The sequence below is a fragment of the Bubalus kerabau genome, chromosome 14 (assembly GCF_029407905.1).
Source record: "Bubalus kerabau isolate K-KA32 ecotype Philippines breed swamp buffalo chromosome 14, PCC_UOA_SB_1v2, whole genome shotgun sequence".
Lineage (NCBI taxonomy): Eukaryota > Metazoa > Chordata > Mammalia > Artiodactyla > Bovidae > Bubalus > Bubalus kerabau.
Window position 1 is genome coordinate 4622751 of NC_073637.1, and position 129578 is coordinate 4752328.

Genomic DNA, 129578 nt, shown 5'->3' on the forward strand with positions numbered 1-129578 from the left:
CTTGTTGAATTGGTCAAAAAAATAAAATAGTATAATTTTTAAAAGAGGAAAGAAAAATAACTCTATGGCCCTGCCCCTTTAGGATATTTTTACCATTTTATGATGCTAGTGCTAAGCATGCTAAGTTGCTTCAGTTGTGTCCAACTCTTTATGACCCCATGGACTAGCTCGCCAGGCTCCTCTGTCCATGGGATCCTCCAGCAAGAATACTGGACTGGGTTGCCGTGCCCTCCTCCAGGGGATCTTCCCCACCCAGGGATCAAGCCCATGTCTCTGAGGTCTCCTGCTTTGGCAGTCGAGTGCTTCACAACTAGGGACACCTGGTAAACCCTTGTGAAGCTAGGAGGCAAATTTTGTAGAACTTTGTTTCTTGGCAGACCCTAGGTGGGGGATGAGAACCCCTGGGGCCCTCACTGGGGCAGGGAGGGGCCAGGCCATCAGAGCCAGAACCACCTTGACGACAGCATCCTGGGGCCCGACCGGGAGGAGAAGGCAGAGCGGCGGATGGGGGTAGGAGCGCTTCCTAGCTGATCTCCTTTCCTCCCCCTTTCACGACTGATTTCCGCCTCAATTTGGGTAATTACTCTCCACTCAGCATCATTTCTTTCCTTCATTCAAGGAGGGAGAAAAAAACACACCCCAATCTCTCTGGGGGCAGGACACTCTTTTAGACTCTGGCAGCTGCTCTCTGCACCGGTGGGGCTGGCGGGGAGGGGGTTTCTTCAAAGTCAGGCTGACTTTTGTGTCCCCTGAGAGAAGCCCTGTCCTTTCTCACCTGCCCTGGGCTCTTCAGAAGCCCCGGCCTCACATCAGGGTGACGTCTGATCCCAGATGCAGGCTGCCTGGTGGGAGGGGATGGTCATGGTCAGGCCTCCCCCTGCCAGGCAGTAGATGACCGATGGGGAGGCCTGGTGTGCTGCAGTCCATGGGGCCAGTCAGGCACGACTGAGCTACTGAACTGAACTGATCTGGGACGGGGGACGGGCGCACGGCCCAGGCCCCACGGCCGCTCAGCGCTGCCCAAGGCCTCCCCGCGGTGTCAGCCACCACATCAGCCCTGAGGCACGTGAGGCCCTGGAGCAGAAGCGGATTCCGCAAAGCCCAGTGCTCAGACGTGGGGAGAGCCAGGCTGGCACCCAAGGGTGCCCTGTGCTCCAGCGCCCACCAGAGGGGCCAGGGCCCCATCGGAGAGTCTGACCAACATTTGCCAGGCACTTGTGGGAGGGGGACAGACAGGGGACACAGTGTGGAGTGAGGCCCCGAGGAGCTTCAGGTCTGGTAGCGGGAGGAAGCAGGAGCACCAGCCCGGTGGCTGGAGAGGGAGGACACTGAAGGGCGGAGCGGAGAGCTGGGTGCCCAGAGGCCCTCCCAGGACCACGGGCAGGGCCACAGGTGGGGTTACCAGGTGGACTTGGACCTCCAAGGTGGGAATCAGTGGAAGGGCGGCCAGGTCACAGGGTGGCAGAGGCAGAGGTGTAGGGCTGGGGCGCTGGGCAGAAACCACCAGCCTGAGCCCCCAACTGACTGCCAGCACCCAGCCTCAGCCCAGCCTCCCCTCCTCCAGGAAGCCCTCCTTGACCCCCAGGCTGGAGCAGGCGTCCTGCACTCCTCCACCCACCCCAGAAGACTCCTGATGCTTCCGGGAGTATTGACTGTCTGTCTGTCCGTCGCCTGCTCCAGACAGGGAACTCTGCAGAGCTGTGTTGGTTTCCTAGGACAGTCTGAGTGGGTTCATGTAACAGAAACTCATCCCCACCCAGGCTGGAGACACAAGTCTGGAAACTCAGTGTTAGAAGGTGGACCTCTGAAGCCTTGGGGGAGGGAGGGCCCGTTCCTTCTTCCAGCCCCCTTGGTGTGAGGTCCTGGCTTGAGTCTCCACCTCTTCCTGCAGACTCTGTGTCTCCACAGGGCGCCAACCCTCCTTGGTGTCTGTCTCCAGCCTTCCCTCTTCTGAGAGGTCACCCCACTCCACTATGACCTCACCTTGAGTCCATCTGCTGAGACCCCATTTCCTAAAAAGGTCATACCCACAGGGCCAACCATATGAGCAGGGGTCCCCAAACCCCAGGGCCACAGACCGATCCATCAGTGGCCTGTTGGGAATCGGGCCGCACAGCAGGAGGTGAGCTGTGGGCAAGCAAAGCTTCAGCCGCTCCCCATCGCTCCGCACGCTCACATTACCTCCTGAACCATCCCCTGCACCCTGCCCCATCCGTGAAAAAGTTGTCCTCCACAAAGCCAGTCCCTGGGGCCAAAAAGGCTGGGACCACTGATCCAGAGCACAGTCCTCCAAGTTGTCTGATGACTGACTGTCACACCAACTTCACGGCTCCCACACAGGACAACTCATAATATTTTATGCCAGTCTCCAGTCAACAGGCAGCCTGTTAGAATGAGTCTCCGTTTTCTCAGGGTAAAGGAACAGTTGAGTGGGGTCCTCGACACAGCCCTGGAGGGACGAAACCTCCAGCCCAGGGGTCAGGGCGTCCTGCCCCATGTATCTTGGCTGCTCCTTCCCTCAGGGGACACCCAGATGTGGACCCTGCAGGGAGGCAACTGAAGGTGCAGTCACCAAACAGACTCAAACTTCCCCCCAAACCATGCCAAATGCCAGAGCAGTTGCTGTGATTTATTAATCTGCCAGGATCTTTGCAAGATTTTAATGTGGTATTTGGAGTCTATTTAACTGGGTAACAAAAATACCCAACGCCAGAAACCGTAAATAATTATCACATCCATCGGGCCTTTCATATGAAGACTGGTACTGGCTTCCCCTCCAAGCTGCTCAATTTTAAATTTTTTCTCTCTCTGTTTGGAACAAGCTCCTACTCATCAAAGAAGGAGCCAACCCAGGGGTTTCAGGGAGCACCAAAGAGGAACGCTGCAAGTCTGTGATTAGAATACAAGAGGGAGGATCAAGGTAATTAATTTTTTTAACTTAAAAAAAATTTTTTTTAAGTTTCCCCATCAGCTTCTGCAAAGCCATGTGAATTATATCTGCTTATGTAAATAAAGCTAACGGGTGATAACATTAATTAGCAGAATAAAACTTTTGCTCATCCGGCTGGAGATAGCAGGTAGTTGGGGGAGAGGATTAATTTCTGTTTTAATTGGAAATTTACATGTGTGGCAGCTTGGCCTCCATCGGCGAACAATCAGATTCCAGGTCCCTTCAAACGTGTTGGCTTCCGAAAGGGCAAGGGGCCCATCTGCCTTTCAAGGGGGCTCTGCTTCAGTTCCCCAGCCAGCGTGGAGTCGGCTGATCAAAGCCTGAGAAGTGTCCTGCGTGGGGCTGGCTCCTTCGGGGGTCGGCACCCCAGCCTCCCTCCTCCAGCAGACGGGTCTCTGGGTCCAGGCCTGAGCTGCCACTGGGTGGGACGGTGAAGCGATTAGGGAAGACCCCGCCATGGGGAGGGTCACGTGGAGAGGCCCCCACCCAGGATGCCCTGCCCCTCCAGGAAGGCGTCTGTCGGTGATGAACAAGGTGAGGAAGAAGCTGGCAGGGGGCGGTGGCCTAACCACACCTGCGTGGGGAAGCGGGGCCCCCTCAGACTCTGCTCACTAAGAGGGCACCTCGCTGGGCCCCCCTGGAGGCAGCCGGTGGGTCCCGGACCCTCCTGTTCTCCATAGGCAAGAGTGCACAGAGGGTGAGACCTCGGCATCAGGGCTTGATCCTAGTGTCTCCGAGACCCCTTCCACCCTGACCTCCCAGGGAAAAGGCTGTTTTCAGGTCGCTTGGAAGCCCTAGGAGGCCAATCTGGGGGCTGTTTGAGTGAGGGAGACGTTCTGGCGCTCCCGAAGGCACCTCACCCCACAGATGGGGACGGCCCGTGTCTCCCGGTGAGGGCAGTGGTTTCTGGGGAAGGGCAGCAGTTCGGGTGGTCCTCTCTGAGCTCCCTGTCCAACCGCAAGCCTCCTGTGATGGAGAGCAAAGAGGAGAGTCCTCCTGCCTCCGTCCCTCCTCATCCGGCTCCAGGGGAGACGGCGGCAGGGCCGCCTGCAGCTCTCACATGACGGCTCCTTTCTATCTTCCAGAAGCTGCTCTCATCTCCACTCCCTGCCAGGCTGCTTCCAGCTTCTCCATCAATAGCTCAGCCACCCGAAACACCTGGAAGAAGCTTTGTAGGAGAGCGTGCAGCCTCCTGAGCTGGGCTGGAAGCCCTTCCCCGCGCTCCCCTGACCCTCCTGACTGCCATCCTGAGGCTCCAGAGAGGAGGCTGACCGGAGCTGCAGCCGGTGGAAGCCGGGACACATACGAGGAAGGACTCTGGAACCCCAGGGGGACGATTCCAGGGGTATGCAGTGTCCAGCCCTGTTCAGACCTCAGAGATGTAAAGTCACATCCCTGACCACAGAGCCCTGTGGCCTTGGCCTCACATGGCGTTCCATCTGATCAGGGCCCACATCACACAGGGGGCCCTGGGAGCACCAAGGAAGAGCCCGAATGGGGAGTGATGGAGGCAGACTCAGGAGGACCGGAGTAGGGGAGAAGCAGGCTGCTTGGACTGAGAGTCTGGATGCACACTAAGGAGCTGAGTGGCCCCGGCAGCAGGCAGAGCTGGGGAGGCGACTTTCACTCTCAGCCTGAGAGTTGGGGGCGTCAAGTGGGCCCCCTCTGTATCATAGGGAGAACTGAGGCCCAGAGGGCTCCCTGCTATGGCCTAGGGTACAAGTGAGTGAGGAAAATTTGAGGCTTCCCTGATAGCTCAGTTGGTAAAGAATGCAATGCAGGAGACCCTGGTTCGATTCCTGGGTCAGGAAGATCCCCTGGAGAAGGGAAAGGCTACCCACTCCAGTGTTCTTGGGTTTCCCTTGTGGCTCAGCTGGTAAAGAATCAGCCTACAATCCAGGAGACCTGGGTTTGATCCCTGGGTTGGGAAGATCCCCTGGAGAAGGGAAAGGCTACCCACTCCAGTGTTCTGGCCTAGAGAATTCCATGGACTATATAGTCCATGGGGTTGCAAAGAGTCGGACACAACTGAGCGACTTTCACTTTCACTTTAGTCCAATAACTGATGGATGGGAAGATGGATGGATGGACAAAGGAATGCATAAAGAAGATGCGGTACATGTAGACAATGAAATACGACTCAGCCATTAGAAAAGAATAAAATAATGCCATATGCAACAATATGGATGCCCCTCGAGATTATCATACTAAGTGAGGTAAGTCAGAAAGAGAAATAGCATATGATATCGCATATATGTGGAATCTAGAATATGACACAATGACTTGTTTACAAAACAGACTCACAGACACAGGAAACAGTGATTACCCAAGAGAAAAGGGGGTGGGGAGGGATAAATTATGGATTTGGGATTGGCAGATACAAATCACTATATATAAAATAGATAAACAACAATGTCCTACTGTATATAGTACAGGGAGCTATATTCAGTATCCTGTACTAAACCATAATGGAGAAGAATATGAATATATATATGTATGTATAACTAATCACTTTACACCAGAAACTAACACAACACTGTAAATCAACAAGGCTTCAATTGAAAGAAAAGAAAGAGAAAGGAAGAGAGAAGGATGGATGGGTGAGTGGATGGATGAGTTAAGTGGGTGGGTGTGTGGATGAATGAGTAAGTGGGTGGGTGGGTGGGTGGGTGGATGTGTGGATGAATGAGTAACTGGGTGGGTGGGTGGGTGGATGAATGAGTAACTGGGTGGGTGGATGTGTGGATGAATGAGTAACTGGGTGGGTGGGTGTGTGGATGAATGAGTAACTGGGTGGGTGGGTGGGTGGATAAATGAGTAAGTGGGTAGTTGGGTGGATGAATGAGTTAAGTGGGTGTGTGGGTGGGTGGATGAATGAGTAACTGGGTGGGTGGGTGGGTGGATGAATGAGTAAGTGGGTGGAAGGGTGGGTGGATTAATGAGTAAGTGGGTGGATGGGTGGGTGGGTGGGTGGGTGGATGGGTGGATGAATGAGTAAGTGGGTGGGTGGGTGGGTAGATGAATGAGTAAGTGGGTGGGTGGGTGGGTGGATGAATGAGTAACTGGGTGGGTGGGTGGGTGGGTGGGTGGATGAATGAGTAAGTGGGTGGGTGGGTGGGCGGATGGGTGGGGAGGCTGTCCCACCCACACCAGCAGCATCGCCCTGCCTCGAGGTCAGCGACAGCCAGGCTCTGCCCTTCTCCTGTGCGACCTCGCCCTCACGCGGCCTCTCTCCCTTCGGTTTCCTTACCTGGAGGAAGGACAGCAGCACCGCCTGCCCGCAGGTCCTCAGGAAGCCACAGGCCACAGACAGAGGTAAATGGCACACAGTAGGTGCCTCATAAGCCCATCTGCCATCTCCAGTCGGTGCTGACGACGCAGACGCCCTCCCGGGGAGCGGCGAAACCTCCAGCCCTGAGCCCATCAGGGGCCTTGGCCCCTCCCCACCGCCCCCCGGGAAGCAGCATATGTTCGTCGGCACCAGGCTGCTATTTTTGTGCAGCGTGTTCTTTCCAAGAGTGAATGTTCCAGGAGCTCTGACGCCCGGGGACAAGCCAGCCCTGCCCATCACTGCCAGAGGGAAGGGTCCCGGAATCCCAGGAAACAGAGGCTGGAGGGGCTGGGGGAATCCTCTGGCCCTTCACTAGCAAGTGGCCTCTCAGAGAAGGCAGTGAGGGTTCAAGGTCACTCGAAGGTCAAGGACAAGGCCAGTCTGGGAACCCAGTGAGTTCACGCCATGCAGGCTGCCCTCGAACCCATGTTCTGCCCAGGCAGCCTCAATCCACAGCCATGCAGAGCCCGGGCATGCTGAGCCTGGGGGGGGGCGAGGAGGACCCCCCACCCTCCAACGAGTCTGGGGTCAGATGGGCTCACTAAGCTCAGAGAGTGGCCCAGACCCCCGGTTTGGCCAAAGGTACCTGGGGCTCACAGGGCTCCCCGGGGGTTGGGAGTGGGAGAGAGGGACCTCTCATGGGACAGCATTTGAGGAACTTGGGATCCAGGGCTCCCCTAGGACTGTGGGTGCATTTCCCCCCCCTGCTGCCCCACCCCAAGCCCTGTGCAGTGCCCCCCGAGGCCTACCCTCTTCTCCCAGTGAGCCCCTTCTCAATCTTCTGCCTGTCCACAGATCCTGACACCTCGGTCTGTCCATCCCAGTGGGTCCCACCAGGTCCAGGTCGCCAGCAGGGCTGCTGGGACAGGGCTGCAGCCTCCATGAAAAAAGCACCTGGAGGGGCCCCCAGCTCGAGGCTGGGACTCTGTCTGATGCCTGTGCTGTGCCTGCCCTGAGGGACCCAGTGGCTGCCATCTGCCTCCCCCACGCCCTCCAGGGGCCCAGTCACTCCCTCTCAGTAGCATCCTGTCGCAGGCCGAGGCCTCTTTGCCTCCACTCCTCCCTTTGCGCTGCTCTGTGGCCCATGAGAAGCCAGAAGATCCTCTAAGAATATCCACCCAAAGCCACCGGGACCCCCATCCCGCTCATGGGAAAACCTAGGTCCCCGGTGTGGCCAGGACCTCCCTTGATCTTCCCCCAAGTCCCCATTCCTCAGTCCAACCCTAAGACGCCTCCTCTCCCTGAACACAGCAGATCATTCCCACCCCAGGACCTTTGCACAGGCTGCCCCCTGACGGAAGGCTGTTCCTGCACCTTCTCGAGACTGCGTCTGGCACACAGCTTCCAGCCCAGCGCTCCCAGCCGTGCAGGTCACCCTCTTCACCACCTGGGCTCATCTCCAAGCCTCCAGCCCCCACTCGGCCTTAACTGAAACCCTGCCTGGGCCACAGGATACTCGGGCAGCTGCCGACAAGTGGCCCCTTGGTCGTCACCCTGCTCTCATGTTTGCGTCCAGCTTACCTGGTGCTGCGCCACGTGCAGAGAGCAGGGGCGAGTAACTGCTGGGAGCACTGGATGCACCTGCTCCCTGGCTGAAATCAAATAGTACCACGAGAAGCCCTAAGTCCCACTGTGATCCTTGGGGCCTGCCGGCTCCCCGAGGCTAGCCCTGCAGCCCCTCTGGCCCCCTACTCGTGCCTGGCACAGGGAAGACACACATCCATCCATGGGACACACGTTCTCAGCCACCCGGAAGCTGTCTCCCCTGGCCCCTGCCGCCCCTCACCCCTGCTCGTTCAACGCCCCTTTCCCTCTGGGCATCCAACCTGGCCCCCCGTCAGCAGGACATGGTGGCGAGAGGGCAGTGCCCAGGACAGTGCCCAGGAAGCCAGCTCCGGATGGGACAGCCGCCCTGAGAAATGGGCCCTGCAGGCCTGAGCTACAAACCAGGTGCACGCCTGGGAGGGCCCTGGGGGTCTGAGAGAGCAGGCATGAAGAGGCACTGTGTGGCCCCAAGGAGTGGGGTGGCCAGCCTGGGCACCGCCGGATAGCTCAGCTCCCGCTCTGAGCCTCAGTTTCCTCCTCTTGAAAACAGACTACTGGGGCCCATCTCCTAATGTTTGCTGGAAGATTCTTCTTCCCAGTGATGACTGGGCCATTTTTAGAATCTCTACCTACGCCGGCACTTTACAAACACTTGGACTTGGGAGAAGACCTCGCGGAGGATGTAACCACCCTGGGTTCCCAACAAGAGGACACATCCCAGGAGGCCGCGACCCCCAGGGCCACTGGGTTTCGTGGGTGGATTTGGGTCTGTCCCCGTGTCCCCTGATGCTGCGGCCTTGTCCTGGGCTGTTCCTATTCCCAGCGGGCCTGTCCTCTGAGGTCACCAGGACCCAGGCCTGGGAGGGCCCTCGGAGGGTCATGAAGCCAGAGCTGACACCAGGATGCTGAGGCCGCACTCGAGGATGGCCATCAGGGCTGTGTTCTCCCAGGGAAGAGGCAGCTGGCCGAGCTTGTAACTCAAAACAGAGGCCCAGGGCTCTTCCCGAGACCACCACGGTGGTGCCTCCCACCCCTCACAGAGCACCTGCACAGACGGCTGCTTTCGGCTGAAAGGAGAGCCCCGAGCCTTAGGGAAGCTGGCTTTGGCTGCCCTTGGCAGGGCCTGGCTGCAGGTGTGCGGCCCCGGAGACGCCCGTCACGGTAGCAGGAGTTGGCACTGCTGCTCTGATCCATGCCCAAGCATCAGCCACTTTGCCTGTCACTGCTTTTGCACCATCTGTGCAAACACCAACACAGAAGAGGCAAACAGCAGCATCTGAGTGTTACCAAGAAGGCAGCTTTGACCTTGTGGCTCCCCTAACAGCATCTTGGGGACCCCTCTCAGGGTTCCACGGACCCCCACTTTCAGAACTGGGGCGCTAAGGTGGAAGCCCCAAGAGGGCAGGCAGACTGTCTGTTCTCCTGGAACAGCGCCCGGCTCGCAGGCTGGGCTCGCGGAGTGAATTATCAGCCCACTGTATACACAAAGCCCAGAGATGATGGCGCGGGGCCCCGCTGCACACCAGCCTGGGCCAGGTCTCTGGGCTCCCTCGGTCACTTGCCCCGTGCAGCCCTGTGCCCAAGGGCCGCTTCCCCAGCTCCTCTCCTGCCCTCAGGCTCGGCGGCAACGTCGCATCTCTGTGTCTTCAACAAGTAGGAGCTGCCCCCTCACCCTGGCAGCCCCCATCGCCACCCAGGAGCATCGGCCCGTGTGCCCCAGGGACCTAGGCTCCTGGAAGGCAGGTCAGCCTCTCGTCCATGGTGTCACCAGGACCCAGAACCCATTGGCTCTTAGCAGGTCTCAATGAACATCCACAGAAGGCCCAAGCCCACCACCCTGCACTAGGTTAGACTCCAGCCTGCCTGGACAGGACCCTCAGTTTGACCCGGGCCAGCCTCTCCAGTGCTCCTGGGCTCAGTTCTTCATGGGCCTGGCTGACCTGAGCAGGGACCCAGCCTTGAGACTCTGGACCAGCTTGCTCATGCATTCAGAAAACTTGTGACAAAAGTCTCCTGCCTTCCAGGCTCAGAGCCCAGAGCCAGAACTACAATGGACAACAGGCATTGTCCCTTCTTCAGGGGTCCAGGGACCCATGAGGACAGAGCAAAGCAAGCAATGTGCCCTGGATTCCCAGCCCGGTCAACCCGCAGGGCTGGGAGGAGAGCAGGTTTGGAGAAGGCAGAGGTGAGCAGGTGATGAGCTCAGTGTGGGATTCAGGGACCCAGGAGGGGGAGGTCTTTGAGGTGGGAACAGGGCCCCCCGCCTGGCAGCGCTGAGGACGAATCAGGGAGGGAGAAGGGGAAGGAGGGGACTTCCTGGAGCCTTAAGCTTCCACCGGAGACACCAGCAAAGGGAGCGAGGGTGTCAGTGTCTAAGGGCTCAGTCTGTGAACATGCTCTGTGTTCCGTGCATGTCTGGGATCAGGGTTCAGACCACGATCAAGGTTAAAGCTCAGTTAGTGCCCAGGATGTGGACTCAGCCTGAGATCACGATGGGCGTTCAATGTGTGGCTAGGATCAGGGCTAAGCCTGTGGTTGGGGAGCAGGGCTCAGTGTGCGGCCAGGATTCAGCTCAGTGTTCAGCCAGGGATCAGCGCTCATTCTCTGCCTGGGTCAGGGCTCGGAAGTGCAGGTCAGCGAGGGTGGCGCGGTGCCAAATCCCTGCCAAGCTCTGGCGTCTATGAGCCGTCACAGCGTGTCTGCGAAAGGGGGATCCACAGAGCCTGGCTGTCGCTTCACATGGAAAACCACACTTGTTTTGCCTGATTTTTTTTTTCTCCCTTCCCCTACCCTCAGCCCAGCCAGGCAGCAGAGGAAGGTGTAATTAAAAATCAGGTTTGTTAACACGAACACGACGTACATAATATTTAAAACATCCAAGAGCCTTTAACTCGCTACCGACATGCATTTGCTCATTAAGCAGGAATTTTTTTTTATGGCAACAACACTGCAAATAGCTCTTATTAAAATGCTCAAAACACCATCTGGTCCTTCGCTGAGACTCCAAAGCGTTGCGGAGGTGGCCCCACACGCCTGGAGACCTGGAGATTCCCAGCAGGGATGGGGGCAGGACCGGTTCCAGCTCCCCGAGTTCTCTGGGGTCCCAGTCGGCAGTCTCAGATCCCTGCCTCTCTTGGTCCCACACCACCCTCGTCTCACAGGGGCTCGGCGGCCGGGAGACCCTCGCCCAGATGGCGCAGCCTGGCGGGCTCTGCTGGGCACCCGGGCAGGAGGTTTTGCGCTCTCATCCTACCTGCCGGCTCTCTGGCTCCAGAATGCCTGGGGCCGGGGCACCGTTGCCAGGAGAGCCAAGCGTTGCAGGGCCCGCTCGGGGCTACCCGCATCACAGCACGCCAGCTGGAGGAGGAGCAGGGAGCCAGGCGAAACCAGCCCAGCCAGTAGCGGGGCCGGCTGCCCGCCCTGTCACCCTTGGGGCCAGCCCCTGCGGCCCTCCTTGGCCTGCTCCCTCCTCCCTCTGCCCTGCCCAGCCCGCCCCTCCAGCCTCCATCAGCCACTAGGCGAGCTCCCGGCTCCAGGCCCCATGCCAGACTTACAGACGTGAGAGCCACTCCCAACCTTGCCCCCAGGGCTCCGCCTTCAGGTGGTGTCTCGGGGGGTGCAGGCCACTGCCTCCCCACCCACACCCACAGCAGACATTGCCAAGCCACCAGGGCGCACGTCTGGCTGCTCTGAGCACTCGCTTCAGGATCTCAACACGTCAGCAGAGCAGGCCTGCACCCATGGGCGGCATCAGCCACAGTGAGGAACCTGCCTGCAATCCCCCCAGGGACGGGGCAGGGGTCAGAGCTGAGGGCCGAGGGTGGGGCTCCGACCTGGGCCTGAGGTTCTAGTCCAACGTAGGAAACCTCAGAGCATTTGCTTCTGCCCCACGCACTTGGACACGCAGCACTCAGCCTTGCCAGGAGCAGACAGCCATGGCGGAGCAGATCGCTCAGAGTGACAACAGTCCCGGGGATCCCAACCTAGACTTCAGGAGGATCCATGGAGGCTTCCTGGAAGACGTGTGCAAAGTGAGCGAGTGAGACGGGGAGACCACGCGTGCCAGAGAGGTGGACAGGACAGAGGTGCCGGGTGCCCAGTGGGGGGTGTGGGGGTGAGAGATGAGTCACCGACCCCCCAGGGCCATCGGTAGAGGGGGCCCAGGAAGACAGCGGCTGCCCTTCACCTTTAAGCCTCCGTGGGCTCCGAGTTGCTCACCCAGGAGCACAGGCTCAGAGTGGGGAAGACAGACCTGGGTGGGGCTGGTGAGAAGTTCCAGGACCAGCCAGGAGGGAAGGAGGAGACGGGGAAGGAGAGGATGCAGGAAGGGCCACAAAGCCTGTGTCCTGGCCCCCAGCCCCCAGCCCCTCCAAGCAGCAACCTCCGTACCTTCAAGGGGGCCTTATGGACACAGTCCCAGCTGGGCTGGTTCTCAGCTCAGGAGCCTCAGGAGAGCCCTTTATGCCCTCACACCCTCAGTGTCCTCATCAAGAAAATGGGCCTAAAATCACAAAGCTCAGAGAGTTAGGGGGGGGTGGGTAGAGGGAGTAGGTGGAGAAGGCAAAGGCACCCCACTCCAGTACTCTTGCCTGGAAAATCCCATGGACGGAGGAACCTGGTGGGCTGCAGTCCATGGGGTCACTAAGAGTCAGACAGGACTGAGCGACTTCATTTTCACTTTTCACTTTCATGCATTGGAGAAGGAAATGGCAACCCACTCCAGTGTTCTTGCCTGGAGAATCCCAGGGACAGAGGAGCCTAGTGGGCTGCTGTCTATGGGATCACACAGAGTCGGACACGACTGAAGTGACTTAGCAGCAGCAGCAGCAGAGGGAGTAGGGGGACTTCAGGAACTTTGAAGATCTTTGTGTTATTTGTGTATAACGACCACAGACACACTCAGACAAAAGCCTGCATACATGCGGATGCATGTGCACGCACGCATACATGAGCACACACACGGGCCCACATCTGCACACCCACACACGGGCACAGACATGCAGGCACATGCGCGTTCAGCCTGTGCCCACCGGTTCTCACGCCCCAGTCATCACAGGTGTGGCCTCAGGCAGGATTAACAAACATCAGATGCCATACTCTAAGAAAATACAGATCAAATATTCCAGTTAATAAGCTGATTTCAGGCCCATTAAAAATGAAAACGTAGAAACAACGTTCAACACGTGAGACGTACAGAAAGCCCTCGGTGCATCCTCTGGGTCCCGGGAGCTGAGCCCCTAGAGCCCACAGCTGAGGCCCACCCCTCACCTCCCAGACACACTGCCCAGCCCCATCTCCCAGTAGCGAACCCGAACAGGCCGGTCCTGGAGGGCAAGCTCCGGGCTGGGCCTGGGGGGTTGGCGAGCAGGGGTCTCCCTCCTCTGCTCCCTCCCCAAGCAAGAAGTGGCAGTTTTTAGAAAGTGTCAACTTATTCCCAGCTGTTGTTGCCAAAAAGGGGAAAAAAAAGAAAAAACTCTCCTTGGTTTCAAGGAAACTCACAACAACTTCAGAAAACCGCGTGAACATGATGGATGCGTTCACTCCCCTGAATATTCTGCAGAGGCCAGAGGCCCGCGTTTGTCACACGCAGTTTGGAGCCACTGGAAGTGGGCTGGGTGGGCCGGGGCCCTCGCTGGGGCCTGGCGCTGTTCCCCCGGGGCCAATGCCAGGCTTCCTGGAAGGCAGCGTCTTTTCTCTCTCTTTATTCCAAGGAATAATGGCTCTTGACATAAACGACTCCCGCTAGCAATTAGCGGTGATTAATGCAGAACTCGCTGCAGAAGTGGAGGAAGTTCGCCTGGAGGGGGTGGGCGAAGATGGCACATTCATGGGTTTGTGACAAACTCATGTGGAACGGGAGGTGGGTACTCCTGGGGGCTTCCTCCAGAGCTCTTGGGCCTGGGAACCAGCGGAGGCCAGTGTGGCCAGGGACTGATGACCGAGCTGGGGTCAGAGGACGCAGGCCCCTTCCAGAAACGCTCGCCCACCACAGACCCAGGTGCCTGGGGCTCCAGGCGGGAGCCCTCAACGACCAGGGGAGACCAGCCGTCCTGCGGCCGGAGCCCAGCTAAGCTCGGATGCACGTCCACCCTTTCCTTCAGTTACAAGCTGACCCCACACGGTGCACCATCCCTCTGTCCCACAGACAGGAGACCAGGGACCAGAGAGGTTAGCGAGCTTGGCTGGCCTCAGCTCAGGGCCATCAGAGGAAGCACGGACACTGAACCAGGAACCTGCTGGTCGCTCTGCCCGCCATGGTGGCAGACCTGAGTCTCCCCAGCTGGGAGAGTGGGGGATGATGGGACTGGCCTGGTCTGGGGCTGGGATGCTCTGGGGCGGGCCCTGCCCTCTCTCCTTGGGCCACAGGAGCCGGCAGAATGACCTGAGCCTGAATGTCAGAACACCCTGCAAACTTCAAGCCCCCCTGCCCTCATTAACACCACCCCCCCGCCCCGGCCTGTCCCCAGGATCCCCATTAACTCCGTCACAGCGGGGGAGAAGGGATGCTGGCGGTCAGCTCCTCTTCTTAATTTAATTTCAGGGCTCGTTAGCATTCAGTAATTAAAGGCCATGAGAACACTCAACACCCCGGCAACAGCCCAGCACTGGGGCCTCAAACGGGCCTCAGCAGCTCCTGCTGGAGACAGTCCCTGCCCCACAGAGATAAACCAGCCTCAGGCCAAGTGACAGAGTGCCTATTTCACAGATGAGAAGCCTGAGGGCGTACCAAGCCAAGGGACTCCAAGTGCACGCTTCCTCGGCCATTCAAACATCTCAGCCAGCACCAGGCAGGCCCTCCTCCTGCGCTGAGCCTGGGTCCCCAACACACCCATCTGTCTGAGGCCTCCGCCAAGCTGAGCCTGCCACTGCCACTGGGGTGCCCCAGGCTCCCCAGATGCCCTCCTCTCCAGCCTCCCCATCCAGGAGGATAGAAGCTCCAGCTTTCCCCTGCCCCTGCCCAAACTTTGGGCCTCCCTGACACCTCTCCTTCTCTAACCTTCAGGAAATTGCACTGGAGCCGCACCCCTCTCCCAGGTTCCTCTCCGATTTCCAGCGCAGCTCATCTGGATTATTGCAATTGCCTCCAGCTCTCGTGGGCTTCCCTGGTGCCTCAGATGATAAAGAACCCACTTGAAATGCTGGAGACCTGGGTTCAATATCTGAGTTGGGAAGATCCCCTGGAGGAGGGCATGGCAACCCACTCCAGTGTTCTTGCCTGGAGAATCCCGTGGACAGAGGGGCCTGGTGGGCTAGGGTCCACAGGATCGCAAAGAGTCGGACGCGACTGGACGACTAACGCTTCCACTTTTCAATGCCTCTGTGGGACCCACGCCCGAATCTATTTTCAACCCATTGCAGCAAAGTGATCCTTCTAGACCAGTGCTTCTCGACCTTTCTTTCATTTTCTGCCCCTCAGCACCTAAGGGGTCTTTCTAGACATGTTTTCCTAGTTTGCCCCCCATGAAATTTTAAGACCACAGATGAACTGTGCATCTCTGTGTGAGTACTTTATGCGTAGCTGTGCTTCAGACATAACAAGTAAGATTTCTTCACTGAAATCTTAAGAACCAGATTTAAGAACTACTCCCCAAGAACCAGATTTTCCCCTTGGGGGTGAAATCAACACCACCCCTATGAATGCATGCTTTAAAGAATTGATGAGATGCTGCCACTGCTCAGATCCAAGCCCACCGTGGAACAAGACAAAGTTCTGTTAATTCTGTCCTGACCCCACACAAGAAGCCGGCGTCCTTCGCCTCCTGGGCTCCCCTCCTCAGAGTCTGCCCCCTACCCTCCTTCCCTGGAGGCTCTGATCAAACCCTTCTCTGGTGCCTTCCTCCCCCACCTGCCTGACACCCCTCGAGCCTCTCGGTAGCCCTGGAAGGCAGCACTCCCAGCCCCACACGCCCAGGGCAGGTGGCAGAGCAGAGAGCCCGTCTGCAAAGGAGCAACAACAGCTGAGGAACTCCACGGAAAGCAGCAGCAGGCGCCTGAGGACGGGCCGGGAGGACGGCGGGCAGGGAGGGCGGCCCACGCCCTGCCCCTGCCACGGGCCCGCAGAACCTGCCCCCACGAGGCCTGCTCACAGCTCCCGCCTCTTGTTCTGCAGGGTCTGGGGACGGTGACCTGGGCAGTCACACTCCAGGGCCGGTTTAACACTCTGCTGTCGTCATCCTGCCATTTTCCTGATTTTGAACAAGGGCCCCTGGTCCCATCTGGCTCTGGGCCTGCACAGTCTTGCCTGCAGAGGCTGCATCAGTCGGGAGGCGCTAGACCGTGCCGCGAGAGGAAACACCTCCGAATCCTAGGAGCTGGGGCAACGAGGGGCGATTTCTCTCTCGCTGCAGGTGCCTCTGGGACGCAGGACGGTGGAGGAGGCACTGTCTCCAGAGCCACGGGTCACAGGGCAGAGGAAGGAAGGACTCCTGAGGGTCTTGTCCCGATAGGAAGGCCTCTGGCCCCGAAGAGACGCATGTCACGGTGACCAGGACTCGCTGGCCAGCACTAGTCACAGGCCCCACCTAAACACAGGGGGCTGAGGGAGCAGCCCCCACGCAGGGAAATTCCAGAGGCAGGAGCAGGACACACTGGGTGAAGCGCATACACCAGGGACCGCAGGGAGCCGCTCGGCCAGCCCACGGCCCCGCTCCTGAGCCAGGGCTGAGGCGGCGGCCCTGACCTGGGCTGGGAGCTCTTCATCAGGCTGGCTCCCTCCAGCGTCCACCCGGCCCCCTTCATTGTCATTCCAGGCTGAGCACAGGCCGCATCTGAGGGGGAGGGACGCAAAGTGGTCCTCGCAGCAACTCAATTAATCCTCCATCGGAAATTCTAACACGATCAATTTGGGGAGCCGGCCGACATCGCAACACAGTAATTAGGAACAAGTTTCAACTCCCAGCTTCCTTTGAAGATTGTAATTGCAATTAATTAAACATTCTCACTGTTCCTCAGAGTCTGTTCCCTAAGAAACTGGAGCAGACGCAGGGGGTGGAGGGACCCTGACCCCTGTTCCCAGCAGTGCAGGGATCAAACGGGAGCCCTCTCCTTGGAATATGGAAGGACATGGCGTCTCCAGTCTCCCTGGGAATGCTGTGTTGGCTAGGAGGTTAGAGGGAACCTGCCTCAGGTTCTGAGCTGACACCCCGACTCCCGTCCTCCCCCAGGGACCCCCAGGATGCCCAGCCTCCCTGCTTAACAAGCTGAGAGCCCCCAGTCACATTCATAACATTCAGAGCAGCCCCCACATGTAGGTTCTAGGGACAGAGGTCCCACGTGACCGCTGACAGGTCACACCCCGCCCTGCGTGCTGCTGCACCAGCGGTGATGTGAATGAGCTGGCGAGGCTGCCAGTGCCCCGAGGGAGGGATGTGAAGAGGAGGTGTGTGCTGGGCTCCAGGGTGGAGAGGCAGGACAGAGGAGCAGCAGCCACCCTGGATAAGAAGGGGACAAGGCTAGCTGCCAGACAGTGCACAGTCCCAGCGGAAACAGCTGGCCTCTGTGGGCCGTCATTGCATGCCAGGCCGACCCAGGGGCCTGAACAATGAGCTCTCCCACCTCCCCCTCAGCGTCTCACCCGGAAGCACCGTGACCGTGCCCCCACCTACCACTGAGGACCTGAGGCCCTGGATAAGCGCTGACCAAGGGCTGCAGCACTGGGGCATAGAGGACGCAGCTTTCTGGAAGAGGTACGTTGTCTCCCGGAGCCTGGGAGGCAGCACTGCCCACCCCAGTGAGTACCGGGGCCCAATATCACAGCACTCAGCCCCTGACACAACACCCACAGTATTCAGTGCAGACCACCAGGCTTGGTTCTGAGAATACGGCGGAATCTTCTGGCAAGTCAGAGGGGGTGAAAGGGTCTGCAATATTCAAAAGAACGTGTTGCTCTCCAATTTTCAAAAATAATTGGAAGCATCATTTTTAAGATTTTAGCCCCTCAGCCTAAGACTCGAAAGCCAGTCCAGGATAAAACAGTGAGGCCAGAAGGCAGAGGCACCGCACCTGGGAGATCACGCCTGAGGAAAGCTAGGGCAGAGGGGCACAGGGGGGCTCTGAGCACCCTAGCAGCCAGAGCAAACAGGCCCGGGGAGGGCTCCATGGCGCTATCTGCAAGGAGGGCAGCAGGAGACCCTGCATCCCAAAGGGGCTGCCCAGACGCTCATCCAAGGGGCAATGAATAGAGGTCCTGATGCCTCCCGACTCCCCCACCCACAGGTTTCTGATGCAGGAAGTCTTCCCACCCCCGAATGCCCCGCCTCCGCACTGAGTGGGTGGTCAGGAGACAAATTAGATCATCACCCTTGCCTCACATAAAACAGTAGAGGTCCCGCTGTGGCCATTTCTGACCCAAGCTGCTCTCCAGTAACAGCGTATTTAATTGGAAGAGAAAATGCGTGATTTAGCAAAAAAAAATATCACCCCAAGGGCCACACCCCAGGGCTCACACCTCCTGGCTGTGATGGACATGGGAGCCACCTCCCCAACATCCCTTCCATTCCCCTCAAGCAGATCCACTGTGCTGTTCCTGGCCTTATTCTTAGAATCCAGTCAGGGTAACCCCACCCCTGATCATAGGGATTGGTTCAGGAAACACACGCCTAGGTCAGTCAGCACAGGATACTCTCTGATTTAGGACTAGACACGTGACCCCACTGGACCAATAGGCCATTCAGGGAAGCTTCTTGGGGCTTGAGATGGATCCAGTCTTCCATGAGAGCTCTGGGAAGCCAGTGGCCTCTCTCCTTGTCAGTGGCCAGGGAGACTGAAAAGCCAGGAGGTGCATCAGGCATGGTGCCATCATTAAGGAAGACAGTCTGAGGGCTAGATCCAACCTTGAGCTCCTGGATCAAACCTTACCTGAATCTCAGTTTATTTCTGGATCTTCCAGTTACATGAACCATCCTTTTTAACTTTCTGCCATTTAAGCCTGTTGAAGCCAGGCCTTTTGTGGCTATAATGTGGAGTTCTAGTAACATGCTGGCTTATGCTCTTGAGCACGTCCCTTCCCCTCTCTAGGCCCCAGGGCCCTCTTCTACCCACTGAGCTCATGGAACCACAGGGAGGATGAAAAGATGCAGTATACATGAAAGGGCTTTGGGATCCTAGAGTCTTGTGGGGAAGATTCTAGAGTCTTCCCCATAAGGGGAAGGCTATTCATCAATGAGAGTCTCTTCTTGCTCGTTGTGCTCTGGCCTTGCACCCCCTGCTTCCAGTCCTATGACCTTTGAAGCTTTTATTTTTAATTGCTCAGCCTTTGCACAGCCTGTCCCCTCTGCCTGGAGCCCTCCTCACTCTTCCAATCTCAAATGTCACCTCCTCCAAGAGGGCCTCATGACCACTGTGTTTGAAATGAGACCTGTCCTTACTCATTTTCTTTATAGTACTTACTGCGTTTTTTTTTTTTTAATCATGTTTGTTTCTTTAGTAGGTTACTTATTTGGTTACTTATCTTTCTCCCCTAGGTCAGTTCTTCTCAAACTAGAGGTGGTAAAGGGCCACGTTTTTATTTCCAACATGTCACAGGCGAATACTTCCATGCATGCATGCTCAGTCGCTCGGTGGTGTCTGACTCTTTGCGATTCCATGGACTGTGGCCCACCAGGCTCCTTGCCCATGGGATTCTCCAGGCAAGAGCACTGGAGTGGGCTGCCATGCCCTCCTCCAGGGGATCTTCTGGACCCAGGGATCGAACCCGCATCTGTCTCCTGCGTCGGCAGGCAGGTTCTTTACCACTAGTGCCACCTGGGAAGCCCCAATACTTCCATAAACCACATTAAAAATACATTTCTAGAAAATTTTCTATTTAAGGAATATACTAAATATAAACTCCAAATTCTTATCACACTTTACACTTATAAAGCTACTCTGGCACCTTATAAAAGTTTCTAAACAGTTCCTCCCCGTGTATGCTGTTTCTGGGTGAAGTGCAGGCTCAGTCCCCGCACCACAAGGGAGGCAGAGCTTAAACCCTGGCTTCCCTGTCCCGGAGGCAGGATGGCGGTGCGGCGGTCCCCACACAGTCTCCCAGGGGGCTTCCATCCACCTGCAGGCCTACCTAGCCGCTCAGCATGCCCCCCACTGGCTTCCTTCCCTTCTCTGTCTCACCTCCTCACTCCCCTACCTATGTTTCCAAGGGTCACCTCCCGCATCAGTCACCTGCACCCAAATCCACGTTTAGGGCCTGCTTCTGGGGGAACCCGAACAATTAGTATTCAACACAGGGACACTGATAGAGTCCCTAACGTCATTTCTGTTACCCCATCAGGATTCACACACATGAGGATTGCGGTGTAACCACCATCAGTTCAGTTCAGTTCAGTCGCTCAGTCGTGTCTGACTCTTTGCGACCCCATGAATCGCAGCACACCAGGCTTTCCTGTCCATCACCAACTCCCGGAGTCCACCCAAACCCATGTCCATCGAGTTGGTGATGCCATCCAGCCACCTCATCCTCTGTCATCCCCTTCTCCTCCTGCTCCCAATCCCTCCCAGCATCAGAGTCTTTTCCAATGAGCCATATGTCTCTATAAAATTGGAGAGATGGTCCACAAGGAGAAAGGAATCTGGAACAGGGTCAGGGGTCTTGAAGGGAGAAGCTGAAGACCCCTCTTGCAGAGCCTGAGCCCCTGTCCTCCAGAGCTGAGCATTTCTTGTCCCTGGTTTTCCTGCACACCAAGCAAGACTTTGGAAAAACCATCTCTGCCCACCACCAGGAAGCTATAAATAACTCCTGGATTAGAAGAAAGGGGGGAAAAAAAGCTCCGATTCCATCTGTACTTGAGTAAGAAGGTGCCCTCCAGCCCCCTGCCTCCTGCACGCCTGGGATCCAAGCCCCCAACAAGAGGAAGGCTGGGCCTTGGCCGGCAGGTGGGAGGAGAAGGTCACCCGGGTCCTGCGTCCAGCGGCTCTGCCCGGCACCAGGAGCCCACGATAGACTGGCCTCTGCCAGAGCTTCTCAACTACAGAGGGAGACACCCAGGATGGAGGCCAGGCCAGCAACGGCCTCAGCCGATCTCTCAGCCCTGTAAGAGGGGTGGGGTGGGAGTGGGGGGCAGGAGGACCCTCTTCTCTGCAGAGCCAGCACAGAGGGCCGGTAGAAAAGCAGCGGGCTGGGAACTGGGCTGCCGGTGTGATGTTTGTGTCCTGGCACCTGTTTCCCCATCACATCCTCCCCGTCCCTCCCCCGCCCTGCGCTCCAACTCCTGTGTCCCTTCCCTCCCAGCTCTCCATCCACGCCCCACCCCCGACCCTGATGCCCCTCTGTTCCAGAAGACGGGACCCCTGCTGAACTTGCAGTCACATGGGAACCAAGTCGCAGCTGCTCCCGGGAGCGCTGGGACCCAGGGTCCTCACCTGCAGCATGGGGGTGCTAATGCCCACCAAGAGGCTGTGACGGGGTCCCAGAGGGCCATCCACCCCCCACTATCCCAGGTCCTCTCCCTGCCACAGCTGCTCCCGGCCTGGCCAGCCGATCCAGGCTGCCACTCCGACTTCCCGCCTTGATTCATTATCCACTTGGGACAAAGTGGACATCCCACACCACCGCGGACCCGGCCCCCGGGGATCTGCCTGGGACCAGATGCCCGCCCAGGTGTGTCTGGCAAAGAGCCTCGGGGCGGGAGAAGCAGAGGCTCTGCACACTTTATTGACAATCTCGGGGCCGCGCTAGCCCAGCCGGGGGGCGACCCCGCCGGGGGAGGCGACCTCGGGCCCCGGGAAGGCGCTGCCCGCGGCGGCGGGCACCGGCGCCAGCAGCACCAGGCCGGGCCGGGGGCCGGCGCCCGCGTGCGCGTAGCTCAGCGCCAGCTGCTCCAGGCGCCGCTTGCGCAGCGCCGCCTGCGCCGTGCTGTGCAGGGGCCGCAGCAGCACGGGGGGCGGCGCGCCCGGGCCCCGCAGCAGGAAGTCGAAGCCCGTGCGATCGTGCGGGTCGTAGAAGAGCGGCCCGTGGGCCGGGTCGGGCCCCGGCGGCCAGGCGAACGGGAAGGGCAGCGTGAAGTCCTCCGTAAGCACGCGGATGGCGAAGTCGTCCTCCTTGCCCAGCGCGCGGTAGGCGCGCCCGATGCCGCGGAAGTGCGCCTCCCACAGCTGCGCGTCCCCGCGGTAGATGTCCGGGAACGGAGGCTCCTGGGGCGTAGCGGGGCCTGCAGGCAGGATCGCGGAGCGGCCAGGGATAAGCGACTCCCGCAGCCACCCGCGCTGAGCCAGAGAAGCCAAGGCGGGCCACGTGGAGACAGAGAGGGGAGGGGTACCGGAGAGGGAGACTAATTTCCAGGGACAGCGCTAAGGAGCTGTGAGAGGCAGAAAGGCCCGGAGAGGTGTGTTAGAATATAGCCACTACATACTATTTGGGCGGAAAGTTCCAGAAGGGGAAGAGTCTGGATAGCTTGGCGGGGACCACGCAGAGCCTGCTGTGGACCTGGGGTCATCCCCAGAGAGCAGGGGTGACCTGACGACTCTTAGTGGAAAGTCGATCCTGGGCCTGGGCAGAGGATGGACCGCGGGGAAGGGGGAGGGGAGACAGAGCCAGGTGAGGGTGAATTCAAAGGAGGACTCAGCAGGCCGAGCACGGAGGGGCCAGAGCCGGCCTGTGTCAACAGATGGAGGGAGGGGGGAGCCCTGCCTGGGCACAGGGATCAGGGGCCGACCGGCTTGACCGTCTTCACCACGGAGAAGGATCCGGTTGGAAGCTGGGCTGGTGCTGTGTCTGTTGGACACCCCCCTCCCTCCCCACTCCAGGAGCACATTCCAGGAGAAATGGGGACATGTCTGATCGCTGGCTCACACATGGATTCCCAGGAAGCAGGGGTCTAGTGAAATCCCGGAGTCTGCTCTCAGATATCACGTGTGTATGGACGCAGCACTGTGCCCCTGGTTGGGGGCCTCTGCACCCATGAGGCCCATCCACCCATGGCCCCAGCCAGCAGCCCCAGCCACCAGTCCAAGCCCACACCTTCTGTGAGCTGCTAGGAGAGACCCTTCCCCTGCTGCCTCCTTGCTTCCTTCAGCAAAGTGCTTAGCTCTGGGGGTCCTGAACTCAACAATGCAACCATGGGCCCTCCCTGGGTATAGATAAGCTTCTGGGACACAGGACCAACTGGGCAGCTCCTTGAAGACAAGGCAGGACTCAGGGGGAGGGCCTGGGAGGAGGCGATGGATGAACCCATACAAGGCTCTGACCGTGAGTTCTGAGGTCCTCACCCCGCACCCCTGTGAGGGGCGACAGCATTCAGACTGTTTTCCTGGTGAGAATGCGGACCCAGAGAGACCCGCCCTGAACTGATGGCCGCAGGAGCACTCCACCGTGCCACACCCTCCTGCTAGGAGCCGCTGGACAATGACTCTCCTCCCCTTGTAAGTGCCCTGGGGCATCTGCTGTGTGCCAGGCTCCGCCACAGCTGTGTACAACACACACTCGGCTTCTCCCAGGCCAGGGACAGGAGCCAGCAGACCTGGGTAAGAGGTCCTTCCTTCACCTGGGAGAGCCTGGTCTGGGTTCTGGATTCCCTGAGCCTCAGTTTCCCCATCTGAAAAATGGAAACAGTCAAGCCTGTTCTGCCATCCTTGTGGATGAGGTCATGAACCTTTGTGAACCTCTTTGTCAGTGGGAAGTGCCTTCCTAGCTCAGCACCATAGCGGTTGCTTCCAGAGCCACAGACCCAGGTAGGAGAGGCCGTGGACCGGCTCTGAGCAGGGTGTGAGGCCAGAGAGGCTGGCTCAGGGCCCAGTACACTCAGCACCTTGGACAGCTCTGAGGCAGCCCTGCAGGGGCCTCAGGTTCAATGGGCAGCATGGAGGTGCCCCCACCTCGGGCAGCCTGTCCTGTCCACCAGAACACCTCCTCCCTGAAGGCCTCCAGGGTGAGTGGCCGGAGGCACAGCACCGCACTGATGTCCACACCACTGGCCTGGCCTCACACTTAGTACCAACAGGCGGGTGGGCTGTGGGGAGAGGCTTTGGGGTGTTGCTATGGGCCAGGGGTGAGGAGAGTTGTGGAGAAGAGGGGAGGGCCCCGGGCTGGGGGGCGGCAGGAGAGGACTGAACACCCCTGACTGGCGTTTAGCCAGGTGGGTCTGGTGTTTGCGGAGCAGACAGGTGAGGGGTGAGGGCCGCCACACAGACCACAAGGCAGCCAGGGCAGCGATCCAGGGCAGAGGGGCTGGGGCTCAGCAGAGAGAAGTGCTGGTTCTACTTGTGTCTTGAAGGTGGAGCCTACAGGCTCTGCCGATGGAGGGGCTGGTGGGGGAAAGGGAGGGGAGCAAAGGGAAGACACATGGTTTCTGGCCTGAGCCACTGGATGAAAGGAAGCTCCATGTACTGAGAGGAGCAACTTGGGGCTAGGCTCAAGAGTCTAATTCTGGACCGGCAATGCCTTCAGACAGACCGGGGAAGAGGTGGAGAGCAGAGTTAGTTAGAGTCTGGGCTTGAGGTAGGGGGGCTCCAGGCTGAAGACAGACAGACAGACTCCTGAGAGATGATGGCATTTAAAGTCTGGTGGTCCAGTAGTTAGGACCCATGCTCTCACTGCCACAGAACTAGACATGATTGTGAGAATAGAGAGGGAGAAGCCTGAGAAGCCGGCCTGGGCCCCCAGCTTCCCCAGGTCAGGGAGAGGAAGTGGAGCGGCAGTGATGCGAGAGGAGAAGGGGAGCCTGGGGCTCTGGGAGTCAGTGGGGAGGGGGTCCTGAGCCCTGAGCTGCCCCTTAGAATACACTGCATGTAAGTCTCTCAGTCGTGTCCGACTCTGTGCCACCCGGTGGACCGTAGCCCACCAGGTTCCTCTGTCCATGGGATTCTCCAGGCTAGAATACTGGAGTGCGTTGCCATGCCCTCCTCCAGGGGATCTTCACAATCCAGCAATCAAACCCGCGTCTCCTATGTCTCCTGCATTGGCAGGCGGGTTCTTTACCACTAGCACCACTTGAGAAGCCCCTGAGCTGCTGATGGGTCACGTCAAAGGGCACCTGAGAACTGACCTCGGGTTCAGCAGTGTGGAGATCACCCCCGACCCTGACCAGAGCTGCTGTGGCCAAGTCCAGGAAGGAGGGGCTGGGTCCACTGCATTCCAGAGCAAACGGGAGGGAAAGACGGGGAGGCAGCATGTACAAATAACCTTTTCCAGGATTTTTGCTAAAAATGGGGAGCAGAGAAATAGGGCGGTAGCTACAAGGGAAGTGGGGTCAGGAGACAGGATGTGTAGCTGTGTGCTTTTATGTTGGTGAGAAAGATCTCGTAAAGAGAAAATGTCAGAATGCAGGAGAGGAGGCTGGAGAGGTGCTGGAGTGATGGCCGTGGGCAGGAGGCCAGGCTGGGTCTCGGCTGGGAAGGGGGTGGTTCATGCAGGGGGCAGGCGGGGGAGCACGGGGCCCGCGGGCCCAGGTGCAGGTGGGCGGCCGCCGTGCCTGGAGCCTGTGGGGGTCCTCTTTCTCCGTGAGAGTGGGAGCAAGGCCAGCAGCTGAGTGTGCAGAGGGAGAGGAGGGTGGGCGCTGGGAGCGGAGGTGCCAGGCGGTTGCTGGGAGAGAGGAGGGGCTGGACGGGAGGAGGGATGCCGTGGGACCCTGGCGCGGAGCACCCCTGCAGCTCACCGCCAGGAATGTAATGGGAGCATCAGCCTGGTTGAGTTGATCCCCAGCTCTGCGGGTGCCCGCAAGGAGTAGGCAGAGAGCTGGGGCGGGGGGTGCCATCAAACGAGAGCGGGCCCAGGGCAGGAGGGTGTGGTGCGGGTGTGATGATCACTGCAGAGCTGGACGGGGGCGTCGGGGTGGGGGGGACAGGGCAAGGAGGAGGAGGAACCGGCTGCAAACAGCGGACTACGGTTCTGCCCACAGAGTGCTGGAGTCCTGGCCCCCAGATCAGGGTCAGCACCAGGCTGCAGTTTGGATGCTGGCAAGGCACGACCACCACATGGGCGGCTGGGGGCCACGTTTCTCAGAGAGGCGTCTGGGGGGCTGAGGGGCCAGGAGAAGAGAGAGATCGCCCATGCGATGGCAGCAGAGGTCGAGAAAGGGTCAGCGTCCCGGCCCCAAAATCCCCGGGAGGCTAAGAGCCCTCCCCGCGTGGGCAGTGGGTGTGTACCTCCTTCAGTTATTGCTGACCACGTGGCATGTGGGGTCTAGTTCCCTGACCAGGGATAGAACGCACACCCCCTGCATTGGGAGCACAGACTCTTAGCCACTGGTCCACCAGGGAAGTCCAAGAGTTTGTACTTCTGAGGACCTGGGACTTGCCCTGGGCTTTTAGGGAGGTGGGAGAGGGGGCCGGAGAATGAACTGGAAGGGCTTGGAGGAGTGAGGAGGACCCTGGCCCACGTCCCGGCTCAGGGTCCAGGGGCTGCAGGACAACAGAAAGGAGAACTGTCAGGAGATGGGGTGCTCGCCCCCACCCTGCCCTGCCCTGCTGTGTGACCCCGGGGAAACCCCCCAGGAAGAGGTGGGGGCGCTGCCTTCTCTCCCACATTCTCAGAGCCCAGCTGCCACGAGCACCCACTTCTCCTCCATCCCAACCCCCTCCACATGTCTCACCTGGAGTGGCTACAGGACACGGGGGCAGACCTGCTGGGCTGGGGTCCCCGGAACAGGGGGAAGCCATGTCAGCAGCCTGGGGTCAGGCTTGTTTACCTGGCTGCCCAGGAGACTGGGGGAGGGGCCTTCTGGAGAGGAGAGAACCTTGCATTTAAAGTGACCCCACCCGGAAGTGCCCTGGGGCTGGTGGGGAGGGTCAGCAGGCACGGGGGCCTCTCCCCTGACCCGCCACGGCTCACCTGGCCCTTCTCAGGAGCCGTGGGGACCCTACCCTGGTGCTCGGAGACCTCCATCCTCACCCCAGTGACCCGCCCGGGCTAATCCCTCCCTGCTGGCTCTGAACCTTGGAGCCCGGCAAGGGGCTGGACAGCCTCCAGCTCTCCTCTGGAAGCCCTGGGGAGCGTGTTTTATGTCCACTAACAAAACGACGGGGGCAGCACAGGACACAGAGAATCGCCCTGTGTTCCTCAAGCTGGTGAGAGAGGAGCGCACGGCTCCCTCATATTTATCCCGTGTGAGCCCCCAGCCCAGCTCCTGGCCCACGACGGCCAGGTGCTCTGGGCACAGGCACCTGGGGACCAGTTCCTCCATCAGGGAGACTCGGGTCCCGAGTGCCGGTGGCGGCCCTGAGAAGCGGCGACCCAGAGCCCAGGTGGCGCTAGTGGTAAAGAGGTAAAGAGTGGTAAAGAATCCTCCTGCCAATGCAGGGGCCACAAGAGACGCGCGCTGGATCCCTGGGTGGGGAAGATCCCCTGGAGTAGGAACTGGCAACCTGCTCCAGTGTTCTTGCCTGGGAAATCCCATGGACAGGGGAGCCTGGCGGGCTACAGTCCATGAGGTCACAAAGAGTCTGGCACAGCTGAGCACACACACACAGCCCTGCCTGGCACTCCCTGCCTCCCACCCACCAGTGTGTCTGGAGCCCCTGTCCAGGAAGGTGCTCTCACGGAGAAAGAGGACCCCCACAGGCTCCGGGCACAGCGGCCGCCCACCTGCACCTGGGCCCGCGGGTCCCGTGCTCTCCTGCCTGCTTCCCAGGGTCCTATGGGACCCTTCCACATGGGCCACCAGACGCCAGCTCTCAGGGCAGACGTCGTACCAGCTCAGCCCAGCCCGGTGACCCTGGGCGGCCGCTTGCTATCCGCATGGTGGGGACAACGCAGGAGAAAAACCAGACACTGACCTTCTACAAATGGTCACTGAACACTGTGGACAAGACAAGCCTGTCAATAGCCACTCAAGCCCTGCGTAATAGGGTAACCACCAAACCATGGTAACAGAGAGCAACTTCAATAAGGTGGTGCCGGCCAATGGTCCAGGCCCACCTGCCGCCATCCAGCCCGTCCAGGGCTCCAGGGCAGGCCAGGCTCCTTCCAGCTGTGGCTCCACCCCTTGAGGCGTGGTCTCATCCACTGTTGTTCCCATCTCCTTCTCAACCAGGAAGAGGAGGGTGGAGGACCCTCTCCTGCCAGCAGTTTCCCTGGTAGCTCAGCTGGTAAAGATTCCTCCTTCAACGTGGAAGACCCCAGTTCGATTCCTGGGTCAGGAAGATTCCCCGGAGAAGGGATAGGCTACCCACTCCCACTCCAGTAGCCTCGGGCTTCCCTGGTAGCTCGGATGGTAAAGAATCTGCCTGCAGTGCAGGAGACCTGGGTTCGATACCTGGGTCGGGAAGATCCCATGGAAGAGGGCATGGCAGCCCACCCCACTATTCTTGCCTGGAGAAACCCATAGACAGAGGAACCTGGCAGGCTGCAGCCAGAACCTGGCGACCGTGGGGTCGCAAACAGTCGGATACGACTAAGCAACTAAGCACAGAAATTGTACATTTCACTTCTCAAGTGCCAGGGCGAGAATTAAGTCACCTGGTTGCTCTTGGCTGCAAGGGAGGCTGGGGAATGTAGTTGCAGCTGGGCGGCCGGGTGCTCAGCATTGGAAGGGACAGCTGCTGGCCGGCCTGCCTCCACGTTTAGGACAGGCCCAGTGTGCGCAGCCCGGTCTCCCTGAAGCTCGTTGTACTGCTTCCTAGCGCTGCTGCGAGAATCACCACCACGCCAGTGGTTTAAAACAGCTTCACTGGGATGTAGTCAAGGGCCATGCTACCCCCACGGCTCCCGGGAGAGCCCGCCCCTCCCTCTCCCTGCTCCTGCGGGCTGCAGCATCCCTCGGCACCCAACCCCCAACCCCCACCCCCGCCCCTGTGGGCACATGGCCTCCTCCTCTTGTGTCTGTGATAAAGCTCCCCCTACCCTTCTCTATAAGGATGCACGTGGTTGCTTTAAGGGACCACCCAGATAATCCGGATAATCTCCCCATCGGAGGATTCTTAACTTAATCACAGCCACAAAGCCCTTTTTTTTTTTGCCATATAAGGTAGCAATTACAGGTTCCAAGGATTGGAACAGAGCTCTCTTTGGGAGGCCATTATTCAGCCTAGCTCCAGGCCCTAAGGAACGATTTGAGGACAGGACTTGACCCCAGGGCCTGTGGTAGGGACAGAGGGAGGCGGGTGATTCAGGGTGATTCAAGTTAAGTGGTCATCTCCGGGAGCCGCTGGGGCTCAGCGCCCCCGCCTGAGCCTGTCTGAAGGTGAGGGCCCAGTCACCCACCCACCCTATCAGTCATGAGTTAAGCACTGCTCCCCGGAGAGGCGATGCCCTGAATCTCCCACCAGCGGCCAGAGAGCCCTTCAGACAAAGAAACATGGGCTGGCATGGAGCTCCCGGGACAGGAAGAGCCCAGCGCATGGGAGTGGGGCAGACCCATAGTTCCCCAGCCCCCACCTCAGGGAGCGCACAGCCTAACTGCACAGAGGGTAAAGGTCAAGTCCATGAAACAGACACCCGTTGGGATGAGGATGAGAGAGGAAACTCTCAGGGACCCGTGGTGGCAACGGTAGGGGTAACCCCCGGAGACCATCCCGTGGCCAAGGTCAGCCTCCTGGAGAAATGACACTCTGACACTGAGAGCCGAGATGGGACGTCAGGTGGAGGGAGGGAAGGAGGGGCTGAGGACCGGCCCTGCAGACACCCTGTGGCAGCAAGAGCAAGTACCCCGGAGATGAGAAACTGCCCCGAGGGGCCAGGCAGCTGCTGAACAGTGAGTCGCGGGAGGGGCGCCGAGGGACAATGGGGGCCTCCTGCAGCCTGGGGTCCCGACCCAAGCGTTTCTGCCTCCTCCATCTCCACGGTCACCTCCCTTCTCAGCAGCTCGCCCCGCCCCCGCCGGCCCCCCACTGCACAGAGGGAAGGGCAGAGCGAGGGGGCCAGGCTGAGTGTGATGTGGGCACAGGCTGCTGGCTGCGGGCAGGGCACCCGTCGAGGAGGAGGGGCGGGCAGGCCCCCGCAGCCAGGCTCCCCACATAATCCCCTCCTGGTGCTGCACCGCCTCTTGGTTATTTTTAAAATCTCATTTTCAGAAAGTGGAGAAGAAAACCTCTTTCTTTGGCCTTTTTCCCCTTTTTTTTTCTGTGAAAGATTAGGAGAGGGGTGTGGAGGGAGGAGGGAGCCTGGAAGAGCGGGAGGCACCTCTGGCAGCGCGCCTGCTTGGGGGCCAGGGCCTCTGCTGACGGCCCCCCCCCCCACCCTGGAGGCCCCAGAGACACGAGGCGGGACCCCTCCTTGGGCAGCCAGGTCTCAGCTGCTGCCTTCGCCCAGTGGGCGTGTTGTCGGTGCCGACTTTACACTGGAGCACAGCAGGGTGGTGGCTCTGGGTGTCCACCCTCATGGGGTGCAGGGCCTGTGGGGAGAGAGGGCCAACAGAGATCCACCCCCAGGCTGGGAGGCTGGGGGAGGGGCAGGAACTGCCTGGATCAGGGCCGGGTGGACGGCAGGGAGGGTTCTAGAGGCGAGGACTGCACGCATGGGCAGAGCCCGGTGAGCCTGGGTGGCTGGCAGGGGCTGACCTCAGGGACCAGGGAACCCGAGGGCCCGTCAGGCAGGTACCCTCACTGATGCCCCACCGGACACTCCGCAGGGGAGGACCTCCCTGAGCCAGGAAGGCCTGGAGCCCGGGACTGGACTCCCAGCTCTGTTCCTGAGGCTGGGCCAGCTGTCTGCCAGCCTGCTAAGTCGCTCCCAGCTCTAACCCTATGGACTGAAACCCGCCAGGCTCCTCTGTCCATGGGATTCTCCAGGCAAGGAGACCGGAGTGGATTGCCATTTCCTCCTCCAGGGGATCTTCCCGACCCAGGGATCGAACCCGCATCTCCTGCACTGGGGTCTCCAAGGGCGAATAGGAGAGTGCGGGATTTTCTTTAGGAAAGCAGAGGTGTGGAGGGGAGGAGGTGACTCCGGGTGAAGACCAGACTCCTGCACGTGCGGTTATGGCTGCAGGTGCAGGGATGGGCCGTGCAGGGGGAGAGACCGGCTCAGCTCTTGATGCAGTGGGGATTTACAGCCAAGGAGCAGGGCGGAGGGGGTGGGGGCCATCAGTGGATGGAAAATAACTAGCAGGAGGTATCAGGAGTAGGGAGAGTCTAGCTAGATCCACGTACCAGGGTTCTCGCTGGAGGCAGGCCGGGTGCTCACACCTCACCTGGGAGAGAGCAGAGGATGAGGACCCTGAACAGAGGCAGGGGGCGCGGGGCAGGGGACAAGGAAGGGGGGGGTTGTTCTTGCTAGAATTGCACTTTATGAGGAAGAGCAAGGATGGGCCCAGGAGAAGGTTCTGGAGCCCGGCTAAAGTTTGGTCCAGCAAAGACTCTTTGTCAAGGGCATTCCAGGAGGAAGGCATTGCAGAGCCTCAGAGGGCTGGCCTGGCTGTGACTGGGAACTGAGGGGGCTGGGGTGGGCATGGAGGGGGACAGAAAGAAGCAGCCTGGATAGCAGAGCAGGGGCTGGGCTGCTGGGCCCTGGGTCAGGCCGGTCCTCTCTGGGGCAGTAGCAGCATCCTCCTCCCCTAAGGGTCCAGGCTGGAGCCCGCGAGCCGGAGTGTGCCAGGGGCCTGGGCGGTGGGATGCCGAGGCCCCCTCCCCACCGACTTGCCGTCTGCGCTCAGGAAGGCTGTGGCCCCGGGCGAGCCCATCTCTGCGGGAACGCCCGGCCGGCCCGCCCCTCGGGTCCCCCGCCTCGAGTCCTGCCTGGGCCCGCAGCGCCATCTGCCGGCGGGATGGGAAGGCTCGGGCGGAACTGGCCCGAGGTCCCTGGGGAGGAACGGGTACCCTGCGGAGACGGGTGCGCGATGGTTCACAGGCCTCGTGCTCCCCCTGGAGTGAGCTGTGAGGGCCTGGTTTTGAACCTGGCTCCACTGTTGGCTGCTGTGTGACCTCCTGCCAGTTCCTGACCCTCTCTGAGCATCATCCCGATCGCAGGGAGGTGAGCACACCCGGCCTCCAGATTACTATGAAAAGTGGCCATGAAGCTGGGAGCCCACACGCGGCAGAGGTGGTCCCCCCACCCCCGGCGCTGAAGGTGCTCCCCAGTTTCTGAGAGGTTCATGGGGAAAGCAGGCAGGCGGCATGACCCAGCCGGGGACCTGCAGCCCTGACATCTCACCGTTTTCAAACATGGTGAAGGGTAGCACGAGATGGACAAGGATCAGACCCCAAGTCTCAGTGTCCCCTGGGGCTGGCACCTGTCCCCACAGGAGGCTCATCCACTCCCACCCTAACATCCAGCCCCCCCTTGGACCCTGCAGGAACAGGAGTCCCCCCCACCCCACCTCGCCACAAGCAGCTCTTGCATTGTCCATCTGGGGCTTGCTGGAAAGTTCTGTGGAAAACCTGCCTCCCTGTAATCCAGGTACATTCCAAGAGCCCAGAAGGCCCACTGGGAAGTTCTGGGGCCAGGACCCAGGAACCGGACCCCCCCCCCGGCTCATCCCCTTGGGGGCCGGCCTCTCTCTGTACCCTGCTTTCTCCTCCCTTCTGCCTGGAGCCCTAAGGAAGGGTGGGCAGCTATAGAGAACCCCAACCCAGTGCTTCCCTCTTGGCCCCAATTCCAGATTCCTAAGGGGAGGAACTGCTTGGCCCACCTTGCCCAGTCAGCCTGGTCGATGTCCAACAATGGCTCACCAAAACAGAAAGAAGCCAAAGGCCCTGACTTGCAGCATTGCCCACGACCATGGTGTAAAGGCTCCCACCACGGCTGGTCCCCAGCTGCCCCTGTGATGGATGCATACAGAGTCTGGCAGAGATGCACGATACCGCCCCGTATACAGACAGAGACACGTAAATAACCTCTAGGACACGGGTGACAGTAAAATAGATGCAATTAGCAAGAAGTGATGGGCTTGGGGCACTTATTACCTCTGTGTTTATTAGCGTCCCTTCCGTTGTGGGCTTCTAAGGTGGTATTTAACAAGTAACCCTCAACTTGCTGAGCATTTAAGTACTGATCACACAAGTCTGTAGGCCACCAGACAGAGTGGCTACAGGGAGCCACCCTGGAGGCGTGGGGGCCCAGCCCTGAGAAGGGTCACTGTCGACACCTGTTCTGGGAGCTTTGTGGGATCCAGTCTCCCAGGGACCCTCCTTTGTGATTCATGGACCCAGCTTTCAGCAGTCCCTCTCACGGTGCTGAAGGATGGGCGAGGGTGAACCGGGCAATGAACAGGACTGTCCCACGTGCTCCCATCAGAGTGAGCTGAGCCAAAGGCTTGGGGAAGACCCCATCCCCCAGCTGCCTGGACGAGCAGGACCCTGCCCCTCCTCACTCTCAGCCTCAGGCTCCTCCCCACACAGGGTGCATACCCAGGAGCCCCCTCTCATGGGACATCCTGAAGTTCTGCTGCAGTTAGCCCTGGTGCGGCTGCCCACCGAGTCGGACAGCCATGCTGTGTTGGGCACCCATCTCTTACCAAGCCCCTTTCGGGGAAAAGTGATTTAAGTCTCAGAACCAGCTGGGGAGGGGGCATCATCAGCCCCTGTTTCTAAAGAGGTCACAGCCTCGGAAAGGTCACCTGCCCGGCAGAGCCAGAGAGGCGGGGCTGACCCCCGGAGCAGCTGCAACACCCCCAAGGCCTCGCGGTAGGCAGTTCTTATCTGTTGACTCTAGCTTCCTGCACACGGCCAGGGTCCCACACGTGTGTGTCTCCAGGACGCAGGGGCTGCAGGCACAGCGCGGCTGCGAGGACTCCTCGAGATCAGGGCCAGCTGGGCTGGGGGTGGGCCGCCCACCAGCAGGTCCAGACACCAACCGTCCGCTGCCTGAGGCCTCCTCGCCCCTCCACACGGGAGGACCCTGGGGCCTCTGGCAGCGGAGTCTGCTGACAAGCATCCCTGTTGGGAGCCCTGGTCTGTCTTCGGGACCCAGCTCCCCTGTAGCCATGCAATTGGACTAGGGGACGACGAGCAGGCAGCCCACTGCGGACCTGCCCAGAGGGCTTCCACTGGGAGGCCATTCAGTCCCAGCTCTGCCGCTTCCGGCACTGAACACACAGTAAGTTACCCGTCGCTGTGGAACATACAACCGCAGACTCGGGGACTTAAGACCATGCGTTTACTGCCTTGCAGCCGCTTAGGTCGGGAATCCAGGCGGGCTTTAGCTGGGCCTCCTGCCTCAGGGGGTCTCCAGGGTGCAGCAGCGTGTCAGCCAGATCCACAGGTGTCCAGAAGGAGACAACTAAGAACCAGAGGTGGAGGGGCATGCTGAGGGCATAGGTGTACACGTGCACGCGCGCGCACACACACTCACACATGGGCTGTGCCCAGGACACAGTGTTCGATTCCACAGCCCTGTCTTTGGCAAGGTGCCGTGGGTGCTGCAAGCATTGTGACCTCAGGGGTGAGGTCAGGGCTGGCTGGGGCGGGGGAGGGGCAGCCCAGAGATAGAGCTGCTCGGCCGGGCATGAGGAGAGAGTGGGCAGCACCTCCAGACTGCACCCCAACATGGACGCGCAGCATTCAGAAAAGCCACACAGCCACGCCAGCACAGACAGGACCTCCTCAGCCAGGTCCCAGAACCCCAGGTCAGCCCAGTACCGGGCAGGGGCCCCCTGCAGGGCAGGGCAGCAAGGGGTGGACCCCCAGAGCCTGGGCCCAGGACGGAGGGGTCCTACAGCATGCCAGCAGCCCCCTGGAGTGGGAGTTGGGGGTGGACACTGACCTCACAGCCCTCAATGTGGTGGAGAGGAGGGTGGGGGGCGGCAGGGTGGGGCGATTGGGTGCAGGGAGAGAGGGGGTCTCGAGTTCCAGCATGGCCTTTGCCGTCACATCGCCTATAGCTGCCGATGCTTGTGGGGACCAGTGGTGTGAGATGGAGTGGACGGATGGACAGACAGTGGGCATGCTGTCCCTCTGCTGCCCGGAACCTCAACCTCGTCGAGAGGGCGCAGCAGCCTGTTTCCTAAGAGACTTGAGGGATATGCACAAAGGGGAGGTCCTCTGTGGCCTTTGTGGCCCGGGGTCCCCTGCGCCCCAGGTGGGCACAAGGGCAGCTCCGTCTCCTGAGTCCAGCGGCAGGTTGGAAGCTGGAGGGCAGCCTCCCTCTCTGGGTCCCCAGGCCCATGGTGTTCTGCGTGGGGACTGGGGCACGTCGGCTCTCCAGGCTGTCCCTGAGGGGGTTCCCAGGTGAGGTTCTTGCCTGTGCTTCTGGGGTCGTGTCTGTCCCCGAGGGAGCTGCCCAGCCTGCCTCGGAACGCAGCTCTTCTGTTCTGCACCGTCGCTTCTGCCCGCGTGCTCAGGCCGGTCTCCCCTCTGCCGCGTCCCGCCTCACGTCTAGGGCGAGAAAACGCTCCCCCTGCAGCTGTCTGCTAACTGCGTTCCTATTCTCCTGTCTTTTAAAATACACTCAGTCCTGGTCGCCGCGGGACTGGGAGGCGGGTTTGGGGTGAGACACAGATCTCGCTGGTAGCTGTGGTCAACCCTGACCAACCAAGGCCCCTCCAGGGTGCAGGAGGGGCCAGGCTCGGTGTGAAAGGCTGAGCCCTCCGGGAGCAGCATGGGAGTGGCTGGTTTTCTGAGAGGCCATAGGAAGGAGGGGGCTTCCCAGGTGGCCCTGGTGGGTAAAGAACCCACCTGCCGATGGAGGAGACTTAAGAGATTCGATCCCTGGGTCAGGAAAATCTCCTGGAAGAGGGCATGGCAACCCACTCCAGTATTCTTGCCTGGAGAATTGCATGGACAGAGGAGCCTGGAGGGCTGCAGTCAATAGGGTCACAGAGAGTCAGCCACGACTGAGAGACTGAGTATGCACGTAGGAAGGGGGGCCTTCCAGGAGGGGCGGTGTGTGTACTGAGCCCCAGTGGTCACATCCCTGGGATGCAAGCTTTGGAGTCGGAGCCGGTCTGAACAGATGCTGTCCTGCAGAGGCTGTGTGTCCTGGGATGGGTCGCTGAGCCTCTTCTGTGTCTCAGCGCCTCGTGGGGTTGGTGTGAGGACACGGCAGACAGGATCAAGCTCCTGACACAAGCCCATCCTCGTTGGCAGCGGTGTGAGGTGGGTGGTGGGGTGAAGTACAGCCCGGGAGAATCCCCCGCTGACCACACAGTCACTGGTCCCCAGAGAGGCAGATGGTGGGGAGGGGCAGAGGGAACTCAGGCTGGACGTGGCCAGGGAAGGGGAAGACCCCCATGCTCCAGGCAGGAAAGCCAGCTGGGAGGGGAGCTGAAGGTAGCAGCTCCAGGTGGACGGGAGGACGGTCCCGCTGTCCAGGGCTGACCTTGGCTCCTCCCAGGAGCACACCCCCAGCAGCATCCACTCACTCGGTCAGTCACTGGGCCTTCGCCCAGGGCCTTCCCTGGGACATGTGGGGGACCCAGAGAGAGATAGCCAGCACACCTCCAGGGGGACTGGGAAGGAAAAGGCCCAGGGGTTGGTCAGTGGAGCCGCCAGGGTTCCTGTGAGTTCAGCAGGAGCCAAGGAGGGCCATCAGTCATCAGGGAGCCAGGGGACACACCCCTTACTCTAGGATGCGCTGACCGTGGCGAGCAGGCTGAAGGCAACTTCACGTGGCCCCAACAAGGGGTCGAGGAGGACGGGGAGGGGGAGGACACACGCTCTGGGCAGACAGGAGAGCAGAGGCCCAAGGTCAGCCGGAAGGGCTCGGGCAGCTGACGCGGTGCAGAGGCTGCAGAGGACAGACCGCCAGGATCCCAGTGAGCTGGAAGGGCTGGACCCAGAAGAGCCTAGCGGGGCTGATGGCTGCTCTGGACACATCACTCTACCGTTCTTTCCACAAACGTTTGCTGAGTCCCTGCGAGGAGTGCCAGGCACGGTTCCAGGTGTTGGGGACACAGCTGGAAACAAGACATGAAGAGCCCTCTCTCCTGGCTTGCATTCCGGTGGGGGAGACAGCAATAAACACCAGACCTGGCCCAGAGAATCATACAGTGTTACAAGCTGGAAAGGGGGGTGGGAGGAAATCGACCGGTCAGGGAGTGGAGAGTGCGGGGCGAGGGTCAGAGTTTAAAGAAGCTCATCGAGAAAAATACAACTGAGCAAAGAAGTGAAGGGGGGTGAGGGGCTGAGCTGAGCAGCGCTCTGGAGGGAGGGTTTCACCAAATGGGAACAGCCAGTGCAAAGGTCCTGAGGTAGAAGTGTGTCCGGCAGGTTCAGAAGTAGCGGGAGCCCTCTGCACCTAGGGTGGGTGGAGTGAGCAAGAAAAAGCCAGAAAAAGGGACTTCCCTGGTGCTCCAGAAGTTAAGACTCTGAGCTTCCACTGCAGGGGGCATGGGCTCGATCCCTGGTTGAGGAAATAAGATCCTGAAAGCCCCAAAGATCCTGCATGCCTCGGGGCATGGCCAAAAAGTGAAAAGTAAATAAATATTTAAGAAAAAAGAAATAGTAGAAGGAAATGAGATGGGGGGTCATTTTTGTTCTTATTTCTTTTGTTCTTGGTTTGTTTTTTCTTAGCTATGTTGTTGTTCAATAGCTAAAGTATTTCTTATTTAAATACAGTAAAATTCACCCTTGTTAGTGTCCAGTTCTACAAGTTTTTTCTTAATTAATTTAATTTTCTAGGGGCCATAGTGCACAGCATGTGGGATCTTAGTTCCCTGACCAGGGATCGAACCTGCGCCCCCTGCAGTGGAAGTCCCAGTTCTAGACTGGGACTCATCCAGTGTCCCAAACTCTTACAGAGGTGCAGCCACGACCACACACAAGCTATGAAACGGCTCCATCCCCCCTGCAAATTCCCCGTGCCCCTTCTTGTAATCAATCCTCCAGCAACCCCGCTATCCCCAGAAACCACTGATCTGTTTTCTGCCTGTATAGTTTCACCTTTTCAGAATGTCACAAAAATGGGACAAGGCCACACGTCGCTTTGGGGGTCTGGTTTCTTTCACACAGCGTAACACACGTAAGCCGCCTCCATGTGGCCTCCTTCGTCAGTCACTCCTCTCGTTACCGCTAAGTAGTATTTCTGTGGGTCCTGAAATAAAATGCAGTTTTTGGTGCATTCACCAGTCGAAGGACATTTGGATTTTTTCTGTTTGGGGTTATTATCAAGCCACGGTAAACATCTGTGTACAGATTCTTGTGTGACGTTGTCATTTCACTTCGGTAAATGCCTAGGAGTAGAACAGCCGAGTTGGATGGTGAATGTAGGTTTCGCTTTCTAAGAAAGTACCAAACTACCCTCTATGCTGGCTGTACCATTTTGCATTTCCGCAGGCAATGATGGAAACTCTAGTTACTCTGTCTTCTCACCAGCACTTGGTATTTTCTGGTTTTTCTTTTCTCCATTCTAGTAGATGTATATTGATATCCCACTGGGGTTTTAATTTGTTTCCCCCCTGGGGAATGGTGTGGAGCAGTTTTTATGGGCTTATTTGCCATCTGTTTTTCTCCTTTAGTGGAATGTCATTTGAATCTTTTTACCTGTATTTTCTTAGGTTGGTTGTGTTTTGTTCGTAAGGTATTTGTATATTTCAAGCATAGTTTTTTATCACCTATGTGATTTGCAAATTACTCCTCCAAGTCCAAAGCTTATCTTTTCATTTGTTGTAGCTGTCTTTCAAAAAGCAGAAATTCTTAATTTTGGTGAACTTATGTGCCAATTTTTTATTTTATGGATGGTGCCTTTGGTGTCACATACGGGACTGCTTTGTGCAACTCAGGATCACAGAGATTTACTCCTACATGTTCTTCTAGAAGTTTTAGAATTTTAGGTTTTACTTTAAGTCTGTGATCAATTTTGAGTTAATTTATGTTTGTGAAAGAAAGTTAAAGTGATGTCGCTCAGTCGTGTCCGACTCTTTGCGATCCCATGGACTGTAGTCTACCAGGCTTCTCTGTCCATGGGATTTTCCAGGCAAGTGTACTGGAGTGGATTGCCATTTCCTTCTCCAGGGGACCTTCCTGACCCAGGGATCGAACCCAGGTCTCCTGCATTGCAGGCAGATTCTTTACCCTCTGAGACACTAGGGAAGCCCTAACCCTATGTTTATAGTGAGATAAATTTATGTTTGTAGTGAGATATAAATTGGGGTTTATTTTTTACATGTGTTTATCCAGTTATTGCAGCACCATTTATTGAATAGACTATCCTTTCTTAATTGAATTACTTTTGTTGCACCTTTACCATAATACATGGGGGTCTTTTTCTAGACTCTATAGTTTGCTTTATATTTGTTTGTATTTCTGTGCTTTCATCAATATCACACTGCATTGATTACTGTAACTTTATTATAAACCTCCAAATCAGCAATATCAGTGCTCCAATTCCTCTCTCAAAGTTATTTGGCTATCTTCATTCCTTTACTTTTCCATATAAATTTTAGAAACAATTTGTTGGCTACTACAAAAAAAATGCTTCTGGGATTTTGATGAAAATTGCATTGAATATTTAGATAAATTTAGAGAAAATAGACAACAATATTGAGTCTTCCAATCTGTGAACATGGTGCGTTGCTCCATTTATTAAAGTCTTTATTTCTTTCAACAGTATTTTATATTTTACAGTATATAGATCTTACAATTATTTGATACATTTATACCTAAACATCTCATGATTTTCAGTGCTATTGTTTATAGTACCTTTTTATTTTAATTCGCAGTTCATTGCTGGTACCTAGAAACGTGACTAATTTTTTTACGCTGACTTTATATTTGCCAACTTGCCGAATTCACTTTTTCGTTCTGGTAGGGTGTTTTTTAGATTCTTTGGAATTTTCTAGTTAGATAATACCATCCTCTTGGCCTCTCCAGCACCTCTTTCAGTAAACACATGGGGCCATTCAGATGCATACACCCAAGGCCCCTTTTCCCTTTCAGAATCTCCTCCCACATCTCTGAATTCACAAAGAACCAGTCCTACATGACGGTACCTCAGAATTCTGCCCATGGGGACAGACAGAGGCACCCCACCACCATCCTGCTCTGCAAGTCACAGAGCAGCCAGGCCGCCCTGATGCCCAAGGAGCACACGGCGTTCATCGAGGAAGCCTACAATGCAGGTGACCCCCGGCCCCGGGACTCGGTTCCAGCAGACCCCATCAGTCCCTCCACCTGAGGAAGTCCCGGGAACGAGGGCCAGAGCAAGCCCACCCTCCAGGACCTTGGGGTGTTAAGAGGCGTGGATCTGGTGCAGCTTTCAGCAGTGCCTCCTGCACATCCTTTTTGGCCTCCTCACACCTCCTGAGACACCATCGGAAGCCCCAAATGCCCTCTCTCAGCCCTTCCCTCCACCCTCATCCAACACCTTTCACACCCTAGAACCTCAACTCACACCTGGCCCTCTCACTGGAATGCTTTCCCCCTCCTTCAAAGGATGACCTGCCTTCATCCTTGTAGGCAAAGCTAAAATGCCACCCTCTCTGGCAAGCCAGTCCTGACTGCCTCTCCGTCTTAGGATTTATCATCCCTCCACTCTCTGTGTGCCTAGGGCCTTTTAGACAACTTCCCCACAGAACTCAAGTCCACCGATACTGGGTAGGGCTCTCCTGGGCTGGAGGCTCCTTCAGAACAGAGCCGGGCCCTGACTCCCCTTGGAGCCACGCACACAGTCTTACAATAAAGGAACACCACTGAATGTTGGGTGACTGGATGGAGGATGAAGCGGTGAGGAAAGAACAGATGGAGGGATGGAGGGATGAATGCTTAATCTATCAACAGATAAATTAAGGGTGGGTGGATGGGTAGATGAATTTTTAAATGGGTGAATGGTGAGTAGATGGATGGATAGATGGATTTAGGAATGGAAGGTCGGATGGACCCAAGGTGGATAGATGGATAAATTTATTCATGGATGGACTGATGAATGAGCATAAGGATGAGCAGGCAGGTGGGTGGACCGGTGGATTGATGGATAGAAAGACATGGATAAATGGGTGCATGGACAGATCGACGGACACATGGATGATAGACGGACACATGGATGATAGACGAATGGGTAAATGGATGGGTGAAAAGGAGTGAACCGATGAATGGAACGAGTACTGCACGAGCGAGCGAGAATGCATTCCCTGCTTGCTTTCTTGCTTCTGATCTTCCCTTGAACCTCAGAAGGACGGGCAGAGCAGTTAGGAGCCCCAGGATCGCCCAGTGTGTCCCAGCCCCGCCCCGCCCCTGCCCGCCCCGCCCCGTCCCACCCCGCCCCTGCCCGCCCAGCCCCTCCCCACCCCCTCCCCTGCCCGCCCAGCCCTGCAGGTGCACAGTGGCCCCCACGGCACACCCACCCTCACTCCTTCTGCCTCAGCCATCTGCTTCAAGCTGCTCCGGGACCTCAGTGGTTCAGACTCCCTCCACCTGAGGTACATCATCAAGAAAATCAAGAGCATGGCGCACGGGGCCCCCAATCTGGTGCTAGAAACCATCCACGACTACTTTGTAAACAACCAGCAGGTGGGAGCTGTTAGGGCTCTTCAGGGCGGGCATGGGGAGGGGAGGGCAGGGCTAGACCCAAAGCGGGTTCAGACCTTGGTTCCTCCGGACAGCAGAGCCATGATTTGGGGCAAGTCAGTCTCCCCATGTGTCCAGCGAGCCAGCAGGGGGTGGGTGGAAAGTAGACCAACATGTGTGGACCATCCTCTGAACAGTCTCTCTATAGACTATCATGATTCTCAGAGATGAGAACGCTGAAACTTAGAGGAGGGAAGTAATTTGCCTAAAGTCACAGGGGAGGGATGATTGGGTGGATGATTAGGGTTAAGCTCTATCTGGATTTTTTAATGAATGGATAGATAAAAGAATAAATGGATGAACTGGTAGAATGCTCTTTAGACCCCCTGGTAGTTCCCTGAGGATGGAGACAAGTGTTTATTCATCTGTCTCTGCAGAACCTAGCTCAGGGCTGTTCACAACGGTGTTGCTGCATGGATGGCCAAATGTGTCCACTATGCTATCTCCTCGCTGGCCTCTTTACGCACCGCCCCCTAACTGCTGCTCCCACGGTGACTCCCCACTTAATCAGACCCAACTTGTCCCTGAGCCTGTGTCCACCCTGCCATCCACAGATCTCCACTCGGCACAAGTTCCAGCTCTTCCACGTCCTAGGGGCAGTCATTGGAGCCAGTGAGTCCCTGGAGGAGACCTGGGAGAAGTCCTTCATGCAGCTGGCCCTGGAGAACATGACCAAGTCCACGGTGAGTCTCCCCCACCACCCACCCCCAGTAAATAGGCCATTCCACAAAGGCTTCTGAGGTGCAGGCAGCTGCCCGGGGGACCCAAAGAATGCTGGGAATGCCCAGCCTTGTGGCTGACCAAGCGATCTGCCCATTTTCTCATTTTCTTACCACCAGCCCCTTCAGAGGAACAGCCTCATGCACTCACTTTACAGCAGAGAAAGGTGAGTCTATGAGAGTTCTTGGCTGGCCTGTGCGTCCCACCCATTCCCCAGGCAGTACCTCAGCCCTTGGCTGCCTGGCTCTGGGTCCCCGCCTATTGAAGACCACAGGCTTGGACCTGGACCGCACATCCTCCAGCAGGTGGGGGCAGGCGCTTCTCTGGGTGCACAAGCTGGTCCAGGACTCACAGGGAGAGCAAGTGCCTCCTGGCGCCTCCATCCTGCATGACGCCCAGCACATGCCTGACTCCATTTTAGCCTCTGCTGGGTGGTCCTGCATCCTTTCAGTCCAGCTGCTTGGGTCCTTTGCTTCTGGAAGACGCTTCCCTGATTCCCCAGGACATCGTCCCCTGTGTTGCTCTGTACTAGGCTTCAGGAACACCTAACTCTCAGACCCAGAGCTCTCCATAGTTCCCCATACTCTCATCCCACCTCTCTCTTTCCACCTCTCTGTCCTTCATTCTCCTCTCTGAGGAGCCATCATCTTCCAAATCTTTGACTGCATTTTCTATGCATATCCATGAGCCTTTAACTTTCAAGAGATCTTGGTCTTTATCCTCAGAAAGTTCCCATTTCATCCTGTTAATGGCTTCACAGATACAGTGTCTTCTCTTATCTCTCAGGATATTAAAGGGACTGTTTTGCTTCCAGTTTTCTCTCTCTGTTTGGCCTCTATTTCCTCTGAGTAGCTTTTCTCTGGGTTTCATCAGGTTTGTGGTTGTGGCTATGGTTTTGATCCCTCCCATATCCGTGGCCTTCTCTGTGTGGCCATCTGCCTGTGCTTAGGAGCTGCTGAGGTGCTCTGGGCACACAGGTGGGTGATGAGATTGGGGGTCCACCACAGAGTTACGAGGTGAGCCCTCTACTGTCCTCCACGTGTCCCCTGTCCCCATATCAGCACCTCAGTGACGTTCCTCTCGGGCCATCCAGATCTCCCAGGGAAGACCTGATCTGGGGCTCGGCCCCGCGCAGCAGAGTGGAGAACCTGACCCAGGAAGTGTCTGTCCCCTGCACTCACAGGCCTGGCCTCCCCCGCCAGAGACCCTCAGCCTGGCCTCTCCAGAGACCCTGTGGGTGTGCAGGGTGGGGATCTGGGCGTTTGACTACTTTGCACACACTCCGCCCTCTCCCCGGCCTCCCTAGCTGTAAGCATCTGGGAGACACACGCCCCAGGATTTCTACCAGACCATGTGTGGTGTCGGTGGAGGCCGGTTCTCAGCTTGCCCTACCGCCAGCTTAGCGCTCAGCCCAGTTACCTCACCCAGAGGGGCGGCTATCACCCTCGGTAAAAACCTCCTAAATGTAGAGTACTTGAGGTCTTTTCTTGAAAGAGCAAAATCAGATTCAACCCACCATCTTAACAAGAATCCCTCATAGTCACCCTTTCAACAAATCATAAATGATATAACGAGTTCACATGATGATTCAGACAGCACTGAGGAAAGCCCTGGGTGTGGCAACACAGCGCCGGACAGTCTGAGGCTGCCCCTCGAGTAGAGCGTGGTGGGCCTGGCTGGGGTGCAGGGAGGGCGAGGGGGCTGGGCCTCTGCCCCCGAGACGCTGACACTGACTCCTCGGGCCAGAGCTCTCGGGACCGAAGCAGAGACTCTGTTTCTGAATCCCTGGTGGTTAAGACTCCAAGGCTGTGATGTTGTCCTAAGCTCTCAGGAGTTCCGGAAAGAGGTGACATCGAGTAGAGCCTTCAGGATGCATGTCTAGAGCGTAGGTGCTGGAACAAGCTTTCAAAATGGACTAGCGTTTGGATAGACAGGACGAGTGGACACTGTGTTCCAGGTGGGAGACACAGCATATGTGCAAAGGCTCAGCAGCAGGGATAATGACGATGGGTTTCTGGACCAGGAAGAGGCCCAGGGATGTGGACATTCACGTGTGATCCTGAGCCCTGGGAACGAGCCTCACCTTCACCCGCCCGCTCTGCGTGTCGGGCTTCCTCAGCCTCAGTTTTCCATCCAAAACCTGGGTTGACAGTAGCTGTCTTGCCCACCAAAGCAGACCCTGTATGTGAGATGTGAAGGCTCCATCTGACCACCCACTCTTCCTTTCCGCCCCCGCCCAGGAGCTGGAGGAGGCCTACCAGGACGCGGCCAGCAGCGTGCTGGTGGCCATCTGCAGGCACTCCTGGCAGGTGGTGGCCCAGCACCTGGAGGCTGAGGTCCTGTCGGGCATCTTCCCGCACCGCAGTCTCTTCTACGTGATGGGCATCATGACCTCTGATGGTATGTCCTGCCCTCGGGGCCTGGGCCCAGCCACCCTCTGTCCTCAGGCTAGCAGGGGGCGGGGCAGGCTGTGAAGAGAGCACGAGGGGGCCGGCAGGGCTGCTGACCTGCGGGACATACTCGGGACTGAGCATCAGCTGCACAACAGGGAAGCCAGCCAGACGGCCCCAAGCTGCGGCCCGGACACCCCCACAGCATCTGTGCTGCCCGTCCTGACGAGGCCACGCTCCTGCCCTCGGCATTTCAGCTGCCCGCCTGGACACAACCAGGGCGGAGCAAGGAGGTTCCAGGAGGAAGGGCTGCCCTGCCGTGGTCCGTAGGTTCCCGGCAGACAGACAGGCCGAGCTCACAGAGACTGTGCAACAGGCCTGGGCACCCAGCTGCACGTTGCAGGCCCGGGAGGTCCATATTTCTGTGCCTCCTCCATAGCTGCTGCCTCTGAGCCACTGGAAGGGCCACCTTGGATAGTGGGGGGTCTCTGAGGACCCCTGGGGAGGACTCATGGAGGGAGGTCTTACCAGGATGAGGCTCAGCTAACACTCTCTGAGTTCCTCTCGTGTGCCCGGCTCTGCCATCACGAGCTCACAGCCTCACCAGGGAGGCAAACTCCACCTCTCATTCATTCATTCACAAGCATGAGCTGAGCTCACTGCTGCCCAGCTGTGGGGGTACTTCTGCCCTGGTGGCCATCAGGGAGGACTTCCCAGAGGAGGCAGCCAACTCTGAGCCATGCCTTGCATGCCAGGAGTAGGGGTTTGAGGAGGAAATGGTGTGAGCACACCCCGGGGCCTTAGGGAGGAGCTAGTCAACAGCCTCAGCTCGAGGGTTGAGGTCAGGGGGAGAAATGGGTGTGGCGGTTCTGCTGTCTCCAGGGTGACCCAGAGGGGAGGCCTCAGAGGCTGCACTTGGGAAGAAGCCTGGGAGGAGGCAGGCCTCAGCTTGGCTCGGCTTTGCACCCCTCCCCTGGAGCTGACAGGCTGGGTGGAGGTCCCTCTGTGCCTCGGGTCACCTCTGAGATCCCCCCAGAGCATTCCCTGAAGTGGCCCCTCTTTCTGAGGTTGGGTTTCCAAAGCTCCATAAAGGCTTTCCAGCCCCCCAGTGTGGCCTTCCCTGGGCCTTGTTTTCCCACGGTTGAGGAGACCCAAGCACGTCCCAGGGGACCATGCCCAGAGGGAGCCCTCTATACCACTGTCTGAGCCTGAGGCCCAGAGAGTGAAGTTAACCCACCTGAGGTCACACAGGATGGATGGCAGGACCACGACTCCAGCCCAGCGCTTTGGACACCCAAGTCCAGCTCACCATCCTTGGAGCTCACCTCCCCCAAGGAGCCAGACAAACACAGGACAATGTAGTCCTGACTCAGTCATGTCCAAGGGATGGGGGAGATGGAGCCCAAGCCCAGCCCCAGCCGTGGACACAGGAGCTGGCCTCCAGTGACCACCACCTCCACTCTCTCCCTCAGAGACTCTCTTCAAGGAGGGAGAGAAGGCTGGCTGGGAAGAGCAGCTGGCCAAGGTAGGGAGGGAGCCCAGCCACGGGGGCCTTCTGCAGGGATGATGGGGGGCGAGGGTGGGCACCCACTCAGCCCTGGGAGGGTGGAGGAGGCTCAGGATGGGAGGCGGAGGGCGGGCAAGGCTGGTACCGAGGAGCAGCAGGGTCCCTGGGGGTCAGGACGTGAACTTGTCTCTAGACACCTGGCACAGAGCAAGTGTCCAACGCACACAAGGCCCTTCCCGCCCGCCCTGGGGCCTGGGTCCATGGCTGAGGGGCCCAGAGAGGATGTGGAGGCCAGACGGGAGAGCAGAGGGGCGAGGAGGAGGGCGGTGGGGACTGAAGTTGTCACAGCGAGGACGGGTGTCACGCTGCTCCCACTCCAACCACACACCACGTGGCTGGGAGAAGGGACGTTGGGCCCTGGCAGGCCTGGATTCAAGTCCAGATTCAGCCAACCACAGCTGTGTGTCCTGGGTGACCTACTTTGCCTCTCTATACCTTATTTCCTTCTCTATCAAATGGGGGTGAAAGTGCCAACCTCCAGTGCTCGCTGTGAAATGACAGGAAATAATCTACATGGTGCCTGGCACTGTGCGTGACAGACAGGAAGCCCTCACTCACTGCATTAGTTATTATTATCATATAGTAGCAGCAGAACAGTTGTAATTAAATAGCATTTAGTGGAAATAACACCGCTAGCAGCAGCAATACAGGTAATTAATAGAAAAATAAAGACAGAAAATCACTAAGTACATAGAAGACTTCAACAACATAATTAACCAAATTGATCTAATTGACGTTCTTTTCAAATGTAAATGGAACATTCACCAAGACAGATCGCTTGCTGGGCCATATATCAGGTTTCAATAAATTTAAAAGGACTGAAATCAAACGGAGCACATTCTCTGCCCAGAATGTCAATTAGAGATCAATACCAAAAATATGTCTGGAGAAATTCCAAATATTTGGAAATTAGACAACACTCTTTTAAGTAACCCACAAGCCATAGAAGAAATCACAAGGAAAATTAGAAAATATTTTGAAATGAATGGTAAAGAAAGCACAATATGAAAATTTGAAAATTTTGGGGACTCAACAAAAAACAATGCTTAGAAGAAAATTATATTTGTAATGCCCATATTAGAAAAGAAAAAAGATAAAATCTATTATCTAAACTCCATTTTAAGGAGCCATTCCCCAAAGTGCAAATTAAGCCCAAAGTAGAAGAAAGAAAATAATAAAAAGTAGAGGAAAAATCAAATTTTTTTAAATGGACAAACAATAGAGAGTGAATAAAACCAAAAGTGGGTTTTTCAAAAATATTAATAAAATGATAAGCTCTTTGATAAGCTGATCAAGAAAATAAAAAATATTCATTATCAGTAAAGATGGAATATCACTGAACAACCTTTAAACATCTGGAGAATGTTTGGGTAATAAAATATGATTCCAATAAATTAGGCAATTTAGACTGAATAAACAAATTCCCTAGAAAACACAAACCACAGAACTGACAAGAGAAGAAACAGAGGATCTGAGTAGCCCTGGATAAAAGAAATTGGAATCATATTTTATAAACCTTCCCACAGGCTTTGCTGGTTAATTCTATCACAAGTTAAAGTGTCAGTTGCTCAGTCATGTCTGACTCTTTGGGACCCCACGGACTGTAGCCTGCCAGGCTCCTCTGTCCACGGGATTCTCCAGGCAAGAATACTGAAGTCGGTTGCCATTCCCTTCTCCAGAGCATCTTCCCAACCCAGGGATTCAACCTGGGTCTCCTGCTTTGCCGACAGATTCTCTACCGTCTGAGCCACCAGGGAAGCCCATCACAACTTAATGCAGAAATAATACCAACTCTGTCCAAATTCTCTCAGAAAATAGAGGAAAAAGGAACACTCTTGAAACCATCTGATGGGGCCAGCACAACTCCAACACCAAAGCTGGAAGAAAACATTACAAGAAAGCTACAGACCAATATCTTTTATGAGGATGAACTCAAAAATATTTAGCAAAAGATTAGCAAGAAAAATCGGCCTTTTTGTTCACCTGCCTGGAATCTCTCGCATCCCAGCCCTTTGGGGTTTTTACAGAGACCTTGTTAATAGGTGTGATTCACCAAACCGCTGACGGCTGATAATGAAAGTCCACCTGTCACCCTCTCTGAAGGTGCAGAGGTGGGTCAGAGTTCCAACCGTCGATCCAGGATGGGTTCTCCTGGCAACTCGCCCTCATCCTAGGTGGAGAGCCAGGGGCTTTCCAGAAGTGGAACCAGGCTTCTTGTGAACAACAAAAGACCTTCACTGCTCTCATCACTTAGGAAAGGGTTTCATAAGCTCTGTGCCAGAAGATGAAGACCACATGTATATTTTTATCATAAGTCCCAGCGTCACATTGAGGAAGGCCCTTCACAGAGCAGGAGTAGGAGGGAATGATCATCTGTGGAAGCCCTGCCACTCACGCACCTAATGATGAGTGAGTGACACCTTCCCACTGAGATCAGAATGAGGCAAAGAGGCCCACGGTCTCCACTTCTGGTCAACATTGCACTGAAGTCCTAACCAGGGCAGTAAGCTAAGAGACAGGCAAAAACAGATGTACAGATTACAGTGGAAAATGAAAAACTTTCTTTGCAGACAACATAATTGCATACACAGAAAATCTCAGTTTTTTAAATTCTGGAACTATTAATTACTAATAATTGAATTTAGCAAGATCTCAGGATATAGAATCAATATGCAAATGTCAACTGCATTTCTGTGTACTAACAATAAACAATTGGAAAATAAACTTCTAAAAAACTATGATGCAGTCACATTTAAAACATGAAAGACTCAGACAAATTTAACAAAATATGGGCAAGATCTTTACAAAACACTGCAAAAAGAAATTAAATAAAACCTAAATAAATGCAGATAAATGATCATGGATAACAAGAGTCAATAATGTTAAGATGTCAATTCTAAAAATTGATTTGTGTATTGCTAGTGTGATGCCAACCAACTTCATTATAGAATTAAATAAAATCTATAATTTAAAATTTTATATGGAAATTTCAAAAGACCTAGAATAGCCAGAACAATCTTAAAAAAGAGCATAATTACAAGAATTACACTAGCTGACTTCAAGATTTCCTATATAGCTACAATCAACAAGATAGTGAGAATTGACAGAGATAGAAACACCAACATAAAACCACACTTACGTGATCGATTACTTTTTTTTTAATGGTACCAAAGCAATTCAATAGGGAAGGTCTTTTGAACGAATGGTTCTGCAACAATCACCTATCTGGGGGGTAAAAAGGAACTTTAATGCCTGCCTCGAACCATTCGCAAAATTTAATTTGAGATGGGTCCAAGGCCTAAATATTAAAAAACAAAAAAGCTTCTTGAGGAAAACACAGGAGACAATCTTACCTTTATCTTGGGGCAGGTTAATATTTCTTGGAACCCAGAAATCACTCAGCATAAAAAATTTTTTAAATGGATGAATTGGATTCCATCTGAATTAAAGCTTCTGCTCATCCCACAATACTATGAGGAAAGTGAAAAAGGGGAAATCAGAGACACAAAGAAAATATTCACGAGACATATCTCTGACAAGAGATTGTATCCAGAATAAGTGAAGAACTCTTCCAAAAATCAGGGAGAAAAGACAAACAGCCCAACTGCAAAAGTGAACAGAAGATTTAAGTAGGCATGTCACAGAGGAAGGCAGATGAATGACCAAAAGCCAAAGACACAACGGTCAGCATCTTGAATCCTCAGGGAAATGTCAGCTAACATCCGGGAGCAGCCTCTACCCACCCACGGACAGACCTCATAGGAGAAAGAAAGGCTCAGCCAAATGCTGGTGGGGAAGTGCCCGCTGCGGGTGGGATGGGGAAACCTGCTTGGAAAAATGGCATTTTCTTATACAGTTAGGACTTGGGAGTTCTACTTTTAGGTACTAACCCCAGAGGCACGAAACACTCGTACACGAAATTACGCACAGAAGCATGTTCCCAGCAGCCTTATTCCTAAGAGCCTCAGACCAGGAACAACCTGTACTAGGCAGACTCATCCCCTCCCAAAGACCTGAAATCAATTACTTACTCACCCACCGAGGAAAATGGAGGAAGGAGAGCGAGTTACACTGAAGCTGAGCAGCAGAAATAGAGGCGTCAACTTGAAGAAGCGTGCAACAGCACGGCGAATCTCAAACACACACTGAGGGAAAAAACACCAGACACAGGGCTTCCCCGGTGGGTCCGGTGGTTAAGAATGGCCTCGCAATGCAAGGGACATTGGTTTGATCCCTGGTCCGGGAAGATTCCACATGCCCAGGAGCAACTAATCCCAAGCGCCACAATTACTGAGACTCCTCTCTGGAGCCGGCGAGCCGTAGCTATAGAGTGAAGCCCAAGCTCCTAGAGCCCAAGCCCTGCAAGCAGAGAAGCCACTGCAGTGAGAAGCCCGTGAGCCACAATTAAGAGGAGCCCTCAGCTAGAGAAAGCCCGCTCGCAGCGGCAAAGACCACAGCCAAAAAATGAGTCAACACGTCTCTTTAAGAAACATCAGACACAGAAAAGCACACACCACGTGATTCCAGTCGTACGAAATTCTAAAAGAGGCAAAATTAACCTTATGGCAGGCAAACTAAATCAAACCGGCCTTGTGGGGATGGAGATTAACTAGGAGTGAGCATGAGAGAGCTTTCTGGGGCAGTCAGAAATGGTCCAGATATTGACGGACCGACAAAGGTCCGTCTAGTCAAAGCTATGGTTTTTCCAGTAGTCATGTATGGATGTGAGAGATGGACCATAAAGCTGAGCGCGGAAGAATTGAATCTTTTGAACTGTGGTGTTGGAGAAGACTCCTGAGAGTCCCTTGGATTGCAGGGAGAGCCAACAAGTCCATCCTAAAGGAAATCAGTCCTGGATATTCATGGGAAGGACTGATGCTGAAGCTGAAGCTTCAATACTTTGGCCACCTGATCCGAAGAACTGACTCATTGGAAAAGACCCTGATGCTGGGCAAGATTGAAGGCAGGAGGAGAAGGGGGCAACAGAGGATGAGATGGTTGGATGGCATGACATTTAGTTCATGTCCATCGATGACTCGATGGACATGACTTTGAATAAGCTCCGGGAGTTGGTGATGGACAGGGAACCCTGGCATGCTGCAGTCCACAGGGTCACAAAGAGTCGGACCGAACTGAGCGACTGAACTGAACTGAGACATACGTACGTTTGTCAAAATTCATTGCACTACACACTGATGATACACGTGTCTCACTGTACGTTAAATAGACCTCAATATTAAAATATTTTCCAAGCAAGAGTACTGGAGTGGGTGCCATTGCCTTCTCCAATTAAAATATTTAAAGCTTTAAAGAAAATTTTGGAAACAGATGTGTTTCAAATTTCAAAATATTTCAAAATATAAAAAGAAATATGGGGCCCGCCTTATATATTCTGTAAACATTCTTAGCAGGGTCTAGGACTGATGCAGAATCAGATAGATGACTATCTCTGCTACAGAAACATGCAGAATTCACACTAATTCCCATAAATAGTGTTGTAGCAGTTTGGGCTCCGCTTTGGCCACCAAATGCTGGTACATGATGCCATGAAAAAAAGAGACACTGAAGGTTTGGGGGAGGGGACAGAAGCCCCTGGTGCTTCTGGAGAAATTAGGAGCTTCCGGGAGGCTGGGGTTCCCTGGGCATTCAGCAGACACCTGTCCTGTGGGCATATGGGAGAGCCACCCAGGTCTTGCTGCACCCTAGCAAATGGACCAGATGTGGGGCACGACTGAGGCAGACAGGTTCCTCTGGATTCTGCCCTGGTGTGCATGCATGCTAAATTGCTTCAGTCATGTATCTGACTCTCTGCAACCCTATGGACTGTAGCCCATCAACATCCTCTGTCCATGGGATTCTCCAGGCAAGAAGGTGTAGGTTGCCATGCCCTTCTCCAGGGGATCTTCCCAACCCAGGGATCAAACCCGCATCTCATGCTTCCTGCATTGGTGGGCTGGTTCTCTACCACCAGCACCACCTGGGAAGCCCTGGTGGAGTGGAGATGACCAATGTGCAGTGAAAGCATTAGTCACTCAGTCACGTCCCACTCTTTGCGACCCCATGGACTGTAGCCGCCAGGCTCCTCTGTCCATAGGAATTTCCAGGCAAGAGTACTGGAGTGGGTAGTCATTCCCTTCTCTAGGGGATCTTCCCAACCCAGGGATAGAGCTCAGGTCTTCTGCATTGTAGGCAGATTCTTTACCATCTGAGCCAAAAGGGAAGCCCTAGGCTAGAGCAGTTTCCACTTCCAGGTCCAAGGGTGCATCACCAGAGGGGGTGCAGACAGTCCTGCCTGCAGAGGGCGCCCTCGTCTCCGAGTATGGCCCTGCCACTGCTCCTTTAGGGTAGATCCCCAGAAACGGAATTAATTGGGGAAATGGATGCATATAAACTATAAATTTTAGTTACCATTGCCCAAACCTGCACTTCAACGTGATCCAATCACCTCCAAAATGTGCTTTTACTATTTCTCAATCTTGGCCAAAATGATACAACATCTTAATTTCCATTTCTTAAATATTAGTAAGGTTGAGTTTATATATCTCCATTTTTAAGTGGATTGTCATCTTTTTCTTATTGGTTTTAAAAAGTGCTCTTTATCAATGATATTAACTCTTGGCAACAGATCACAGAAAGAAAAAAAAACTACTGTGTCTTTCAACTTAATTTATGGTGATTTGGCTAAACAAACTTCTTGAAATGCTTATCTTCACATTTACCAATCCTTTCTTCTTTTAAGGTATTTGTGTTGGGAGCATAATTAGAAGGAGTCTCTCCATCAGAAAAAAATCTTAGGATCAAAATCTTAGACGACTTGTATTGTGGAAACCAGGAACACTGAAAATAGAGAGGCTGTGTATTTATCATCATAAAATGATGCAGTGTTAGAGCTTTTAGGACTTTATGTTTAGAAGGGACTTCTCATTCATGTATTTGATCATTGGTTCATTCATTCCTTCATTCAAAAATACTAAGAGTGTCAACTACTTGTCGGGCACTGTTTTAGGTACTGGGGAGACATCCATGGGCATACAAGACCAACCTTGCCCCCAGGCACCCACACTCTGGTGCAGCCACCTTGAGGGGACACGCCACTGGGCCTCTCTGACAGCCGAGCCCCGGCCCAGCCCTGGGGACATGGTCAGGCTCCTGGTTTCCAGCCCCTCCTTGAGAATCTCCAGCGAGGGGCAGCTTGAAGAATGAGTTTCTTGTCCCCAACAGTGAGCAAACAAGTCAGAGAGCAGGCTCTAGAGCCTCAGGAGAGGGAAGCAGGGAGGAGGACGCGGAGTCAGGACCCCAAGCAGTTACGGGCGGGCCAGGCTGGGGAGACTCATAGGGTGGAGACAGAGACCCTCTACCCACCCACCCCGTCTGCTCACAGATGGCCATCAAGTCGGTGCCGTTTCTGAACACGGAAGGGTGGTCCAAGGAGTTGCTGGGGGCACTCACCAGACCCGACCGGACACAGCAGGAGCAGCCCCCGGAGAAGGTGGGCCACCCCCACCCCTGGTGCGCACCGCACAGGCCCAGGGGCTCTGCCCATGGGCCCACGCCCAGCGCAAGCCCCAGGCCCCCGAAAGGAACAGAGGGCGGGGGCCAGGCGGTAGGACTTGCAGCCACACCCTTGATGCTTCACCACCAGGCCAGGGATTGCTGGTCACAAAGCAGAGGGGTGAGGGGGCCTACACGGGGGAAGTGGCAGCCTGCCCAGTGGACAGGGGTGCAGAGAGGGGGTTCAGGCTCAAGACAGGAAGCTGAACGCTTCCCCAGGCCTTCCTGTTCATCTACTATGGGCTGATGCTTCAAGCCGAAGAGAACGGCACCAACGTCAGGACACACCTGAAAACCCTGCTGGAAACGTCCCACCAGTGGCCCAAGCAGAGAGAGGTAAGGCTATGGCGGCCACTCAGTGCCAAGTGTCTGACCCTGACCACAAGATTAGCCTGAGCCTGGCCACACTCTAGGCCCTGACCTGAGCCCTGACCCTTGTCCCACTGAGCTGTGACCTGAGCCCTGACCCTGGTCCCACTCTGAGCCCTGACCTGGTCACACTCTGAGAGCCCTGACCCTGGTCACATGCTGAATCCTGACCCTGGTCACACTCAGAGCCCTGACCCTGGTCACACTTTGAGCCCTGACCCTGGTCACACTCAGAGCCCTGACTCTGGTCACACTTTGAGCCCTGACCCTGATCACAGGATTAGCCTGAGCCTGGCCACACTCCAAGCCCTGACCTGAGCCCTGACCCTGGTCACACTCTGAGCCCTGACCCTGGTCCCACTCTGAGCCCTGACCCCGGTCCCACTCTGAGCCCTGACCCTGGTCCCACTCCAAGCCCATCACAGCTGTGTCCTCTTCTTTGTCACCTGGACCCTCATTCCACACTCTGGTGCAGGGCTTGAGACCTGGGGGTGGGGAGGCAGCAGTAGCAGGGCTCCACAGAGTCACCTCTCCCCCCACCCTACCCTCGCCTCCAACCCCCATAAAGAGACGCCCCATAATGCTCGGCTCAAATGTGCGTGTCCTCCCAGCCTGGTGGCAGGCAGGTGCCCTGTGCCCTCTGATAAATTCCCTCCCTTCCTGGGCCTCAGTTTCCACACACCCAGGTGAGGGGTAGGCCGGATCCTACCAGCCCACGTCAATGAGCCCTGCCCCCCGCCCCCTGCCCCCACAGGGCATCGCACTCACCGTGGGGCTGGCCGCTGCCCGCCACCTGGACCACGTCTGGGCTGTCCTGGAGCAGTTTGGCCGGAGCACGCCCATCAGGTGGAGTCTGAACAGCTTCTCCCCCAAGGTGCTGGCTCTCTGGCGGCCAGAGGCCTGGACTGCAGACAGGGATGCTGGGCCTCCGTGGGGTGGGGGCTCCTGGGGCCGATTAGGGGGAAAGGCTGTGGGCCATGGCCCCCGGCCTCCGCCCACCTCTGCAGCAGCGGTGTGGCTCCTGCGCCGCACTTTCCCCCTCCTCGATGGTGCTCCCTCTTTCCCACCGGGCTGCAGGGAGCCCAGCTGTGAGGCCAACACGGGACAGCTGCCGCGTGGCTGCCTGCCTGCTGCGTGGTAGTTAGTGGCTCTTTGATCCTGGGCCACGTCCAAAGCAGGAGATAAGGGCCCGAGGCCAGCCCCGGGGAGCTCCCAAGGCGGAAGCAGTGGCAGCGGCCCCAGGAGGCGAGCCAGGATAGGACAGAGGGGGGATGAGTGAGAACCAGGACCACGGCCGAGGTCCAGCCTCCTCCTCGCAGTGCCGCACCTGGCGGGTGGTAGAGCAGCAGCTGGGACCTGAGGCTCAGACCCCCAGAGAGGGTCTAGTCACTGACAGACTGCAGGATCATAGTGTCCTCAGGGGCATCAAGGGCCCCCACTCTCTGGGTCTCACCTGGAGCCAACACACCGGGTGCCCCATCACCGTCTCTCTAGGCCCAGACACGCCCTCCCAGGCCCCCTGCAGCCTGAGGTGGGACAGAAGGGGGCCAGGTCCTGGGCCCCTGGGGAGGGGCCACCCCACGGCTGGAAGGGTGAGGGGCTTAGATTTTAGCCCGTTCTAGCAGAGACAAGCACCCCCGGGTACACCTCCGAGTGACCCCATGAGACCCAGCCTACCGCCCCTAGAGAGACAGCCCCATCTCCCCTATTTCCTTGTGAGATAAACTGAGGTCCACCCTGCCTCCAGGACCCCGCTAGTGGCTGGGGTACCTCCCATCACCACACCCCCAGGGGAAGGCTCAGCAGGGCCCCCATGCACCTGACCTGCCCCGCCCCCACCCCCCTGTGCCCAGAACTCGGGGGACTTGCGGTGGAAGTGGGCGAGCAGCACCATCCTCCTCGCCTATGGCCAGATGGCGGACAAGGCCAAGGCCCAGATCCTCCCGTGGGTGGACAACATCCTGTCCCGGATGATCTTCTTCTTCCACTACAGCTCCTGGGTACGACCCCCGGCCCACTCCAGAGCCCACCAGAGTGGGGTCAGGATTAGACCTCCCAGGGCCCTGGAGCCCACCTCCCCACCCCACCCCAATGTGGGCCTGGCCTCCTCCTCATCCTTCCCACCTAATGCTTCATGGGTTTTCATGAGGATCCGAGCCCTCTGCCTCCCCCCGAAAGCAAGCCCTGGGTTCTCACTTGGGGGAACTGGATGCCCCATGATGACAGTCCCCTGACCCTCACCCCGGGAACAGTGAGGGGCCAGGCAGCCCAGTGAGGCCACCGCACACTTGATCCTTTGGGCCTGGGGTAGCTGCATATCATGAGAAGCTGGACACTGGGCTTCTTACAGGCACCTCCTGGTGCTTATGCATCATCAACGATTCACATTGTTAAACAAAATCACACGGGTGGCCCCCATCCCGGGGCCTGTGCAGCCCCAGCCGGAGGTCTCTGCTGTCCCCCCATCAGCAGCGGCCCTGCTGCCACCTGTGACAGCGGCCCTCCTGCCCTCCCACCCCTCCGGTACTCCCGCTCCCCGACCTGCCCCCTTGCTCCACTGTCCAACCCCAGGACGACACCCTGAAGCAGAGCTTCCTCACGGCCATACCCATGCTGGTGGGGGCCATCAACCGCAACGAGGGTGCCCAAAGCTACGAGTTCTCGCAGGTGTCCGAGCTCCTCGAGTGTCTGATGGTGAGTGCAAGGTCCTTGGGCAGGGGAAGGGCTCCCCAGGGATGGACCAGGCACCCACCTCAAACAGCAGCACTCACGAGAGGCACCAGTGGAAGAGATGGGCCAGCTGGACTTCTAGAGCGTGGACAAGCCCTTCGTAGGCTTTCACACCTGGAAGCACATCCACGGCCCTCAAGTGACTCACTCCCTACAGTGACCCTGAGCTGGCCAAGGACATCCACTGCACAGTTGATGTGGCTGAGACCCGGGAAGGCCAGCACCATCCATCCATTCTGCCAATACTGACCTAGCTTGCACCACCAGTTACTAGGGGTTTGGGCCTCGCAGAACCTGTGGGATAGTGGAGGAAACTCACAAGTGATAAATAATTAGGCAGTAGCAAGGAGAAGGCAATGGCACCGCTCTCCAATACTCTTGCCTGGAAAATCCCATGGGCGAAGGAGCCTGGTAGGCTGCAGTCCATGGGGTCATGAAGAGTCGTACACGACAGCGACTTCACTTTCACTTTTCACTTTCATGTATTGGAGAAGGCAATGGCAACCCACTCCAGTGTTCTTGCCTGGAGAATCCCAGGGACGGGGGAGCCTGGTGGGCTGCCGACTATGGGGTCGCACAGAGTTGGACACGACTGAAGTGACTTAGCAGCAGCAATAACAAAAATAACAGGCGCATTTTCTGAGCCCCTCCTGTGACCCAGACACACTGCTTTGCATGCCTTGCTTCCCACCTAACATAAGGGCATCATGTTACTTGTGAATACACGAAGCTCAGAGCAGTTTGAAGGTGTGCCCAGGGTCATGCGAGGTCATGTGCGGGTAGCTAGGATTCAGGCATGATCCATCTAATTCTAAAGTCTATGTTCTAATTGTCTGAGGTGGCAGGGGGATGTGGGGGGGTCAGATCACAGAGGCCCCCCTGTGCAGATCCAGAGCAGAAGCAGAATCCTGCAGGTTAGAGGGGTGCTGGGCACCCAGACCTTTAGGCAGGAAGGAGACTTGGTGGCAGGGGACAGGCCCAGGTAGGTGGAAAGACTCAGCCTTCACCTGGGATTTGCAGCTTCTGATGGAGAAGGAGCCCCAGGACACGCTGTGCACCCCGACTCGCCAGCAGACCATTCGCATCATCTCCAGTCTCTGGTAGGCTCCCCGGCCCCACACAGTGCCTTGCTCAGCATCCACCATCAGCCTCACAGCTCAGGCTTGGCGCCCCTCAAGACAGCGAGGTGGGAGACATCAGGCTTCAAGGCCCTCCTGGGCAGGGCCAGGGACCTGAGCCAGCACAGGCCACCGTGGGAGGCGGCTGGCTGTCTTACGGAGGCCCCCGCCCTCCCTGCCTTGCCCCCACAGTAAGCTGAGGCCACAGCTGGACCTGGAGAAGAAATCTCGGCTTCTGTCCATCAGCCTCCACAGCGTGATGTCCCTGCCGCTGCTGGAGGTCCTGGAGAAACACACCTGCCTCTTTCTGGAGCCGCCCAACATACAGGTGCGAGGCTGGCACCTGCACCCCTTCCGGAGGGGGGCCCCCGGGGAAGAATGTCCAGTCCCACATACTGCTCTAGGGTTGGGAGGGGGCCGCTGAGGCACCCGCCTCTCACCATAGGCTAGGGCTGGGGGTGTTTCTTTTAACTGTTTTGAGCCCACCTGTAAAAAGGGAATGATGATCCAAGAGCTAGTGGTCCTTAGCACTGAGGCTGAAAGGAAACCCTGCGTGTCCCACGTGTGGGGCAAAGCAGCGCTCTGTACATAGAATGGGAGGCCTCCCTGCCTCTTGCCGGCACTGAGAGCGTGCAGCTCAGCGTCACCAACGCAGCTACTGCAGCTGGTCTGGTCCTGCCCGCGCTAGTGGCTGCAAGGAGGAGCTCTGATGTGCGCTCCACGGCCCTGGCCGGCCGCCCACCCTCTCAAGTTCTGTGCAAGGGAAGCCGCACTGCGGGGAGATGCCGGCCATTGCGGGCAGCCGCCACCGGGGGGCGCGTGCAGCCTCAAGCGGCCGCGCCCCCGCCAGGCGCCCCGCCCACTGCAAAGGGCAGGCAGCCGGTGCTGAACACCCGCCGGCCGCCAGGCCCACCCCCATCTGCGTTAGCTCAGCTTCCCAGCAGCGACCCGTCCAGAGAGCGGAGGGAACCAGCTCAGAGAAGTGGAGGTGTCGGGAGGGAGGGGCAGGGCTGATCTCCGCCCCATGCCCCCGGACCAGGCTCTTCAGGCCACCTGCCCAGGCTGAGCCCAGGATGGAGCCGGCAGACAGGCAGCTTGGGTGTGGGAGACAGTGAGGGGCCCCTCTCCAGAAGGGGGCGTCTGCCTAGACTCCAGCCCTGTGCGAGTCCAGGGTGCCCGGGTTACCACGTGATGACCCCACGGCCGGACCCTCAGTGAGTGCAGCCGGGAGCCAGGCGCGGGGCTGGGGCTTCCTGTTCCTTCTCACCCTGTGTCCACGTCCACCCTGACAGGGGTCTGGCTCCAGCCCAGTTCTCAGGTGACAAAGGTAGGCTCAGCGAGCTGAAGTGGCCCCCAGAGAGATGACGGCCAGCGCCACAGGGCTCTCCTCCAGTGGATACTCCCTGTGGCCCTTCCCTCCCTGGGCAAGCCTGACTCGCCAAGCGGCCAAGATTGAGGGTCTCTTGTGTTTGCAGGACCAGTGCAAAATGAAAATGAGGGGCCTTTGTTTAAACCTTTTTTGAGAATTTCAAGATGGCAATGGCAGAGCATTCAAGTAGACACGAGAGCCTTCCAGGCCAGGTCTTGAGCGGATTACACGCTCGTGAATCTTCTCGGCCACTGAGAATCCTGTGCCCTGGGGCAGGCCCCAGACCACCCATGCTCCACGGCTGCCCAGTGGGGGTCCTAGGGGGCCCTTCCTGGGCATGATGTGAGCTCGCTGGTGTGCAGCCCATCCTGGGGAGCATGCAGGGAGCGGGCCCCGAGAGGCTGATGCACATAGGCCCCCCAGGAGGCCTCAACCATCCCTCTGGCCCTGGGGCTCAGCTGCCCCCTGACCTGCTCCATGCCCCACACAGACCCTCTACAAGGAGACCGCAGGGGCACTGGAGCAGATGCTGCAGACCTTCGTCATGCAGAACCCCACAGCCGAGGAGCTGCACTTCCTGCTGTCGGTGAGGGCACAGGGCAGTGCGGGGAGGGGACGGGGGGCAGAGGACACAGGGCCTGAGCCGGGCTTGGGACTGGTCTAGACAAGGGCTGTCCATCTCTAGGGATCACCGCGGTTTAGGACAAGTGGGGCGGGCAGGTGCAGTGAGCACAGCCTCGTGGCAAGTGGGCCAGGTAGGCCACAGCAAAGCGAGTTGGTGAGGGAAGAGGCCGTGGCCCTGCCCTGGAGGGACCTGCCCTCCTTCCCACTGAGAGAACTGCCCCTGCAGTAGGTTCCCTGCTTCGAGGGCGTCTCCCAAGCCTACCACCCCCACTCCGTCACTGCCCTCCAGAGTCCTTCCCTGATAGGAGGGAGAGAAGCCAACAGAGTCAGGGGAGGCCCAGACAGGGGAGGCTGCTTCTGCTGGGAGGGTGGAGGTCAGGGCCAGCAGGCCTCTACAGAGGGGCAGAGAGGGCCCCGGGGCAGAGGGCACACAGGAGCAAAGCTGAACAACCCCAGCGAGCACACTGGGCCGGAATGGAGGGAGGTTCTGCATGGCTGGAGCCTGGGGTGGGCGCAGAGGTGGGGGCAGTGGGTCAGAGTGAGGTTAGGTCAGCAGGGGCCAGGCCATCTCAGGCTTGGGGCCCAGTGGAGCTTAGGGGACCCACTGCAGCAGGGACTGCTGACCTGCGGTGCACAGATGGACGTCGGGGTGGGGTGTGTGAGCCCGGCCAGGAGAAAACGTTGTCACAGGACACAACTGAGTCACAGAATCTCCCAGCACTTCATCCTCACGCAGCGTCAGATCATCCAATCCGTAACAAAGAGGCTCAAATGCGGCTTAAGAAGCGTTCAACCTGTCTCAGTATGCGTTTGTATTTCTTTGTAACTCTGTGCCTTTATGGTGTGCACAGAAAAGCATTGTTCTGGAAAGATATACATTGCAGAGAAACAGGTTAAGAACCTGGTGCCTCAAAAGACTTTCAGCAGGAGGGGCGTGTCAGCTACAAGAGAAAGAATTAACACCTCCTCTTGCTTGGTGGTTCAGACAGTAAATTGTCTGTCTACAATGCGAGAGACTTGGGTTTGATCCCTGGGTTGGGAAGATTCCCTGGAGAAGGAAATGGCAACCCACTCCAGTACTCTTGCCTTGAAAATCCCATGGACAGAGGAGCTTGGTGCAGGCTACTGTCCATGGGGTCGCAAAGAGTCGGGCACGACTGAGCGACTTCACTTTCACTTTCACTTGGGTAGCAACACTGGCCTGGAGCAGAGGGATTAGCCGAGGCAGTGAATAGAGACGAGGAAGGCTGGATAGGGCGAGTGGTGGACCGCGCTTGGGGCTGGGACTGGGAGGGACCTGAACTGAGGGTGTGGTCTGGCCTTGAGTGGGTGTGGCTTAGGGTGAGGTCTGGGCTGGGGGCGGGGCCTGTAGGGAGCTGGGGTCCCAAGCGGCCACACCCCTCCCTTCCCCCACCACCTGCAGCACCTGTACGTCTGGCTGGAGTCGGAGAAGGCCCACGAGCGGCAGCGGGCTGTCCACAGCTGCATGGCCCTCCTCAAATTCCTGAGCCACAACTTCTACCTGGACGTGAGTACCATCTCTCCGGCCCGAGGCCCACACCCGCCAAGCCGCCCTTCTCCCCAAGCTGCCAAGGCGCATGGGGTCCCTGCCCCCAGGACAGGCAGGATCCCCGAGTCCCCTGTGGCCTGGCCAGGCACTCCTCCTCCTCACACACAAGGAAACAGCCGGAGTTGGGGGTTGGGGGGCCCCAGCTGAAGGCTGAACCCAGGCTCCCTGACGCCTGACCCAGGACACTGGGCTTTTGCCAATGCAGCTTGAAGCCTCAGGCAGGTTATCCACCCTGAGCCTGTCTCTCAGGGCAATGGGAGGAAAGGAGTCCGCCTCGGAGGGACACAGTGGGCGTCAGATGGAAGACTGTGAGAGTGCCGCCCTGCCCCAGACTAGGGCAGGCAGCTCTGTGCGGAGTAGCCACTGTCCCTCTGCCCTCGTCCATCACCACCCCCATCGTTTCACGGATCACAGCTTAACCGCCATCTGTCACTAACGCCCTTGGGTTGAGTGAACATCAGCACGCATTCAGGGAGTGAGTGGTTCTGCATTTATCAGCCAAAATCAGCATCGATTCCTCAGGGAGACTCACAGGGAGATGAAATTACTTCCTCGGCCTGGTGCCTGACGGGCGTGCCTTTCTAATGAAGGAGGACAGGCAGGCGGGCGGCTGGGAAACGGCCACATTCTGCCAAAGGCAAGCTTCCAGTGTTCAGACCCCTCCAGCACTCCTTTGGTGAGGAGGACCCCTCTGCAGGGGTTCAAAGGGTCTTCCATTTACTCAAAATCAATTTCTGCAACGTAAGACTGGTCTGGGAGAGGCAAGTCAGGCACTTGCCTAGGGCACACTTGTGGAGGCGCCAAAACACTCTGCAAGCGAGATAAATATTTTAATGGGATGTTTTAAACAAATCAGCAAACGTTGGCCCTTGGGCTGGCCACCTGTTGTGAATAAAGCTTTATTAGAACCAGGGCTGGGATTAGGGTGAGGTGAGTGAGGCAAGGTCATGGATGTGCAAGCTCAGATCCTGTCTTTATTTAAAATTTTGAAACTTTTTCATGACAGATTTTTTAGCATTCATTTTGATTTTGATAAATATTGCATTAAGATAGTTTTCTCTTGTGTCCTGAGCTTTTTTGGCATCCCCTAACATTTTGGCTGGAGAGCTTCCCCAGTGGCTCAGTGGTAAAAGAATCTGCCTGCCAGTGCAGGAGACACAGGTTCGATCCCTGGGTCAGGAAGACCCCCTGGAGAAGGAAATGGCAACTCACTTCTGTATTCTTGCCTGGGAAATCCCAGGGACAGAAGAGCCTGGCGGGCTCCAGTCCATGGGGTTGCAAAAGAGTAGGACACAACTGAGCAACTAAACAGAAACATTTTGTCCAGACCTGAATCCTGGTCCTGCATAGAGTTTGAAGGGATCCTTTCCGACTCCAGCCGTGCTGGGGTGAGTGCGTGGCTGCTAGGATCTGCATAAGTGGTTCTCTGCACTCCCACTACAGCCCAAAGAGGACTTCAAACGGATTGGGCAGCTGGTGGGCATGCTGGGGATTCTGTGCCAGGACCCAGACAAGACTACCCAGTGCTCCAGCCTGGAAGGGCTGGGCCATCTCTACAAGCTCCTCTTGCACCAGAGAGGTGAGCCTCTGAGGGTCCCCACGGAGGACCTGCTCCCACCACAGCCACAGCCTCAGCCCGACCCATGCCAGCACTCCTGAACCCAACGCCCCCCAGACCTCCCCCAGACCCAGCCTCTAACCTCAGCCGTCAGCACAGTCATGGCTTTGTCCCGACCTGCAGGCCCACTGACTCCCCACCCTAAACTTGGACCCAGGCATGACCCTGACTTCAGATGACCCTGCACCCACTGCAGGTCCCGCCCTAGACCACAAGCCTGCCTTTGCCCACCCTCACCCCTGCCCCATCCCATCCCTGACCAGGAGGAGAAGCTTCACAGGAGCAAGCACCAGCCCCCCAGGAGCCTCCCCAGGCCAGCAAGGAAGGAGCCCTGCTCTGGAGCAGCGGGGACCAGGAGGCTGCTCCCCCCAGCCCCCGGGAGGTGGCACTCTTGAAGGACCACGTCTTGCAGCCCAGCAGCTCCCAAGTCATCAAGGTCAAAGCCTTTAGAATCCTGGGCAGATCTGGGTGGGGGGATGTGGCCATGCTCTGCTCCGACCCCTACCACTACCCCTCTCCCGGGGCTCCCCCTGGGGCCAGGGTGTGAGTATTAAAACCGAGGCCAGGATCTCGCCTGCATCTCTGGTGATTAACTAGAGCTTTGGAGGACCGTGTCTCCTGGGAAGGAGGAGTTGGGGGAGGAGGGGCTGGAGATAGACTCTGGAGTCAGCAGCGCAGGCTTGAGTCCCAGCTCTCTCTCTCTCACGGCTGTGCAATCTTGAACAAGCTCCTTCTGTCTGAGCCTCAGTCTTCCTCGTGAAATGGGCAGAGTGATGCCAATGAAGTTCCAGCTGCCAGGAATTCCTAATAGATAGCACTGGCTGGCTAGCTCCCGAGGTGGGCGTCCTCTGAGGCACGAAACGGTGTCCTTGTCGGTGACGCTCTGCAGATACAGCCTCGACTTCCTCACTTTCCCGAGGTTTCTCCCCAGCCTCTGAGAGCCAAACCTCTTCCTTTGAAGGCATAGCATGTCTCCCCTCTTCGGCTGTCATCTGACCTCCTGCAGCCAGGCCCTCCTTAGTCAGTGGCTTGGGGTGTCCGGCAGCTCCCTGGCTCCCTTTTGCCATCTCAGTGAGATCCCAAGTCTCTGGGACCATCCATATCTGTGTGAACTGTGCCTTTTCTGAAGATGAGCGAGGCTGGGACCCCGGGTGTGGGCTGGACGCTGGCATTGGCTGGACTGGCCGAGTTTCCTAGAGCCTCATGTTTGGAGTGATCAGTTCATGATGTCTCCTCTATGGTGGCCCCTCTTGCTGTGGAACCCATGACTAATGAAGACCCCTGTATGGGGTGTGTCTGTCAGTCTCCCCATTAGACCTCCAGGCCAGAAGTGGAGTCCCACCTGGGCCCAGCACGGGCTCTGGCGGTAGAACCAGGCTTCGGTAAACACCCATTCAGTGGAGGCAGGTGGAACCGAATGATGAAGGGGCAGTACCTGGCTAGGAGGTGCCCAGTGGGTTTTGAATCCAGGCCTGTCTGAGTCCAGAACCGTGCTCTCTGCAGCTGCAGTGGCTGTCGGCCCACTGAGGCCAATCCGGAAACGTTTGGCAGGGAAGCCTGAAGCCCCGGAGCCGGCACATCAGTTGTCCAGGGCCAGATGGGGAAGCCAGGCAGGGCTTCTCTTTACACCTGGGGACCTGGACTAGGGGAAGAGACAGGGCTGGAGGGAGGGTCCCAAGGGCCAGCGCAGAGGTGCCCAGGAGTCAAGGGGTCCTGGAGCACTGGGGTTCTCAGGTGGACAGAGTGACTAGGAGCATAGGGTCCAGGACCTGGGAAGAGCAGTCTGCCCCACTCTGCATGGTCCCCAGCACACAGGGACGGGGCACTCAGCTCAGCTTCTGAACAGGAAGCAGTGATGGATAGAGCACAGAAAGGGGAGGGGATGGGAGGGTCTGCTGATCAAGGGATGATGGTTCTGAGAAGGTTTGGGCTGGAGAACAGACCTGGGTGCTTGTCCCAAGTCTGTCCTGCATTCCCCATGTGGTCTTGTAAACCCTATAACTTCATCGCTACCATGAGCCATCTCCACCTTCACCACCACCTCCAACAGCATTCCTGTCACCATCACCATCACCATCACCGCCACCATCACTAACAGCACCACCACCGCCATCATCACCATCATCACCACCATCATCACCATCACCACCACCATCACGACCACCACCACCACCACCACCACCGCCATCATCACCACCATCATCATCACCACCACCACCACCATCACCACCACCACCACCATCACCATCACCACCACCACCACCATCACTAACAGCACCACCACCGCCATCATCACCACCACCACCACCATCACCACCACCACCACCATCACTAACAGCACCACCACCGCCATCATCACCACCACCACCATCCCCACCAACAGCACCACCACCACCGCCGCCGCCGCCGCCGCCATGACTACCACCACCACCATAACCAGAGAACCACCATCACTGCCACCTCCAGCTCACATTTTTTCATGCCCTGGGCTAAAATAAGATATTCACAAGTACTTAGCAAACCTGAGATTGTAGTATTCTGGGATTCTGAGAGTCTAACCATCATTCCAGATTGAATTTCTTCAAAAACATTCTAATACTAGAACTTTAACCAAAATTTACCATTTTAGCAAACAATTTTAAATGCAATCTTAAAACAAATGATCTAACCAGATTTATATAGTAGTATAATATTCTAACACAAAAAGTTACTTTTAGCTACAAGTATGCCTGTATGCAGGTCAAGGAGCAACAGTTAGAACCGGACATGGAACGACAGACTGGTTCCAAATTGGGAAAGGAGTACGTCAAGGTTGTATATTGTCACTTCTCTTATTTAACTTATATGCAGAGTACATCATGTGAAATGCCGGACTGGGTGAAGCATAAGCTGGAATCAAGATTGCAGGGATAAATATCAATAATGGTATGCAGATGACACCTCCTTTATGGCAGAAAGTGAAGAGGAACTAAAGTGTCTCTTGATGAAAGTGAAACAGGACAGTGAAAAAGCTGGCTTAAAGCTCAACATTCAGAAAACTAAGATCATGGCATCCAGTCCCATCACTTCGTGTCAAATAGATGGGGAAACAATGGAAATAGTGACAGACTTCATTTTCTTGGACTGCAGCCATGAAATTAAAAGATGCTTGCTCCTTGGAAGAAAAGCTATGACAAACCTAGACAGCATATTGAAAAGCAGAGACATTACTTTACCGACAAAGGTCCGTCTAGTCAAAGCTACGGCTTTTCCAGTAGTCATGTATGCATGTGAGAGTTGGACCATAAAGACAGCTGAAAGTGAAAGTGAAGTCGCTCAGTTGTGTCCAAGTCTTCGGCACCCCTGTAGCCTACCACGCTCCTCCGTCCACGGGATTTTCCAGGCAGGAGTACTGGAGTGGGTTGCCATTTCCTTCTCCAGAGGATCTTCCTGACCCAGGGATCGAACCCGGGTCTCCTGCATTGTAGGCAGACACTTTACCGTCTGAGCCACCAGGGAAGTCCCTAAAGAAAGCTGAGGGCTGAACAATTAATGGTTTTGAACTGTGGTGTTGGAGAAGACTTTGAGAGTCCCTTGAACAGGAAGATCAAACCAATCAATCCTAAAGGAAATCAGTCCTGAATATTCATTGGAAGGACTGATGTTGAAGCTCCAAGACTTCGGCCACGTGATGCAAAGAACTGACTCACTAGAAAAGACCCTGATGCTGGGAAAGATGGAGGGCAGGAGGAGAAGGGGACAACAGAGGATGAGATGGTTGGATGGCATCACCGACTTGATGGACATGAATTTGAGCAAGCTCTGGGAGCTGGTGATGGACAGGGAAGCCTAGCGTGCTGCAGTCCATGGGGTCACAGAGAGTCAGACATGACTGAGAGTCTGAACTGAACTGAACACATATGCCATTAAAATGATCCTCACCTCCTAATCAATAATTGGTAAACTAACATTCTCACAAACACTACCAAAATTTTAGAACAGTAAGATTCTGTTAATAATAAATATTCTAACATTCATATATTTTTATATCTAATGTACATGCCAACATCCTAACAGACTTTCAGACATCTCAACAAATACCCTGACACGCCCAGGAACATTTTATCACCTGACCATCTTCGCAAGCGTTAGTGTTCCGTCGGCCTTCCCAAGTATAACTCCACCACCAGCATTCCGTCTTCCTTTGGTTACCAGTTGCTCAGAGTCAGAGCTGTCCCTGTGGGAAACTTTCTAGAACGATGACGTGTCTGTATCTGCACTATACAGGTGGCCACTGTCCCTGTGTGACGACTGAGCTCCTGAAATGTAGCACTGCAGGGAGTGCCCTGGAGGTCCAGAGGTTAGAGCACAGTGCTTTCTCTGCTGGGCCCCAGGCTCAGTCCCTGGTCAGGGAACTAAGATCCCGCAAGCCAAGCGAGTACAGCCAAAGTTAAAAAAAAAAAAAAAAAAAAAAGTGGCTGGTGCAGCTGACGAACTGAATTTTAAGTTTTGTTTCATTTTCTTTTACGGGCTCACCACATAGCTTGAGCTATGTACGATTAGTTCCCAATCCTACACCCTAGGCGGTGAACGTGCGGAGTCCTAACCACTGGATCACCAGGGATTCCTTGAATTTTTCGTAATTAAATTTAAACAGCTGGGTATGGCTGGTGGCTACCATATTGAGTAGCACTGCTCTAAGTCTTTCCAGAAGGTTCCACCTGGGTAGTCTCCCTCTTGGAGACTGTGGTCTGAGGCTGTGGAGCAGGGATCCCACCCCCTGACCTTGCATTCCCTGAGAGTACCCTCATCCCTCCAGAGCGGCTCAGGGTCTGGGGTAGGAGGTGACACCCACCCCCCTGGACGCCCCCTCCCAGAAGAATGTGGGCAGCAAGCAGAGTCGGGCTCCCTGGCAAGCCCTGCTAGGGCATGGGAGCCCTGGGTTCTGGACCCAGCCTGGCCCTGCCTAGCCCTCCCGGGCGCGTGAATGAGGGCAGCTCACCTGCCTTCCCAGGCCTGGGGCTTGGTGAAGGTGACCCTGAAGATCCTTCGAAGATCTGAAGTTGAGTTGCTCTTGATTAAAGCTCTGTGAGGAGGGGAGTAGGGAGCGGCCGCCTGGGCGGAGGCTACCAGATGAGGTGATGGCCGGGCAGAGGAAGAGAAAGGTCAAGGCTGGCCGGGTCAGGCATGCCCCGGAACAGTCCTGAGGTCTAGTGAAGAAGAGCGCCATGTCCCCGCCCCTCTGCTGGTCATCACACCCTCTCTTCCTGCCCCTGGGCTGTGGCTGGCTCAGAGAGACGTGCAGGAGAGCACACTGCAAGATGGGTGCCCTTGCTGGGGCCCCAGAGGCATGGGGCTCAGGCATCTGGCAGTGCTTAGAGACTTGGGGAGCCTGGAGCATTGGGATGGGGTATGAGTGCAGCCAAGCAGGCGGGCGCCCAGCACCAGGGACCATGGTGACGGTACCTCCCTCCCACCGCTACAGGAGGTCATGAAGCATCTCACAATGGCAGAGCTGACCGACCTCATCTGGACGGCCATCGATGGCCTGGGCTCCACCAGCCCTTTCCGCGTGCAGGCGGCCGCTGACATGCTGCTCACTGCCATCCAGGAGCACGGGGCCAAGCTGGAGACTGTGAGGGTAGTGGGGCCCCCGCAGAGGGCCCACCATGATGGGGCAGAGGGCAGGGGGGCAGGCCCAGCATCGGCACCCAGGGGCTAGAGCCGCAGGTCCCAGGCGGCGTCTCCAAGCTTGGGCCTGAGGGGGAGACCCAGGCCCCACCCTCTGATGGGTGAGTGAATGCAGGACGGAATGGCCCACACAGGTGTCCGGGGCCCTGGGGGGTGTTTGCAGGGTCTGGGGCAGACATGGGCTGATGGAACGGGGATAGGATGGGAGTTGGGGGGAGGAAGGCCCAGCCCAGACCCTCCAGGAGCTCTGGATCAGACTCCAGACTGATGAGGAGGAGCAACGCAGGGCCCTGGGGGCACTCCCAGATAGAGGATGACTGATGTCTCAGGGGGGTGCTCTCGGAGCCAGGCATGAATGGATGAGTAATGAGACCCAAAAGTGGAAGGGGAGGGGCCTGCCAGACATCAGAGCAGCAGGTACCAGAGTGATGACCAGGACACGACGTCATCTGAACATAAGGCAGACACCCTGTGTCCCCCCAACCCCAAGACAGGCTAGAGGCTCTAGCCCCTGGGTGTGTCTGAACCTTCAGCAATTGGGCAATGTTTGGACAGACTTGGACGACCCCAAATGCTGCGCAGATGGTGCTTGTCCCCCAGCCCTGGGGTCCCCTTCTGACTTGTGTCCAGGGCAAAGAAGAGCCTCCCCCGTCAGACCTCCCTCTTAGAGCCCCCAGGGCAGGGCTGTGCATCCCCCTCAGGAGAGCACTCTACCTGAAGGGGCTCCACGCCCATCAGGGCAGCTCCTCCCTCCCCGTTCAGGCTCCCCGGGGTGGGGCCTGGCCCCCTGCCCAGACCAGCCCTCTCCCCATACTCTTCCTCCCCACACAGGTTGCCAGCCTGGGCCGGGCCATCCACCTGCATCTCTGCTCCGTCCGCATTCCCCAAGCCAAGGAAAATGCCCTGCAGGCTATCACCCTGCTGGCCCGGAACCACACCTCTGAGCTGGTGGCCGCCTTCCTGGACTTCTCCATTCCGCTGGACAGGTGCCCAGCCCTCCTTCCCTCCCCACCCCAGTGCCCACCGTCCACCCTCCCCCAAGCAGAGGGCAGGACCTCTGCACCCTGCCTGCCCTTCTGCTTGCCCATGAACAGGGCTGCGAGCCCCGAGGAAGTACTTATCTGTTCATTTACTGTGCCCCTCCTGGGGCCATCCCTGGGGAGGCACCATGCACCGTCCCTTCTCTCGGTGACCCCATAAAACACCCCACCCAGCCACCACCACCCATCACCTGGCGGAGAGGGGCACGGGATCCTGGGTGCTCCCGGCAAGACCCCTGTTAACACCAAACCCTCTCTACCCTTCCTGCTCCTCCAGGGACCCTCACCCTGCCCCCACCCCCAGTGGCACCACAGTCCCCAGGCCCCTGAGCCTGGAGACAATACTTTATCTCTGAAATCCCAGTTCTGAATCCCAGGTCTTCAGTCTGTACCACCTGCTTACCCAGCCACCACGCCCCTGCCCTGGGTCACTCCTGGAACCTTGAGGCTGTAGCTCCTGGTCGCTGACACCCTCTGGCTCCCTCCCACTGGCTCGACCTTGGGGACGCCAGCATCTTTCGCTCACCCTGATGCCTCAACACCGGGACCTCCTCTCCCATCTCCCTCAGCCTCCCCCTCCCACAGTTGTAGCCTCGGCTCAGCCACCTTCGTTTCAAGCATCTGTCCCCTGGCCTGACCCCCTCCCGCCTCACTCCGGCTGGCACCCACCCCCCGACCAGTGAGCCTCTGCCCTCCGCGACCTCCATGTTCACTGCTCATGGCCCCTGCCCTGTCCTCACCTCCCTCCTTGCCAGCATAGAACCTACCTTCTGGTGTCAAAGTAACCCCCTTGAACACACCCCAAGCCCTTTGGCCCCTCTGTCACACTCCGCTTGCAAAACTCAACTGGCCCCGTCTGCTTCACACCTGCACCTGTGCAGCCAAGTGCCGGAAAGAGCGTGCCGCTACCCCCTAAATTCCCAGCCACGCATCTCCACAGAGCCCTCAGGGCGGCCCAGAAACCACTTTCCCCACCCCTCCCCTCTCCTCAGCCCCCAGCACCTCTGCCCCCGCCTCACACTCGGCCACCGACCTTGCTTCCATACCCCTGAAAAATCGGAAGCCACCAGAAGAGAGCTCTCACCAGCTCTCAGCTCCCAGGACCCTGTTTTCCAGGAAGATTTCTAATTTTCATATGGAAGGGACTTTTAGTTTTTATCAGCAATGTCTAGTTTTATTGCATTGTGATCAGAGAATGTCACCAAATATTTCTGGCTTATGTAATTTACTGATTTTTTAAACAATTTTTGTGAATATTCTATGGGCACCTGAAAGGGTGTTTTTGTTTTTTTTTTTTCTATTATCAGGTATAGGACTTGCTATAAAGATTTACTTTATCGATTCTGTTGCTTAGGTCTTCTACCTCCTTACTTAACCTGTGTCTATTTGATCTGTCTTGTACTGAGAGTGGTGTGTTAAAGTTTCCTGTTATTAATATGCTTCTATCTATGTATGCTTCTATCTATGTATCCTTCTATCTCCTGTGGTTTTTATTAATACTTCATAAGGCTGTCATGTTATTTGGTGTATACATATTCATAAGTGTTACATCTTCTTTATGGATCGTGACTTTCAGCAGTAAAAAGTGCCCTGCCTGTCACAGTTAATGCCTGAAGGGCTTGAATTCCATTTTGTTACCAGAATCACGTCCCCCACTTCCCCATTTTCCCCATTTGCCCAGTATTCATTTGTCTGTGCTTTCATTTAACCTTTCAGAATTCATCTGTTTTAGGTGTCATCGTATATACAGCACACAGTTCCGTCTTGACCTATGATCAGGTTGAAAATCTTTTTATTTTAATAGATGAGCTAAGTACATTCACATTTATTGATACGACTGACGTGTCGATTCTCAGTTCTGTCATAATATTTTGTAATTGCCTGTGTTTTATTTGCTACATATTCTTCTATGAGATGCGTATTCTTTGATCTTTGGCTGTTTTTTTATTTAGGAAGAGTTGTAATTTTGTTCTAATTGTTACCTTTGTACTCTTAACCTATTTTAGTGTCCTTACTCCCTTGTTAACTTTTTAACATCTGGCTTACCCATTTTTGCTGATATCCTGAAACTCCCAGCCATGCCCATGGAACAACCAGTGAGATTATTCATCCCCATCCAGCTGTGTTTTCATTTGCACAGTGCTTTGTCAAAATGTGCACTGTGCTCCTCCCACACTGGTTTCTAGTGAGTACACACACGCACCCTAATTCCCTTTGCCAAAGAGTCTAGGCCATCCCTTAGCTTGACAAAGTTAACGCTCTGACAGTTTCCTCAAGAAGGCTCGTGGATTCAGAAAGCCCTAGCTTCTTTTATGTTGAAAGTTGTTTACTTGAAAGGCGGCTTGGCCGAATATAAAATCCTTGGTTCACATTTTCTTTTATTAACTTTTGTTTTTTGGTGTTTTTTTTTTTTTTTTTTTTTGGCCACACCATGCAGAATGAGGGATCCTAGTTCCTGCAAGGATTGAACCCAAGCCCCCTGCTTTGGGAGCATGGAGTCTTAACCACTGACTGCCCAGGAAGTCTCTAAGTAATTTTTTTTAGTGCTGCTCAGTTGTTGCCTTGCTTTGTTTTTGAAAAGCCTCATTACAGTTGTTTGGTTTGGTTTGGTTTGGTTGTCTTTGTAAGTTATCTTTTGCCTGGAGACTTCGGAAATTGTTTTCTTTATCTTTGAAATTCAACAATTTTACTAAGAAATGTCTAGATTAGACCATTCTGTGTTCATTTTCCCAGGTACCTGATAAGTCTTTTGAATATGTAGATTTAAGTCTCTAACGTTTCTAGAAAGTTCTCTAGGTTGTAATTTTTCTCTTCTGGTTTATTGAGACATAATTGGACATACAGCACTGATTAAGTTTAAGGTGTACAGGATAATGATTTGACTTACATATATCATGAAATGATTACCACAATAATTTAGTGAACATTCATCATCTCATATAGATACAAAAGAAAAAGAAAAATTATTTTTCCTTGTGATGAGAACTCTTAGATTTCCTTTCTTTGTAACTTCCACATATAACATGCAGCAGTGTTCATTAATCATGTTGTACATGGCACCCCTAGTCTTCTTTATAACTGGAAGTCCTTTTGACCACCTTCATCTGATTCCCCCAACCCCACCCCTCACCTCTGGTCTCTCTTTCTATGAGTTTGTTTGTTTTGAGGCGCTTCAGTCGTGTCCGACTGTGCGACCCCATAGACTGCAGCCCACCAGGCTCCCCCGTCCCTGGGATTCTCCAGGCAAGAACACTGGAGTGGGTTGCCATTTCCTTCTCCAATGCATGACAGTGAAAAGTGAACGTGAAGTCGCTCAGTCGTGTCTGACTCTTGGCGACCCCATGGACTGCAGCCCACCAGGCTCCCCCGCCCATGGGGTTTTCCAGGCGAGAGTGCTGGAGTGGGTGCCAGCGCCTTCTCCTGACCTACAACACTGTGCTAGTTCCTGACGCACAACATGCTGATTCTGTGCTTCTGTACATTTCAAAATGCTGTCAGCGTGCAAAGGCATTACCTTATCACTGACTGTATCCCCCACCCTGTACATTCCATCCCCATGACTTATTTTGTAGCTGAAAGTTTGTGCCTCTTAGTCTCCCTTGCCCACTTCTCTCTTGGTTATAATTTTAAATATTGGTTCCATCCCATTGTTTTTTTTCCTTTTTCCGAGACTCCGGACATTCAAATGCTGTTCTTTCCTTGCCTGTCTTCCATTTCCGCTTCTTTCTCTGTGACCATTAGAGCTTCTCTTAAATTCATCTTTATTGTCTTGGTGGTCTCTCTAGTCTTCCTCAATGTTCCTTTCTAAATTTTCACTGTAGTCGTAATCTCTCTTGAGCACCTTATCATTTTTTTCCACTTCTGAGTTCAGTCAACTCTTTTTTTCCTTTCTTATTAGAGGGTGTTTCTTGGTCCTTTTTGAATCTATAATTCAAGGTGGTTTTTCATGTCTTTAAATGCTTGCTTGAGTATATCGACCTGCAGGAGAGGTGTTGTCTTACACTTTTTTTCTGCATCATGATTGTTTATCAGGGGAGGAATTTTCTTATTGGATCTGTGTTTTCTGTTTTCCAGGGAAGGGTTGCAATAACTCTGTGAATCTGTTAATTTTTCTCCTGTTTATATACAACACTGCTGCTGCTGCTGCTAAGTCGCTTCAGTCGTGTCCGACTCTGTGCGACCCCATAGACGGCAGCCCACCAGGCTCCCCCGTCCCTGGGATTCTCTGGGCAAGAACACTGGAGTGGGTTACCATTTCCTTCTCCAATGCATGAAAGTGAAAAGTGAAAGTGAAGTCACTCAGTCGTGTCCAACTCTAGTGACCCCATGGACTGCAGCCTACCAGGCTCCTCCGTCCATGGGATTCTCTAGGCAAGAGTACTGGAGTGGGGTGCCATTGCCCTCTCCAATATACAACATTATTGGAGTGTTTTGTAGGATTTCAAGTTCAATGGCACCCTCTTCTGTCAGCATAACAAAGACCAGATAACTTAGCAGATTTTTAGTTTTGATGGTAGGTGGGAGGGTTGTGTGTCCTCCACTTTCAGGGGTGCTCTTTTTCTCGTGCAGGTCTGTGAATTTTTCCTATTTCACACCTTTACCTTTCACTAACCAGTTTCAAAGGGCACGTCTTTCGTTTCTGCCTTTTCTTTCCTCCCCAAAGGTGCGTGTCTCGGAGGCTGCCCTTCAGATGAGCATCCTTTTCGGTCCCTTTCCTGGGATCCATGCTTTGGTTTACTTGTTTTCCTTCTTTTTGTTGTTTCATAGTCTCAGACTTAAGATGGACCTCGTCTTCCTGAAGATAATTTAGATCAGCTCCGAGCCCTGTGAGCAGCTCCCGTCTCCTCTCCTCTCCAGGGTTTCTCTCACCCTGCCTTTATCTGCCGCAGAGCTTTGTGGAGGAGCAGGGGTGGGTGAGAGAACGAGGCACTGCAGGCGGGGCTGGCATAGCTCTCTCCTGCTCACAGCGTCCCTCACGGCACACCATGGTGTGGAGTAGCTTTACTTTTCTTCTCGCTGTATGGTTTCTCAAGGACATTTTGAGAGGCGAGGGGACCCCGGCAGCCACCGTTGTTCTCAGCTGCTCAGGTCCCATACTGGAATTTATATCTTGTTTCCTAAGTGCTAAGAAGCACATTTTTCATACGTCAACATCTATGCGGTGGGAGCACATTTTACACTGAGGGTGCCTTCACCTGGGCTGACGGGGGTAGGGGGTTCTCAGTCACCTGGGGCACTCTCAGCCGGAGACCAGTGCAAATTTTAAAGTCCCTGCTGGAGGGTTTTTGGGGGGCCCACACTGGTGGTGTGAGTTCAGAGCCCTGTGTAGGTTTCGTGGTTCAGATTCTCAGGCGCACCCTCCTTCTTCCCTTCACAGGCTGAGCAAGCACCGGGTCGTCTCGCTATTTCTTCCTGCAGGACAGGCTCTTTATCTTCTCTTGTTTTATCCCGCTCACCGTGTACACACAGCCCATGGGGTCCAGCCTTTATGATGGGGTCCCTATTAGACTCCCATCTTGGATAGCTTCCCTTTCTTAGGAGCACGTGAAATAATGGTGGTGTGTCCTAAAAGTATCAACAGAATTCTGTGATTCGTTGCCTTCCAGTATTCTTTTGTTGTCTGTTTTTTTTTTCCCCTCAACATTTTGTGTTTAAGATTCATCCCGTATGTTACACATAGTTGGAGTTCACTTTGAGTTGCTGTGTCTTGTCCCCTCTTGGTAAACACCAGTTAGCCCTGTAGTGTGGACGGACGTTTGAGTTTGGGTCTGTGCTTAACACTGCTGTGAAGCTGCACATACGTGTGTCCTGAGACACACCCACACTCAATTTCCTTGTGCAGGCATGTCACTCACCTCAGTTCAGTTGCTCAGTTGTGTCCAACTCTTTGCGACCCCATGAATCGCAGCATGCCAGGCCTCCCTGTCCATCACCTTCTCCCGGAGTTCATTCAAACTCATGTCCATCAAGTCAGTGATACCATCCAGCCATCTCATCCTCTGTCGTCCCCTTTTCCTCCTGCCCCCAATCCCTCCCAGTATCAGAGTCTTTGCCAGTGAGTCAGCTCTTCGCATGAGGTGGCCAAAGTACTGGAGTTTCAGCTTTAGCATCATTCCTTCCAAAGAACACCCAGGGCTGATCTCCTTTAGAATGGACTGGTTGGATCTCCTTGCAGTCCAAGGGACTCTCAAGAGTCTTCTCCAACACCACAGTTCAAAAGCATCAGTTCTTCGGCGCTCAGCTTTATTCACAGTCCAACTCTCACATCCATACATGACCACTGGAAAAACCATAGCCTTGACTAGACAGACCTTTGTTGGCAAAGTAATGTCTCTGCTTTTCAATATGCTATCTCATGATGCAAAATACTCCCAACATGCTTAAACCACCTCTCACACCCACAGTACTTTTATGTATGTAGTTCCTATTATTCCACATCTTCACTGACACTTAACATCAATCTTTTAGCCAACCATCAAAATTTTAGTCAATCTGGTGGGTGGTATTAATCATATTTCCATGTTAATTTTCATTTTTCTGATTAAATAATGAGGTTGTACATCTTTTCATGCAATTTTTGGCCATTGGGGCATCTTCTTTGGGATGCCTGTTCAAGTATCCTACAGATTTTTCTGTTGGGTTGTCCCTCTTTTTCTTATCAATTTCTAGGAATTCTTTATGTAATCTGGATACAAGGTCTCTGTTGATTATTATATTACATATCTTCTCCACTTTGCAGTTTTCCTGTCTCTCCCTCACTAGGTCCTTTCATGAAGAGGAGTTCCCAGGTCCATCATTTATTCTCAGACGTTACCTTATAAAAGTTCTAGAGTGTGGGAACTTCCCTGGTGGTCCAGTGGTTAAGACTGCTCTCCCAATTCAGGGGGCCCTCAATCTGTCTTCGAGGAACTAAAATCCCACATGTCACATGGCCAAGCAAAAAAAAAGCCCTAGACTTTGCCTTTCTCATTCATCCCACCGACCGCCCAGCTGAGGGCCATGTGCAGGGCCCTGCCCTCAGGCTCTCTGCCCGGCACTGCTGCCTGGGCCAAGCCAGCACCCAAGGTTCTCATTCCTACAACTTTAGAACGATTCACCTCCCTGAGCCAGAAAGCCTCCCCCTCCTCCTCCTCCCCCTCCCCCTCCTCCTCCTCCTCCTCCTGCGAGGCTGTCCTGGCCATTCACGGCCCTTTGCCTTTCTCCGTAAACTTTAGAATCATCGCCAAGCTTCCTCATTCTCTTTTTCCTCGTCCACCCTTGGGCGACTGTTTTATTGGATTGGCCCTCAGAGCTGGACTGAGAGTAACCCTTGCTTTGTCACCCTGGCTCACCCACCCTGGCTCTGGGTGTGGCCGGCTTTCTTTAATTTAGTTCTTTACTGAGAACAGGGATTCTTCTCGGTAATCAAATGCACACCTGGGAGGCCCTCGTGCGGGCAAAAGCCAGGGGCCTGGTTATGAGCTGCACCTAAGGACCAGGCTGCCCACCCTCACTGGCTCCATCCCCTGCTCACCCACCCAAGGGTCTCCATTCTTTTTCTTTCATTTTATATAGTGTGTTTGCATCCAAACACATTCCTAAAACATTTTATTTGCAGTTTCTATAATTTATATAAAGAGCATCACGATGCATATAGTCTTTGAAGACTTTTTTCACTGGCCTGATATTAATGTCGATTTTTAGGTCTAGATTCTGTATCTAACCTAAATCTAGTAACATCAGTTCTTCTTTCTTTAGGATTGTATTGTATGTCTCTTTCCACTTTTTTTTTTTTTTAATAGACTTTTTTTTGGAGCTGTTTTAGATTTACAGAAAAATTCAACAGAAGTTGCAAAGTTCCCATCTACTTCCCTCTGCTGCCAGGCTCTTTTCTTGGTAACATCTTGCCTCAGTGTGGTAGGCTTATTACACTTGATAAACCAATATTGCTATATTGTTATTAACAGGTCTATAGTTTACATTACAGCCCGCTGTTGGGGATGTACATTCTATGGGGCAAATGTGCAGTGACAGGTATTGACCATCATAGTATCAAACAGAATAGCTTCGTGGCCCCCGCCCCCTGCGCTCTGTCTGTTCATCCCTCCCTCCTCTAAACCCCTGGCAACTTCTGATCTTTTGACTGTCTCCATGGTTTTGCCTTTTCCAGAACGTCATAGAGCTGGAATCATCCTGTGTAGCCTTTTTAGGTTAGCTTCTGTCACTTTCTGATAAGCTTTCAGGTTCTTCTATGTCTTCATGTCAACCACTCTCACCCCCTAGGAACTCTTTCTTTCTTATTTCTTTTTTGTTGGGGGCGGGAGTGTGAAACGATCCCCACAGTAAGTCTAGTCATCATCATTCCTAGTCACAGATCTCTGTCCTTGTGACGAGAACTTGTAACGTGGCAAAAGTTGGAAATATGCAGTACAATGTTGACCGTTACAGTCGCCTCCCTGTGGTTTGTTTCCCCATTTCGCCTACCTCCGACTCCTCACCTCTAGCAACCCCCAACCTGTTCTCTGTAGAGAGGAGCTTGGGTTTTGTTTCTTTGGGTTGGATTTTGGTTTCATTTAGATTCCATGTATAAGCAAGATCATGTGGTATTGGTCTTCCTGTCTCTGATTTATTTCACTGAACATAATACCCTCCAGGCTGATACATGTTATCTCAAATGGCAAGATTTCCTTTCTTACGGCTGAATGATATTTCATTTTATGCACACACATACACATACACACATATAGGGCTTCCCAGGTGGCTCAGTGGAAAAGAATCTGCCTGTCAATGCAGGAGACGTGGGTTCGATCCCTGGTCAGGGAAGATCCCCTGGAGAAGGAAATAGCAACCCTCTCCGGTATTATTGCCTGGGAAATCCCATGGCAGAAGAGCTTGGCAGGCTACAGTCCAGGGGGTTGCAAAAGACTTGGACATGACTTAGCATCTGAACAACAGCAGCATGTATGTGTCTGTTGATGGGCAATTATTTCTTCTCCATGTCTTGGCAATTATAAATAATGCTGCTATGAACATGGGGGCTCACATATCTTTTCAAATTAGTGTTTTCATATTCTTCATATAAATTCCCATAAATGAGGCCATGCAGTGGTCCGATTTTTAGTGCTTTGATGAATCTTCATACTATTTTCCATAATGGCTGCAGCAATTTACATTTCCACCAATAGAGCGTGAGGGTTCTACTTCCTCCACATCCTGGCCAGCACTCATTATTCCCCATCGTTTTGATAACAGGTGTGAGCTGACAGCTCGCTGTGGTTTTGATTCCCGTCTCCTTGATGATGAGAGACGCAGAGCATCTTTTCATGGACCTGTTGGCCATCCGTATACCTTCTTTGGAAAAGTGTCTGTTCAAATCCTCTGCCCATTTTTTAATTGGACGGCGTGGGGAGCTTTTGTTTATTTTTGAAATTGAGTTGTGTGTGTGTTTCATATGTTTTGGATATTAAAACCCATTTTCATAAGTATGATTGGCAAGTATTTTCTCCCATTTACTATGTCGCCTTTCATCTTGCTGATGGTTTCCACTGTTGTGCAGAAGCGCTTCAGTTTGACGCGGTCTCGCTTGTTGATTCTTGCTTTTGTTCCCTCTGCTTTTGGTGTCAGATCCAAAAACTGATTGCCAAGACTGACGTCAAAAGCTTACCGCCTATGTTTTCTTCTAGGCGTTACACAGTTTCAGGTCTTACATGCAAGTCTTCAATCATTTAGAGTTAATTTTTGTATTTGGGGTAAGATAGACGTCCAATTTTATTATTTTGCCTGAGGCTGCCCAGTTTTCCCAACACCGTTTGTTGAAAAGACTGTCTTTCCCCGTTGTATGTTCTTGGTTCCTTTGTCGTAAATTAGTTGAGCACATCTGTGTGGGCTTATTTCTGGGCTGGGAACGCTTCCTTAACGTGGCTTCCAGGCCCACACTTGCCTGACCCTCCCTACACCTCCCCAGCTGCTACTGCTCAGCCTCCTGGCTGCTCCCTCCTGTCCCCTGACTTCTTAGCTCGGGGATTGAAGCGCTGACCTCAGGCCTCATCTCCACTTACACTCCTTCCCTGATGGCCACACCCCAAGACCAGGCAGAAAGGCCATGGGACTAGACACGCCTGACCTCCAATACCAGCTCCCGGTTATGAGGCAGGGCCCTGATCAGGGCACACCTATCTCTAGTCCTCAGTTTCCTCACGTGCAAAATGGGCACAAGGACTCTGCAAAGCCCTACACACGCCAGTGATGGCCCCTAAGTTGGCCCAGGTCAGGCCCCAGGGAGCTGGTGGTCCCCAGCAAACCCAGGCCTAGAAGGAAACGTCCACTGTATGGCAAGCCCTAAAGGCTGAGCGGGAACAGGCCCTGTGAGGAGGCCCAGAGGCAGGAGAGGAAGGAAGGCAGGCAGGTGCTGGAGGTCAGAGGGCAGGGGTCAGAGGGTGATAGCTTTGGGTATCAGCTAGACTTATCCTGACTGTACTTAGGCGCCATGGAGGGTGACAGAGTCTGCCACTGGGATGAGAGGGGCCTGAAAGAGGCAAGACCGGGGACCACAGGCCAGGGCAGCCAGCCCCACCTCTGCTGCAGCCCCCGGGCCGCACACACCGCTGTCCAGGCCCCAGCCCTCACGCCCCCCCCATCTCACCCACCCATCCTGCCAGGGCTCAGCTCAGGACCAGCCTGGCTGGTCGCAGGCAGCCCACTGCAGGCACCTGCGGCCCTGAGCACGATGGCTGCCGCTGTGACCCAGGCTGGGCGGGCCGGAGTCTCAGTGCCGCCCTCACACCACCCTTTGCCTGCAGCCACGCCTTCCGATTGTGGAGGGCCCTGGGTGCCGAGCAACCCGTGAGCCACCTGGTGCTGGCCGTGCTGCTGGGCTGGCTGCAGAAGCGGCCCCTGCCCACTAGGACCAGCGGCGGCAGCCCCCAGCCCAAGAAGGCCTACCTGCGCTCCCTGGCCGTGAGTCTCTGCCCTGACCACCCCAGATGCCATCCCAGCTGCCTTCTCCAGTGTGTTCAGTCACACATGGGTGTGAGGCACCCACCACATGTGCCAGGCCCCAGGGAGGGGGAGCCCCATACTCAGGCTGTGAAAGCCCTGGACTGCCCAGCCTGGCCTGGACGAGGGGGCCTCCGAGGTGGCCCCAGCTGGGAGCTGACCCTAGGTCCAGGCCCAGCTCCCCACTTGCCGACCGAGGGCCCTGGACCCCTCCCACCAGGTGTAGGCAGTGAGGAAGGGCATGGAGAGATTCGTGAATCTGCCCCCGTAATACGGTTCTGGAGGAATCTTATAGGCTGCCTCCAGCGGCTCCCACCCTCCTGTAGAAGTCCACACCCACTCCCCACCCCACCCCCTAGCTTTCCCCACAAGCTTAGACCCTGCTTGCACAGCCCCCGGAGCAGGAGGCTTGTTTCCTAACATGCCTCACCTAGGCTGCAGCTGTGCCCCAGCCCTGTTTGATCCAGGGCTGAGAACCCACTTGCACCCCCTAGCCCCCTGAGCAGTGGGCAGAGCCTCCTAGGCAAGCTGCTGCCCCCAGCCGAGGGGTGTGACAGCCACACTCGGTGCTCGGGGAAGCCCACCCTGTCTCCATGCCAGCCCGCCATCAGCCTGGCCCCTCAACACCCCCAGACCCGGAACCTCCCTGTTGGAGACCAGACTCAGCATGGGGTCAGCAGGGCGGCCTTCCTGGGTCCCGCCCTCCTCTTGTCATCCCCCCCACCTTGAGAATATTCTGGACCCAAGGCCCCTCTCCAGGTGTGAGAGGCCCTGGGGCTGCTGTCTGGTAGGTCCCCCTTCCAGGACCATGTGTCCCCCACCCAGCATTCATTCATGGGCATGTGCCAGGCTCCCCCACCCAGCATTCATTCATGGGCATGTGCCAGGCTCTGTGTTGGGGGCATTGCAGGGAGCACAGCCCACGGGGCAGAGGGGCCAGGCACCAGGCAGTGACTGAGGGCAGAGGGCAGAGCAGACGGGGATGGTAGGCTGGAGGACCCACCTGCAGGGCCGGCAATGGGAGGGGGCGGGCGGGGAGCATGCAGGGTCCAGAGAGCAAGCCGCGACCCCCAGAAGTACGTCTCACACAGGGACTTGGCTGTGGTCCCGGAGACAGCAGGCAGACACAGGGAGGCGAGGTCCGCAGGGGGTTTTGTGGGAAGGCCGGCCCCTCAGCATCCCCTGCCGCCCCCGCAGGCCATGAACACGCTGCACGAGCTGCAGTTCGCCCGCGAGTTCAAGCAGGCTGTGCAGGAGGCCTTTCCCGAGCTGCTCCTGGCCCTCCTCTCCCAGACGCACTACCTCCTGGAGCTGAACCTGCCTGAGGAGCCCCAGCCCGGCAAGGAGGCCCAGGAGACAGCCCTGTTCGGCCCCCAGAGGTAAGGCCCAGGCCCCAGAGAGGCGGTGCGCGGGCTTCCCAGGGCTGAAGGACAGAGCTCACCGCCGGGCAGCTTAGAGCTGCAGGCGGGTATTCTCGCGCGGTGCCAGAGGCTGGCGCTCCGGATCCAAGGTTGGCAGAGCCGCGGTCCTCCGAAACCTGCAGGGGAGGCTCCTTCCCGCCTCCTGGGTGCTCATGGCTTGTAGACGGCCCTCTCCAGTCTTTGCCTCCAGCTTCACCATGTGTCTGTGTCTTGATTGCTCTCTTCTTATGAGGACGTCAGTCCTGGTGAACTAGGGCCACCCTGACCTCATCGTAACTTGATTCCATCTGCAAAGACCCAAATGAGGTTGTGTTCCCAGGTACCCAGTGTCAGGACTTGGATGGTTTCTGGGGACACAGTTGGACCCCCAACAGATGTGATTCCAAACACGGCTGCCTCCAGCAGTCAGCGTGGAGGGCAGGTGGGTGTCCTGCTTCCTTGGACTGTGGGTGCCTGGCAGCCAGGACGCCCGGTGGCAGCTGGCCCACAGGGACTCCAGGGGCCCGCACGGTGCACCGTATCTCACCCACATGTGGTCCCTGTGGGGATTCTGAGAGACGAATATTGCCTTCCCCTTTGACAGATGAGGAAACAGGCTCAGAGCGAGCCAGAGGCTTCCCCGAGTCACACAGAGTGTCTATGCGCTGCCGACCTAGAGCCCGTAGAACAGCAGGGGTGTCTGCCCAGCGACCACTTGGCCCTGCAGGCAGATGCCCACTAGATGCTGTTGCACAGGGTGCTCGACCCTGACACCTTCTGGCTCTGAGGTCGTGGACAGTTGTCAGCCTCCCCCACGCCCACACCTTGACCGTGTGGACAGGACTCGTGCGGGAGGGTCCGCGCCCCACCCCTCACTCGGGTGGTGGCGCTGGCTGGCCGCCTGGCCTTCCCCTGCACGAGGGTGCATCTTGAGAAATCCATTAAGCGAGTCTTTAAAAACCGCTGGGCCCGACTCTTTTCATTTGTTTGTATTATGATGTGCTTCACACAATTTGTCAGTTTGAACAGCTCTCCCCAAGGCACATCACTGAAAGAAAAAAATGTCACTTCTCTCATATTGCTTCTGAATTCGAATGTGCATAAAGTTCTTTTTTATTCAAATCAACCATGCAAAATGCATGAATCTTCCCTAATAAGCTAATAAAACGTTCTCCTCCCAGAAATAGGAGGGTTAGGAGAAAGCTCTGATGAGCCGCCTCCATCCATCAGCTTACCTCCCCTGCCCCCATGGGGCCAGCCTCCACCTGTTCCTCCCCTGCGCCCCCCACCCCTTGCTGCCCTCACCCCAGGTCAGATCAGGCCTCACCTGTGCTTGGAACCCTCCCTTCCTCTTCCCCTTCTTTTAACTCCAAGAAGGGCCGAATCCTTCCAGCGGTCCAGTGGCCCTGCATCTGGCTCCCCATCACCTCCAGAACCTCATTTCCTGCCACACATCTTCGTCCTCTACATGCATCTTCTGCTCCAGCCTCAGCGTCTTCCTGCCATTCCTCGGAGCCCATGTTCCTGCCTCGGGGCCTTTGCACATGCTGTGCCCTCTTCCTGGGACGTTCTTCCTGATGGCCTCACCTCCTGTGGCTCCCAGCCACCTCTGTACAACAGCAGTCCTGCTCCCCACTGTTCTGTTCTCCCATCAACAGCTGTCATCTGTGCCCCGTATGATGGACGCTCTGGGGAGCAGGGACGTCTGTCTGTCTCATGCAGGGCTCTCCCCCAGAGAGCAAGGGTGTCTGTCATCTCACTGGGGGGCCGGGGGCCTTCTGCTCAGAGCCAGCTGTACCAAGATGCTCCAGCAGCATCAGCCCTCCCCCTCCATCTCTCGGGTCTTGGCTTCTCTCTGGGCCGATTCTTCGGAAGAGAAGGGTGGGGGCCCAGCAACCACAGAACAGACCGGCACCCTGGTCTCAGTCCCTCGGCTTTGATGGGCCCAGCTTAGCTCACACACTCAGCCCTGAACCAATCGCCTTGGCCACAGGGGCAGGTGGGGCTCCTACTAAGCAGGTCTGGTCCACATCCTCCCTGGAGCTAGGATGGGACCTGGGCCCCCTTCCCCAGAGGACAGCTACAGTACTGGTACCACCCCCAGGGACCCGGGCGTGGGGCAGGCCAGTCAGCAGCGATGCTGGCCAGCCGTCAAGGACGGTGAGGAGGTCTGCAGCCGCTCCCAGGCCTCGGAGGGCGGGAGAGGCCTCAGAGTGTAGGCGGAGCACTGCAGCCCCAAGTCTGACGCCTGGAGGAGGCAGAGGATCGAGGGAGCTGGGCACAGCTCAGGAGGCATTCCTGGGCATTCCTCCGAGGAGGAATCTGGGCACAGCTGTTGAGAGGCCCACTGGCCTGTGGTTGCCCCCAAGAGCGGGGGGAGGGGTTGCAGCCATACCTCTGACAGCCATGCAAGACTCAAGGCAGAGTCAGGCTAGTCCTGGACCTCTGAGGTTCCTGGCATCCTGCTGAGCTGGGCTGGCCCCTGGGACCAACAAGTGAGGGTTTGGCTCCACTTCCTGCCAGGACACAAGCACCCATTCCAGCCCTGACTGTGGGACCCTCCCCTTCCTGTGCATCTCTGATGAACAGAACCCCTTTCTTGTAGAGACATTTCCTGCTTTGGTCAGTTCTCAGCCAGCTCCTTCTCAAGTCGATGTCCATCCCACCCTACGAAGGACTTCTCATTCCTCTTGTTTCATCCATTATGGGCTGAGTCTCTTTAACTCTAATGGAGCATCTCATTTCTCCTCATTCCAAAGACATGCCCATCAACCACTTAGAGGTATAAGCCAACATATTTCCCTTTTTGCCCTGGCTTCCAGGAAGCTTGTAAATAAAGTTCAGTTCAGTTCAGTCGCTCAGATGTGTCTGACCCTTTGCTACTCCATGGACTGCAGCAGGCCAGGCTTCCCTGTCTGTCACCAACTCCCAGAGCTTGCTCAAACTCATGTCCATCAAGTCGGTGATGCCATCCAACCATCTCATCCTCGTCAGGCCCTTTTCCTCCTGCCTTCAATCTTTCCCAGGATCAGGGTCTTTTCCAATGAGTCAATTCTTTGCATCAGGTGGCCAAAGTATTGGAGCTTCAGCTCCAATGACTATTCGGGACTGAATTCCTTTAGGATTGACTGGTTTGATCTCTTTGTAGCCCAAGAGACTCTCTTGAGAGTATATAAAGTTACTGTTGAGTAATCTCTCACTGTGGCACAGGGTGCTTCCTTTTGTTTCTTACTTCCTGATTAGTCTTCTTTTCAACTTAAAGCTTTAAGTTTAATTTAAAGCTCTTTTGTTTAAAACTGTATTCCCAGCCCTAGGTTTTGGCAGTTGACAAGTAACAAATCAGCAATGAATAATGACGTGCTGTGTGCCACCTGGATCTGAGATCCAAGATCGCCTCCTAACCCTGCTGTGAGCGCTCCGAGCTGGTCGCTCGTCTCACGGCCTTGGTTTCTTCTTCTGTGGGAGGGGCTGGTCCCTCCCTAGGTGTTGGGAGGGTCAGGAGCAACAGAGGACTGGGCAGCCTCTATGCTAGGGCAACCCTAGGCGAGCGGCCGACACTCTGGGCCTCAGTTGACGGTTGGAAGTCAGGACCCCAGCCCACCTGTCTTCTCTTGGATTTGTCCAGTTGGGGTGCTATGGTCTCGGGCTCTGGGGGCCCCCTGATTCCTCAGAGTCACGGTGAGTTGTGACGTCACAGGGAGTGAGCCAGGATCCCTGAGCAGGGAGGGATGGATGGGGAGGTGCTATGCCCCAGCCTGGAGTCCCCACAGTCCTGCTCGGACCGGCCTCCTTCCCTGCCCTCAGCCTTGGCTGCCCTCCCGCTCTGAGGTCGAAAAGAGGAAAGGATTAACAGACCGTGGATCATTCGGTCGATACTTGCTAAGTGTACCAGGGGCCCCACTCTTACCAATGAATACAGACGGTGCGTGCTGTGTCCCTGACCGTGCTGTCAGCAGGGAGGCATCCATGCGCTCAGGAGCTCAGGGTCCGGTGACGGCCTGGTGACGATGCCTGGAGAGGGCCCCGAGGTGAGGCAGATCCTCGCAGGGGAAGACACAGGGGCGCCCCTACCTGTGGGTCTCTGAGGACCGGCTCTGAGCACAGATCTGAAAGATGGTTAGAGGTCACTGTGTGGGAAAGGAAGGGTGGACAGCCTTCCAGGCAGGGGGACCCCAAAGTGGAGAGACAGGAAGGAGGGGACCCTGAAGCGGGGGGAGCCATGGGGGCTCCACGCCGAGGGAGTGACAAGACCTGGTCGGCACTGGACAGACGTAGAAGCATGAGGAGACCCCACACTGCCTCCGGAGGCTCGCGTCAGGCGATGGGGCTCCAGCTGGAGAGGAACGGTCCCGCCCCAGTCCCTCATCGGCCTGGGGATCCTGCTGGCGCACAGGAAGCCCCAGCTCCAGGCGGACCCCGCAGGCTCCCCACCTCCGCACCTTGCCCTCCAGCCCCTGCCTCATCTTCAGGGCCCTCTGCCCCCGGCCTCCCAGGGCTGAAGCAGGAAGGGAGGGGAGTCCTGCGCGGCTGGCCTTGGACCCCTGGCTCTGCCGTCTGTTGGTCACGGGGCTGCGTGGGTTTCAGGTGACACAGGTCCTGGTGCAAGGCCAGGGGTCCTCGGCTGGGGGTCGTGGTCTTTAGGGCCCCACAATGGAGGTCATTCACCCCGAGAATCAGCAAGGGAGTCCCAAGGATGCCCTGGCGTGGCTGTGGGGATACAGTGACCCCACAGTGCCCTGGGACCAGAAGATTCCAAGAGTCCTCACAGAGCAGAAAAAATGCCACTCCGCCCGGAGCCCCCTTCCCCCAAAGCCGTCGTCACTCCAGCTGAGACCAGTGACCCGGAAAACTCAGCCTCTTCTTGGTGGCACGGCTTGGGGCGAGAAGACAGGCCCGCTGACATTTGTGCGGGCGCCACCGGGGACTCACGGAGTGGCATTTCATCCCTTCACGTCGGGTTTTGCAAATCTGATCAGAGTGGCTGGCGCCTGGTCAGAGCTGACAGCCTCGCTCCAGGGGCCACTCACAGGTCCGGGGGAGCCACCAGGCGCGGGGTGGCTGGGCGGGGAGACAGACCACAGAGCTATTCCTGGGCCCTCGACCCTGAGGGGCCTGGGGCAGCCCTGGGCTTGTGGCTCGACAGCACCGCGCAGGCGTGGAGCCCGGAGCCTGGCTGGAATCTGCTTCTGCGGGCCCTGGCCAGGCTGTGTGAGCAGGACGGGGCCCCCGGGCAGCACAGTCCCTGACCCACAGGTGGCCTCACCCTGCTGCAGCCTGGCGCACTGTCTTGAGCCCACACAAACACGCCACCAGCGGAACCCAGTTTCCCGCATCTTCAGGGTCCCGGCACTCTCTGGGCTCCTGTAATGCCACACCCCCAGCTGCCCTCCCACCCCGTCCACTCCCCCTGCATTCTCAGCCCCACATTCAAATAGCACAGTCTGTCAAGGCTCAGTCAGACCCCCTCCACCCTGCAACTTGGGGAATCACTGGTTCCCTGGTATCTCTACTTCTCTCTCCAGCCCTGTCCTCTCAGCCTCAGCCCTGAAAAGCCAACTGTAGGCATCTCCCACTGACCATGCGCCTAGCCTATCTGGAGCTTCCCCCTGGAACCACCCCCATCCCAGGACAGCCCCTGCCCATCCTACACCCCAACATTTCTGCTGAAGGAGGGCAGGAGCAAGCTGCCCCAGGGAGGCTTGGTGCTGCCAGGCCTGGAGCAAGGACGGAAGCCAGGAGGCACCTTTCCACCCAGGGCAGGTGGGCACTCTCCCCGGGGCCGAGGCTGCCCAGTGACCCCTCTGCTCCCCAGCAGCACGTCACTGGAGGCACTGAAGAGCCTGCTGTCCACCACCAGGCACTGGCAGGACTTCGCCTACATGGAGCTGCAGGGCGCCTGGGACCTCTTTGCCACCATCCACACCTACCCACAGGGTGTGGGCCTCCTCGCCAGGTAGGGGTGGGGTGGGGCCAGGGGAAGGGGCCTGTCCTGGGTCATCCTTGCCCAGGAGGCTGGGCTACGGACTGCAGCGACCCCCAGGACCTGCCATGAGCACAGCCCCAAGGACTCACGTGTGTGCACACAGGGTGCCAGGGGACGGATGGAGCGGGCTCACTGGCACACCATGGGAGCCTAGAATGCAGACCTCTTGCCCGACGCCTAGCCCCCGTCTTGGCCGGAGGCTCCTAGGGGACCAGGGCCAGGTCCACTCCCCTGTCCATCCCACACTTGGCCCACACCAGTGGGTGCAGAAGGAGCAGAAGGTCAGACAGAGGCGTGCCCACTCCGCTCAGCAACGCTTCTGGCCACCGGGCCCCTGGGTGGGTGGTGGCAGGTGGGTGGACATGGGCTGTGCCCACGAGCCTGCCCGCCTTCACCCTGTGCCCAGGGCCATGGTGCAGAACCAGTGCAGGCAGATCAAGGCGCTGACCTTCCAGCTGCTGCCCAACCTGCAGAGCCGGGAGGAGCGGGAGCGGAAGGTGGCCATCATCATCTTCACAGAGGTGGGGGCCTGGGGGGGCCCTCAGGGACAGCCTGCACCCTGTCTCCAGCTGAACCCACCAGGACCTCCCTTGACCAACAGATTCCTCACACCCGGCCTTCCCACTCCCAGCTCCTCGGGGCCCACGGTCGGGGGCTCCTGGTTTAGGCCCCTCTCCACCTGCATCCTGGGGACCGTCTCTCTCCTCCTCAGCCCTGATGTCTTGGGGTCTCACCCCTGGAACGGTGAAGCTGAGAGGGCAATGGCTGGAGCCAGACAGGCACTAGGTATACCGGGCCCTGGGGCTGAGAGCTGGGCCATGGCCAGACAGGTGGGGGCCTTTGTCATTTCCATAATGGACAGAGCCTGGTGCGACTCCACACACCGCCCCTGTAGTGACATCTGGCTCTCCGTCCATGGGGCTGGGTCTCCAGGTGCCCTATGAGCCAGGCTGCATTGAGTATGTTGTTCCCAGCTTCGCTATGTGACCTCAGACAAGGCTCTTTCCCCCTCGGGGCCCGTTTCCCAAGCTATGCACTGAAGGATTGAAGCAGCTTGGCATTGGGTTTCAAACACTCATTAACCAAGATACCCAGAGAGGGGCAAGTCAGTCACCCTCCCTGAGCCCCAGCCCTGGTCCTAGAGCCCGGCTCCCACAGACGCAGGCCCCCTCCGAGAGGCTGCCAGGCCTGACCCGCCTGCCCGGGGGCTCCCAGTTCCTCTACAGCCCCACCCTGCTGGAGGTGCTCCCCAAAGAGGCCGCCCTGTCCGTGCTGGTGCGAAGCCTCAGGGACCCCAGCCCCGAGATCCGCGTGCTGAGCCTACAGGGCCTAGGGAACATTCTTTTCCACCCGGAGAAGGTAAGCGGGTGCGGGGAGCGGTGATAGACGCCCCGTAGAGCGGCCGGGCGCACGGGGCTTTTGTGTCGTTGCCGTTAGAGATCTGCCCTGCTGGTCCAGTCCGCGGTCGGACCTGCATCCCAGCACCCAGGTGGTGCTCAGAGAGGGTTTGTGCTGTTAAGTGACTCGCTGGCTGAAAACAGATCTAACATTGTAGAACCAGACAGAGTTTAGGAACCCAATGAAGCTGCCGAAAACTTGTTTGAAAGTTGCAAAACCAGCCTAGCTTGCACGAGGAGTCCCTGATAAGGTCTTTGATGGTAGAAACTGTTCATTTGCTGACATGTCACTTCCTGACAGTTCATCCAGACAGTTCACACTGCACCCGAGAGGAGCAGAAAGAACTTGTGGAAAAGGAACTTGGCTTTTCCTTTTTAAAGGGATGTAAAACTGGGAAGTGGTCATCGCCACTTAGAAGGTCTGGGGTCACCACTGGTTCACCCACCTCCCTGCGGCGTGAGATGCCAGTGACTTCAGCCGTGCCCACCCAACCAAATTTGTCTTGTCTGGCCCCCAAGACCCCTCTGACCCCTGGGGAAGCCAGGAATGGGGGCAAAGGCAGGGTGGGGCGGAGGAAAGGAAAGTTGGTCTCCAGGACTTGGCGGGGGGCCCTCTGGCCAGAAAGGGGACAGACAGGAAGGACCTGGCAGCCGACTGACATGGGTTAGTGCTCCCCTGACCCCAGGAGAACCCCAGGGTCTCAGAGAGAGGAACCCTGTCCCGTCTGTCCACAACTCCCGGGGGACAGACCAGGGCTAGGAGCATGTCTCCCCGGACAGCAGAGCCAGGGCGAGATGGAGTTGGGTGGGTACAGCGTGGCTGCCCAGGCATGGATGGGGGTCTGGGAAAGGGCCGCAGAGGGAGCCAGCCCCGGCTCGCACGGCCCACCGGCACCCGCCTCCTGCAGGGAAGCCTGCTCCGGGGACAGCTGCCGCCCTTCCTCAACGGCTTCTTCCAGAGCAGCGGGCAGGTGCTGGTGCGCGTCATGGGCACCGTGTCGGACGTGCTGCACCGCCTGGGGGCACACGGCACGGAGGCCCAGGGCCTCAGCGTTGCCATCAACGCCCGCTCCTTCTTCGATGACGTGAGTGCGCCCAGGAGGGGCGGGCACCCCATCTCGTGGCCCTCCAGTGCCTCCCCCGGCTCCCTTCCTCGAAGGCCGCTGTCCCACTGGGGCAGGGAGGTGGAGGGGCAGGGCAGCTCCCCGGGTGTGTGGCGTGTGTGGCACAGGTGGGCTGGCCAGGGGCTGCCGCTGGCACTCACCCTGCACCTTCAGCTGAATGCCAACCTTCATCTCAGCCCCACGTGTCCCCACCCTCCTCACTCATGAGCCCCTGTGGATAACAGATTCTCCTTCAGGGCAAGTCACAGGGATAAGCCTGCCCTCCCAAGTCAGCATCCGTGACACCTGGGTTGTCAGGATGAGACCATAGGCATGAGAGAGGAATGAGTGTAGGTCCCTGAGGATGGCTGTGACCCTCCCCAGGGGCTGGCGGAGGTGGGAAGCACAGCCCTGCCCCGAGAGGTGTGTGAGGGGGGAGGCGCAGCCCTGCCCAGAGCCCTGTCTGAGGGGAGAGACGCAGCCCTGCCCAGAGCCCTGTCTGAGGAGAGGACGCTGAGTCCTGCCCAGAGCCCTGTCTGAGGGGGGAGGCCGAGTCCTGCCCAGAGCCCTGTCTGAGGGGGAAGGCTGAGTCCTTCCAAGAGCCCTGTCTGAGGGGGAGGCGCAGCCCTGCCCTGAGCCCTGTCTGAGGGGGGCGGCCGAATCCTGACCCAGAGCCTGTCTGAGGGGGGAGGCCGAGTCCTGCCCCAGAGCCTGTCTGAGGGGGGAGGCTGAGGTCTGTTCCTGGAGTCTGGAGCCCCGATAAAGGAGTCCTGCTGAGGGTACTGGGCCCCACGTCCCGCCTGAGTGGAGGGTCCCAAGGAGGGTCTGGCTGGGCTCCAAGCCTCTGTCTTGCAGGAGCGGGACGGGGTCCGGGCAGCGGCCATGGCACTGTTTGGGGACCTGATGGCGTCGGTGGCAGGCCAGCAGCTGGGCGGGCTGCGAACCCAGGTGCACCAGAGCATGGTGCCCCTGCTCCTGCACCTGAAGGACCCCTGCCCCGCCGTCGTCACGGTCAGTGCCTGCGCCGGGCCTCCGCCTTGGCAGGGCTGGGGCCCCACAGAGGGCAGGGTACTGCTGAGAGCCAGGGACACCTCCTGGGCCGCAGGGCCAGCCCCTCCCTGGGTTCCTGCTCCTCCCTGTGTGCACACACGTGCCCATGTGTGGCTGTGCATCTGTGGTCAGGACACCGTCGGTCCTGCTCACTGCTGTGTCTCCAGCACCAGGCATGTCCTCGGGCAGAGGTGGTTCACTGAACTTGAAATATGGGCTGAGCCTTACGTGTGCCAGCCAGTGCCCCGCACCAGGCCATTAAGAAATGCTCAGCCTTCCTGCAGCTCCCGGCCACTGGGGGATAAACAAGCAGCCAGTTTCCAAGCGGATAGGGACTGAACACTGCCTTCAGTCCAGCGGGGCCGTGGTGCTGGCCAGGGAGGCGGGTGGACTCAGGGTGCACCCTGAAGGCAGCGGGAAGGAGCCGGGGAGCCCAGGAGGGCCTCGCCCGCTGCAGCTTCCTCGGAGCCGCCGCCCACGCCCAGCCCTCCCTGCCGTCCCGCAGCAGGCCAAGTTCGCCTTCTACCGCTGCTCCGTGCTGCTCCGGTGGCGGCCGCAGCACACCCTCTTCTGCACACTGGCCTGGGAGAAGGGCCTTAGCGCCCGCCACTTCCTCTGGAACTGCCTGGTGAGGGCCCGCAGCGGGGAGGGGACGGGAGGCTGGCCGCCAGGTCCCTGGGGCCGGCCAGCTCTGGCCCCAGTGAGTGACAGAGACGTGCTCCCCAGATGAGCCACAGCCAGGAGGAGTTCGGCATCCACTTGGCGCAGGCCCTCAGCTACCTGCACAGCCGCCACCACCGCATCAAGACCTGGGCGGCACTCTTCATAGGTGAGCAGGGCGGGGGCCGGGCTCAGGGACCCCCAGGCCTGCCCTGCCTGAGCACCCCGACCCTCACCCTCGCCCGTTCCTCCACTGCAGCTGGAACGTGGGTTCCGCTGGCAAGTGAGGAGAGGGGCGAGTGAGGGGGTCTCGGGGGTTCAGTTCTTTGGGCCGGGCCCTTCTGTGTTCTGGCCCTGTCTTTCCAGCGGTCCCTCACACAGGAGAGCTCCTTCCCTATGCCAGGGACAGGGAGAGGGAGAGAGGGAAGGGGGGAGAGGTTCGGGAGCCCCCTCCCACTGGCCGGCATGCTCCTTGTCTGTCACACAGGTTATACCATCTGCTACTACCCCCGGGCCGTGTCCCAGATGGTCAGTGACGTGGACAGAAAGCTGCTGTTCTGCAGTAAGGGATCATCCTTACTCCATCCACCCCCATCCGTGTCAGCAGGGAGCACGGGCCCCCAAACACAGCGGGCAGGGAGGAAAGGGGAGTGCCCAGGCCTGGAAGGCCAAGGAGGCGTGGTCTGGGTGCCCAACTGCCCCCACCCCATGTGGGAAGGAGGGTGCTACTCCACCAGGGCTGTGGGCAGACGGGGCATGGAGGGTACCTCTGATTCGTCCCTCCTTTCCTGGAGCTTTTGAGGATCTCAAAAAGAGCCCCAAACCCAGCGTCCGAGACTTCGCCAGCAGGCAGGCCTCCTTCCTTCAGAAGGTGGCAGCCAGACCGCGGTGACCTCCAGCTGTCATCCCCCCCATCCCCCTCCCCCGTGCCCACCACACCGCGCAGCCCTGCCCTGTCTGCACAGAGCTTGGCTGCATGACATTTTTCCATTTGAAAGAAAGATCTAGATTCAACAAAGAAGCGTCACACCTCTGCGCTCCCTGCCCACCATCCCATGGGCCCCCCGGAGACACTGGCAGGCCAGGGGGTGGGCGTAGACGGTGTGCACCTCAGAGACAAACTGTGAAGTCTGGTCAGGGACTCCCACTTGTGGCCACCAGGTGGCTTCCCGGTGACCGGAGCCCAGACCACGGCCCGCCGATGTCCTGGGTGCTGAGTGGGCACTCCCAAGGCATCCATGGCCCTCGGGGCTCACGGCTGAGTGGAGTCGCTCACCATGGCTGCCCCACAGGCTTCCGTCTATCTCCAGCTTAGAGCTCCGTGGTCACTGGGAAGCTGATAGTGGGGAAGAGGTCCCTTGGCTGGTCTCCCTCTGCCCAGGGGACTCGAAGTCACCCTCCACCCCCGTCTCTAGCCTCCTGAGCCCTGTCAGGGCTGGCACCTGGGGTTGGCAGCAGAATCGGCCTGACTCAGTCAGATCTTCCAGGTGGGCTTGGCCCACCCTGAATGACTGAGGTGAGGGTCTCAACAGTCTGAGCCTCAGCTGTCCCATCTGTAAAATGGGTAGTAAAACCTTCCTCCAAGACCCCTTGGAAGGTTGAGTCCAGAAGAGGTCCCCAGACTCCGAGGGAGCACCTGAAGACCCACTTGAGCTTCGGCGGGTCTTTCCCCTCCCAGCCTTGATTTTTCCACTTGCGCAATGGTGGGGGTGGGCCCTTCCCTCGCCTGAGAGAGCCTCCCTGCTAGAGTCCTCCCTAGGGTCTCCCCCAGCTGGCCGCTCTCCAGCAGGAGGTCCAGCCCCGCCCAGCCTACCCCCTGCCTTTCCCCCCACGTGCCCTCCCAGGCCCTCCCAACTTGGCCCAGGCAGAGCTTCTACCCAGAGAGCTCTCCCCACATTCCCTGCCTTGGGACCGCCACGTGACCTGGCCCTCGAGGGCCTGCCAAACAAGGCCCCCCACCCCTCGTCAGGCTGTCCCACCATTCCCCATAGACTGTGAGCCCCTCGGGACAGGCCTGGGGTTGCACCCAGGAGGCCCCACAACTTGGATGGTGGGTTGAAAAAAATACAGCAACTGCAGACTCACTGGTGTTGTTCAGTATGACCGGGGAGAGGAGTAAAAGACCCTGGGCAGAGCTGGGGCCCCCGCCCCCCCACCCACCTGCGAGTCTCTGAATGGCGCCACTTGAGGAGGGGCTCTGGGTGGGTTTGGCTTTTCACAGCTCCCCATTTTGTCCACAGGCCCCTGTGGGTGCCCCCCACCCCACTTCTGCTACAACCCCTGGCTGGGAAGAGGGTCCCCTGAGCCCAGCTGGGGGGGGTGCCATCTCCCCTAAAAGGGAGACTTCCCTGGTTCCCCTCAGTGGGCAGTGGGCAGTGGGGCCTCCTGCATGTCCCCCTGCCTCACCCCAGTTCATCCTGCCCCTGGGAAGTCTGGTCTTAGTAAAAGCCTGGAGCTGGGTAGGCCTGGGCCCCAGAGGCTTCTGCAGCCAATGGTGACTGGATAAACCCCGGGGTACCGAGACAGGTGAAGCCTGAAGTTGAGGGAGCACAGGCCTTACCAGCAGGATGGAAGGCTCTAGACTCGGGCACACAAGAGATGCCCCACTAACCAGCAGCAACGGTTGACTGCCAGGCCGGCCACAGCAGGCCAGGGGTGGAGACAGGGCCTGAGACCTGGTGGGTGGGCCACCATCCCACCCGGGGAAGGCGCGGCCAACCTGCCCCAGGAAGGGGCCGGCCCCCAGCTCTGCGAGAGCAGAGCTGCTCACGGAGCAGGGTAACATCCGTGCCCTCCAGCAGGCCCAGCCCCCAACACACTCTGACCTTTCACCCCAGGAACCCCGGGGTCACCCTCCACCCCTCCAGCTTCCCCTCCCCGCCCCGGGGTGAGGAGTCGGTGTGTCCCTCCACCCCAAGCCCAGTGGGCACCATCACCCCCTGCCTTCTCTGGGCTTCTAAGACTGAAGTGAGGACACTTAGTGGGGGGCAGGATGAGGAAGCCACCCCGCCGGACACATGACCCAGAATAACTACCAAGTGACCCATCCTGTCCCGCATGGGGGCAATGCTGGTGACCCGGCCCCCAACACAGCAACAGGGCAACTGGGCAGAGCCCACTCGGGCCTCAGCCCCTGCTGTGTTCTATCTGGGACAGCCCTACCCTGAGCCAGGGAGTGCAGGGACCCAGCGTGGACGCCAGGGGGTGGCCGAGCACAGCCGGCAGGAGGGGATGCGCCCCGCAGCATCCCTGGGTCCCGCCAGCCCCCCAAGGCCGCCCATACCCCGTTCTCCAGGCACACACAGCCACAGGGTCTGGTTTTATTGCCTTCGAGTGTCCAAAACACCTGACTGCCCCAGACCCAATAATTTAAGGTGCCAAGAACAGGTCAGGGTGAGGGGCCGCAGATAAGGGGCTGGGCCCAGTGGTTAAAAAATACACCAGCCCCCAAACAAACCGGCCAGGAAGGAGAGCTGCCTGGAGGCGGTGTGGGCAGGGCATTAACAGGACAGCCAGGGACATAGGGCGGGGAGATTGGGGGGATTAAGCCTCAGAGGGACAGTGAGGGCTTGAGGGCACAGAGAGACAGACACGCGGGCCAAGACAAAAGGAAGGCTGGACCAGACAGCGGTGCACGCACATGCACACGTGTGCATGCACACACACACACACACCTGCTGGGTGGACAGAGGGAGGGAGCAGAGACAGAAAACACCCGCGAGGGGTGTGGGGGGCGGGTGTGCCGGGGGGCTGGGAGCAAAGGGCAGAGGGCGGCCCGTGGCGGGAGCCCTGCTGAGCCCGCGCCGGGCGCCCAGGGCCTGAGCTACATGATGCAGCACTTGGTCTTGTGCGCGTGGGGGTCCTTGAACCGCAGTCTCTGCTTCGGCCGGTATTTTTCCAAGTAGGTGAGCTGTTTGCTGTTGATGGCTCCGCGCCGCTTCCTGGGCAGACGGGACCGGGGTGGGGGTAAGGTAGGACCCAGGCTCGGCCGCCCGCTCTGCCCCAGAGCTGCAGGCCCCAGAGGTGAGAGGGGCTGGAGTGGGTCCCCGCGACCCCCAGAGCCCTCCCACCTCTGGGCCTTTGCCCGGGCTGTTCCTTCCGCCAGAATCACTCACTGCAGCCACCGCCGCTGACCTTCAGGTCACCTGGCTATCGCTCCTCCAGGCTGACCGCCTCACCTCCCCAACCCCAAGGTCCCCACCCTCCAAGGCCCGCGTGTTTACCTGGGTACCACCCCCCCCCCGAAAGCAGAGCCCATGGGGATGGAGCCTGGCATGCCGGCTGGCTGGAAGGGAGAGGAGAGGAGACAGGAGGTGGCCCTCAGGTGCCTGGGTGTGGGGGTACCTAGCACTGCCCACCAGGCACTTCCAGAGGTCCCCACCGCCCGAGACCTCAGACGTGGCTGTGGACTGGCTCTGGTCAATGATGTGTGGGCCGGGGAGGAGCAAGCCCGCGCTGCTCTGAGTCACCAGGTTGGGCCCAGCCCCCAAGTCACAGGCATGGAACTAGGGAACCGCAGGCTCAAGTGCATGGGGCAGAGGTGATGGTGAAGGCTGGGCTCAGCGAGGTGCGTGGGGCAGAGGTGATGGTGAAGGCCTGGCCCTTACCCTGGGGCCGCCTGAGATCTGTGCCAAGGCACAGAGCTGCACACAGGCTCACAGAGAGAAACCGTGTGCCTGGTGTGTGTGCACACGTGCCAGGGTCCCGAGGAGGCCAGAGCTCCTGCGGGCACACGCAGGGCTGGCCGCCTGACTGGTAAACAAGCCTGCCTCTGGGAGAAAGAGATGGCTGTGCCCTGGGAACTGTCATCAGGGGAGCAGCACAAGAAGATACCCAGGCACGGACTGTGCACGAGTCTCACACACACACACTCACGATGGGTGGGCTGGGGGCGGACTCAGGTCTTCTGTGCCCACCCCACTGTCCCTGCTGCCACCCCGGCACCCTGCTCCACCAGGGCTCCTTTCCTGGGGGCAGCAGCAGACAGGAGCCCCCTCCCTCCAAGGAGAGGAGGTTGGGAGACCTCCATGGGGGCTGAGAATGGGGCGCAGAGGGCCCAGGGGCCAGGGCTTCAGAAGGGCAGTCCTGAAAGATCCTGGGGTGTCGGCTGTCCCGGGGGGGTTGGGGCAGGTGGGGCAGGTGGCACTGGGGGGCTCCTTTCACTGCTGGGCTGGGTTGGATGGCTTCTGGGGGTTCCTCCTCTCCCAAGAGCTGAGGGGAGTGACACCCCATGTCAGGAGTGCTGGAGGCCTAAAGAGGTGTCTGCCCCAGCTCCCTGTGTCAGAGATGGGTTTGGACCGGCCTGTTACTCAGCACCATAGGGCCAGTGCAGACTGATGCACCCCAGGCTGAAGGAGCCATGGCCCCAGAGAGGGGACCAGCCAGGCACTGCGTGTAGCCTCTCCTCACTCTCTGCTCCAGTCTGGGGAGCAGACCACACACAGGGACCCGTCCTCAATTGGGGCTAGGCAGCCTGAGGGGTGCGCTGGTACCACAGGAGGCTGCCCTGAACTGGGGAAGGCCTCAGAGCACGGCATGGGGCCAGGGGTCAGGAGTGCCTCCTGGTAGGGCGCTGGGCCCCTGCGGGGTAGGGAGGGAAGGATAAGGACCCCCTGCACCCACCAGCGCCCTTCCCCACCAGCCACTCACTGTCGGATGAACTGGATGGCGTCCTCATACTTCATCCCGCTCTCGATGAGGGCCAGCGCCACGAGGACGGGAGCCCTGGGCGGACGGCAGGGCCAGGTCACCCAGGCCCGGGCACCCACGCCCTCCCCGATGCCTTCCCCCTCGGGGCCTGGGGTGGCCCAGGCTTCCCCAGTGGCGCTTCCGCCCCATGGAGGGCACAGGCTCTGCCTGTGCCTGCTGTGTGGCCCCAGGTAGGCAAGGCCACCTCTGTGCCTCAGGCTCCTCGTGTATAAACGTGTAGGTGGGAGGGCTGAAGAAGGGAGAGCAAAGTGCTGGGCTCCGGTCTCCCCGTGGATGAGAGCTTGACTCTCGGTTACAAACCACGTTCACAATTCCCATGACTAGCTGGCAGGTGTGGGGTCTTTGTGTCTGGGGAGGGGCAGGGCTGTCAGCTCCTTCCCGCACAAAGTCCTGGCCACAGCAGCGGGGAGCAGGGTCAGACTTTGGGAAGGACTTCCGCCCCCCAACCCCCGGAAGGAAGTCACATGATGTGGGCTCAGCACCCACGCCTGATGGCAAGCCAGGCCAAGAGGTCCCCAAGTTCAAGCCAGCTGCCCCACCCCACTGGCTCACCGCCCCAGGCCAGCCACACAGTGCACAGCCACGCAGCTGCCGGGGTCATCACAGAACTGGTTCTTCAGCAGGCTCAGCCAGTCCTCCACCACTTTGCCCGGCGGGGGCGCCCCGTCATCAAACGGCCAGTCCTGCAGAAGGCAGCAGCCCGTGAGGAACCCCAACTTGAAGATGGGGTGAGAGCTGGGGCCCAGGCCAGCCTGCCCAGGGGCGCTCTGACAAGCAAGGAGGATATCAGGAGCCCCCCGAGGGTGATGGTCGGGGCACAAGCCCCAGAGAGCGCCCCCCTGCAAGGCTCCTCCCATCGTCTCCTCCAGGAAGCCTTCCCAGAACACGCTGCTCTTTTTGGGGGGCAGCCCCAGGAGCCCTACTCCCCTCTCGTCAGTCCACGCTGTGGTTCTGGACTCACCCAGCCTGAGCCGTTCTGGGCCCACAGACCCAAGGGGCCTGGTCCATGAACGTGGCTGACACAGGCCTGTCTGTGTCCCCAGCCCCCAGCACAGCGGCACAGAGCAGCCGGGCCCGAGGGGAGCACTTCCCGCGGAGCACATTCACGCGGGGCAGAGGGGCCGCCCCAGAATCAGCACCGCTTGGCACCAGGGGTGCATCCACGTGTCCACCAAGGCCAGGCACCTGGGCATCTGATCCTGTTCCCAGACTCCAGATTCAGCACCCCTGGAGGGGCCCTGGAGGACAAGGGTCTGCCTGGCAACTGCGTGTCTAACCCAAAGCCCTTCCTGCCGCAGGGGAGGCGTGGGAAAGCGCTGAGCCCTGTGCTCCGGGCTACTCTACAGCGCTCACAGGGTGCCCTTCAGGCACCCCGCTCTAGACGGGAGGACCCCGGGTCACTCAGCGGGGAAGGGGCAGGCCTGTCCATCCCAAGGCTCCGGCCCCTCTCACCACCTTCGTCACTGTCACCTGGCTCGGGGGCCTCCCCACAGGGCAGGTACCACGTGGCCCATCCCATGGGGCCTGCTGCCTGGACGCCGGTCCCCACTACCAGGGACCAAGGAAACCGCCCCAAGGGTCCCTCCCCACAGCCTCGGGAGAGCCTCCCCAGGGACCCACCAGGTGCACCCAGCCCACCCCCGGGGAGGCACCCGCTGCCTGGCGACAAGGGCCAGACGCCGAGCGCGGTGAGACAGCGCCGACGCTCTAGAGATGCAGCCTGCGCACAGACACTGCGGGGCAGCCGGGCGCGCAGCAAGGCCACACACGCCTGCCTCCCCGCCGCACGCGGCCCTCACCACAACCGTGATGCCGTCCTTCTCCAGCGGGGCCTTGTCGTAGGTCACCTCACACACGCGCACCACGGTGGTGGCCCCGTACTTCTTCAGGTCCTGGCAGGGAGGGAGGAGGGAGACGCGGCTGGGTGGGGGACCCCACGGCCCTCGATGGGACAGAAAGGTGGGGCCCAGCGTGAATCGCCAGCAGCTCAGGGACCTGCAGGGGTGGGACAGCTCTTCCTGATGCTTCTGGGGCGAGTGTCCCTGGGCTCACCCTGTGGCAGGCAGAGTGACCCACCTACCTGCGTCACCACTGAGGCGACACAGCTGGGAGCCCAACTTCCAGCACGACCTCCCTCCTCTAGGATGCTCGGGACCCCAGAGCACACCAGCAACTTCCAGACCGAGCTCCCGGGTCCCCAAGCAGGGCGAGGACACCAGAGCCCACACATGAGCCCCCGTGTGGTCCTGCTCTGAGCAGCCCTCCCAGCCCAGACTGCAGGGACAGGTCCACCCAGGGGCAGAGCCAGACCCCGGACGGGGGCCTTCAGGGTCTCAAGGGAGGGGCACCTCGGGGCGGGGAGGGTGGGCACATGCCCAGAGGGCGCTCAGGAGGGAGCCAGGCCCCATACACCAGCGGCCAAGCCCCAAGCTACCCGGGGAAAGGTCAAGGCAGTTCACAGCCAGCGCAGGGATATTTATACGCCGGGGTGGGGGCGTTCTGCTGCATGGGGTCCACGTGCACCCACCCCCACCTGCTCCCGGCAGCTATTTTAGGAGCAGTGAGGAATCAGCCGCTGGACCTTGCTCATCATGCGACGGGGACACTGGACACAGAGAGGAGAGCACAGAGCTATTCTGAGAATGCAGGGAGCAGGGGGCGGGGCAGGGGTGGGGCAGGGGCAGGGGCGGGTCAGGAGCGGAGCAGGGGGCGGAGCAGGGCTCTGAGCCAAAGGGGCACCGAAGATTCCTCTGGGCCTGCAGCCAAGGGTGCTGCCCCCCAGACCAGGCTGGGCCCGGACCTCATGACAGACTGAGTGTTGACACCTGTCCCACTCTGAGCCCTGACCCCGGTCACACACTGAGCCCTGACCCTAGTCCCACTCTGACCCTGAGCCTGGTCCCACTCTGAGCCCTGAGCCTGGTCCCACACTGAGCCCTGAGCCTGGTCCCACTCTAAACCCTGAGCCTGGTCTCACTCTGAGCCCTGAGCCTGGTCACACACTGACCCCTGACCCTGGTCCCACACTGGGCCCTAAGCCTGGTCACACTCTGGGCCCTGACCCTGGTCATACCCTGAGCCCTGACCCTGGTCACACTCTGAGATTCTGAGCCTGGTCCCACTCTGAACTCTAAGCCTGGCCACACTCTGAGCCCTGAGCCTGGTCACACTGAGCCCTGACCCTGCTCACACTCTGACTCCTGACACTGGTCACACTCTGAGCCCTGACCCCAATCATGGGCCATGAAGGGAGACAGCCCTCCTCCACAGGGTCCCCAGATCAATGTCTAGAGTCCAGGTCTCCCGACGGCAGGGTGCCCACTGCCCCCCTCCATAGTCTAGTGTCTACACAGTTGCTGAAGTTCTCCTGTGTCCAGGCCCCTGTTCAACCATAAGGAGCACTCAGAGAGGCTTATATCTTGTTGCAGAGGGAACGGCTGGAGGTCTGAGGTCACAAAAGGCACAGCACACAGTCACAGGCTCTGTAAACAGCAAGGAGCACTGCAGAGGCCAGTCTCCTCTAGGAGCCCCGCGGAGAACGGCAGGCTCTGCAAACATTTGGTCCCGTCTGCCGGGGCCATGAGCAGCAGACAGCTCGGCAGCTGGCTCTTGGGGTACAGTGGTCACTCTCTCCTATGGCTGGCTTGGACTGCTGCCCAGCCCTTCCTCACGCAGATACCTGTGCCGAGAGCTCCCAGCCTGGTTCCAAGGAGCCCCTGGAGCCCATGGGCTTCCCGCAGCCTGGGCTGGCTGTGGAGCTGGCCTTCATGCCCTGTCCCCGCTCTGCTTTCTCCAGGCTGTTTAAGCAGCCAGTCCTCTCCTGGGGGGACCACCACCCTCCTCTCCTCCTGCTCAGCCTCTGTACAGAGGCCAGATGGCCAGCAAAGGGCTCGGGACCGCACCAGCCACAGGGACGTCCTGAGGAAGCGAGACCTGTCTCACCTCCTACCTCCGCACCTGTCTCTGCTCATGCGGCATGGGTCCCACTGCCCAACCCACTGACCCCTGCAGCCCTCACACCCCAGCCCCACACACACCCTCGTGTGCCTCTCCCGGGGGACCTGTCATCCCAAGCTCTCCTCTCACTCGGAGGCCCCAGCCTGGCCATGAGGCGTGCCAGATGCTCACCTCAATGAAGCTGCTGAGGGTGGCGTTGGTGGGGTTGTGCGTGATGAGGAAGCGCATGTTCTTGTAGCTGACCTCCACGGGGGCCGGCCGATTCATCCGTGCCATGGCTGCTGCCCACAGACGGGGCTGGGGATGTGAACGCAAGAAGGGCCCACCACCCCCCAGAACCGAGGGGCACGAGATCCCTGTGCTTGTCCAAGAGAGAGAAAATGCTTAAAAAAAAAAAACCTGCCCCCCAGACCCCGCACAAATATTGTGCAAATACTTGGGTGGGGGGAGGATGCTGCCCAGATCACGGGTGGATGATTAAAAAAAGAAAACCCAACACTTTACAACACAGAAAGAACAAAAGAGCCCCCAGAAGTAAAACGGGCCGAGTCCAAGCTCCTGCCTCTCAGGGCTGGAGGATTACTAGGGGGCAAAAGCAGAAATAACAACCACCAAAAAACTCAGCAAAAAAAACTAAAAAGCCCAAAGTGAATCCGGCTGCTGAAGCCGTGGCCAGCGTTGCACCTGTCGCCGGGGACACCCCCCTCGGCATCGGTGGACGGCTAGAGGGCCACTCTGCTCCAAGGCCCCAGACCCCAAGGATTAAAGGCAGAACGAACTTGAAACTGAACCAATGGGGCCGCCGTGGGGTGGGGATGGTAGGCAGCGGCCGCAGGCGGACAGCGGGCAGCAGTGACGCGGGGCCTCCGTCACGTTACCCCATTGGGGTACGGCAAGTCCTGGAACGGGGCGGGGGGCTCAGGCCGCAGAGCCAGCCCCGGGCCAGGCGGCAGGGGCCATGAGCGGGCGAGGGCAATGGTGAGGCCGGAGGCGCGGGGGCCTCAGCAGCGGGCGCGATGCAGATGCTGGGCGCGGCAGTACTCAGGGCTGCCCCCCGAGGGCCTCTCCATAAATGCCAGGCTGGTCAGAGGCAGGCAGCGTCTGGGGAGGGGGAGAAGGTAATGAAAAGGGGCCCCAGCCCGTGCCCCTCCCTCACCGGCCTCGGTTTCCCCCTCAGGAAAACCACGAGTGTGCTGAACCCCGACACACAATTTCAAGGCATTTGTGGTGACAGAGCCACCCCCCGAAGCCCGGGCCCCTCCACGACGCCCCGCCCCCGCCACGAGACGGTCAGCCCCCTCCTCTGTGAAATTCTGGCCTCTGCCGTGTCTCTGAGCCCAGATCACTCTGGAGCAGCCCTGGTCCTCGGGGGAAGGGGCTCCAGCACAGAGGCCATGGTGACAGAGCACAGTGGGGGGTGGGGGCGGCGTGGCAGCAACCCCCCACAGACACGAGCCACCTTACACGTCTCTCAAGGGCTCCCCCGTGGAAACCGGAGGCTCTGGTCAGCCTCTGCCCAGGGCCGCTGTCCACCACTCACCCACAGGGCTGGCCGCACGATGGAAGCAAACAAGCCACTGCCCCCCAGGAGCTCAAAGAAGCAGGGACAGCCCACAGGAGCCCGCAGGCCGGGGCCGGCCGCCAGGCGCTTGCCAAGGTAGTAACAACACAGGTGGCCGGGACTGGGGTCCCACCGTGACAGGGCCTCAAGGAGGGACATGGCCGGGCCCCAGAGACGGCTGTCAAGCACCTCCAGGCCTGTGTCTCCCTCTCTAGGCCCCAAAAGGCCAGGGCCAGGGGCCCCAACAGGAGCAATGAGCCCCACTCCCACCCCCACGGACAGGCTGGGAGACCTTGACCACGTCACTAGCCTCAGTTTCCCCATCTGCAAACTGAGGGGCCAGAGAAGATGCCCCCAACGCCCCTCTGGCACAACCCAGTGGTCAGCAGACCCCTCCAGCCACTGGGCTCAGCCTGGCCCCGCTGTCAGAATCCACACCTGCTTACCGGGCAAGTCCTTCATCCACCCAGCCAACACCTCTTACCTCTGCCCCACCCAGCACCCCCTTCCCCAGCTGCCCACCAGGCCGGCTGGGCCCCTGGAGCCTCAGCCCGGGTGCAGACCGGGCCTGCAGCTGGGAACCAGACACAGCAGGGTGGGGGCGGCGGGCGGCTCCACAGCTGCTCCAGGCTCACGCTCTGCCCCTTGCCCGGTTCAGGAAGGTTACGTGGGGGTCCCCAGGGAGGGGGTCAAAGGCAGGAAGAAGGGACCGCGCACCATCCCAGAGCGGGCTTCCGCTCCGAGTGCAGGCGAGGAAAGAGCCAGCCGCCAGGCGCCCTGAACAGCACGTGAGAACCTGCCCTCCTGGGGCTGCGGGAGGTCCCCGTGCATGCCTGTTTACAGAGGGAAGGGAGGGAAGGGGCCCAGGGAAGCCACAGGACAACAGGCCTCTCCCAAGGGCCCGACCCGCCACCTCCCAACCTGCTGGACACCTGGGGAGACACTGTGGGCAAGAGCAGACGGCCTGGCTCTCCTGCCAGCGTCCCTGGAGAGCCACCCCACAGTCCTGCCCATGTGAAACCTGTCACCTGCAGGCTGGGGCCCGGGGTCAGGCTAGCTGGGGGCAGGGGTCAGGGCCCTAGATGGAATGGGGTCAGGGTCTGGGCTGAGGCTGGACCAAGATCACTGCCCAGCGGGGCTGGGGTCTTGCCAGATACCTGACTTGTCTCCTCAACGTCTAGGGCCCCCACCCCCAGGTAAGAGGGAAACAGTGAAAGCCCCCTTGCTGCCCCCAGGCTGTCCCACCGGGCTCAACCAGGCCTGCGGCCTCCCCCTGTGGCAGAGCCCCACTTCCTAACCACACCACCCCCACCGTGAGGTCACCAAGCAGGCCCCCAGGCAGGGCTGAGCCAAGTCCACCAGCTGGAACCCCTCACACCCACCTTCACCTCCACCCCGGGACACGGGAGCCCTCCTGGAAGCCCGAGGCCCCTCCCTCTGCCTTCCCACCACCAGCCCCACACTGCGGTCCTGGGGCCCCAGCTGCCCAGCACAAGGCTCTGAGCTCTCTGCTATGTCCCTGACAGTCCTCCTTTCCAGACCCATTAAGAGAGGCCCCCGCCTGGCCCCTGTCCGCAGACAAGTAAACAGGCCAGGGCGGGCTGGGGGACCTTCCAGGGCCCTGAGCAGGCCAGGCCCGGGAAGAGCTCCCCATGGGAGTTCCCAGCCTCAAGTTCCAGTGGCACAGCTGACCGAGGAGCTGGAGTTTGACTCCAGAGGGCTTCCAGAGCGCCAGCCTCCGTGGACCCGGGACCCTGTCTGACATGGGGGTCCCAGGAGAGCTAAGGAGGGGGTGCGTGGGCGCACCGTGCGTAGGAACGGGCCGGGAGGGCGCTGGGGGCGCAGTGGGCGGCGACCCCCTGTCCCGCAGCGCGCACCATAGGGCGGGTGCGGGAGGGGCTCGTTCCGAGGGCACGGCTCCCTCCCGGGGCGGGGCTGGGGTCCTACGGGCACGCCCCCCGCCCTCGCGCCCCGGCTCACCGGCGACGGGCAAGCGTCCTGCCGCTGCCTCCATTCGCGCGGGGCCGGGCAGGGCCGGGGCGCGGCGGCCGAGACTCAGTGCGCGGGGCGCGCCGGCCTCCCCGCGGACGCCCGGCGGCCGGGCTGCGGGGGGGCTATTTATAGCGCCCAGGCATCACGTGGGCGTCGTGGCCGTGACCAGCGGGCGACCCTGCTGGTAGTGACTCCCACACCTGCCGCCTAAATATAACCACAGGCCAGCCCGCACGCCGGGGCAAACAAAGAGGTCCGGGCCGGGAGAGGAAGCGCCGGCAGAGGAAGGGGAAACGCAAGGGCGGGGGCGCTGCCCGCGCACCCCGCCTTCCTCCCGCTGTGCCCTGAACACTCCAGCGGCTCCCCCAGCAGGGAGCCGGCGCTGCCCCAGGTCCGGAGGAGCTCAGCTGCAGCCGGGGCCCTGGCGGGGACCTCGGTGCAGGTCCGGATGGCGAGCTATGGAAAGGAGGGTGCCCCATGGCCCGGGTGGGCTCCAGAAGCTGACGCCCACAGGATGAAGGATGGTGACCAACACCTGGTCTGGCCCTGCTCAGAGCCCTGCCCAGCTGTCCAGCCTCAAACCCCAGGACCTCTCTACTTCCTGAGCACCTACTGTGTGACCGACCCTGCTGTCCCTCACTGAACCCTCGACACACCCCTGCAGGTGCTGCCATCACTCCCTCCTCCCAAACCCCCCAGTATGCAGGTGGGGAAACTGAGGCAGGGGGACACTCGAGGAGGCAGTCGTCACCCAGGGAGGGTCTCCACCTCCCACTCATCCTCCAGTGCTCAGTGCACATGCCCCCTCCCCAGGAGGCCCTCTGTGATGGGAAACCCTCCCCTGGGCCCAGGCCTGAACCCCCAGCAGGGTGCTGGCTTCACCTCCCGGAAGCACCAGCTCAGGAGCACACACGCTCCCCAGACTGTGAGCCCCGAGAGCGCGCAGCCGGACACCACAGGCAACCATGTACCTGCCCCGGCCAGCCCGGGGGCCCACAGAAGGGGGTGGAGCAGGGTGGGTAGAGCCCCCAGCACACAGGGTCCCCAGAGGCCCTGCCTCGCTGGGAACCCGGCTCTGAGCCCAGCTCCCAGCCAGCCAGCCTGGCCCCTGCAATCATCGGTCAGCGCCACAGGGGCGGGGTGGGAGGAACTGGCCGGGGGCCCAGCCCAGAGCAGGGCCAGGTCCCAGGCTCTCCCCACACACATACCCAGAGTGTCAGCCAGGCCCGGGGACCCGCGCTCCCCCACCCCTGCCAGGCGAGCAGGCAGAGGCGAGGAGAGAACAGCCGTGTCCAGGGCAGAAAGGCCAGCCGGAGCCCCACCCCAGCCAAGCCAGGTCCCTGCCACCAGCTCAGGAGGCCCAGGGCAAGGGCTCCTCCACCCAGAACCAAAGTGGGCTCGGCCCAGGACACCCATCCAGTGCTCTTAGGGCCCAGCTTCCAGCAGCCTCTTCCTAAAGGCAAGCTCTGGGCACTCAGGGCCCCATCGGTCTCCCATCTGGACAACTTCCTGAGAGCTTGTCCCCTCAGACACCGTGCTGGATGCTGCATGCCATGAGCAAAGCCCATCGGCCACACTGTATTAATAAAATAGCAGCTCAGAGGGGTCGAGGGACTTAACCTGAGTCACACAGCCGACAAGCAGAAGAACCAAAGTCAGGCTGAGTTTTGCTGACCCCCGGAGACCCTGACCCTCTGGAGAGAGGACCCCTGGGCAAGCTGCTCTCCTGCCACGTCACACTGCATCCCCATCCATACAAGCTGAGAGGTCCCATCAGCTTTGTGGACCTGCACCCAGGACCGAGAGCCCACCGGACTGCTGAGCCCGCAAACCAGCACCCCTGTCCCCCCCTCACTGGGGGCACCCACTCTGGCCAGGCCTGGGGGGCACCTGCTGGCCTGGCACCATCCCAAGCCCTTCAGAGAAGTCTATTTTTATCAGGGCAGGAGCCGTTCCTGGAATCCTCCCAGACAATTCCAAGTCCACTTGCTGCTTGGGGGAGGGGAGGGGACCCAACAGGCCGAGCCCACGCCCACCCCCGGGGAATCTCCCCAGAGCCCCCCACTCCTGTGCCCACAGCACCGAGGGTCCAGCCCCCTCACTGACCAAGTTCGGCCGCCTGCCCTCCCTGCAGCCACAAACCCTTCAGAGCAGTTTCCCCACCCCCCGGGGAACGTGTGTCCTGAAGGAGGGGCTCAACTCCACCCGCCTCCTCCGCACAGGGCCTGGCACCAGGAGGCCCCCCACTTGTGGAAGGAACAAATGACCCAACGTCCTGGGCAGAGCTCCAGATCTGGGCAGCATCCAGAAACCATCACGGGATCGCAGCCCCTGAAGTCCAGAGGAACCTCAGAGGTCACCCGCGCCGGCTCATCACCAGCTTGCACACCTCTGGTGACGGGGGGCTCGCTGCTCTTTGGCGGCACCTTTCATGCTGGGCAGCTCCTTGAGTTATGCGTCCGCCCCCTCTAGGGCCTCCTGGATGGGGCCCAGCAGGAGGCACCCTGCAGAGCAGAATAAGCCAGCACAGCAGGCGCTGTGGAGGGCAGAATTGGAGGATCGGGTGGTCAGGGAAGGCTTCCTGGAAGAACTGGCTGAGGAGGGCGACAGGCATGCGGCTCACGTCTGGAAGCTCATCATCAGGGCTCGACCAGCTGCCCCGACTCCGTGCGACCTGGGGCTGTCACTTGCTCTCTCTGGAGCTTGAGACCTCCTCTGTAAGTGGTGACACCGCCAGGAAGGGAAGCCACTTGCCAATGGTGCCAGCTCCAAGCCGGTCAAGAGGCGCCCAGGCTCTGACCTGGAAGCAGAGCTGTTAGGAGCAGGCTTGAGTTTCCACCCAGGGAAGGCACCTGTTCTCTGCCAGGATCTGGGGATGAGAAGAGGGCTGCAAACACACTGCCCCCAGATGCTGCACAGGGCCGCCCTTACCACACCGGGTTTAACGGTGCCTCATGGGCGTGGTGCACGCTTGTCAACCCAAGTGGCCGGCACCCACATGCCATCAGCCCCCAGCATGGCCCAGGCGGGCCACAGCACCACTGTGGACTCAGGAGCAGGTGGGTGGGTGTGGGTGAGGCTGCTGGGCCCCAGCCTGGCCGTCACCAGTGGAGGGCACGGAGCAGGCAGCCAGGTGACTCAGACCAGGCACCTCGGGTCTTCTGAACCCCGTGGCCACCCCGAGTCCACCAGGCCCACCCAAAGCCTCCCTGGTCTCAATGGCACCACTGGGCAGGCACCCAGATGAGGGGTCTGGCCTCCCCACAACAGGGCTCCCGAGGCCCTGGCCCTCCCCACCTTGGCCTCAGCTGGCCTGGCCTCACTGTGTGGGGCCTGGAGCCTCCCCTGAAGGGCCCAGCATGAGAGGAGAGGGCAGGGGACAGAGAGAGGGCCGACCTGCACACGGGGTCTGGGGTTGAGCCCGACACTATCTGGGACCACCTGCCCCTGGGGGCCCCGGCTCCTCATCGGATAAAGGTATGACAAGCCCTGCCTGGCCGGGACGAGGGCCCGTGGGCACTAATGGCTGGAAAACGTGGCCTCTGTGGCCAGCAGGCGGCAGCTCCAACGAGGGGACAGGGCAGCAGGGGCAGCAGGACTGCCAGGAGCCCTGCAGGAGTCACCTCTGCCCGCCATGGCACCGGCCTCCACTGGAGCCAGCCCCGTCTCCCGCGTGCTGGTCAGCTTTTCCTGCAGGGGGCTCACGGCGGGGGCACGTGCAGGATCAGTGGCGCGTGTAAGGGGCGGCTCCAGCTGCCCAGGCAGGCTGCCTGTGCCGCCACATGGTGACACGCTGGCCGCTGCTCATCCCGGTGGCCCACACACGGGGGACTGCAGCCCGGGGCTGCCTGCCTCTGCCCGAAGCCCCACCGTTCGCCCGCCACTGACCAGGACCCCCTCCCCAACCTGAGGCCTCAGCCCTGGCTCTGAGCCCAGTCTGGCCCCCGGGTCCTGCCTGCAGCCTCCCCTGCTCCCACCCCGGACCTCAGGGCTCCTCCAAGAGGGACAGGGGAGCCAGCATCCGTTCATTCATTCATTCACCCAAGTCACAAATGTTTACTGAGCGTCTTCCGCCACTGCCGGGTGCTAGGCTGAGCTTGGGGACACAAGAGAAGAAGTCACCAGTAGATGCACAAAGCCTGCCTGCCCTCTCCTGCCCCACTCCCGCCCGGATGGGGCATCTGGCCACCCCTCTGCACCCCAACCCCCACCCTGAGAAACCACCTCCCAGACTGCCCAGCACAGGTGGGCTGGATAATACTGTGGCTGCCCAGAGGGGCTGGGAGTGCCCCCCTAACCCCGTGCAGGTGGCATTACTGAGCCTGGGGTCACCGCAAAGAGACTTCACTCCCCCAGTGCCTCAGTTTCCCAGGCTGTCACCTGCAGGGTTAGAATGTGGCATTTTCACAGTGCCACCTGTCACTGGGCTACCAGGTCCCACTTGGACCACACCAGCCAACGGCCCAACCGCCCCTCCCCTGGCTTCCCCCGGGGGAGCACCACCCCCCTGCAACTGCCCCCTTGCCTCCGGGGGTGGACACTGGGGGGTCAAAAGTGAGCAAACCTCCACGACCCCAGGTGGGGTGGGGGTCAGTGGCAGGACATACAACCAGGCAATGGACTGAGTTAGACAGAAAGAACACTGGTCGGGGGGTGAGGGGGTAGACACGAGGCCTCTCAGGACGTGGCCTTTGGGCAGAGACTCAGGACGCGCACGCACTGCACAGGTCCCCGAGAGGGGACATGTCAGACCCCCTTGAGCCCCGCAAGAACAGCGTGCCCTGTCTAGCAGCACTTGCCAGTCCAGGACCTTCCTACCACCACCATCGCCATCGCCTTCACCCTACACACCCCCTACCTGAGGCGGAAGACTGAGTGCCCCGTTCCACACGGAGGCCAGACAGAGACGCAGAGCAGAGCTGTCTGAGACCCAGGTTCCTTCTCTTCGCCCCAGTGAGTCTTGGAAACCTCACAGCTGGGAGCCCAGGCCCGGGGGCGCTAACACAGGCAAGGCCTTCAGCGCAGCCGCAACAGTGGCCCAGCAGCAAGCGTCAGCGTCAGCAGCTCCGCGTCCTCAACTCAGAGCCCAGCAGCTCTCGGGCTCAACACAATTAGCACCAACCCCTCAGGGGGTTATGAAAACCCAAGGTAATAAGGGCTGACAGTCTAAGCTGCCACCCATTAACAGTAAACATTAACGATGGTAGTTACCGCTTGTTGAGAACCTGCTTTCTGAGGAAGCCCTAAGATAGCTGGAGTCAAAGGCCAGGAGGTCCTCACTTCCGGGCTGGGGGTTCCTCCTCCCTGATCCGTTTGGTACAAGGGGGCTGGATGAGGCCCAGCTGGTCACTGTGAGGCTGAGTCCAAATCCGCATTAACGGCCGCACCAACCACGGTTGGGTGCACGTGGGTCAGGCTGTCGCCAGCCCCAGAGCACCCCCTAGGGCACCTGCTGACCGGGTGACCCCAGACAGCCCCCTTCACCCCGGCTGGCAAGGACTGCCACCTCCTTTCACTCCCTAGCATGGTGACACGTGACCAGCCATGTGGCCACTGTGTTGTGACCCTCGTCTAACAAGAGAGGACACCGGTGCAGGGGGTCTTGGTCACTACCCAAGGGGCAGAAGAACCAGGCTGTACACCACCACCACCCGCCCCCGCAGCTGGCCCTGGGGCCTTGCTCTGCACTGTGACCCTGTCCCTCTGCCGACTGTGTAACCAGTGGTCCCGCTCACCCTTGCCCTGTACCACTGAGGCAGGGGTGCCACGCCCCAGAGGCCCAGGGCGCACAGCAACATCACAGAGCCTGGAAGGACAAGGCCCCCTCGCTCCATTGGACAGAGGAAACCACTGAGGCTCCCCGCTGAGCCACAAGCATGAGCAGGAAGGCCTGGGGATCCCGGGGGCCCCTGTGCTCTCTTGGGCTCTGCCCCCACGGTGCCCACATCCCAGTCTCCACCCACCTGAGCCTGCTGGGAACCCCAGACACTCACTTGCTGTCCCGCACGTCCTGAGTCCTGGAGGCCTGCAGAGGCCGCGCCCCCAGCCCAGCTTTATCCCGGGCCTGGCCTCCCGCCCTCCCCACGTCAAAGGCCCTGGGACCGCCCGCCAGCCCAGGAGGCGGGGGCTCAGGCAGGGGCAGCCCAGGAAGGATCCGGGCTCCCAGGGCAGTCCCCGCGGCCAAGCAGGGAGGCGGGGTGGGCCAGGACACAAGTCAGAGTTCACGGCGGGCACCCCAGTCTCAGGAAGCGAGCAGGAGAGCCCCTCCCCTGTGGGCCAGGCTCTGGGGCCCACTGGAGGCAGGACAGTCCCCAGGGCCCTGTAACTGCCGGCAGGCAGAGCTGAAGGAGACAGGCGGGGCAGGTGGGCGGCAGCAGAGCCAGCGGGGAGGGGTCAGAGGCCCAGCCCGGGCCTGTGGCTGGCAGGGTGGGCGCTCCCAGACACAGGCTGGGGGCTTCCCAGGTCTCTGGCCTGGCTCCCCACTGCCTGCTGTGGGCTGGAAAGGGGCCCCTGGGGCCCTTTCCTTGCAGAGGGGAGCTCGCTGCAACTCCAGAGAAACAGCCCAGCCCTCTGCAGTCTGCCCCCCACCTAAGAAGTCCCCCAGGAACCCCCGAGCCTACTCAGGGAGCAGCCAGGTTTGCCCAGAGCCCTCTCTGAGCTCAGTGCAGTTCCTCCTGTTGTCCTGTTTCTTCCGCAGGAAAGTGGGGGAGAAAGCCCACAGGCAGGCTAGCCCACCCACCCAGGCCTGGGAGCCGAGCCCACAAAAGCACTAGGGAAGTGGGAACCCCTGCCGGTGGGGGAAGGGCTGTTCCTGCTTCCCAGGGTCAGGGTCACTCTCCCCTCCCCCACCAGGATGTTGCCCCATTCGTGGTGACATCAGGAGGGGTGGAACCCACAGGGCTGGGGTGGGGTGTGTATTTCAGGCTCACCCAGCCCCCAGCCCTGTACTTCTTGGGGGCAGGGGGAGGCCATGCTCTGCTTGTACCCCGCCCAGTGAGCAACGGGGGCAGTTCCTACCCTCTGCCATGCATTCGGCCACCCATAACTAGGTCCCCGCTGGTCCCCACTGGCCACAACCCCAGACAGAGGCCCTTCCCCAAGGGCCTGTCACCCAGGTTCAGCCCATCGTGACTACCCAGTGCCTCAGCCAACCCCCAAAGCCCTCTTCAGCAACCCCCCAGCCCTCTGGCCTGACGCTGCCTGGGTCCCCCACACAGACATGGGGTGTCCACTGTTCTGGGCCCAGGCCTCCCACCCCCCGGGGACCCTGGCATCTGTATTCACACAGGCAGCTGGGCTGACCTGGGCAGCTGGGAGCGGTGTTCTGTAGGTCCTGCCAGGCCCCCAGACTCTCTGCTTGGAGAGCCCCCAGCCCCGGGGGGAGCGGGGGGGGGTCTGGTTATCTGGGATGCAGAGCCCATCATGCTGGGATTCTAGACAGGAGGAAAAGAACTTCAAGCCTGCCCCGCGCTCGGAGTTAGACCTGCACCCACAGCCCTGGCACGCTCCTCCTGGGCCCCATGGGGCTGGCACCGACTCCTGGCACCATGCCACCCCGTCTCCAAGGCCCCTAAAGGCCGATGCCCAGAATGGGCTTGGCCTCCGGGAAGGGCATGGAGTTTCACGGATCCACTTGACACCAATGCCCCTGAGAGGCCCTGGCACCGCGCCCCCCACCGCCCCCCACCACCGCCCCCGCCACTGCCCCCCCCACCGCCCCCAGCCAGCGCAAGCCCCTGCCAGGAACACGGAGGCCCAAGGAGGCCCCTGATCCTGGCCTCCCAAGAGCTGAGCGCTCCCCAGGCAGAGCCCCAGCCCCTCCTGTTTCATGAGCATATCGCTGGGACCCTCAACAGGCAGATCCGGGACCCCTGGGCTCCCACGCTGGGGCCTCAGAGAACAGGGGTGGGAGCCAGGGCCTCACAGACGGTCCATGTGGCCTAACAGGCCTCACTGCCCGAGAGGAGGCCGCCCTCGCCCGCCAGGATCAGCTGGAGACCCCACAGGGGTCCTCAGCCAGCAAGGGGACAAGGCCTGCATGAGTGCCCACGGCACAGAAGTCCTCCCCCCCTGGCTGCTGGGTGCCCTGGGCCCATCTCCTCCCCTCTCTGGGCCTTCTGAGCCAGCAGCCAGGCACAGGATGAGAAAACAGAACTGTACCACGTAAGTGCCCACAGAGCGGCCGTGCGGCCTGCCGGGCGGGGGTGGGGTGCGCACACGATTGGGTTCCAGCAAAGCCCACCCTGCGGGATGGCTCCTGATCAAGCTGGGCAATGGCCCCCAGCCCCTCTCCGTGGAGAAGCAGCTATGGCTAACTTCTGGGGACAGTGAGGGACAGGGTCCCTGAGGGTGGGCAGGAGAGCCTGAGGAGAGGAGAGGGGCTGTGAGCAGCAGCCAGCACGCGGCAGGCACTCCCCCTCCCAAGGTAGAGCAGGGTCGGCTCCCCCCAGCACCCTCAGGCAGGGCCGCCAGTCCCCTGTGCCCACCCGAACCCTCTGCACCCACCAGGGAGGTCGGGAGCTGAGCTGGCTCCTCCTCCTCCAGGACCCCAGCAGCAGGGTGCCAGGGACCTTGGGGGCCCAGGGGCGAGTGGACCTTGGAGCATCAGGGTGTGATGGTCACTTCTGTCCACCCCCACACCCAGGAGCCTGGCCAGAGCAGGATCCCCTGCCTGGGTCACAAGACAGGAGCCTGCAGCCCGGCTGACCCAGGTCCACGGGCTCCCAGCACCCCAGGCCACCCTCAGCCACTGCCCAGCTCACCCCTCCTCTTACCTCCCATGCACATCCCGACCCTGGACCCAGGGTCCAGCCCCATAAAGGGGGAGAAGGCCGGAGGCCCCTTCCACGTACTGGACCCACACAGGGCCCTTGTCGCGGGGCCCTCCCCACATCCATCCCCAAACTGGTGCTGGAAGGCACCCAGCCCCTCATCGTCTGGATCAGGAAACCGAGGCTCAGGCCTCGCAGGGCAGCTCTGAGGGGCTGAGCCAGCATTCCCAGCCAGCCCAGGGTGGGCATTTCTGTGTATTTTCTCCCCCAACCAGGCCCCGGAGGAGAAACTGGGGCCCAGCCTCCGCAGATGTCGGGGCTCCAGGAGGCCTCGTGACCCGGAGCCTGCCCAGTCCCCCCCCACCCCACCCCCGCCCTGTGCCCGGAGCACAAGGCCGCTGGGGGTCAGGCAGGCAGGAAGGGGGCGCGAGATCACGGAGGTGGCTGGGGCCACTGGCCAAGGCCCTGGTGGACGCACGTCAGAGGGGCCTGCAGGAACCGCGGGAAAGAGCACTGACCTGGCCTCAGGAGGCCACGTCCAAAATAACCAGCCCAGCCGCCCTGCAAGGACTCAGCCAGGCGCACGTAGGCCTCTCAGCCCGGGCACTGCCAAGCTGGGTGCAGAAGGTCATGGCTATTTCTGGGCTGGGCTGGCAGCGAGATGCAGCCCCCCAATACCCCCAAAGAGCTGGTGCAAGAGGGGCGGCCGAGGCAGGTCCCAGCCACAGGATGCGCTGCCTCTATCTGGGGCGGGGGTCCTGCCGGGGGACCCCACGCTGCCCCCTTCCAAAAAGCCCATTGGCATCATCAGCATGTCAGGGTCACGTTGGTCTCATCGGGCAGTTCCGGGCCTTCTCAGCCACAAATCCCTGTGCTGGGCCCTTGGCCGCACAAAAAAACACAAGTGCCCACAGCACGCGGGGTCTCTGCTCTCCGCTCTCCAGCAGCTCTGACCTTAAGTGCACAGGGGAGGCTTTGACTGTGGTAGGAACCCCCTGTGCCCACACGGGCACCCCCTGCCCTGCCGGGCCACACCCCCAGAAACACCTTATCACACACAGCCTCCAGCCTGGGGCTCCGCCTGCCTCATGCAGGTCAACACCACCACCCCCATAACTTTGCGGGTGCCAATGATCGTCTGACCAATGGGAACCTGGGGCCCAGAGAGGATGTGAGGCCCTGAGGTGCAGTCTCACTCGAACCCTAGGCCAGGCAGGTTCTCCGTGGGCCGAGGGGAAGGGGACGGTTCCCTTTCATCACCCCAGACCCAGGCTTCTGTCCACAGAGCCTGCCCCTCCCAGCAGAGCATGAGCTTGGGAGCCTGCCCCGGTTCCCACCCTGGCTTCCCCACTGCAAGCCGTGTGCCGCTGGGCACATCTCTCAGCCTCGCTGTGCCTCAGTTTGTTCATCTGTGAAATGGGTTCACTGGAAGCTCATCCCGCATGGAGGTGCCACTGGCTGTTCCCCTGGGTCTGGAAGGACGCTCCCCTCCCACGCAGCCTTGCCTGAGTCCCTGGATGCTCCCACTGCACTGGGCGCCCACGGGGGCTCTGACGGGACTCTGGGATCCCCGGGAGGGTCCACATTCAGGGTCCTAATTCTCCCAGTGGGTTCCTTGGACACCTGAGAGGACTTCTTCCCGCAGTGTGTCTCAGAGCCCTCATTTCTCTACACACAGGGCTATCTGATGGCGGGCGGTCAGCAGCGCATTTCCAGGACGTTTCTGAAGCCAGGCACTAGCAACGAGGCGCCTCCCAGAACCCACCTCGGCAACAGCAGGCTAGGCCAGAGGAGGGCCCCAGCCGCAAGGGTCCGAGGGCCTCCAGGCCTGGTCCCCGCCTCCTGCTCGCCTGTGTGTCTGGGAGCATCTCTCTGAGCCTGGGCCCTGTCTGTGAGGATGGACGATGAAGACTGCGGGCAGGGCTTTGAGGGGTGCGGCGGGCGGGCCACGCTGGCAGTCACTGTGTGGCCATCACGGCAGGGCGAGGGCCGAGCACGCACTCCTCCCCTCCCCCGTGTCCCCACCTGGGCCATGCCATGGCGGCAGTGACCTGAGGGTGGCAGGATTAGCCCCTGGATGCAGGGGTCTCCTGCCACGAAAACGGCCTGGATGTCCAGCCAGGGAGGACAACTGGAAGGCCCCAGCCGAGGGGAGCTCAGCGCCACCCCCCAACAGCCCTGCCAACCCCAGCAGCGCGGCTTCCCCAGACAGAAGGCAGCAAAGGCCGGCACCGCATGTCCGGGGCAGCCGGGCGTCAGGACCCGGGCACCTGCACACCCAGCTCAAGCACCTGGTCAGTTCCCAGGGAGGGAGCAGGGACCCGTGGGGACAGAGGACCCATGGGAAACCCTCCTCTCGGGGGCTGAGCCTCCTGCGGGACTGAGGTGCCTTCCAGCCTGGGGTCTGCACCGGGCCCCGGCTCCCTTGAGGGGCTCTGGGCATGGCTGCGGGCCAGCGGGCAGCCTCAGCCACACCACCCCTCCCTGCCCAGCGGCTGACTTCAGCCCCTCTCCCTGAACCACACAGCACAGCCCCACAGCCTCCAGGAGGGGCTGGGGGCAGAGGCCGGGGGAGCTGGCCTGAGGGTGGCCCCCAGGGCCCAGGGACTTGTCTCCACCTGGCAGCATCATGCCAGCCGTTCCCTCAGTCAGAGGAAGCAGTGGCCCGCAGGCCTCCTCCAGAGACCCAGGCCAGGACTCGGAGGGGACGCTGCCGGCCAGCACCTTGGAGGCCGGGAGGCCCCTGGTGACACCTTCTCCACGCCGGGCACGGACGCCCAGAGTCAGACAACCAAGTCCTGCTGTACAGCACGGGGAACTCTACTCAATATCCTGTGCCAAACCATAAAGCAAAAGAACACGAAAAAGAACACGGATGCGGTGGGCTTCCCTCGTGGCTCAGTGGGTAAAGAATCTGCCTGCAATGCAAGAGACCCAGCTTCGATCCCTGGGTTGGGACGATCCCCTGGAGAACAGAATGGCTACCCACTCCAGTATTCTGGCCTGGAGACTTCCATGGACAAAGGACCCTTGCAGACTACAGTCCACCGGGTTGCAGAGTTGGACATGACCGAGTGACTAAAGAATACATACATACGTATAAGAGCCACTTTGCTGTACAGGAGAAATTAACACAACACAGTAAATCAATTCAGTAAAAACGCCCAGGGCCAGATGGGTGTGAGTGCCGGGCAGCCGCTCCTCACCAGACCCAGCAAGGCCGATGTAAAAAGAAAAATATGCGCAGAGACAGACCAGGCAGGGGGCACACTTCAGAGGCCCCCAAGCGAGTGCCCTCTTTGCTCCATCTAACCCCTTGGTGACGCTGAGCCCCTGCAGGGGACCTGGGGGGCAGAGCACAACGGGGACTGCCCAAGTGCCCGCCTGGCTCTGTACCCAAGCCCCTGGGGCACCCTGCCGCCTGGGCTCTGGGACCAAAGCGGGGCAGGCACTAACAGATCCCAAACAGAGAACACAGGCCCCACGCCGCGGGGGGACAGGGGTCCCGGAGCCGGGGAGGGGCCTTTGTGTGCAGGCATCGACCTGCCCCGAGGCCATCAGTCCCCTATCTGCTCAGACCAGGGGCAAGGATGCCTACCTGTGGTCCCGCACCTTCTGGGCCCGGCATCCCGACAACGAGCAGGTGCTGCTTCACTTTCTCCTGCAAGAGCGGACCGAGCCCCTGCCTGCTGGAGCCCTGGGCCAGAGCTGGGTTAATCCTATTTGCCAGACTAACTGTGAGCCTGCTCAAGCCAGGCTGTGTAGAGCAGGGGAGCTGTTTAAATTTTTTTTAATGGAGATAAAATTCACCTAACGTGACGTTCCCGCTTTTAGCCATCTGGAAGTGCTCGCTTTGGTGGGTTTAGTACACTGAGTGTCGTGTGGTCACCACCACCGATTCCAGAACATTTCCATCACGCCCTAAAGGTACCCCCCGCCTGTCAGCAGGCACTGCCCATCCCCCTGCCCCAGGCCTTGGCAACGGTGAATCTGCTCTCTATCTCGATGAGTTGCCTGTTCTGGACGTTTTACACAAACAGAGTAAATCACGTGGGGTCCTTCACTTCACACGGGGTCCCTTCACTCCGGATAACGCCTCCCAGGCTCACCCACACTGTCAGGTCGATCAGGACGCTGAGGGACGTCTGCAGTGTGGAGAGAGGACATCTGGGTCACTTCCAGGTCTGGTCTCACTTCACCCACGGGGACTGAGCTGCAGCACGTTGCCAGGGAATAGAGCTGCACAGGAGGGTCCGGGTGGCACGGGGGCCACATGTGGCAGCATCTGGTCAGCTCCTTCCCAGGCCCACCAGGCTGCCCAGGTCACTGGGCAGGTCCCAGGGGGACAGAAGCCCCAGCAGCTGGGTGGGAGGGAAGGGGCCTCCAGGGTTCCAGGCAGGACAGGGCTGGCCTTCAAGGAAGGGGAAGGTCGGTCAAAGCCTTTTTAGAAGTTAAAAACATAACTGTCACACAAGCAGTGACCACGGGTCTAAGATCTATTCCACCTGCGATGGGACTGGCAGGCGGCAGCGCTGGTTCAGAGGAGACTCCCTCGATTCCAAGCGTTAAAACCAGAGAGGAGGAGACAGACTGGAGGTGTTCGACAGGGCAACGCCACCATCCGTGCCAGACAAAGCGGCACGTCCAGGCGACTCCCCTACATCCAGGGCAGGTACAGACGTCCCGAGAAAGCTGGACGGCACCCAACAGACACAGAAGGACATGCCGTCCCCCTTCTGCCTTAAGAGATCCAAACAGGCGAACGGGGGTGGGTGTCTGGGCAGAGGGCACGGCCTGAGCAGAGGCCTCAAGGCAGGCAAGGGCAGGGTCCCCAGGGCGGGCGGGCTTGAGATGGGCACTGGTCCTCGGAGTTGCCAGAGGGATGAGGGGGTCTCTGCGATCACAGATCCAGGCATGTCACAGAGCCAAGCGTGAGGTGAGGGTGAAGCAGTGGAAACTCCCCAGAATCGCCGGTCGGGGGCGAGAGGACTGCCATGGGAGGTGAGCTGGCAGCACCGGGGCCCAGGTAACTGAGGCCACCTGAGGTGACCAGGAATCTGGGGAGCATCTACCCAGAGCCAGTCCCCCGCTGGCATCCCAGGGCCCCCACGCCACGCCCACTCCCTACGTGGTGAAAGCCGAAACAGTCCTGTCCGCCTTGGCCGAATCACGCCGAGGGAAACATGGCATGCTTACGGCTGGAAGGAAGGCCCCCGCCGTTTCCTTCCTCCTCTTCTCCAGCCTCACCTGTGTGCTGCCTGGAGGCGACTCTCTGCAGCCCCACGGACTGTAGCCAGCCAGCCTCCTCTGTCCATGGGATTCTCCAGGCAAGAATACTGGAGTGGTTGCCATTTCCTTCTCCAAGGGATTTTCCCAACCCAGGGATCAAACCACGTCTCCTGTGTTGCCTGCACTGCAGGCGAATTCTTTACCAGCTGAGCCCTCGGGGAAGCCCACCTCAACTGCCCTCCCGCTATTACTGGATCGCACCCCCAGACCCTGCCTCTGGTTCTCTGCACCCACTGTGAGTCTGTCCCCGCGCCATCCTGCACCACCACCAGGCCTCTGTCTGTGGGTGCCACCTCCCCAGGACTCCCTCCTGGCCCTCCTGCACCTCTGCAAGTCCCACCTCCTTGGAAGCCCACTCACCTGCTCGCAAGCTCTCACTGAGCTCCTACGGGTGCCCTGGCTGTGCTGTGGACCCAAGGGCACTCTTAGGGAGCAAAGCTCAGTTCCTCGCACGACAGTGAGTTCGGCCACAGCAGCTAGGGGGTGACCCTAGAGGCCAGACACCCCCAGAGCACAGCCCTAGCACAACGAGACAAGAAGAGAGGCCCTCAGCTGCCAAGGAGCCCCGGCAGCTGGACCCCCAACACACTGAGAAGCCCCCATCTCTGACCCAGCTTCCACCCAGGCCCCTCAACCGAAGGGCAGGGGCATGGAGCCCCGCTTCACAGGCCATCACAGAGCACACCGCACCCAGGAAGACAAAGTCTGGGGCTCTCGGCTCAGTGTTCCCCAGCACCCCTCAAGGCTTCTCCCGTTTCAGAAACCTCTCGACAAGCAGCAGAGAACCCAGCCTCAGCCTCTGCCGCCTCCCCCACTCCTGGACGTGCGCGCCGCCAATGTCTCTTAAAGAGACCACCCCTCCTCCCCCTCCCGTGTTCTGCTGGACTCAGTGTCTCGTTACGAGGCAGTGGGGCAAGGCCAGTGCTGCTCAGACCTGGGTCAGCCGCACTCCACCTCTGGGAGGTACCCACATCCCCAGGGCGGCTGCAAGGCTGGGTCACAGACTAGCAGGCCTGGCATGAAGTAGGTGTTCGGGAAGAAGGGTCAGGGACCCTCCTGGGCCAGGCCCGCGGCTGCCTGTCCTCAGCCCATGGATGCCCCTGGACCATCCACCCCGGCCCAGGGCTGGCTGGTGGCCACGCCTCCCGGCAGCGGGTCCTGCATCCCAGATCCTCCCGAAGCCCTGGTTCTCACGCTGGCTTCCTCGGGGTAGGGAGTGGGGGCAGGGCACAACACGCTCAACCAGGCCCTGAAACCCCAGCCCCCTCTCTGGGAGCCTGTGCCCACAAGGACCCGGGGCCAGAGCCTTTCACTGGGAGGGGGGGTGAGGGGGAGGGACAGGGGAGCACAAGGCAGGAAACAAGGAAGAGGGGGTGGGAGAAGGGCAGAAGGCCCGGGGGGATGCTCCCTTGCCTCCCCAGGGCTGGCCAGACAGGGGCGTCTGACCCTGAGCCCACCAGGGTCCTTCTGAAAACAGGAGGCCAGGCAGGAGCAAGGCAGCCAAGAACACAGGACGCGAGGGGTCAGCGTCCGTCCTGAAGCCGGCAGGCCTGGCAGTGTCCGTGGGAACAGGGCCCGGGCTCGGCCGGCCACACTCGGGCCAGTCAGTGGGCATCGGGGCCACGGCAAAGGCTGGGGCAGCTGGGCATGTCCCGAGCGGCAGGAGCCCAGGCCCTGATCCTGCCCCAGCCATGTCCAGACCTGCAGGCTGATCTGGGGCAGGGGATGTCTCGTGGGGGCCCTGGGGAAGGCTGGAGGGGCGGCGAGGGGAGAGAGAAAGGGTCAGCAAGGCACAATCACCCCTATCGTCACCATCCACACCCCCAGACCCCTCTGGCGCTCTCCCCGTCTCCTACCTCCCCTCTGCTCCAGCCCCCTCGTGGCCGCAGCCTTCTCCCCGCCCCCCTTAGCCACCTCCTCCCTGACCCTCAACTGGCACCAAGTGTCTCCCACTGGGTTAGGGACTCCTCCTCCAGCTCCCTGGACCCCCACCTCCCCTAACCGCACTCAGCCCAGCCCACCCAAGGCAGAGGCCACAGTGGCATCGTGCGTGTATGGAGACCATGACTTCGTGGGCTGTGGCCACACTGGACCTCAGGTTGGGGACAGGGGCGGCTGACGAGGTGGACAGACGGCTGGACACTCTGATGAGCGGCTCAGTCTGCACTCCAGCACACACGCCCCACAGGCTCTGCCCAGCTCCTCCACGCTCCCTGCCCCCCACACCCCACTCGGGGACCCCCAGCCGCTGGCTGTCCTCACAGGCCTGGGGGCCCCTCGGGACGGCCCTTCCGGTGACTTCCTGCCAGGGAAGCTGGGGGGAGGGGTAAACAAGGCCTCCAGATGGCTTCCTGCGGGCTGCCCTCGAGCGTGGGAACGGGCCAGCCCCGGGGCAATGGAGGAGGGGAGGGCTGCACCCTCAGCAGAGCACCTTCTGCCCCCCTCCCCGGACGCCCCCTCTGACACCTCCCGACACGCGCAACTCCATCTAGGGAGAGGGACAGGCCCCACCGGCGGGCCAGAAGCAGGGCTTCCTGCCCACCACGGCCTTTCCTTATCAGGCCTGCCCTCCTGCAGAGGCAGGGACCCCTGCCCCATCTGAGAGGCAGGGGACACTGAGGCCAGGAAGGAGAGGGTCTCCCAGGGCACAGTGAGTCAGTGGCTGGGCGGAGGCGGGTCAGCCCCCACCTCAGCACACACCTGGAGGCTCCTCATCTGTGAACAGGGGGATGACAGTCCAGCTCCAGGCCCCTCGACAAGGACGGCACAGCCCCGGCTCGGGAGGCGCCGGTGACAGCACGTCTGGCCCCGCACCGGGGCCCTTGGTTCTGGGAGACGGGGCAGCGGCAGCCACCACCACCCAGCTGACCAAGAGGGTGATGGCTGAGCCTGGACCCGCGCCCCTCCAGCCCGCAGCGGCCTCACGACGGCCACTGAGGAGATGCTCTTAACTCAGGCCCTGAGTCCCGGGGAGCCACCCTCACCCGGCTCCCCTCCAGCCGCTGTGATGACCACATCCTTCAAGCCCAGGTGGGATACCATTTCCTCTCAGAAGGCCTCCCTGATTTCCCGTCCCCACACAACCTCAAAGTCTGGGGGACGCACACTGCAGGAAGCTGACAGCTGTCCCCTGCAGGTCCTCCTGTCCACCCGTGGTCCCTCCCGGGGTCAGGACCACCTCTCTCTGCCCTCTCCCATCCCTCACGGGGCCAATGCAGGCCTGGCAGCCCCTCGAGGGGCACATGAAGGCAGGAGTAGGGGGCCTGTAACCTGCACCCCCTACCCCACTACACAGCAGCCAAGCTGGTGGTGACAAGGCAAGAGGGATGCACCTGGGGAGAGGAGGCTATCACGGGGGTGCTGATTCACAAAAGGGTCCATCCAGGCCCAGGACCCAGGCCCCCAGGTGCCACCAGGAGAGAGGCCCACAGTCAGGGGCGAGGGAGATTTCAAGTGAACAACTGCACGTTACTCAGCAGCCTGTTCCTATGTAATCCAGCACAGGCCCAGCAGCCTGGTGCTCGGAGCAGTTATGAACCTCCTGGGCGGTCTGATTTTTCATGAGGAGCCCCATCATAAGGAGCACCACCAAGTCTGTGCTGAACACTAACACGGAGCACTGTTAGGGTGACGCTCCACCCCCGACGTGAGCTCCTGGGGCGGGCAGTACCGTCAAGGTAGGGCCCCAGGACCTTTCTGCCCACGCCCTGCACAGGGTCAGGCCCAAGAGCACAACTCGACAGGCGAATGGAGGCCCCCAGATGGCCCCTTCTGAGGCCGCAGCCTTGGAGACTTAAAGGGGTGGTCTGCGGGCGGTCACACGGGGCAGATGCACGGTTGCAAGTGGGTCGTTTGGCTCAGGTGGCTCCGGCTAAACCGCCAAGGCCACCAGCTTTGTCCTGACCCCCATCCAGTCTGCGGTGGGGTCCAGGGTCTACTCCAAGCTCCCCATTCTCTAGACAAGAAAACTGAGGCCCAGGAAAGGCAGGGGCTGGCCCAGGGTCACCCAGAAGCCCAGCAGAGCTGGGGCCATGGCTCTGGGCTCCCTAGGGCCGTATGGAGGGGACAGAGAGGTCTTGGTGGGAAGTCCCGGGCACCCTCAGGCACCCCCTGAGCTCCTCGTGGCAATTCCCAGCAGATGCGCCAGTGGGCAGCTGGCCAGAGAGAAGTGAAGGCCAGGAGAAGGCCCAGCAGCTGACCCCGTGGGGAGATGAAAGCGGAGGGAATGTTTGGCTTGGCAGGGCCCGGTCTAAGCAAGGGAGGAGGAGGGCCGCCGTGGCTTCCGCAGACGATACCCAGGGATGCCAGCGGGCGCAGCAGAAAGGCGTACGGCTGGGGGCGGGCGCAGGGCTGGCAACAGGTAAACCCACCGCAGGGGGCCGCCGCGGAGCTCTGGGTGGGGTGGCGGGGAATCCTTCTGGCCCTCCCACGCCTCTTCCAGGAAGCCTGAGTCACAGGAGGGCCCCGGGGCCCAGAGAGCGGCCGGGAGCACCAGTCCCATGGGAAGGGGACAGGGCAGGGCCGCCCGCCTCCTCCAGCTTGGCCAGCCCCGGTTTCGGGGTCTGTGCGGCGACTGAGGCCATGGGAACAGGCTCAGGCTGCTCCCAGGAGGAGCTGGGGGGATGGAGGAGCTGGTGACAGTGGGTCAGAGCCCCGCTTCCACAGGAGGGGAACTGAGACCCCAGAGGAGAAAAGTTGGCTCAGAGCCAGACAGTTAATGACCTGTTATCAACCAAGGGGGGCTCCGGTCAGGCAGGCCTGGGTGCCGGGGAGACCCACAGCCACGCGCATCGACCTCCTGGCTGAGCCCCGTTCCAGCACATCAGCTCCCGGCCTTGCACCAGAGACCATCCCACCACCCTGCTCTAGAACACTCCATGGCTCCCGCCGCCCCTTCCCTCAGAATCTGAGTCAGGAAATGGAGCCAGGGCACAAGGCAGCCCCAACCTTCCACCTACCCGCACCCGCCACGCTGCTTCCTGCCTGGGGGACGAGGGGGTGCCGCACAGAGCACCAAGCATCTGGGGGCACCGCGCCCGTTGACAACCTCAGATCTGATCTTGGCCCCTCATTTGCGGGCGCAGGATGGAAGCCCAGGGCCGTGACATCCACCCCTGGATTCATCCAGGACTCAGCTCCAGGCAGGCACACAGTAAGTGCACAATAAAGGCGGTGGCCAGGAAGACCCAGGAGAGAGAGTGGGCTCATGGCTCAGAGGCCTGGGAAGGGGACACAGCGGGAGGAGCCACGCCAGGCTCAGGTCTGACCGCTGGATGAGTTCCTCCTGCTGTGCCTCCCAGAGGCTGCAATGGCCGAGAACAGCAGAATCCCCGGCCAGTCATCCTGGAGGATCACCACCTTCTAGAAATGACCGCTCTGGTCTCTGCAAGGCTCGAGCCGCCTCCCTGCCCGCCGAGGCCTCAGGTGCTGCAGCTCGGTGCTGACGTCCAGTGTACACACCACCTGCCTTGTGAGGGCCGGCAGGGGACTCTCACTCCTAACAGAGGCCGAGAAGGGGCCGGACCCCAGGCCAGGCCGGACCAGGGCCACTAGGCCGCGGAGGGGTCACTGTGACAAGTCCTGGGCCTGGCCGTGGCTTCCCCCCACCCCTGGCCTGGGCGGCCCTTCCAGATTCCCAAGAGGAACCCTTTCCAGGCACCCGGGGGACTTGTGGCACCAGGCCAGAAGTGGCGTTGGACAGAGGGGCTCCCTTTCCTGCGCTGGAGCCCCTGTGACCTCGGGAAGTGAAAAGCCTCAGTGAACTTTGGCCTCTCGCTGCAGGGCAGGCAGACGACAACTCCCGTTGCTGGTGGACAGACCAGGACAGACGGAAGGGGCCTGGCACTAAGCGGGCACCGACACACCCCAGTAACCACCTTCTCCGAGGCTCGGCTTCCTTACCTGGAAGGGAGCCACAAACCCTGCCCCCCGGAGTCCCGGAGATAGGAGACGCTCTGGCCCTGGGGACGTGGACAGAGTCTTGTTCCAGAGAAATGGACCTGCCCTCATTCCCTCCAGCCTTCGGAGGGCCCCCGGGCCTGGTGTCCTGGCCAGGAAAACGGCAGGGTAGAGGGAAAACAGCAGGCCAAGCCCTGCGCCCTCCAGCCAGCCCAGCAGCACACCCCACCAGCCACCCAAACACCCAGCCCTGAAGGCCGGGTGCGTGAGAACAGGGCCACACGTGTCCTCTGGTCCTCAGTGCCCGCAGCGCGGCCCCTGGGCGTGTGCGATGTGGGCATACACAGCCCCATCAGCCACTTGGTATCACTCTCCCAAGTGAGAGAAGCATATGGTGAGGCGGGGGACCTGAGGCGGGCTTGGGGGTCCACCATGCGCAAGACAGGACAGCCACGCCAGCTCCTCCTAAGGCTGCCCTCTGCCCCTCACCAGCCCCCAGCCCAGCTCCACTTCTTCCTGGCACTGTCGCCACCTGCAGGCGTGGGCAGTGCCACCTGATTGCCAGCTCCACGGGGCCGGGGCCAGGTCTGCCCTGATAACAGCTTATCAAGGCCCAGCACACAGTAGGTGCTCAAGCATTGGTGACTGTGAGACGGGAACGCCACCTTGTGGCTCCACTGAGGACCACCACCAGACAGGCCGGGGCACCATCACCCACCCCTCAGTCCAGCACCGCGCTGGGCACAGACTGCGTGGCAAGCACTGCGGGGCTGTTGGCGGAGGCTAGCTCCCCGATGGGACAGTGGGGGGCATTCTCTCTTCTTGAATACCTGCAGTGAGGGAGGCCTGGGTGGCTGTGGAGAGACCCTCAAGCCCACCTCCAGCCCCCTTTACTCTGCACAGCAGCCTATCGGGCAGGGCCACCAGCACCCACTTCACAAGGGGGAAAACAAAGGCTCTGGTGAGGGGCTGGACATGACTCTACCTCTCTGGGCCTTTGTTTTCCTCATCTGAGCAGGGTTAATAACCCCATGGACAGATCTGAGGAGGTCACTGAGGCAAGGCGCCCACACAGAGCTGCAGAGGTAGGGTCCCCGTCCAGGCAAGGCCACAGGCACCCTGTGTCCACGGACCCCCCTCTAGTCCACAGCCCTACACGGCTGCGGCCAGGGACTAAGGACTCACTGGAGTCTACACACCACCAATGCTAAGCTCCCAGGCACTCCTCACCACCACCTGCTGGGCTGACCACAGAGCCCACCAGCCAGGAGGGGAGGCGCAGTGCCTGCCCGCTGGCCAGGGCCAGAGTGCCCAGCACACTGTGACCTCTGGCCTGGACCCCACTCACCCTCAGACCCGTGATCCGGGTCCGGCCTGTGGGGTCACCACCCTCCACCCGGGGAAGGCCAGGCCCAGGGGGACAGCTGCTCTGCAGTCACGGAGCTGACATGCCACCCACCCCAACTCCACCGGCCACCAGCTAGGTGCCCTGGAGAACACAGGAGCGTGTCCCTGAGCCGCCTGGCCAAGGCTGGGACCTGCTCTAAGCTGGGGTACTGATTGGACAAATGAACCGCTGCCGGGCTACCAGCGCCCACGCGATCTGAGAGCCGAGGCTTGCGCGGGTCCCCGGGACCTGGAGCTCAACCTGGGCGCCATACGCGGGGCCGGGAAGCCCGTGGTGTTTGTGGCGGGCAGGGGCGCTAGAGACCAAGTGCCCCCAAACTGTGCGGAGGAGCAAACTGAGCAGGGGGCTGGGGGGCGGCACGTGATCCCCAGCGCTGCTTGGGGCACAGGGACTCCGGATGAGGGTCTCCCGCCCCCAGGATCGGGAGCAGGGACCAAGCCTCCCAGCCCGGCGTTTACCGCCGGCCACGCGGGGGAAGCGGCGGGCGGCGCCCCGAGCCGGCCCCCCACCCCACCCCGAGCTGAGAGCTGCACGTGGCAGGCGCCGGGCCCTCATTCGCGCCTCCGAAGCCGCGGGGCGCGGGGTCCCGGCCCCCCAGGAGGCGGCCCGCCTCCGGCCCACGCGCCCCGCCGCGCGCCCGCACCGCGCGCGCCCCCGCCCGGGCGGGCGCGAGGAGACTGACCTGGCGGTCCGGGCGCCGGCTCCACGGGCTGAGGGCTCGGGGCGCGCGTGCGCGTGCACGAGGACCCCCTGCGCGCGCAGGCGCGGCCCCGCTCCGGGCGCGCGAGTCCCGGCCTGCTGGGTCACGTGGGCGGCACGGCCCAATGGGAGAGCTCCCCACCCGGGAGCACCCGCGGGCGCGCGCGCACGGGCCCCGGAGCCCCGCCCGGGCGAGAAGGGGCGTGGCCGTGGGCTCTGAGCGGGGTCCCGTCTCCCTCGCAAGCCGGCTGCAGCGAGACGGCGGGGCGGTTAGGGGAGGGGGGCGATTCGACCCCGAGGTGAACCCGAGGCCGAGAGATGGAGTCCGGCGTCCCAGGCTTTTAGGAAACTTCTGGAGTCCTGGACTTTCCCCTGTGTCATTTTGGGCTGAGCCCCACACTCAGGCCGGTTGCCCCGAAGACGGGGCACGAAAAAGCAGTCACCCCGCCTGAGGCTTGGGGTCAGACCGGGGCTCGAGGCCTCCAGGCTGCCCCTAAGGCATGCAGCGGGCTGGGACCCCCAGGAGATCTTAAGGTGCCCCCTCGGGGACTGGTGGCGAGTCCCCTTCTGGATCAGCCCTTCCTAGAGAGCTCACGGCTCCACCAGTGGTGACAGAGGAGACCCAGCACAGAGAGGGGAAGGAGACGTGGGCGTGGAACCGGGCTGGAGGTCTCCTGGGGACCTCACACTCTCCCCACCGTGTCCCCCACACCAGTCCATGGACCCGCAGCCCAGCCAAATGCCCAGCCTCTCCTCGCAGACCCTGGTCCTGCCTCCATTCCCCAAGAGGATGCCCTCCTACCACCCACCAACCCGCAACAACACCTGGACCCCGGGACCCCCAAAAGGCAAGAGTGAGCACGCATCTTTCTGTACAGAGTCCTGCAGGGCGGCTGCCGGCCCACCTGACCCGGCACAGCCTCCCTCCTCCAGCCTCCCTCCCCGCCCCCATCACTGCCACAGCCTGACACCTGCGTGCAGCTCCGCCCACAGGGCAGGGTCCACCCACCGCAGGGCCCTTGCACTCGCTGTTCTTTCTGCCTGGGAAGTCTTGGCCCCAGACCATCCCTGGGGTGCTGTCTTTCACATGTGGCCCCTCTCAGCTGTTGCCTCCTCTGAGAACTCAGTCTCTGCTGACCTCCCCCTCACTCAGCCCCACAGTGCCTCAAGCTCTGCCAGAAAGTCCCCCCGGGCAGCTGGTCCAGGCCTGCCATAAGAACCTCAGAGCTGGGGTTCCCGGTCCTTGGTGCCTTCGGGGAGGGAGCAGCGGGAAGACCGTGTTGTCGGGAGACGCAACATCTGGCTGTATTCCAGCTGGGAAGTCCTGGGAGCCCTCCACTGAAGTGAGAGCTGGCCACCCACTAAGGCAGCCCATTTCCCATAGCACTGTGGGACTTTAGGGTCCATTTCAACTATTGATTTTCCTTTTAATGTTTATCTTGACCTCACCACAGCACCTGCATCCCGCAGGTTTCATAGGCTTCCTCCCCTCCTGTCCCAAGTCTCAGGGGGGTTTGCCCCCAGTGCCGTTTGTGTGGAGCCGTGGGTATGGCTTGTGGGCTCCCAGGCTGGGGTCTCTCTCACCTCCATGTCCCTGGCATCAGTGTGGGGCCCTGAGGAGGAGGATCCCGGAGTTCGACTCCCCAGATGTTCGCTGAACACCGGCCTCTTGCGAGGCACTTACGCCGTCTGTCTGGCCAAGCCCGCACCTTGCCCTGCAGCAGAGGGACCGCCACCCTCATTCTGCAGTTGAGGAAGTTGAAGCTCAGTAAGGCAGAGCTGTGGGAATTCCCTGGAGGTCCAGTGGTCGGGGGCTTCGTTGGTAGCTCAGTCAGTAAAGAATCTGCCTGCAGTGCAGGAGACCCAGGTTCAAGCCCTGGGTGGGGAAGATCCCCTGGAGGAGGAAGTGGCAACCCACTCCAGTATCTTTGCCTGGAAAATCTCACAGACAGAAGAGCCTGATGGGCTATAGTGCATGGGGTCGCAAGAGTCGGACATGACAAAACGACTAAACCACCACCACCCAGTGAGTGGACTGGGTGTTTTGGACTGAGTCCTTGGACTCAGGACTTGGCCTTTTCACTGTCAGGGCCAGGGTTCAACCCTGGCTTCGTGATGTGGCCAAAATAAAGGCAGAGCCGAGATTCGAGCGCAGGTCCGGGGAAACCAGAGCTGGCACCAGTACTATGAGTGGCATGGGCGAGGCTAGAAGGGAGACAGAGCTGAACGTGGTTTGCAGGTGACTTCGTAGTAGGGAGGGTTGGC

General features: G+C 59.0%; 2 protein-coding genes and 1 long non-coding RNA gene across 4 annotated transcripts; 2 read left to right on the forward strand and 1 right to left on the reverse strand.

The window, feature by feature from the left end:
• The first annotated feature begins 3288 nt into the window (after nt 1–3288).
• LOC129626551 (uncharacterized) lies at nt 3289–5504 on the forward strand. Its single transcript, XR_008702009.1, has 3 exons — nt 3289–3484; nt 4036–4295; nt 5005–5504. It is a non-coding gene; the product is annotated as an uncharacterized LOC129626551 (long non-coding RNA).
• Nucleotides 5505–34172: 28668 nt separating this feature from the next.
• On the forward strand, nt 34173–92921 carry LOC129626527 (maestro heat-like repeat family member 5). Its single transcript, XM_055545648.1, is given in 31 exon segments — nt 34173–34252; nt 39501–39682; nt 40924–41069; nt 41681–41809; nt 44087–44246; nt 45709–45761; nt 53185–53292; nt 53574–53690; nt 54478–54597; nt 55577–55723; nt 56295–56417; nt 57474–57553; nt 57764–57910; nt 59355–59526; nt 60988–61092; nt 62578–62713; nt 63016–63188; nt 68217–68366; nt 69254–69408; nt 80241–80397; nt 81634–81815; nt 85259–85261; nt 87649–87789; nt 88226–88340; nt 89035–89178; nt 90125–90301; nt 91175–91330; nt 91875–91997; nt 92096–92198; nt 92517–92591; nt 92824–92921. Coding segments are annotated over 31 exon segments (3957 nt in total).
• A 2413-nt stretch (nt 92922–95334) lies between these two features.
• PTP4A3 (protein tyrosine phosphatase 4A3) lies at nt 95335–105393 on the reverse strand. 2 transcript variants are annotated; one of them, XM_055545702.1, is made up of 6 exons: nt 105237–105393; nt 101867–102796; nt 99538–99630; nt 98291–98421; nt 97679–97753; nt 95335–95970 (listed from the first exon to the last, which is right to left on the reverse strand). In XM_055545702.1, exons 2-6 carry the CDS (start codon nt 101969–101971, stop codon nt 95853–95855), a joined length of 522 nt encoding a protein of 173 aa, XP_055401677.1. In that variant the 5' UTR covers nt 101972–102796; nt 105237–105393; the 3' UTR covers nt 95335–95852. The 2 variants fall into 2 exon arrangements, with proteins under 2 accessions (XP_055401677.1, XP_055401676.1); XM_055545701.1 differs by lacking the exons at nt 101867–102796; nt 105237–105393 and adding an exon at nt 99819–101805.
• Between the last annotated feature and the right edge of the window lie 24185 nt (nt 105394–129578).

Coding starts and splice junctions, on each gene's coding strand:
- PTP4A3 (XM_055545701.1), bottom strand. CDS start 99,968: ATGTGTGGGCTCTGGTGTCCTCGCCCTGCTTGGGGACCCGGGAGCTCG. Junction 97,754..98,290: donor TGTGTGGCTGGCCTGGGGCG/GTGAGCCAGTGG, acceptor CCGTCCGCCCAG/GGCTCCCGTCCTCGTGGCGC. Junction 95,971..97,678: donor GCCATCCAGTTCATCCGACA/GTGAGTGGCTGG, acceptor CCGTCTGCCCAG/GAAGCGGCGCGGAGCCATCA.